Raw genomic sequence first — 115,686 nt, forward strand, 5'->3', positions numbered from 1 at the left:
CCTCTTAAAGACCTGAGATTATGAGAAAAATCTCAGATTTCATTGAAAGTGTATTTTTAGTCCTTGTGTTTGTAATGGAAAACCTTACAATGTGAGCTGAGAGAGTTACAAAGGATCAGTTGTTCAGTTGCACTACTTAGCTTGAACGTGGGCATAGTGTGAGGTAAACCATGGGTTTTAGAGGGATACAATTCAATTCTTATACTGCACATGGAGCCCAGAATAACCTGTCTCTGAATTCCTATATATTTTTTTTTAAGAACTCAGAGAGTTCTTACATTTTGTTGTAATTCCTCGAAATCAGTATTATTAAGAAAGGACTGAGATGTTTCTGTATAGCACTATCCATCTTGCAGTCAGACATATTTAATGTATTTGTAATGTGAAGGTGACAATATAGCTCCTCTAACCCCCTCTAAAAAGCTCTACGGCTCATATCACAGCTGACCTCGCTGAACATCAGCCCCATGTCAGTGCATGCGTTGGTCCTGAGGTCTCACAGAAATGGCACTCCTGAACACCAAAAGAAGGATGCTTTGGAGGGGTACAGGCTTGTTGGGCTCCGTCCCACTTCCGTCTCCTAGAGGACATTCCCCCCCCCCCCCCCGCCTGGAGAAGAAGGGATGTCACCGTTCGGGGACAAAAGGGATGGTGTTAATGTCACCCAAAGGCTCCTCTCCTGCATCCCGCAGCGGCGCCTTTAGTTTTGGGTGCCGGTAGGCTGCACCCCAGCCGCTCCCGCTCAGCTCCAGGGCTGGCAGGCGGCAGCACCGACACCGACATCCCAAAGAGCACCCGGGGCCTCATCACAGACCTCCCTGCAGGGAGCTCGCACCCCATGAGGAGCCGCGCACAGCGGGTCCGCGGGTTCGAGCCCCGAGGGGAGCATCCGGTCCGGACCGGGGATGAGGGACGCGTTTCCCCGGTGCTCGCGGGGGGCTCTCCCCGCCGGCCGCCGGCGGGCACGGTCCCAGCGCACATGTGCGGCCGCCCGGCACATGCTCACTGTGCGCGGCGCATGAGCAGACGCGGTGCGGGGGCCATCGGACATCTTGGGCCGCCCCGCGCAGAGCGGGGAGCGCCGCCGCCGGGACCCGGGGCGGGAGCACCCGCCGCCGTCCCCGCGCCTCCCGCCCACCCGCCCCGGCGCCGGCTGCCTTCCCCTCCCCCGGGCTGCTCAGAGCATCCCTCCTCCCCTCTTGCATTTGTCTTAATTCTTCTCAGAGACAAGATGGCAACGCCGGCGGCGGTAAACCCTCCCGGTGAGTAGCGGCTGCTGCCGTCGCCCCCTGCGCTGCAGGCAGTCCGTCTCGCCCCATGTGGCCCCGCCGCACAACACGCCTCCCCCCGCCGTAGGCACACACCCGCCCCTGGGCACGGCGCGGTTCCCGCATCCGTGAGAGCGGGCATTCCCCGCCGCTCTCCCCCGCGCCCTGGGCTCGTCCCGCCGGTCGGAGGGGGCGCGGCGCCGGTGGCGGGGAGAGCCGGGCCGCCCGCGGCGGGGAGCCGCGCTGTGAGCTACTTCCTCGCTGCCTCCTCGCACTCGGGGCTGCTGCCGTGGGGTGTAGGCGCTGTAGAAGTGAACAGTCACATAAGCATACGCGGTCATACGATAGGAAATATAAGACGCGGTGCCCAGCCGAAGACGGGCGGGAGGGGTGGCAGCGGGTGCCAGATGCACTGTGCAGACCCGTGTCTGGCCTGGGAACTGATAGGGATATCGGCTTTTCCTGCCTATACATTGGCCTCGTTTGTTGTTGGGAAGCAAAACCATTTTGAATGAAGGTGTCGAAACTGACCGAGGGCACCATAGTGTGTTTGTGGTCTTTGCTATGTGTTTATTTTCTCACCAAAGGGTGCAATAAGTACTTTGTTACTACAGCATTTAGGAGGGGAAGAAATTTACCAACATCTTCTCTTTGAGATTTTCATGAGGGAATACATTCGATGTTGTGTTAAGGTGTCTGTGAGGTGCAGCATCAATTTTGTTGAGTGCGTGATGGCGTGAAATAGGTTTGGATGGCATGCCGTAATACGTATTTTGGAGATGTACTTGAATGAACTTAGTTTTGGATCAACAAGTTTCTGATGTTAAAAACAAGAGGGACAACGGATCTTGCCCTGGGCTCAATACTAATGAAGAATGTTTTTATCAAAGTTGGAGTCCATTTGCTTGTTTTAGTATGTGGTAACGTGTTTTTTTTGTAGGGGCAGGTTCAGTTCTAACAGTTAAGGGCTTGCTTAAGTAAATGCCAACTAATGTTTAAAAAGGTTGTTTTTTAGATTAAATCATGCTGTAGTTGGTCATGCGGTTGTCATACTGAAAGTAAATATTATGATATAAGCAATTTGGTTCAGTAAGTGTCAATATAGTAAGCAGGAGCAGATCTTTGCCAATCAGATTAAGTTTTAATATCAGAGTTGTACATATTAAATGAAAATCAATATTTAATGGAAGGCTATTAAATGAATATTATTGAGCTTCGAGGATACCACGTTGTGCATGATAATGGTCATTGTGTGCAGACATAGGTAGAATCAGTGAGCTGTTTTGTGGACAAAGTAGGATAAAAAAAGCCCTTTTTGACTTTGGTTTGGTTTGCCATTCTCCTGCCTGTTCTTCCAAGCTATGCACTGAAGGAACAGCCATGATCACTCAGAGGTTTACATGAAACCACTGAATTACAGTGGAGCCCAGCAGCCCTTTTGCACCAACCATTTCTGCTCTGTTTTCACTTGCCTGCAGCTGAAGCCACAGAAAGATGTGGTTGCAGGAGGTACGGTATGCATACACCACAGAGCAGCCTCAGAGTAGGCTTCACAGTTGTTCTCCTGTGACCAGTATGTGAATTTAGAGAGTGTTATGGGATTATTGAACAAACAAAAAATATGAGGGAGATGAGAGCTAAGTGTGTGGCTCTGTGCAGCAACCTGGTTCAGTTAAAGTTGACTGGCTGTGTGGTCCTCAAACTCTCTTAAGCACAGATTGCCGGTCCACAGGAAGGATGAGGAAACGTGTTGGTTTCCTGAAATGAACTGATATCTACTTCTGCAAGGCAGAGGTTACAGAGCATCTTTTGACCCCTCATCTAGGCAGCTGGAACAGATTTGATCTGAAAGGCAAACTCACTGGTTGCTAATGATCCTCCCATGTTTTCTGTGCATGAGTGTTGCTGTCAGACAGATGTAGCTATGCGTGGACAAAGTCAAAGTGAGGAGTTTTTGAGCTGCGAAAAGGTTAGGAGACCTTTGATCTGTAGAGTAATGCTGTGTTTGCTCTACCACAGACAGCAGAAGATAGAGGTGCATGAAATACCTTGATTGATGCTGTATTTTTTAAAAGCCATAAACTGTTGCTTTTGTTATTATTTTTTTAGATTAACAGCAAAGCAATGTAGAGAAACAATCAAAAGAAGCTGTAGTGAGATTTTAATACAGCTATTTTATCTTGGAACCAGATCCTCAGCTGGATTAATGTGAGAGTAGCCCTATTGGTATTGGTGAAGCTGTGCCACCTTATGCCAGTTGACTTTCTGATCTGCAATGTTAGGGAGAGATTAACTTGTTAAGCATCTTTAATGATGATTAGAAATTACAATATGATTAAATTTTTATTAAGCAATTGTCTGGGGTTCTAATAACAGTTGATAATTTAGGCAGGACATTAGCTTGCAGCTACCACAATACAAATACATGTGATTTTAGTCATATTCCAGATAGTGGAATGGGGATTAGCAGAGACAGAAAAGATGGGTGTTCTGTAATTCTGGGTTTGAGAGTCTTTTGGTGTAGGATCTCCTGGTACAGAACCATGCATAACTCTACAGGAGTATCTCGCTTGCGTTAGATGCAGACTTATCTATTTTCCTACTAATAATGGAGAGTTTGAGTTATGAAAGTTCACAGGAGTGGAAGTAGTTTGCAGCCCATCCTGGCTATGGCTCATGGGAATTGCAGTCTTGGGGACCAAATTGTAGTGGGGATATGACCACCTCAGTGGGCTTCTTGGGCTGTCTTAGATCTAAACTGATAGTTCTTTTTTTGTAAAGGTGGTTGTCCATAGCTGCAACTAGACATTGCACTAATGAAACTGGGGGACTCTGTGAGATAGTCCTCTTTCTTCCTCTTTCTGCATTCTTAGCGTTGGGAATGGAATCTGTTTAGAAGTACTTTATTCGTTTGTCGAAATCTGGATGACTAACTGAAGTGTGAAACACAATACAGGTGTGTGGGAAGCTAATCTGCATTGGCACAAAGCATCAAAGTTAATTTATTTCCTCCTGAAATAAGATTGGCATATTAAATGGGATTTAAGAACAAAAAAAATGTGGAGGTGTAACAAGCATTTCATAAATTACTGCTTGCAGCAAAGTAACTTAGTGCCATGTCTGTTTTAAACGTATGTATTTTTGGAATGCAAACTTGTCCGTAACTATTGCTTCTTTGAGGTCAACTTTTGCTTTACTTGAGTGCAGTACATGATGTGGTGATTCTTGTATTAGCCAAGTTAGGATGAAAACATAAAACTCGTTACAAATACAATATTTTCTTTTCCTGAGGCATTACTTGGTCTTGGGTGATGAGTTCCAGTCTGGCACAGTCTGATGGATGATCCCAGAGCAGCAACTTCCAGCTGCAGTCAGGTGATGTGAAATGAACTGGTTGTGTCCTTTCAGTTCTTCCTAGTGAGGTATTCCTAGATGGAAGTGCCATCCTGGGCAGTACCCACAGACATACTGCCAAATGCCACAAGCTCTTAAGTCAAGTCAAAAGAAATCATGAGATATCTGAGTTTATCTAGTGTTTCACCAGAGGGCAGATCCTGTAGGATGCATTTTTGGCAATGTTTTAAGATTTTGTGAAACCTTAGGATTGTATTCTTACATAGAATTGAAAAAATGTAAATGTGTTGTTCACATCATCCATAAAGCTCCTTTAATGATTTCTTTTTTAAGCAAAGAGCCCGAAGTCTAAAGGTATGGAGAACAACATGTCCCCAGAAGGGCATCCACTAGAGATGTGTTGAGACTGAGGGAAGTGGTGGGCTATGAGAGGAAGGAGTTTCAGTGGTTTAAGGCATAACTGTTGTAGCCAGTAGCTGATGGGGGGTACTTCAGCCTATGGCTAATCAAAGATACAAAAAAAGAAAAATTGGGGCTGAACCTTGAAGACAGATAATTAAGTAAATCTCATTACTTTTAGCCTGTCATGAGTTAACAGCAAATTTTATGTCATATCAGTGAAAACTTGTAACTCAGCTCTTTAGGAAAGTGTATTGGTTTCTGGGAGTTGGTTTTATTTCCATGTGTTTGTTTGACTTGGGAGGTAGGTGGAGAGAAATCATTCTCCCATTTCAGCTGGGCATTCTGAGAATGAAATCATCCATTAGCCAGTCTTACGCTTGCATTCAAGTTCCTAAGATACTAAGTGCTGTGGACAGATCTTCTTGATGCGCATTCCCTATTCCCAAACAGAATTGGCTTTCTGAGGCTGACAAGTGTGGCCATTCTTTTCTGTAGTTTTCATACAGCTTTGAAATTGATGATTAAAAAAATCTGCCTCAGTGTTTTAGATTTCAAAATTGTCAGGTCGACTCAGAGCTTTGCTCTTCATTACAATGTAAACTATCCAGTAAACTCCAAAATCAATTTATCAGCATCCTGAGGAGTAAATGGTCTATTTTAGTGATGAGGATATAATGAACTCTGATGTTTCTAGGATGCAGAAAAGTAGTCTCCTTTCTAAAATACAGTTAAAATAAAGGTCTCAAAAATGGAACACTCATTAGCTAATGGGAGGTTTAAATTGCAGATCTCTTCTCATGTTTATATATATTTCTGACTGGAGAGTTGCTCCTTATCTCAGTTAAACTGCAGTATGAGAAGATAGTGCCTCTTGAATTGTTCTGTGATAATGTTTTGTCCGTCAGGACTGTGTATCAAACAGTAACTTATATTGAAGAAATGTTAGTTTTTGATATTTCTAATATGCAGGGCATGCAAAAGATTTTGTTTCAGGATATCTCTTCTATCACAAAATACTTTTTTAAAATTTGCAGGTATAGCTTGTGGTTGGTTCCAAATAGAATAATGTTTCCCCATGCCTTTTAGTAGAAATGCAAAACAAACCAGATATAGCCGAATTTTTCAATACCAAATGGTATTGCTGATTTTTCTTTGCAGTAAGGAAAAAAAATACTGTAGAGATTAGGTAGTGAAGGAAAAAATAGTCTTTTCAAAACAGTCAAGGCAAAATAACACTGTTGATGTAGTGATTATTGTTATTAAGAGGACAGAAATGGGGCTGTCATTATGGAGATATATTCGGAGATTATGCTTAAATGGCTTGTGAAGATCAGATATGTGTGTCATTTAGGGTAATTTTGGGGGGCTTACTGCTTCATAACTGTCAAGTAAGAATGGAAGATGTGTTAATTCAGTGCTACCTGCAAAAAGTACAATGTTATTAACATTTTCAATAGGAAAGGGAAATAGGGGGTCTTCAGTTTAAGACATGGTGCTTGAGATCTCGGGTCTTGTAAATCTCTGGCATATTTTCCAGTCTCTCTATAGCAAAGAGGTTTTGGGTGGCCAGCAGTATTTAGAGGTAGATGTATTGGCTCTGGATGAGCTGTTCTGTCTGAGCCACCTCTATAGAATGCAGAGGCGCTGCCCTGGATGCAGAAGTTTGCAGACACCAACCCAGGCTACATTCTTTTCTTTACTGTAAGACTGTGCTCAATCAAGTTTATTGGGTGTGTGCTTGCTGTATAAACAATTAGTACAGTTTACTTCTTGCAAATAATGTTTCCTTTGTTCACATGTAAAGCATTTTCTGTCAGCCCATCTGTATCAATCATTCTGTCAAATGAAGAAAAGAAAAACATTATAAGGCTGTATTTGTACATCCTAGCTTCTAATTATAATCCAAATAAAATAGATGCACATTGTTCACAAAAACAAACTTCAAAAAATAATCATTCGCCACCTTCCATTGTTTAAAAAATAAAAAGAAAAATTAATTGATTGAATAAAACCACATGGACCAAATATGTAATTTTTGGCTACTCCAAAATGTTTGTCACAGAATGTTACAGGATTTTAGCAAAATCTGGCCTTTAAAGTGCATAAATTGCATAGTTGAAATTTCAGTTCCAAACATAGAATGCCCTTTTTTTAACAAGAGCTGATTCAAACTTTAATTTAGATAGTCAAAATTTCAAATGGATCTTGCTTTTATTGTTTATGTGGATTAATGGCTGTAGTCATGCGATGGGTAATGAATTAGAAGCTGTTTTCAAGATAGATGTAATTTCCTTTTTTTGTACCCGAAGCACGCTAGTCTTCCTTGGGCAAAGCCATCTGCACAGGCAGAAAGAGAAACCCTTTGTTTTGGATACTCTACATATTGATGAATGTTTCTAAATTTTCCACTTCCTCTCTTTTTTGTTAGCTTTTATTGCCATTTTGCTTATCTTCAGTATTTTTGTCCTACGTTTTCAGTCCTGCTTTACACTTAAGGTGCTTCTACTTTTCTTACAACTCCAGTAACAACCATGATTTAACTGTGGTGCTGTGCTGAGCTATGTATTGACTCCTCAGTTACTGTTGTTTAAATGTAAATGAATCCCGGCATTGTACTGGTGCTACTTCCCAGTCTTTCAACAGCTTAAAAATTCAGATTCTGTTCTGTAGGTAGCATATGAAGTCCCTCTGAGAGAAAAGTGGTACTTTTTTTGTTACAAGTAGCAACTGTGCTGCCTTCGATGTAACACAGCAGGTACCCTTAGGTATATTCAGTTGGCTCAAATTAGGACCCTCTATTAGCTTACATCATCTGCCCTAGATGTATATATGTTGCTGTTCTGTTCAAGGACCGCTCATAACGTTCATTTCAAATACTTAGATTTGGGCTGCTGCAGTTTTTCTCATCTAACTGTCAAATGCATTTGACAAATAGAATAATATAAAATAATTATAATTTTTTTCTCTAATCAAGCAAAAGGGGCGTTGAATTGTTTAATCACTGGCTTTGCCAGCATGCAGATGGGAAGGCTTTTCAGGTAAGTTGCTCATACAAAATGCCTGAAATGGATAGTAATTAACAACTGGCTCTTCATTGGTATGTTAATTACACTGCCATTTGTCCCGGTGCCTGTCGTTGTTTAAATGTTCAGTTACACTGAACTGAAGCGTTCACTTCCTGGCAAACACAGAATGTATCAGAACAGTTTGACTCTCAGATATATGCAAATATTTTATGGGAAGAGGCATGCCAGTAAATCACTGAGCTGCAAAGAACAAAAACACTGCATATTTGTATTCCTCAGAGGTAAAAGCAAAACCTGTTTTCAGTGGAATACACAGGCCTGATTTTGAAAAATGGTCTCCAGTACTTTTCCAGTAATAATACAGAACACAGTTTTATGCAGGTAGAGAATTTTAGGGACTTGTAACTGCTGGCTCACTCTTAGTAAAGGTAGGTGGACCTCTGGGTGCTGTTAAGTGTCCTTACAATGCATGTATTTTAAAAATCGTACTGTCTGTAGTATCTGGATGCAAAATCAGACTGAACTGGAAATACTATTAAAAGTTAGATAAAGCTGAATTTGGGTTTTGTTGTTTGTTTTTTTTTAATGCAGAAAATTAAAGTCACTTCTAACAAATAGATCAGGTCAGTAGTCTCAGATCTTACTGAACTTGCAGTTTAAATCTGTAGAGAATGCAGATTGTCTTCTGTGATTTGGATGGTGCTTTGCAGAGTGCATCCCTAGTCTCCAGATAAGTAGGAACAGACTGTGTCTGGTAAGCCTCTCAAGTTGTCCAGTAATATGCTGAAGAGGGGCAGGCTGGTGAAGTTCTGTGGCTGACCACCATGTCAGTATGAGGCTAGTGTTTTAATTGCTAAGCTTTTGTCACATGGGAAGCGGTTAATCTGCCCAGTGCACAGTGACCCTCAACACGTGGCAGCCGTCAACCTTTGAAATTAGGCGCTGATTTTAACAGTAGCTGTGGGAAGTGGATTGCAGTCATAAAATGAGCTATAAAATGGCAGTAGCTACTGTCAGTCCCTGCCCTCCGAGTCATGTTTGATGTGTTTATTGACAACAAATTTGCAGAGACAGCATGGCCATGGGCGAGCTGGATTTCCATTGGTTTGTGTCCAACAGGCAAAGTTACTAGCTCAATTTTGAGTCCAACTTTAAAGATTTAACTTTTTTAACTTAAAGATTTAGTTATGTAGAGAAGCTTGGTTTGAAATGCTATATTCTTGTGTCACCAGCCACTGAGGCTTATTTAACAGCAGCATGCAGGGGCTGGCCCTGTGTGAGAGTTTGAGAAAATAGAGGTCTGTCTGATGACTACTCCCATGAGTCATGTTCACGTCATAGTACATGGGGACACCAGTGGTTTCCTCAGATTTAAATTTAGTTTTATAAAGCATATTTAAGAGATCTGCGTTATAGCTCTGTCACCCTGAAAATACTCTGCACTTTCTGTAGTGGGTAGCTGTTTGAACAGTAGAAAGCAAGGCTGTGTAATGAAAACTTCCCTTTATTTTCACGAGATTGTCAGCAGCCTTAGGGATACAGTGGCAAGTTATTGGATCTATGTAAAGGTTTTGGTGTTTCTGGGATAAGTCTTAAGTGTTCTTCTGCTTACATGTTTTGTTTTCATGTAAAACAGACAATTTTTCTGATTTACATAAAAAATTAATTTGCTGTGCAGTTGGGTTTGTGGGAACAGCAGCTGCATCGTAGCTGCATTTTATTTTTGCTTACCAGTGAAGGTTTGAAGTATGCATTTTCATTGTTGAAATTAAATTCAGTGAACCATTGCTAAGAAAAATATAGGAGCATTTTCAAACTCTGTTATGAGGACTGAGCAGCCTGGTCTAGTGGAAGGTGCCCATGCCCATGGCACTAGAACTAGATGATCTTTAAGGTCCCTTCCAACCCAAACCACTGATTTGCTGGCTGGAAAATAAGAATTCTTTCTGAGTGCACGGGCACAATTCAAAGGTGAGCTAAAGCCCAGATAACTACTCATTAGCTCCTTTCTTGTAGACATCAGAGAATTTCTGTGAAAATAACTTTGGGGGTATTCAGACCTTTGTTGACTATGAAGCACAGTTTGGATGGGGGAGATGTGGGTCTGCCCTTCGGGAGGACCTATGCATGCTGTGGCGTCCAGGACCTCCCACTTGCTAGAGGTCAGCACCACGGTTACCATCCATGGTGCTGAAAGGGCACTGGGCTCCATGCTATACCTCACCTGTGCCACGGAGCTGGTGTAAGTTAAAGGCTGATGGGAGTGGGTTTGAGCTATTATTTCTGAGTGATAACCATTACCAGGTGAGGTGCTGAGGACATGTTCCATTCTCCTGGCTCTCTCGTCATGGCAGTGGTCTCCAGCAAAGAGGACAGCAGGCTGCTGGAGTTAGGAGAGTCTTAAGTGAACTTGACAATCTTCCCCAGATGCTGCATGGTAGGACCTGCAGAATCCACGTTTTGCAGTTTCTACACAAGAGCTTAAAAAATATGTAATGTCTCTGTAGATTCTCTGCCAGCAGCTCTCAGCATCTATGGGTTAAGGTTGTTCCAAGTGAAACTGTTTGTTATGTAGGTGAGGCTGTTCTGAATTCCCATTAAAGCAAAACATGCTTGATCAGACTTGTACTACATGGCAATCCTATCCAAAAATAGCCCATCCCAGACATTTTGGAATGAAGTGTAAGATTTCCTTTATGGATGCTTACAGAATAAGACAGCAATAGAGAATTTTCTTCTTCCTTTGTTATTGATGGGCACGCCAATGTCCTTAGGTTTATACAGGTCTTTGAGGCTCCTTGTAGTTTATTCAAGCTTGAGACTTGGTTCTTGAATGATCACAGCTGCTGGTTTTATTTTTCTAAATTAAACTGCATGTTTCTGGAGTTGCTGTACTTTGTAGTGTTTTCTGCTACAACAAGTGAACCTGTGCCTTTCTGAGATGTAGTAGTCTTCTAGTCAAATGTATCTTTATAAACTTGCACTCTTCAAACAAGCTAACATACATGTTTCTAAATTGCTTTCTGACTTAAGGCTTAATCTTACTTCTTTTTTAGTGATGTCCTCCTCCTGCTTCCTAAGCCCTTCTGTTCTGAACTGTAAAATGGCACTGAGGTTTATGATGAGGGGAGAGGAGGGGCGGCCGTGAGGGGAGATCAGGAGGGGAAAGAAGGGGCAGCCATGAGGGGAGTTCATGAGGGGAAAGAAGGGTCAGCCATGAGGGGAGATTGTAAGGGGAGAGGAAAGGCAGCCATGAGGGGAGATCGTGAGGGGAAAGAGGGGACGGCCATGAGGGGCAATCATGTGGGGAAAGATGGGGTGGCCATGAGGGGAAATCGTGAGGGGGAGGAAGGGCAGCCATGAGGAGAGATTGTGAGGGGAGAGAAGGGGCGGCCACGAGGGGAGATCATGAGGGGAGAGGAAGGGCAACCATGAGGGAAGATAGTGAAGAGAAAGAAGGGGTGGCCGTGAGGGGAGGTCATGAGGGGAGAGAAGGGGCGGCCATGAGGGGAGTTCATGAGGGGAAAGAAGGGGTGGCCATGAGGGGAGATTGCGAAAGGAAAGAAGGGGCAGCCATGAGAGGAGATCATGAGGGGAAGGAAGGAGTGGCCATGAGGGAAGATAGTGAGGGGAAAGAAAGGGTGGCCACGAGGGGAGATCATGAAGGGAAAGAAGGGGCGGCCATGAGGGGAAATCATGAGGGGAAAGAAGGGGCGGCCACTAGGGGAGATCATGAGGGGAAAGAAGGGGCGGCCATGAGGTGAGATCATGAAGGGAGAGCAAGGGCAGCTATGGGATGTGAGTGGTGGCTGTGAGGGGTAAGGGGCAGTCATGAGGGGAGAGCAAGGGCAGCTATGGGATGTGAGTGGTGGCCGTGAGGGGTAAGGGGCAGTCATGAGGGGAGAGCAGGGGCAGCCATGGGGTGTGGGGGACGACCATGAGGGGTAGGGCGACAGCTGTACAGTGTGGGCCACTATGGGGGGCAGAGGAAGGATGGCTCTGAGTGGAAATTGTGAGGGACAGCCATAATGGTGCATCTTGAGGGGAGATCAGTTTGTCCTTAGTGACATGGTTTAGTGTTGTCTTGGCAGTCCTGGGATAGTGGTTGGACTTGATGATCTTAAAGGTCTTCTTCAACCTAGCTGATTCTATGATTCTGTGGTTTTTACATTTTAGTGATAGCTGCCGGTTTGAATTAATATCTTTTGCTCTCCACAGCTTTCCCTTTTGTTACCTGTGTTTCTCCATCCATGTTCCATGCATGTTTTAAAAAGGGAGGCCATGTAAATATGTAAGTAATGTTTGAGCTTAGGCAGCTGTAGGCACTGTAAAACAAAATCTTAGTGCTGGGGTACAATAGCTGAATTAAAAGATGGATGGTTTTACTTGTTGGCATTTTGGTTGAGTAGAATCAGTTGGAGATGTGTGAGTGGGTGGAAAGAACATTAACATGAAGTTCATGCTGAATTATGTTTTGCTTGAGGAAAACTATTCATTAGTCTCATAGCTGGCACATACCTTTTTATTCCTTCTCTAAAGTAGTATCTGACTACTTTGATGAAAAGGTTGATTTGACATTAAGGAATTGGTTCTGCCTCACCTACTGATGATGTGCAAAAACCTTTCTGCCCTTGGCAGAACTGATTAAGACGTAGGCAGCATGCCAGTGCTCACTCTATTCTAGGAAGGGCATACCTGTGGTAAATATTTCAGGGTACACAGAGTCATGGCTCTGTCTGTTAGAGTGTTATGTGGAGGTTAATAATGTATCTGAGTTCAGCTCCAGAGCTCACTGTGTCTCCGTCTAAACCCCTTTGTCAGTATTGGTTTTTCTAGATGGTCTTAAGGACAAAGTGTTCTTTCATCATTGCTATATTTAAAATCACTGTGGTACTTATGAATAAGAATTTCAATTTCAGAGACCAATAAATTCATACTGTGCAGGAAACTTCTTGGCTATTAGAAGCTGCCTGCATTTTTCACTTCTATCACTGGCTGGCTATGTCATGGCTTAGAATTGATCTGGGAAGGAAGATGATCTTGTGGTACATGCACGGGACAGGCTTCACATTTACTACAGACCTCTTAACCTCTGACAAGTAATATCCCCTTGCCACAGTTAAGCCTTCTGATTTTTGTTTCCATTTCTCTTACCTTCAGTTTGTATATTCTGTTTATAAGACTATGTATTCTGGGATGCTTTTTTCATATACGTCTGTTATAAAATGACATGTTGTAGGAGAGTGTGGAGTGCCTATCCTGGAGCAAGCAGAGAATATATTTTCATTGTGATGTGCTAATTGATAATGTTTTAGTAACAGACTTAGTGCAACCACATTTATGTTGGACTAGCAAAGATTTTTCTTCTCCCTTTGGAAAAAAGAAGAGGTTAAAAAGCAGAATATATACAGCTTCTTTCTCCTTGGAAGCAGCAGGTATTACTTATTCCAGGCACATGAATAACATTAATTTGTATTTTTTTTATATAGTAGGTATGATGTTGGGATAATGTGCTTTTTAACTGTTTTGACAAAATATACACATGAGCATAGATTAATAGCTATTTCAGTGCTGAACTACCAATGATCCACCTAGCTATAAAGTCTCAATATAGGCTTTACAACTTGTTTTGTGGTATCTTGACTTTCGGGTTGCTTTTGTCACTTCATTTGCCTTTGAAAGCACATTTGTTTATTCTCAGCCAGTTACAGTTTGTATTGAGAACAAAATATTCTCTGCTTCATACGCAAAAGAAATGCTCAAGCTGTATGAAATATACAGTTACACGGAGTGGAAATTATAAGATAGTTTTCAAGTGTTTGTTGTGTGTTTGATAGTTGAATTTAAAAAGCAGAAAAATGCATTATGTGGGGGCATTTGGTTAGTATGTTAACTCAAACTGCTCTTTAAACCAAGTCAGTGAGCTGTCACTGGAAGTAGATACATTTTCAGAAATCAAATCATGATTCTTTCTAATATTGAAATCTAATGATAAGGTATTTGTAATGATTTCTTGGTAAGTGCATTTGGCTGCCACTAGTTATTTGCTTTTTGGCATAGAGTCCCTTGTAGAAGCTGGAACCTCATCGTCAAGTTTGGCATTCAGACTAATTTTGTGTCCTTTTTACTTGTCTGTGCTGCTCTTCAGTAGGCAAATATCAAAGCAAAAACCTTGGTTTGGTCAATATTTACAGACAAATGCTCAGCGTGTTTTTTGACAAACATCCAGTTTGTTTATAATGAGGGTTTTTTCAGTATTGTTCTCCCTTCTCTATTTGATGAATCCACAAAACTGTCTGTATACTTTTGGGAGCAAGTGGCTTGTAATGGATGTCAAATCATGTTTAATATGAATATGGGGACATGGAAAAATAGGCATTTGTTGTTACATGTTCTTGTTTGTTTTAGTAGTTCGCTGGTAGAACATGCAGTGAATTCTCGTATTTTGTAAAATCAGTAAGAACACAGCCATTTCAGCTGATCACTTCTTGGAAGCCTGGCAAAGCTTATCTGGAAACATCATTTTCTCTCTTATTTTAATATTGGTAATTTTAAAAAGCAAAATATGAGATTCAGTATTCTAAAAGCTGTTCAGGGAATAGCTCTGTGAAGAAGTTCAGCAGAAAAAAGTGTTCCGAAATTCATGACAAATTCTTGGGTGTGTAGTAAACCTAAAATAACACCAAGGAACCTACTGCAGCACAGCGTAGCAGAATTTTATATTTTTTATATTCCTATGAAGGTTTCCCTTATGCAGTGATGTTCAGGTGTTTTATTTGAAGCATTTGTGGGAACTAGAAATTCTAGAAAGTAATAAAAAAATGCAGATGCAGCTACCTTTGAAATTCCAAAAGCCTGTGGGCTATTATTATTATTGATGTTATTATATTATTATTGTTATTATTATTCGCAGACATGAAAGATACAATATGTGAAATTACCTAAAAGGCAAAATGGTTTTAGAAGCATCATCAATGATCCTGGGACAGCAAAAGATAGAAAAATTCACCAAGACCTTTATTTGTCACATTTTTGTGCTTGCAGAAAATTTCAGGTTTTGGGAAGCTCATTTTGGAAGAGGATAGCTGCTAATATGGGTTGCTGTGTCAGAGCAGTTAAGACTTCATGTTCTGAAGGTTGTCCTCTGTGGGAGCTTAAGCTGAACAAATCCAGATCTCTGATACGTGCCAGTTGAATGGTGTGAGAAGGCTGGTGTACTCTTCATGTGGCTTTTTAAGGTTCAGTTAGATTTGAATCTGGAATTTTCTTAAAGTCCTTTCCCATGGTCTGAAGGCTGGACTATAGTGCTTCTTAACCTGGGCCTGGAGTTTGGAAAAATAACCGTTTGGAGCAATAGATTACACAAGCTGTCTGTTCACTTTCATGTCTCATTTGAGTCATATGAAGGTTTTGTCTTTGCTATGGGAAAGTGAGGTTAGTGTTTTCTCCCATCTCTAGAGAAAAGAAATTAAAGAAATGTTACTCAGAAAATCTCCTGTTACTTCCTGGAAGTTTAGAAAGGGATAAAATGAACTGAATATTTAATATGCAAGGCTCAGGCTGGGTTTTCAAAATGGAGTCAAATGTGGGTTTTTTTTTCTCCTGCAATTTTTAGACAGAGAATGTTCCATTAGAAATTGTGAGGAAAGGAAAAATACGAAACCACTGCCTATTTTTAGAACATGTTTTATGATGAGTAGTGATACTCTTTTTTCAGGGCGTTTCACATAAATATTCTTGGTAATAAGTTGGGGTGTGGAAACACCTGAAAGGTCAATTAATTATTGAAACATCAAATAAGCATCATTTGCTTGTTGATGAAGCAGAACTGATTAGTCAATAAAATCAATAAAATCCTGTTTAATGAAAACAATAGCATTTTGATTACCCCGCAGTGCCCAAGGACGCTGTAAATATACTGATAATTAAGTGTTTAGTAATGCAAGTTACTGTTCTGAATGAAATTTAAAATGAACCTTCTGAGGCACACTTAAAACAAATCTTTATAATAAATAATAAAGACATTTGAAAGACGCAAGTAGTTTTCTATGAATAATTTAGACCAGAGTAGTGGATTATGTTTAGTGTGAGGTGTCCCTGCCCATGGCAGGGGGGTTGAAACTAGGTGATCTTAAGGTCCTTTCCAACCCTAACTATGATTCTGTGTTGTCCCTGAGCTTTCTGTAGCTGGTGGGGAATGATGTCTCTGTGTGTGAGGGTGCATTACAAAGGCCACAGGTGTTTGACCTCAGCTTGGTCAGTGGCTTGCAGGGCAGCTCATGGACTGCCACTAAAGCAGTAGTGGTCAGTTTAGTCTGATGTAGTTTGGCAGTCATCACTTCCTCAGAAATTGTATGTGAATATCTTTCATGGTCTTTATTACTGGCCCCTCCATGACTTGGCTCAATAAGACGACCACCAGAGATGATTTATTATGGTGATTGACTCATCTTCTGTTGTAGAAGGCAGGTCAGGTGCCAGATCTCACTTTTGTCTTGATCTGGCTCCTTGGATTTTCAAATTTTAAATTTTAGTAAATTTATATTTTATCTAATTTTATATTATTTTATATAATTTTACATAATTTTATATAAAAATATATATTTCATAAATACTTGCACCTGTGAACTTTGAAAATGCTTGCTGTGCTTGTCCACCTCAATGAAAATGGATTATAAGAGTATTTATATGAAACAGTTGTAAGAGGGAACCAGGAATGAAGTCAGCCACAAAAAAATCTCTGCTTATTTAAGAAATATGTTGTCGAAGTTCTTCCAACTTGAAACTAGAGTTGTCATAAATATGCTCATGAAATCTGGTAGCTGAATTCTGCTGTAATTAAAACAGAAAATAAGGACAAGAATCAAGTGATATCTGCTCTCAAGTCACATAAAATGACTTTTGTGTGAATCCTGTGCATTTCTGCTGGAGAGGGCAAGTAAAATAGTCAAGAGAAGGCTTTGGTTTCTAAGGGAAGCAAAGCTACCCTGATCTGCATTTGGTGAAGATCAGTTTTGGTCAATGTTGTAGGCAGATTTATTACCCATTGCTTTTATTTCATTGCATATTTACAGCTATTCAATATATTTAATGTAGTTGATAGGAGTTTAGAGCACTGATGTTGTTATGATGTAAACTCCGGAGAACCACAGCGGGTTTGTCTTGTGTAAACCATTGTAAGTTTTTTAATAGTTTCAAAATAATTTCTGCAAATTGACAGTTGAACTTGTACAAAATAGGTTTGTGATCAAGCACTGGTATTTGATTGAAATCTAAACCTGCTTTTGTTGCTGGAAAAGAATTTGTTAGGTGAATAGTAAAAAGCCAGACCTCTTGATAGAAGATAACAGAAGTGTTATTTTAAAATAAATAAATTGAAGATGAATGAATAAAAATGAAGTCTCAAATAATGACATAGTAACTGCTTTGCACTCATTATTATCATAAGACAATTGCTTAGGAATTTATAAGAGGACACGAGCATGTAAACATCCTTGAACAACTTGGTCTATTGGAAGGTATCTCTGCCCATGGCAGAGGGTTGAAATAGATGATCTTAAGGTCCTTTCCAACCCAAACCATTCTACGGTTCTGTGATCTTTCAACAGGTATTTTGTAGAACAGAGAAATGAAACAAGATGAGTAGTTTGGCGAAGGACAAGTAGCAATGATGTAAAACTAATAATCAGTAATCTGGAGCAAGGGCATACTATGGAAAATGCTTGATTTGATTGTTAATGAAAGAAATTAATAGGGGTAGTTGGCTAATTTCTTACCTTTGTAGAAGAAGAGCGCTTGAGAAATGTTGTCTCCTGCTCATGATGTAAAAACTGGCTTTTCTGTCCCAAAAGAAAGATTTTTCAAGCCCAGCATGCCTTTGCCAGCACTGGCCAAAAGATGTGGAGGTAAATGAGAAATAGAAATGATGCATAGTTTGGGGAACTTAATTTTTTGGTAATTGCTTTAGTACTTCTGCCATGTGTCACTAACATCAGCCAAAATAGTATCAATTAAGGCAGATAACATTTAAGCACAGAATTATGTTGTATCAGTACATGGTGATGGTCCACAGTTAAGGTAAACAGGTCTGTGATGACATTTTCTGAGCAGAATTCTAGTGGCCTGAAGACAGGTAGGGTCACATTCAGACAGGATAAATGATACTGTTGCTGTTTACTGCAGTTTCACTGTGACCCTTTTGTGTAAGATAAGGACCCACCTCTCTTGTTTTAATAAAGGATCTTTTGATCCTGAAACAGCCTTTCAAAGCCAACTTTTCATCCTCTCTGCAAACTGGCCTCTTAGAGTAGCTGCCCTACTTCCCCATATGTGCACTTTCCCATTTGTGACTACTTACACCTGAGAGGCTTGCCAGGTGTTGGAGGCTCAGGTGGTGTTTTCAGTGCAGCACTAGTCCAGGTCCCTAGAGTTGCTTTTAGCCCACTTTTTTGTGCACTTCCAGACTTCGTATGCAATTTCTTCAAATGTGTTTGTCCATCATAATCATGGTAGAGACCTAGGCAATGTTCTGCTTCAGTTAAAGCCCCCACTTCTGGAATGAGAAAAGATTTACCAAATTTTAGAGGCAGGCCAGGCACTTGGTTTCTGGTGACAGTCTTCATTCTTCAGTGCAGATATACTTCTTGTTTTAATTGTGAGGTGGGTTATTATTTTCCAAGATTAGAGGCATGCTTTCAAAACAAGAACTATTAAGGACTCTTTTTTAATCTTTTCTCCTTATTTTGAATTCCAGCAACCTCTTTTTTCTTGAGGGGGATGGTCCTGATTTGGCACTAGTTGGTTGTATTGGCTTACAGAGGGAGTACAAAAAATAGTTCATCTAAGCCAGAGGCTATTCAGAGGCTAGCTAGAGCATTGGCATCACTGAGGAGTCTGGCCTAATTTATAAACATGAAGTGGAAAAACAGCCAGAGAAATATGCATGGAAGTATGTGAGCAGGTGAGTTGGTGACGTGCCGTTTGTCAGGAAGGTAGGAGGAATGAAGAAGTAGCCACCCTTTCCCTTCTTCCCAACCTAACCTTAGGTAGGCATATGTGTCTTCTGTCTGTTCTTCAGGTTGAATTTCTAATCCATAACAAATTCTACAGTAGGTGCAGAGGTGAGACTCCAGGTCATTTTCTAGATGAAGAAGGGCCATTCTGAGTTTATTCAGTTATATATGGGTTGTGGGTCATTCAGGCAGAGAAGGCATAGGAAGTAAGCATAAATGCAGTTTGCATCTTTTTTCTTACACCCTGATGTCTGTGGGAATTGTTGTGCCCTTGATCTGGATGAAGGGAATTACCAAGCATGACTGGAATGAACAAAGTGATTAGCATGAAAATGGGAAATAAAAATAAGCAAAATATTGTCAAAGTAGCATTCAAAATCACTTAGGAGTACTGTATGAAATAATTTTTCGTGTTATGAATCATAAAATTGATGCTTCTACAACTGGGTTTTTGGGTGCTATGCTTCCTGCATGCCTAGATTTGGATACTTCAGAGGACCTTTATCCTGAAGGGGCATGTCTCTCATTGTCTCTCAAGCTGAGCAATTAGGGCAAGAATTCCCCTAAAATAGACCAAAACTCTTTTTGTCACAGCCTAGTTCTAATTCTCTGACTTCATTCTGCCTTCTTTTGCATGTCATTGTGGTGGTGTTGAACGAGAGGACGTGCAAAAAAGTACAGTTTGTACTGAGATTCCAGGACTCCACAAGTGGGCTGTGTGTTCACAACAGTGAAGTCTAGAGGCACCACAGAGGTTTCACCTCTTCTCTTCAAAACCTGCTTTCCCAGTCTACTGATGGCATGTATGGTAGATATCTCTTAGATTTGTTAGATTGCATTAGGTTGGGCATTTCCAAAGTCACAGCAGAAAAAGCAGTGAGCAAGATGCCCAGATTTGGTCTCTAGACCCCCAGTTAGGCAAAGCTCTCAAGTGGTTGGTCACTGTCTCTGCTTAACAGCCAGTCCCCCCAAAATGATCACCTTAATTGCATCCTCTCCCCCACTTCATGCATATCTAACATTCACCTGTGATGCTCTGATTTTAATTTTCCACAGAGGTTTCTCTAGTAACCACTCACCATATGCCCTAATTTGTCTTTAAGATTATGGGGGAACCCACCCTACAACCCGAAGTACAGGGCATCATGATGGAGGGGAAAGTTTTTAATTAAGCAGGATTTATATGTTATTTTTCAAAGCCCTCCCTATCTTAGTAGCTGGTTCCAGAACCTAAATGGTTAAAGTAGAAAATGTTAGTAATTTTGCTGCAAATAAATTGATCAGTATGCAAGACGGTTGTCACCGGCTGAATCATGGTCCACAGTTAAGGTAAACAGATCTGTGATGACATTTTCTGAGCAGAATACCAATGCTGCTACATTTCTTCCCAGAGGTTTCTGACACTTCTTATATGCGGATAAAATTTCTCTTCAAGAAGGTTTTTTTCACAGGAAAGAAATAGCATCTTTGCAAGAGTCTTCGTCAAAGGTGGGATTTATTGTATTTCATGATGTATTTGTTACCGTGATTCTGTTAAGAGCAGGGAAAGGAATGTTTTTGCTTTTCTCTGCATATGCTCTCTGTACAGTAGATCTTTCTGATGTGGAGTCTATTTAAAGTATCTGGCAATGGAATGGAAGTAAAACAGTGTTAACAGTTATCAGGAACAATGAAAATGGTTTATTTTTTGTATTCTCTGAGAGCAAGCTCTGTTTTATAGTATCTGTAGTTAACATGTAAAAGCAATGACTGTATATACAGCTAGATTTTTAGGTGTTTCTGTGAAATATTTTTAGCTACATGATAGCTTTGTATTTTCATTGGCATATTCTAAAATAAGAGATATGGTTTAGTTTGTTCTTAAATGTCTCTGTGCTAGGCAGAAAATCCCCTTTGCCTGCAATCAAAACCTTTTTGCTAAGATGCATCTAACTCCTGTATGAGTTCAGGGTACAGAAAAATACAGTTTTTAAAGAAGTTTTGGAAATCTGCTTCCTTAAACCATTTAAAAATCTCTGTACGGTGCTGTGCATGGGAGAGGGCACGTTTGTAATCATGCATTTAGCTTTAGATCCACTAAAGATTTACTTGGAGGTGATTGGCATCTCAGTCATTCTATGGATTAGCGGTCGGAAATCTGTCGCATGTGTATTGATAAAAGTAGAATCTTTTTTGTTTAATCGGATGCTGGTATCTGAGTTTAATCCTGTTTATTACAGTAAGGTAAAGACCTTTTTACCAAAGGGTAAAAAAGCCTTGTGGAGGGCATCCTCAGTGGTGCTTGACATGTAATAGCAAGCCTGGAACAGGTCGTTAAAGTTAATGCAGGGATTCAAAGTCCATTGAAGTCGGCAAAAGCATTTCTCCAGTGGGCTTCAGGTTTAAACCTGACCACGTCTATGGCGGGCATGTGTAGGTGAGGGGGGTGCCCAAGTAGCTGAAAATAGTGTGGTTAATAGGACCTTTAGTAAGATGGACTTAAAAAGGCTTGTCATGCACATGAACTGGTTGCATTTCAGACCTTCACAGCAAGATGTATAGCTGTGGTTTCTGGAAGGGAGCAGAGCAGGAAGCGCCATCTCTGGACCTGTGTGATGCTGGCTGTGAAAATACCTGGCCAAAATGCTGTGCTTCTTTGGGGGTGTCTTGGCAAATCACCTGTTGTGTACGAGACAGGTTAGAGCTGTGTGTCAGGCAAAGGATCTGGGGTGGGGCTCAAGATTACAGTTTGGATTTAGGAGATGCAGTTTATTAATTCTCAGTGTAAAAAGAGAAGTCCAGGTTCATCCGGGTGTGTTGCCTGTCCAGTAATTCTTGCTGTGATTGTGGTTCACAGGCACTTTTGAGGAATCCTTGGGCAGCACTTGGCTTGCTTTTGTGTTCTGCTTTCTGAAGAGCACAGTAGCTGGGTTTTGTACAGATCTCTACAACAAAGTGTGAGATGAACATGGAATTTATCAAGAATAAATCCCTGTGGTTTATCCGTATATTTTTAGTCTACATTTGCAGATTGTCTTTCATTTCAAAAAAATCCCAGAATATTTTAGGGGTGACTTACATGTGGTGCTGGAGGAAAGTGTAATATCCAAAGCTTGGAGCGGTGAAATGAATTTGGGTAGAAATGGAGGGATTCACTCAGCTGTTTCTGTATTGAGCATGGATGTTGTGCCTGGATTAGTATGGCTTCTCAGGTATCCCCAAGATGAACATGAGTATGGGTGGCAGGATCAGGCCTATGCCCAGGCATGACAACAGTAAGAGCTGTTAGGTGTCATCTAACTGGAAGAATACGTACTGAAAACTAAGAGTGTTACACTGGGGTTTAATAGCATTTCCATGTTCTTTGGCAGATCTCTAGGTAACTTTCTAACATTAAAATTAAATACTGCGTGTATTCTTGCAGCGGAAAAGTGATTTCTGTTTGGCATTTGGACATTCTCAGAGCACTGCCTTGATGGTTATAGGTCATTTTCATGAACATTCAGCCTGATCTTGTTTTACTTGCTGAACATTATACCCTTATGCTCATGTTTTAATATTGGGTAAAATGGGCAACATTGTTTTATATCTGTTGGCAGAAGGAAAGGCCACTCTGAGAAGGTCCAGTCTCAGAAGGAGAACAACTTGTTTCCTAATGTTCTTTGCTGCTGAAACACTTCAGCGAACATCAGCGTTAACGTGTGTTTGGGCATGGGCGTACATGAGTCTGGAAACACAATCTTTGATTGTTGACCCCTTTTTTTGTTTTAATGTAACCAGCTTGACATCTGCTTCTGCCGTGCTGGGCTTTTATACTAGTTTATGCTACAACAGAATAGCTTCATTTACTTTCAAGGGGCTGCCCTAAATTTTTGTTGACGTAACTTCACACAATGGTAGTTTGCTCTTCTGGATTTTTTTTCTTTAGGTCTGTGTCCAATGCACACTCCTTTTATAATTATTATTCTTTTTTATGGTAATAGGCTCCCTGGAGTACCTCTCTCCCATAATACTTCTAACTGAGATTCCTCCTTTGTTTTCTTCCTGGAGCATGCACAGACAGGTAACTTCTCAGGTGCATAGTCAGAGAAGCAGCTGACCATCACATTTTTCTTCTGGCTCATTTTTGGAGGTAGCATGTTTCTACTTTTCTCACCAGCTCTTTTTTATAAATATAAAAATATCATCAAAGATCTGGTCCTTTTAGATGCTTGCAGATGAGTACAGATGGAAGATACTTGGGAAGCAGCTCAGATCCATTCCATCATCTCCCCAGAAGTTCTTGCAGCCTGCAGCAGGGAGCTGCTGCATTTGTGAGCAGTTTTTACAGCCGCAGTCTAGTGGTTTGTATTTTGGTGCCACTGTTCAACTTTGACAAATGGGTGCCTTCCAACACCCGTTTGCCTGCAGCTGAATAGTGGGGTCACTTTGTCACCTCTGTCCCTGAAGTCCTGTAATGCTCTACTGTTACAATTTGTACCCTGAGACTGTGTCTGAGGTGCTTAACTGCTGCTCTGGCTGCTCCTGCTGAGGCCGGTCAGGTTCTGGGTGCTCTATACTCCATGATGGTCATGTCCTTGGAGTTTCTTTCTTTGCTGTGTTCACTGCGTGGCTTGAAGAGTCCCAGCCTTTTGGTTTTTCCATCTGCAGAACTGGAAGGGTAAATTGTGTGTCTTATACATCGATGTATATGCAGGTCTGTCACACCCTCAGGTTGTTGCATAATGGAAAGTCTTTGGGTTTGAAGGACCTGCAGCTTTCTTCCCTCTTAGTTGAGCTTTCACGTGGATTGTCTGTGGATCCCCTGATTATTTTATTCTTTCCTTGTGCTTTTATCTTGGAAGTGGGAATTTTTGAAGACATCCTTTTAAAGTAGTCGGCTCAATGAGCTTGGTTTTCTTCTCTCAGGACCATGAAGATATATTTAAAGGCTATTTAATGTAAAAAGTTACTTTCTTCATTGCGCTGTTTTTGATGTGCCATTCTAGAGATTCTGGACACCTCCACAGTAACTCTTCAGCTTATACCCTGATAGACAGCTGATCTATTTATTGCAAATATTTTCTTTCAGGTGTTTTTGGACACTGATACAACTGAGCCTGTAGCTTGGCCATTCCTCTAGCCTTCATTTTTTTCTTTTTCTCTTATAAAAGCATACATGGTTTCCGTTTTTCCTTACTACCTGAAACTTGCGAACTACCCTTGTCTTCATAAAATCAGCAAGTTTGGAAAAGACCTTTAAGATCATCAGGTCAAACTTTACCCCAAACATTAAGGATTAAAATAAGAGCCAAAAAACTCATTCTGCCTAGCAACAACCACCTAAACTGGGGGGCAAAACTGTCCAAGTTGTCAGTGGGGAGAGCAAGGAACCTATAGAAAGAAGTTTACTCAACCTATTTTGGATGCACCTCTAAGTATGGGGTGCATAGCAGTGCAAGGGTGGTGCTTTATTTCCCTTTCAGTGAGCTATAAAGTTGTTATCTAAATAATTAGCTTGGATTTCCAGACTTCTAAGAGTAGATGAATCCAACCCTTGGCCTGGTTTTTCGTAATTCTTGTTTTAGATTGAGGAAAAGGAGGTTAAAAAAAATTCTTATTGCAATTACAAATTCAGTGTTGGTTTTACTCAAAATACAGCGCATGGTTGATCTAAAATTGTTTTACTATTACTGCTTTAAAAAAATCTGATCACCTTGATGATCTGTGCTGGAATGTATTTCTGAGGGACAGGGACACTTTGCAGGTAAATTTATTATGGCTCTTACCATCTGCTTTAATAAATGAGTAAGCAGAGCATTTCATAATTACCTTCAGTTGTGTCCATGGAATGTGAGTTTGAGTGTTCCAGGTGAATTATTGGCATCAGACTGCTAAGGATGCTTAATTCTGGAAATAGTGATTTAACAGTTATTTGGATGCTCATCCTTTCATTTGTATGGCAGTATGCTAATATGTATTTAATGTAGGGTTTCCACGTAGCAGCAGCTTTAGACACAGAGGGACTTTCCATGGTGTGGTGTTAAAGGCAGAGGTCTCATTGTTTATCCTTGCACACTTTACTGAAAAATATTGAATGAATACTTCGCTCTCTTGCTTTTTAGTTGAAAAGGAGTTAATAAAAGTAAATGCCCTAGCAGAAACTTATGGAATCAGTGAATCAATAAAATGTTATTATTTGAAATGCATAATGTTGCGTAATGGATTTATATCAAATGTGGCAGAGACAGAAGTGCACTCCAGACATAATGAAAGAACAGGAATTGCTGTTTCCATAATTGAAGTTCTTTTGTACTTATCTGTTGGGGAAAAAAATATCAAGATTTTTTAAGACATTTGCTTTTCATTAGTAAATACATTTATCTGTAGCTCCAGAGACTCCACCAAGTTGTGTTTCTTTTTTTTTAAAGAAAAGTTGGAAGGAGGATATATTTTCTTTCAGGATAATTAAATGCTGTGACTGTAGACTGAAGTATCTCTGCATTAAAAAAGTTTCAGTTGCTTCCATAGTTTACAAGAGTTGCAGAGGCAAAACATGCTTCATCCATGGGCTAGGAGAAAAGGGTGTAAATACATTATATTCCGCTTTTCTTTTTTGAAGTGTAATGAACTGTTATTAATAGGTTGTAAAAGTACTTGCCATTAGCGGTCTGGAAACCATTGCATAAGGTGTGCTCTTGCTGTTTTCTCACATCAAAGTTTTGAAGTTTAACCTGTGGCTATGCCCAGAGCACTGGCAGAGGGATTAATATCAGCCTGGATTTTGGGCTCAGCTTTGCTTTGCAAGACACCACACAGAAATACAGGAAGCCTTGGAGCTCTACAAAGTTCTGGTCCTCTCAATGCCACCAGAATATAAATAATAAAAACCAGTGTTGTCTGATGATTTATCCAGGCTCTAAACTCTTGACCTCACTGGCAAACTGAGAAGTTTTCTAAGTTTTGTTTTCCTTGGTGTCTTGGTACCATGATCCACAGCTTCATTTGGAAATTCATCTCTGCATTCTCTACAGAGCAGTTTAACTGTGTAAAAGGTTGTTGGCCTTCATCTGACAGCCCCTCTGAGAAGTAAAATTAGAACCATTAGGTAAATTTAAATACAGAGGTACCTACATGCTATTGTCTCTGTCTCCCACGCACTCATAATGGCTGTTGACAGAACTGGCCTTCTTTTAAGAGAGCTGTGAATCTGCTGGTCTTTGCCTGGAGAGCTTTCCTTAGAAATAAAAACTAAAGATTTCTCAGCATATTTTTGAAAGGACCTTTCTCTAATGTCGTCATCCTTTCAGATTCGGATTAAAGGATATTTTTCCCTCCTCTTTCCCTACTTCTGCATTACAGAAATGGCATCAGATATTCCTGGATCAGTGGCCTTGCCAGTAGCACCAATGTCAAGTGGACAAGTGAGAATGGCAGGATCCATGCCTTCCAGAGGAGGAAAGCGCCGCTCTGGGTAAGCCTTTGGGTTTTTCTTTTCAGGTCTGAAGTTGAAAATGACTGGTATTGAAGAACTGAAAATGGACTTTCATGTGAATGTTTATTATGTAATTTCTATATATGTAAACTACATTATGGCATTAGTCACTGATGGTTTGTTTCTCTCTTCAATGTTATTTCTGCAAGGTCAGACTTGCTGATAAGTGTATAGTTTGTTGTTCTGCATGCTTCAAAAGACTTTCAGGTTTGGCAAAGCATCCAGGAGTTGAGTTTGGCTCCTGTGGCTGTTGTATGTGCAATGAATTACACATTGCCTACATCTGTTTGATCTCAAAAGGATTTATCCTGTGAATAAAGGTAGTGAGATGTGTTTTTACTTGCACATGCAGACTTACCCAACTTCATCTGAAGTTTGGACTTGGAATCTCAGATGGAGGCCTTCTGTTAAAAATGTTTTCTTTATAGTCCCAGGTAAGGAAATAGCACAGGCCATTACTCTTCAGAAATTGTGGTCTCTGATATTCAAGATCTCAGTGGAAATGCAGCATAGTCTGCTGCTGGGAGAAAAGGCCTGAATCAAGTTCAGCCCTTGCACTAGCCTGAAGGCTCTGCTAAAGAAGAAAATTTATCTTATCCAACTTCAGGTGTTGGTGTGGAATAGAGGTAGTTCTTCCACATCAGATTGCTCTCTGGCATCTCATACTAATCCTCTGTTAGAATAAAAGCGTACCAAGAGCTGCAGAAGGGACAGAAAACTGCTCTTTAGTATTAGCACACCCCCACCCCTGGTTTTATCAAAGGTTGATCACAAATAATGGTCTTTAGATGATGCTTTCTCAGTGAGATCTGATCTGAGAGTGCCTGCAAGAGATTGATTAGTCTTATATTTAGCCCAGAATATGACAGTGACAAGACTTAACAGTTACAATACCATAAGTAAAATTTTCACTGATGGACACTTCAGGAGAAGATGTTGTTCCTTGTGAAAGCTATTCTAGGGATTCGTTCCCCAAGGTATGTTGCCAGTTTTAGGTGTCCGGTCAAGTAACAGTGCTGGAGTCTCAATCCTGGAATGGATTAACAAGGGAGAAGGTGAACCTCACCTTGAATGCAGAACTAAGTTGGTGTGATGGGAGCACTCAGGGTGGTTGTTCTGAGGGGGGTTCCTTTGAACAGAACAATTTAGAGATTTACCCCCACTGAGTGTGCTTCATATGCTGAGCATATGGAATTGGTCTGAGATATTCCTGATGTCTGTCTTTGACAGGCATCACATTTTTAATTTTTAGGATGAAAAATTCTTTTCAAAACTTCCACTAAAAAGAGAAAACAAAGCATTAACTTCTTTTCGTTGCTACATAACATACATAAGCTTTTGTACTTCTGAATTGCAGGATAGTTGATTTCTTTTTTGATCATAAACCATGTCAACTGCCAATACCAGTTTGCAAATTACTGTTACCAAGGGTTCATGCTGCTGACTGTGAAATCTTCTCATTATATTAAATAGTGACTTGATATTAATTGAAAGCTATGCTTTAACAGTTGCATTTTAAGCATCATCATCTATTTGGGAGAAAGTGGAGTGGGGGGAGGGTGGGAGGAACATAAAATCAAATTATTTTAAATTATTTAACATGCAAATTACGTAAGTTAGTACAGATTTGCTGTTGGACCCAGATGTATTTTATTTGTGCACCATAGCTCTGAACTAATAGCCCTTGTCCAAACCTGAGCTGAGGGTGCATTTTTAGCTCTTTTTTTGTTCAGTGTGTGTGTGTATTCAGACCTTGAGGGAAAGAATGCCTGCTGTGTCTAATTCCTCCTAGCTTCTCTTGGAACAGAGTTGCAGCTAACACTTGGTCCTTTCATTCCTGTCCTGGTGATACATCTTTGTGCACCTAAATCCTTGGGCATTTTAGAACGAATGCTTTATGTCAAACATAAAGGAATGTAGCTGGTGAACACAGTCATCTTTTCCAGCTTCGGTTATCTCTGAAAATTGTTTCTTTTCTCATAATTGCTGAGGCAAGCTGGCAGAATAATTGCTGTATGGACTTGAATGTAGATCAGTTTAAACTCATTGGCTATACAGAAGGTGTTTCTGCCATGTAGGCATTCATCGACAGCTTGGAAAAATATTTTTCCTTTCTATAAATTATACCAGGTACTTTATAGAAAAAAGTGACAGGATAAGGTGATGGTGGTCCATGGCTACTTTAGATTAATATAACATCAGTTCTTTATTTAATGTGGGGAGGATATGGGGCTTTTTACCTTCCTAGGTTATCTGTACCTGGGGAGGGAGGGTTGGTGTTTGGGTTGGTTTTTTGACTGGTTGGCTTGCAGTTGCATTGGTTTTGTTTCAGTTCAGCATATAGTCTTGTCTCCTCTCTGTATGAGATCTGTAAGATCTAGGGAGATATGGGGAGGAAGAAACCTCAGACCCCTCCCGGGATGTACCCCCCGATATTGTACTGAACAAAAGGCTGTAGTGCGGATCCCCATCTGCCTCTCAGCTGCATCTGCTCCCTATCATTCCTGCCTGCCCCCTTCCTATGCTGTATAATCATGGCAAGCCATCTTTTGACATTTCTTGGGAATTTTACATAATAATTTTTTTGCAGTGTTCAAACCCTCCCCCATATCAATTTTTTAACCAGTGCAGGACCACCTTATGGGAGGAGGGATTTTTCTTTGTATGAAAATGTTTCTGCTTAAAAATAAATATTTTTTAAAAAACATTTTTGTCGTGGTATTTATGGTACCCACTCATCTTTTTGAAGAAAATGTATTTTAATAAGTACCTCATACATCAGGTCTTTTTATGATTGACGTGAACAGCATGAAAGAGGAAAACAAAATTTATGCTGTCTCTTCAAAACAAAAGAGCATAGTGAAGCTCTTTTAAAGTCTCTCTTTAATGGGAATTTGAAATGAAGATAAAAGGTTCTCTTTCTGAAACTTCTGAAATGATGTCATTTGTCTTCTTGGAGGCTGCTTCTGCTGTTTTGCTAATGTGCAGAATATTCTATCTAAACAGAAGATCTGATCTGTCAGGGTATGAGGAGTTTGTTGGAATATTATTTTCATATGTTCTGCTGTGTTCTGCTAAAAATTACAACTGATTCCCTGCCTTTCACTCCATCCTGCTGTAAAGCTGACACAGAGGTTCAGGCAGGGTGTTGGAACCAAGGACTTTATACCTGAGATATTTCTTTTTTGCAGGTTTTGAAAAGGTTTTCTTCATCTTGCGCAGTGAAATGTGAAATCAGGAAAGGAGGGACAGAATTGCATTTACTGTTGCGTTTTTGCAAGTATTGACGTTTTGAATTAACTTCATATGAAATTTCTTATTTTTGATAATCTTCATTTGAAATGAAGTCAAGTTTTTAAGGTAATTGAACAAAACAGAGGCATTATTTAAAGATTTTGTCTATTACAGTCTGGTGTTGCACCCTAGGCACTCAGATTCTGCCATGATGGGCCAACTGTAAATTTGATGGGTATTGCCTGTATGTATTAACCCACTGAGATCTTATGAGAAGCTGATATCCAGCCATCTCGATAAACAGGTGTGTTAGTTCCACTTATTCCCTTGGAAGTAGGTATACAGCACAGGCAGCAGCATCAAGCCTTAACTGTCATCAGCTTCTCTGTAATTCTCTGCATTATATTCCATTAATAATAAACTTGACTAAATACAGTAGAGCTGATACTTGATTCCGGGGAGAAATCCATCTCTTGTCACTCAGCTGGAGTATTTGGCTGGAAGTTAAGAAAATTGATGCACAGGATCTCAGTGTATTGACGGGAAGGAAAGGAATTAGAAAATTAATCCATCCCAAATTAAAGCAGTGCCTTGTTAAATCCCCAAATAAAAGGCTTCCCCATAGGTATATATATTTTCTGCAGCCGTTTTCCCTTGAGTTTGAAACTGGAGGTTTCTCTCTGTTGCCCCTGAAACCAGAGAAGGATAGGCCTGATGTGATGCTTTTTTGAGCAGTTTCAGGTGGAGCCAGCCCAGTGGTGGTCTGAGTATGCCCTCTGCTTTTAAATAGACAGCTCTCTTGTGAAGCGGACTTTCACATTCTCAGTGTACATAGAAACATTGCAATTGAAATAACTTAGAAGTTTGTTCTGGAATCTCACCTATAGCCACATTGTAATATGTGGGGAAGCAGGTAGGTAAGAGGAGACCTTTGGCTAGATGATAATGTGTTAAATGTTAAATTGCTGGGAGTGTTGTCTGTGCAGCAGGTCTGGGGAAATTTAGGCTGCTGGTGCTGGTGCTGAAGGGCAGATTTGGGGTGATGGGTAGCAGCACATTGGCTGGGTCCTGGCTTAGCTGCAGGCTCCGTCGCTCTATCAAGGGCTCTGGCCACTGGAGGTCGGTGGTGTTCTGCACAAGGCAGCTGAGAGGTCATGGACCTTGAAACCCAGTTTGGTGATAATTAGGCAAGCAAAAGTGTAATTTATAATGAAAATGATGATTGCATCAAACTTAACCAAATTAAATACATGTTTTTTCTCAAGACTCTTTGAGGAAAATGTTTTTCTCTGTACTTCCTCCAGAGATGAAGAATCACTGTTTCCATCTGGAAAATATTACTGTGACTTTTCTAATACTGTTTCCAATTCTTGTGCTTGTTCCTTGTCCTGACTGTACATAGATTGCTGTGCCTCGGACACATCCTTCACAGACCAGTCTCTCTTGGTTATCAGAGTTAAGAAGCTAGGCAGTATTGCCTGACTGGCACTCATACTTCTGTACGCTGATGTAGTTTTAGAGAGCATTTTTGCAACCTTGTTCCCACACTCTGAACATACAAATCTTAATTTTTAATTGCTGGGGGTTCTTTTAATACTGAGGTAAATATTGTCACCTTGCAGGGTTTTTTTTTGCCTTTAATAGGACTTATATCTGTTGTTAATATGAAGAGTGTTGGAATCTGTAATTATGTGAAGGTTTATTACACTGAAATGTTAGAAAGCTCGAAGTGTTAAAGAAACACGACAAAACTGTTTGCAGAGCAAGCCATGATTTCTTATCTACACAAATTACACTGACTGATCAAGGTCTGCATATCATACTGATATATGTTCTTATTAAAAAATACACTAATGCAACAGTTGTATTTGATAATTTTATATCATCTTGGTTCTTAATCTGCCTGAATGGCTGAGTCACCCTCTTATAATTGACATATATGTTTGTTCACCTCTTTTTAAAGGTTTAAAAATGAGTAAAATGTTTTGGAAATTATACTGTTGCATAACTTTCTGGAAACTTGGTGTCAATGGGAAGGAGACTATCACACTGCCTAATGTAGGAAACTAATCTAGGTGGCTAATTTAGGAAGTTAATCTTCCTAGTCTCTGTGTAAGAAGTGAAGAAAAGACATTTCTGCTTTTTGTTGCTCCCTAGAGGAGCCTAACTGAAGGAGAGGGATTTGCCCCGAGGAAGAGCTCATCTCTTCCACTGACTTAAGGAGAAGGTCTGGGATATAAACCAGGTAAGTTAGGTGTGCAGTAGACCCATAGGTCATTTTTAGTATTGACCACAGGAATACCACAAAGTAGTTGCCATTTGCTGACTGGGTAATAATTTGTGTGAACTGATGGGTTAATTTAGGGCAACTCTAAAGAATGTACTACAGTTACAATCAGTAGCAGTGATGGAGATAATCCTCATAGCAGGGAGGCTGGGAGTTTATTGTGTTCTATGTCTAGCTTTCTTTAGGCTGGGTCAAAACCAGTGCTCTGGCGTTTAGTGTGTGTACAGCTTTAGAACTTTTTCTTTAGTCTTAATTTTAGTCCTTGAACGTAGGGTCCCCACTGATTTCTGTAAACTTCTGTCAAGCCTAAAAGATATTTTTACTTCTGACCATCTTAAAAGAACTTCATTTGTTTAATATCTCCTTTTATTTGTTAATTTTAAAAGTGCAGATTTCTGTGAAGAAGTCTATTACTTTACTGTAAAAACCTCAACAACTTGTGTTCTTTGTATTCCTGGCAGATGATGAGCTACCTTTAGGGATTCTGGAGAATATGAGCAAGACTGGAATCTACAGTTGTTAACGCATCCAGTCAAAATATGAATTAAACAAGATTGAGAACCAGTGGCTTGAATGTTCATGTCACCATTACCAGTATCATGATTACTGATTTGGAAATCTTGCTTTTACAGGATGGACTTTGATGATGAAGATGGGGAGGGGCCCAGCAAATTTTCAAGGTGAGCATTTACAAACAGTTGGCCAAATCACAGTTTTTTTCGGTGGAGAAAGACAGCTGTCTCACTACTAATGCTTTAAAGTAAATATGAATACGGATAAAGAGCTTGCCAACAACTTGACCTAAATTCTGGTTACTGTTTCTATAAGCTTCCTTTGCAACTTTGCAACTGGCAGAAATCTGCCTAATGTAGTTATTGGTTTACGTAGCTGACAGCGTATGTCATAATTTTGCTCTGCAGCTATGTCAAATGAGAAAACTTGTGACTTTCAGGTTATTATTTCAACTGTTGTACATGAACTATGGTTATTTGACATTGCTGAAGTTGTCTTTCTGGCACTGAAAATGAATTTTATTTTGAATTTCTTTCAAATGTTAACTGCTTGTTAAGATAGTATGACAGGTCCTAGAGATGTGAACTGTTTAATATTAAAGCTCATTATATACTATTAGGTGTACCTGAATAGTAAAAATTGCCAAAATAAATGTTAATTAACATGGACTATTCTAGGCTAGAAATAAAACCAAACATTAAAGTATCATTGCCATTTTTTCACTTTTTCTTTTCCCCTTGTCACACTGTTCGCATTTTTTTCCATTGGAAACCAGGCAGCTGCAGTGAGAGGTAGATTCTTTGAGGCCTACAGGTAACTGCTGGTTATCCACACTGTAACTGCAGCATTATAGCAGCAGTCATGTTGAAACACAGCTGTCCCCATAGGGTTTTCAACAGGATCCTCCTGGGCAGTCTGAAAGATAAGTATGCGGAATATGTGTCATAACACTGTATCATAACCTACTGGACAAGACCAGCAGCACCCTTGTTTAGCTGATGTCATTTACAGAAAGGATATTCCAGTTCCTGGTGTTAAAACTGGTGATCTGAGGGCTAGTCCCAATGTTTGGTGGGCTGCACCTCCAATACTGTGTTCAGTTTTGGGCCCTTCACAAGAGAGATATTGAGGTGCTGGAGCGAGTCCAGAGAAGGGCAATGGAGCTGGTGAAGGGCCTGGAGCACAAGTGTGATGAGGAATGGCTGTGGGAACTGGGGTTGTTTAGTCTGGAGAAGGCTCAGAGGGACCTTATCGCTCTCTACAAGTACCTCACAGGAGGTTGTAGCGAGGTAGGGGTTGGTCTTTTCTCCCAAGTAACAAGTGATAGGACAGGAGGAAATGGACTCAAGTTACATCAGGAAAGTTGAGATTGCGTATTAGGAAAAATTTCTTCACCAAAAGAGTCATTACGCATTGGAACAAGCTGCCCAGGCAAGTGGTGGAGTCACCATCCCTGAAGATATTTAAAAGACATGTAGATGTGGCACTGAGCAACATGGTTTAGTGGTGAACTTGGCAGTGCTGGTTAACAGTTGGACTTAATGATCTTAAAGGTCTTTTACAACCTAAATGATCCTGGGATTCTAAGATTTATGATGAATGTGACCTGATTTGTGCCTGCATAAGTGTCAGGGTTGGTAGGCACACTGGTGCATGTGTGTTGGTCTCTCTCCAGCCTGGCTTCAGCCTTTCAAAGTTTGGTAATGGGGAGAGCCATAGTTCCTTTCATTTTATTGGAGAGGTATGCTGTACTGTGCTTAGACTCAGCTGATTTTAGATGTCAGATGAAAAACTGATATTTAAATCTTAAAATGCTGTTAAACCTTCAGATTGTTCTGCTATTACAGTGTGGGACAACAGTGCAGAGATGCTCGTGGCCATGTTCAGACATCCTATTCTACTTGCACCCCTCTTTTAGGACTTTTCCCTTCCCCAAATATCTCACGTGGCTGATTCCTATCTTGTATTGGTCAAAATTATTTGGTTAGCAAAGAAGTGCTGTTTAAATATTTAAGCTAGCCCAGCTGACTTCGTGCCTGAAGAAGCATGTACATAGTGAGGTCAGCTGGGAGACTGAAAGGGAGAAAACAGTAGTTGGAGGCAGTAACATAGTCAGCTCAGCTGGGCAGGTGAGGATTAGTAGAAAAGCCCCAAGCTAGTGGGAGCACAGGAGATAGTGGTGTTAGTACAGTACTCCACATGAGTTAACACATCTTGCTTCTCAGGGACTTCCAAGCCAGCTCAGGTATCTCTGCATGGCATCTCATTGTCAATGAAAGTGTATGCATGCACTTCTCACCAAATGGTATGTGGCCATTCCTCATTGGATCTGTCTTTTTGTTCCAAATTCTTCCGGTCAGTCTCTTCTCTGGGCACATTCAAGTTGAATAAAGCGGTGTTTTCACTTGAATGAGTTGAGGGTGCTGGTGTTAAGCACAGCATAGAAATACAGCTCAAGGCTCACTTAAGCTTTGTCTTCAGTGTTTGAATGAGTCATAGTGAGGAAGAAAAATATGAAACCTTATAGAAGAACTTGCAGAGTTGGGATACTTAAAATTAGTTTTAATTCATTTGAGAAAAGGTTCATTACTAGTTTTGTAGAGACAACATGCTTAATTATTTTATGCTGTTTAACTTTGTTAGCTAATTCATGGGACCTTCATAGGCTGTCTGTTGTAATAAATTGCATCATTTTGGAAAGGCATAATTCTAATACAAAATCTCACGGGACTTTTCTTAAGCAGAAATACTGTTCACCTCTAGAGAAGCTGTTAGCCTTATTTTTGGTATTTTCAAACTCCTACATACTCTCATTTGGAAAAAGCAATTTGGTTTCTCCAAAAGTAAGATCTTTTTCAAACAAATGTAGTTTTTGTAACTATGCTAGCCAAACCTGATTTCAAATGATGAGTCTGTTTTTAGGAAAGGAGGAGCAGCATGTCATTCTGTACTGAAATGCCACACTGCTGCCTGTCTCTGGGACAACGCTTCAGAAACAGTGAAGCTTTAATCCCACTGGGCTAAAGTCCAGTTGATCTGGATTTCCTCCATGAAGTTGCTGCCGATACACCACACATACCTGTTTGGGCATCTAGCTGCAGTTGGTTTGGGTAGGAATGAGGTACCTGTTTACTTCTGGGATATAAGCCAGTTTTAATTTCACTTCTATTTACCCAGCAGTTTTATCTGCCTGACTTTTGCCAGTCTTCCCAACAGACGGTACAGTGTCTGTACCTGCTGGAGCTGTTTTCTGAAGGCCTCCTTATATAATACATTGCACTTAAACGTGTGTCTCTGCCCTCCCATGTTATCTGTAGACCATCAGTGCCCTCTGCTGAATGGAGTGAGTTGTGGTTGCAATCTGGAAAAGATACAGCTCCTTCACTTCCAAACGGCAGTGAATATTTCATGGACTGCTGTAAATCAGAGCTCAGTGGTGTTCTCTGTAATGGTGCTGGTTGTTAAGTTTCCCAAGCAATGAGTGTATGTCAAAGTGTTTGCATAAATCCAGTGAAATGTGTCTACAACTTTTTTAAATATATAAATGAAGCTTTTGAATCAGCATGGCTTGGAAGTTTCATCAGACTATGTTTTCTTTGCTTTATCATTCTCATGCCCTCATTTTTCTTGCTGTTATTTGTAATAGTTTGCAGTTGTGAACCTCTGCTTTCTGCTGTGTGTTTAATGTCATGCGGTGCATAAGCCTTGTGGATTTACTTACTGTCTTTTGTTTCTAGGTATGATGGTGATCAAATCTCTGGTGATAAGGAAAAGTTCGCAAGGTAGGCGTGTTCTGTAGAGCTCTTCTGCTGAGAGAAAAGAGGGGGATGTTCGTGTCCAGAGAATCTCAGTACGTGTGCATTAGCTTAGAGAGCTGGTTATTTTGTTTCTAGGTGGGACGATGATCAAAATATTGCTGACACAGAAAGGATGGCGTGGTAGAAAAAGGGAAAATCAAATATGGTTTGCCCCCATTTTTATTTTATATGATCCCATCCTGACTGATCAGAAGTCAGGAGGGTTGGCTGATCCAAACATGTTTGAAATCAGAAATAGTAACCTTGGACTTAAGTGGGTTTGAATCAGCTCCCGCAGTCTACCAAGATTATGCCCCTCCAGAATTTCCATATAAAAGTAAAGTTAGTAATGACAGAATTAGGGCATCATTCTGTAGACGTGTTCATGAGTGCCAGGATTCCCATGGCAGGCACTTTTGCAAGAGGAGCACAGCCCCTCTTTCTCTTTTAAGGGTTTAAATGTGAAGTAATTTCAGTAAAGTTTCAGAGTTTTGTTTGCTTGAACACGGCCATACATATTGTTACTTTTCAGCTTTTATGAACATAAATGAAACGGATTATTGGATATTCTCTTTCTTCTCAGGAAGTTTTGCAACCTCTTTGTTTATTCTTTATTTTGGTTGTTTTCAATGTTCAGGGGTATTAAAATACTTCAGTGGCAGACAAAGTAATCTGTACTTACAAATGTAAAATATATGTTGAACGTGTGTGTTCTTTGTCTTCTTGGTCACCATTTCTGTGGAAATGCTGAACTTAGAGCAAACTTTTGTCCTGTAAAAATGTATTTTTCTTCCACTTGTCTGTATTTATCTCCATGTATATGATGACCTGTACACGTGTGCTGTTACGTCCATGTGCACAGTCACACAAGCTGTTCTGCTTGTGTGTTTGTATACAGTCTGACTCCCATAGGCACTGTTCTCTTCTACATCTGTGAAAACCTACACAAAGGCTGTTTATCGGCCATTTGAAGTGGAAAGGTTCACTATTACAGTGTATTAGCTAAGTAGATAGTGACCTTCACCGAGGGACTGGCTGTAATTTGGTGAACAGCCACGGGCTATCATTGCAGAGACCCATAGCTGGATTTCCTGAATCAAATAGTAACCATAGGATCAGCAGTAATAACAAACAACTGTGCTAGTAGCCTTAACAAGTGGCGTTTCTGGAGACAATGTCTCATGCATATAACATGAGGGTACACATTTTAGAGCAGGACAAACTCATGCATTCCTGTATTTTAAGAAGCAGCATACTATGACTTAGATTCCTCCCTGCATTTTAAGAAAAGGCTCCATTATTAAAAGTAGCCAAAAGTGTGCCAAGCCTACCTTCTACTTTCATAATCAGTCTTCATAACAGTCAGCTCCAAAGAATGTTGCAGTTTCTTTTAATGTTGTGTTATCATACTGGTCAATGCTGGTGGACTTCTCCAAGTGATCAACTTTCACAAGAAAATGCCATACAGAGCTCATTGAAGATGCTGCTTTGACATCTGAAGCATCATGTACCTGTTGTGTACTTGTATTTAGCTGCCATCAGACAGGTACAGTATGGGAAAAAATAACTGCTAGGCACTCAGGTATTCTAGGTCCGTTTGGACCATTTCAGATATGTGTATTGGTGTAGATCCTTAATAGTGATCAAGCAATGGTGATTTACAGTAGGGGAAAACTGAATTCTCAGATCTTCAGTTCTGAAAGATTTTGGTAACTGTTCATTTTGAGAACTCTCAAAGTTGACTCACTATGTCAGTCATGTGTTTCCTATAAAGGATGAGAACACTAAAGCTCATCCCAAAGTGGGGCAGCACCAAGTACTGTCATTGTTATTTCCCTGCTGTGCTAGAGTGTTCTCGAACATAAATTCTGATCTGTGTCTGACAAGCCAGATGTTTATTTGCTGTCTTTCATACTCATTTATTTACTGTTTTTTTTTCTGTATGTACTGTTTTACCATATATGGTCCCAGTCCTGCAGTCTGATCCTGCAGGCATCTCGTGTCTCCCTACAGGGGTGCAGGATGTTCCACTCGGCCTTACAGGCCTGGAGATCTGTGTTGTCACTGGATGGGGATTTTTGTAAGACCTGACCTGATCCAGCTGTTGTGTTTCCTTAAAACAAGACCTTTTATAAGCAGATCCAACACCTTGAATAAGGAAGCTCTGAGATACATCCCAGAAAGTTTGGGAGTTTGGCTGGACTTGACAGTTGATAGTTCTTCATATCTTTCTATTTCTTTTTTTTTTTTTTTTCTCTTTAAACCAAAGGAGATTAAACTGGTTAAGAGATTAAGGCCACAAGCCAAAAGCTAGAAATAGGGGTTCTTCTCAGAGCTATGGGCAAATAATATTTGTCCTTCTATGGCCTGGATTTTCTGTCTAGAAACTGAGGGATAATGGTGCTTAGTTTCGTGAAGCACTTCGCTCTCCTGGGCTGAAAACAGCAAAACGAATGTGAAGTATTAGGATTCGTTACCTCCAATTGAAATTCTTATCATGTCTGCTTTTCTGTTCGTTTGGTGTTTCTTTAAATGTTCAGGGAGAATCATAGTGAAATTGAGAGACGCAGAAGAAACAAGATGACACAGTACATCACCGAACTGTCTGATATGGTCCCCACTTGTAGTGCATTGGCTCGTAAGCCTGACAAGTTGACGATTCTTCGGATGGCTGTTTCACACATGAAATCAATGAGGGGCACTGGGAACAAATCTACTGATGGAGCTTACAAGCCTTCGTTCCTTACAGAACAGGTAGATTTTTCGCAAGTATCTGTTTTCTCTGGTTTGTGGTTTTAAGAGATGTAAGGAAACACTGAGAAGAGTCTCAGCTTGATCCTTCGCTGTTGTGTGGTAACTGGTACAAGCTATGTATTCAAGGCGTTTGTGACTGTTTGGACTTGATCTTAGCTATATGTCAAATCTTTCTCCTAGATCATAGAATCATAGAATAGTTAGGGTTGGAAAGGACCTTAAGATCATCTAGTTCCAACCCTCTGCCATGAGCAGGGACACCTCACACTAAACCATATCACCCAAGCCGCAAAATGCATGTTGTTGTTGAGGACTGTCCATCTGAAAAGCAACTAATTTGCTGCTTCTCATCACCGGAAAGGAATTTTCACCCCCAGAACTGGGTTTTTCCCATCCTAACAAAGATCCTCTAAAACAGGTTAGAAATTAATCTGTAAAGATCTGCCTTTCCCTTCTGGGTTTAAAGGGAGGTTAAAAACATTGTTTAGTCTTAGCGCCTAAATTCCCAGCAGCAGAGCTGGGCAGAGATGAATCCCATCTGTACTGGCTGAGGTTGCATTTTGGATGGAAGAAAGAAGATGCACCCAGTGCTCAAAGGAAAACTTTAACTAAGTGCACTGACAATTTCTACCACTTTCATTGTTTTTGAAGTCCTGTGGGTGTAATTGTGCGTTTTCATGGTCTGAAACCGTTTAAGCACTTACACATGTAAGTTATGGCTAAAGGCAATGCTTCCTTCTATTAGGGATACAGCAGCTGCTGCTGACCTCTTAGTGATCACATCTCTACTTATCCTGGCTTTCCTGCAGTGTGTTTCTGGAAGGACTGTGCCATTCAGCTGGTTCTTGGTAGGGTGCCCTAGTCACTTCTCATTGCAACTCTTTGGGTTTTGAATCCTGCAGAATGACAGAGTTTATCTTCATCTTTGTTAATAATGTATGCAAAACAGGTCTCATTATCCTCTGTATAATGCCGCCAGCTATGCAGTGAGGTTTTTATTTAGCCAGTACTTCTTTGTGCTTTCTTTAGAGTAAAACAGAGAACTTGACAGGCTGTTAAGTGTTTCTTGAGATGAGTTACCCATTCCTTTAGTAGAATTTACCAGACTTTGATCCTCACTTTATCAGCTAATATCTACCACTTGCACAGTAGCCATGCTGAGCTGTCTATCCTGGAACTGGACTCAGCTTGTCCAAAGCTCTCTGAGTTCCAGATGCAGTATCTTAACAAGCTCTGGTGGTCCCTGGAGCCACCAAGCAAAGGATGTTCAAGCTTGTTTCCCAGGAATTGGAGTGGTACTTAGCATCCTTTCCCCTGAGAGGCTTTTAAGCTCTGTTAAGCAAAGGTGGTCTTTCTGTTTGATGCATACAAACAACTGTTTACATGTGCAATTCAAGGTTTTGAGTGCCTAAATCCAGTGTGTGAAAGTGAGGGAAGGAAGTACCTTGCTTTAAAGGACTATGGTCCCCCTTCCAGAGCTCAGGTGGGGTCAGGGCACTAGTTGCTGCGTCTCAGGTGGATGTGTGGGTCTGTCAGCTGTCTCAGGACAGAAGTACCCAGGTTGATGAGCAGGGCACTATGTAAAGAAAACACCAAAGACAGGGTGTACTAGACCCTCTGCATCTCTGAGGTTTCGTATTCACAGGCTGGAATAAAAAACCAAGAAGTGATAAAACCTTGTAGTGGCTTGAGCCCGCTAATGGGAGGGGAGGCTGAGGTTTCCCATCCCCGTTCCCACTTAATGCCTTTTATCCAGAGACTGTTTAATTTACAAACAGAGCTCATACGGAGGAGGAGAATGGATGACATGACACAAACCAGAATGACTTGTTGGTTTCTTTCCAATTAATTTATTCAGGACGTTTAATTAAAGGATGAGTTTGCCTCATGAGTTATAGCTGTTCATTTCTTCTGTTTGTATGCTGAAATAGCTTTTTATTTTTTAATGTTAGATGTCCATCACACAATATGTAGTGAGTTTTATTTACTTAATTTTCTTGAAGTGCATTGAGATCACCAGATGAAAGGCAATCAAGAAAAACAAAGTGTTGTTTGTTATTAAGATCAGCAATTTATGGCTTGCTGCAAGTTTGGTTGTGGTGTTCTATTAATACCACAGTGAAAATTTCTGCCTAGGCTGTGATCAGCTACTACGATCACAAGAAAACAATATTCTTTGGCAGTGACAGATGTGTTATTTAATCCCCTTGTCTTGCTGGCATTCTAATCAAATCCTTTCTTTGGAAGGAACTGAAACATCTTATCCTGGAGGCTGCAGATGGGTTCCTGTTTGTAGTTGCAGCTGAGACGGGAAGAGTGATCTATGTATCAGATTCTGTGACTCCTGTGCTGAACCAGCCACAGTCTGAATGGTTTGGCAGTACTTTGTACGAACAGGTTCATCCAGACGACGTGGAAAAGCTGCGAGAGCAACTATGTACATCTGAAAACTCTATGACAGGTCAGATATGTCTGATGTGTAGTTCTGTGTGACGGATCCCTGCAGAGTTTTTGTGATGTTCAAAATGATGGGTTTAAAAATCTGGTAAAAATGAAATTCAGCAAGGTTACCCTGCATTTTCGTGCCGGCAGTGCAATAACAGAAGTCTTCTTTTGCATGACTATATTTTGCATCCTATTGTTTGACTTCAGTCAAACCATCTTCACGTAGCTCTGCATTCAAACTCCTGGGTTGGGTAGGTTTGGAATCTGGATTGTTTTCAGGCTTGGCCTGGAAATCTAGATTGTTTTCCTTTCGTCCTCAATGAACTTGTGACTTCTTTACAAATATGTGTTTCTTTAGGGCAGTGTTTATTTTGAAGGCAAAAATCATACTTTAGACTTTCCCATTTTCATAAAAATTCCTTGTGGTTTGCTAACGGGAATCCTGGGGGAAAAAATCTAGTGTCTGGCAGCTGAAAATGTGGATTTTAAACAGGAGGCTTGATCCTGTAGCAGTGGTATAAGTTAGCTGTAAGTTGACTACCTGTCATTTCACACATAAAACCAAACCATATTTCTGTGTTCAGTACAACTCTGGCTTTTACAGTTGCTCAGCCTAAAAGCTGACAGTAGGAAACTACCCTTGTCTTTAATAGAATGCATGTGTGTTAGAGCTATGAGAATTAGCTAAATCCTGTTTTAACTCAAACTTGGAAAGGAGAAAACCCAACTTCTCTTTTTATTCTTCCACATAGTGTGTTTATAACTAAAGGGAAAAAAAGCTGGGGGAAAATACATCAAAGTCCTTATCCATGCAGAAATCACATAATTCCTCCTTGCTTTAATAATTCGTAATTCTGACCTGGTTCGCTGGAAGTTTTGTTGTGTTTCATAACTCAAGAGACAGTGATCCAGTTCTGAGTGAACCTGCACACTGTTTACAGCTTCCATGTCAAAACAGTGCCAAATTCATGATTTCCTGTGGTTTAAATGTGATGTGGTTTTGGCAGAGCTTTCGTATATTCAAATTGGAAACTCAAAGCAAAATTCTGTGGTGAAAATCCAGATGGATTAAAACCAAGTGAACAGTTAGGGGAACCTGTGCAGAGCAAAACAGCTGAGTTTCATACCACAAGACTCGCAAAAGAGCACAACCTCTGTTTTTATTATGTAGCATGTAATACATTTTAATGTATATGCCATCTTCCTCCAAGTAGCCTCAGTGAACAGTCATGTTTTGACTTCCAAAAGTGCTCAGTTATGGGGCTTAACCTGCTCAAACTAGAGCAGGACTAGACAATACAGAGCACTTTTTTAAAAAACAACTCTGTGTTTTTTCCAGTTTTAACTGTGTGTTTTTCTTTTACACTGAATTCATCTATAGCCAGTGGAAAGAGAAGTTCAAATAATAGTATTTATAATGCTAATTTTTTTCACTGTCTGAGTCTTTTGGAGTTGTCAGATTGACACAGAAAGCCTGTACCTGTGCTGTATATGGGCAGCTGAATGTTTTTCCAGCCTATTTAGAGCCAGTGTAGCCTGCTTAGCTGCACTCTTTAAGGTTCGGAGACAGGCTGGATGTAGAAAGGTGCTTTTAAGGGACTGGAGAGTGTGTGTAGTTACAACTGTTCCAAGCAAGTACTAGTAAGAACAGTGTGTAATTGCTCCTAACTATATGGAGCACATTGTGCGAGTTTTCTTTTGCAAAGTTGGTATGGTTACATATACAGTGCCGCTTTTTGGCCAGCTGAACATTTCACAAGCTATAAACCAAATAAGTCTGCTTCTGAATCAAGCATAGACATATTTGTATGTACATCATCTCTCATCAGATCATCATAGACCAGATTTTTAAGAGGTCTGCTCTAGTTTTCTAGCTTTTAAATAAATGTAGTGTAAAGCAAGTGGCATTGTAATATAGGTCCTAGGTTTTGAGTAGTTTTGGTTTAGAGCTCATAGAATCATAGACTCATTTAGGTTGGAAAAGACCTTTAAGAATATCAAGTCTAGCAGTTAACCCAGCACTGCCAAGTCCAGCACTAAACCATGTCCCTAAGTGCCACATGATGTGACCAGTGAAGTACATTTAGTTAGTATACTAGTAATTTTGTCAGTCTGTAGAGCATGGAATCATAGAATCATAGAATAGTTAGGGTTGGAAAGGGCCTTAAGATCACCTATTTCCAACCCCCCTGCCATGGGCAGGGACACCTCACACTAAACCATGCCACCCAAGGATCTGTCCAACCTGGCCTTGAACACCGCCAGGGATGAAGCATTCACAACCTCCCTGGGCAACCCATTCCAGTGCCTCACCATCCTAACGGTAAAGAATTTCTTCCTTATATCCAGTCTAACCCTGTTTGAGTTTTAACCTGTTACCCCTTGTCCTGTCACTACAGTCCCTAATGAATAGTCCATCCCCAGCATCCCTATAGCCCCCTTCAGATACTGGAAGGCTGCTATGAGGTCTCCACGCAGCCTTCTCTTCTCCAGGCTGAACAGCCCCAACTTTCTCAGCCTGTCTTCATACAGGAGGTGCTCCAGTCCCCTGATCATCCTCATGGCCCTTCTCTGGATTTGTGCCAACAGTTCCATGTCCTTTTTATGTTGAGGACACCAGAACTGCACACAGTACTCCAGGTGAGGTCTCACAAGAGCAGAGTAGAGGGGCAGGATCACCTCCTTCTACCTGCTGGTCACGCTCCTTTTGATGCAGCCCAGGATACAGTTGGCTTTCTGGGCTGCAAGTGCACACTGCTGGCTCATGTTCATTTTCTCATCCACCAACACCCCCAGGTCCTTCTCCGCAGGGCTGCTCTGAATCTCTTCTCTGCCCAACCTGTAGCTGTGCCTGGGATTGCTCTGACCCAGGTGTGGGGCCTTGCACTTGGCATGGTTAAACCTCATGAGGTTGGCATCAGCCCACCTCACAAGTGTGTCAAGGTCCCTCTGGATGGCATTCCTTCCCTCCAGGGTATCAACCAAACCACACAGCTTGGTGTCATCGGCACACTTGCTGAGGGCGCACTCAATCCCACTGTCCATGTCAGCGACAAAGATGTTGAACAAGACCGGTCCCAACACCGATCCCTGAGGGACACCACTCGTTACTGGTCTCCAGCTGGACATTGAGCCATTGACCACAACTCTTTGTGTGCGGCCATCCAGCCAGTTCTTTATCCACCGAGTGGTCCATCCATCAAATTGATGTCTCTCCAATTTAGAGACAAGGATGTCGTGTGGGACAGTGTTGGAACGCTTTACACAAGTGCAGGTAGATGACATCAACTGCTCTACCCCTGTCCATCAGTTCTGTAGCCCCATCATAGAAGGCCGCCACATTGGTCAGGCAGGATTTCCCCTCAGTGAAGCCCTGCTGGCTGTCACCAAGCACCTTGTTGATTTTCATGTGCTTTAGCATGCCTTCCAGGAGAATCTGCTCCAAGACTTTGCCAGGCACAGAGGTGAGACTGACTGCTCTGTAATTCCCTGGGTCATCCATTTTCTCCCTCTTGCAAATGGGGGTTATATTTCCCTTTTTCCAGTTGTCGGGAACTTCACCTGACTGCCATGATTTCTCAAATATGATGGCCAGCGGCTTAGCAACTTCATTCACCAGCTCCTTCAGGACCCGCGGATGGATCTCATCAGGACCCATGGACTTGTGCACATTCAGATTTTTAAGATGGTCTTGAACCAGTTCCTCTTCTACAGTGGGCCCAAGGTCTTCATTCTCACAGTCCCTGCATCTGCCTTCCAGGACTTGGGTGCTGTGGTCAGAGCCTTTGCCAGTGAAGACCGAGGCAAAGAAGTCATTCAGAACCTCAGCCTTCTCCAAATCCTGTGTAGCCAGTTCTCCCGAGAGCTTCCTGAGGGGGCCTACATTCTCCCTAATCTGTCTTTTATTGGCTACATACTTATAGATTCCCTACCTGTTATCTTTCACATCCGTAGCCAAGTTTAATTCTAACTGGGCTTTAGCTTTCCTAACCTGGTCCCTAGCTTCCTGGACAACATCCCTGTCTTATTCCCAGGCCACCTGTCCTTGCTTCCACCTTTTATAAGCCTCTTTTCAATTGAATTTTCCTCAGGAGCTCCTTATCCATCCAAGGAGGTCTCCTGGCCCTTCGGAAATGTAGGTAAATGTAGCATGTAGATAAAACAGAAAACTCTAGATTTGTTTTAAACTTGCATTTCCTTGACCCTGTAAAGTATCATTAAATAAGAGAAGTAGTCTTCTATAAGGAGTGGTCAGTCCAGTGTCAGTGTGCTTATAAACATGCAGCAAGAAGCATCTTGCTCCTTTGAGATGCCTTTTTGGGAGCAAGGTCATTTTAGAGTCTGTTCAACTAGTTACGCTTTCCTTCTTGTAACACAAGCCATATTGAGAGTAGCAGCTTTGTAACAGGTAGGAATGAAATGGAATATTGCAATGAATGTAAATATGGGTGCCTTAGTGACATTTTAAAAAGTCAAGTAGGCAGATGCACTTCATTAAGTCAGTGTTTATCAAGCCATTTGGGCAGCCCCCAAGTCTCTCTTGGCTTCTTGGCTTTCCAGAGTTATGTCTCGTGCAGAACAAAGGGCAATGCAGAGCTTGAAAGAGATGCAAGCTGCAAGCCAGTGAGCTGTGTTTGATATTGAAGTTCACTGCAGGCTCCAGGAAAAGCCTCATCCTTTAGTGACCTCTGGCTGTTGAGATAGGATCTGCCTGAGGAAGAGAATTGCAAATGAAAGTGTAATGATCTGTTACAATTTTTAATTTTGCTCTCTTCCTCATCTTCTCAGGGTATATTTTCTCAACCCTGTAGCTTCCTCCTTCAGCCCTTGAACTGGGGAAGCAATGACAAAGGACAAACTTCCCTTGCTTCGCATTAGATCAGAGCAACATCTTTTGGTTATATTTGCTTTTCCTGTTACAAGCACTCATCATTAGTGCTGCGTTGCTGGGGTTTTCCCAGCACCTCTTAGCAATCCTGCTACCCAGGAAGCTGCTCCAGACCCTGAGGACTTGGGAGGCTGCCACTGCCAAAAAGGGGCACGACAGAGAACAAGCTGGCGGAGAAAGCAGGCTCCCTCTCACATTTCTGCCCCCAGGAATAAGACTGAGCTGGAGCTGTGGTTACATGAGCATTTCTTTGGCAATCACACCAGCTTATGCAATCATCACCTCATCTCACCCTCTCCTCATTTGGCATTTACGTGGTACTACAATGAGTCACATCAAGGGGGCTGACCCAGCCAAAAGCTAAGCTAAGTAAAAAGAAGCTTAGGTTTGGTAGAGACAGCTCTTTGGCCCACCTTGTCACAGGGTTGCTTAAACTCTTGTGGTAGCACCACAGAGAAGCAGGAAGTGAATATTTAAGAGTAAGGAGAGGACAGGACTTAGGAGCAGTAAAAGTATATACCACATTGAAGTGGCTGTTTAACTATGGCTTGAACCATGTAGTGTGTTTGGGGAGTTAATTGCTGGCTCTATTTTTAACTTCTAGGATATGGGGAAGGATGGATAGTTTATATTCCATTTTATATCCTCAGAGATTTCATTCCCTGGAAATGGAACAATTGTCTGCTTGTTTATTATGCATTAATTGCTAACACATTGTAGCCACAGGAAAGCTGAACTGTGAAGTATATGTATGGTTTGAAATGTTCTGGAAAAGACAGCAGCTAAGACTTGAGAGAAACAAACAGTTCTCCCAAGAAGTCTTGACATGTGTCATGGGCATGAATAACTAGAATGGGGCTAATACTGAGAATAGTAATTTATTTTCCCTCTTTGTTGCCGGAAATCTGCAGATGGGAAAACAACCTCAAATATGGATGAAGACCACATCCCACAGTAGGATCCATTAGCAAAGACCTATTTGCCCTTAGGATGCACTGATGAAACCTGATGGATGTTGGATTCAGATGCAGGTTCAGGGCTGGAAGGTGTGAAGGGATGAATGACGCATAGTGTGGTGGAATTCTAATGCAAGTGAGAGCCTCTAAGCAGCTGCAGACAACAAATCTCTAATGGTACAGAGAATGGGCAGGACTTAGATTTAAGTGCAAAGAAAAACAGCTTTTGAAGAACACCTCCACTAGATTTACTTTCAAAAAAATGACTGAACAAGTACTGGAGTAAACTGTCCTTCCATTAAAATACAGTGTTTGAGAACACTTTGTGAGACTGATTTCTATTAATCTAATTCTCCATAAGCGGTTCATGAAAGAGTAGAATGAGGAATATAGGTACCTTTGTATGGTTGCTTGGAAATATTCCAGTGATTCCATGATGTGTCTCAGATACACTTGTCAAGGCTGTGAAGTCCCTGTTCCTGCAGCCAGCATCTCCACTTGGTGCAAATGGGAAACACCCAAGTTTATTATATTAAGTTCTGAGCTCTGATTGGCACAGCACATAGTAATCCAGCTATAATGTCTCCCTTCAGCCTCACTCAGTTTAGGCAAGGCAGCAAGCAGCATATGTAATCCCATCCGTGGCACAAAGCCGCCTCAGGACATTGAGGTTCAGAAGGAGACCTTGCCAACTGTTTTAGCTGAGCAGTTAAGGGGTACTGAAACTGTGAATCTGTGACTGCAAGAAAATTATGAGAACCAGAACCTTAACTGCTTTCAGTTTCAAGTGATTTAAAAATTACTCAAGTCAATTTACTTGCTAACTGAAGAGATTAACTGAGGTTACTTCTGGACAGAACTTATATGCCAAGTGTATTCTTGGCATGATATTTTATTGCCATATTTTGTAGGAACAAAAAAGTAGAACTTTATGATGGAAATGGTGACTGACTACAGCACAAGTTCAGCCGATAGGTACTTTTTTTAAAGAAAAGACCTTTGTGTGACAATTCTCTGTGGTTTGTGAATATTATGGAAACGTCATTCCATGTTATATAAGCAGACAGCTGGATTGGGGAACCTGTCTCATGGAAATGTCAAATACTACATAGTCTTGCAGTGATGGTTTCAGCGTATGCAGTTTTCTGTCCAACTGCAAAGCTTTGTTACCAAGCACAGGTTGTAGAAACAGCCACAAAATTTTCTGTAAAAATGAGAAAAATTATATTCAACTCAGAAGAGGGCAGTGCCAGAGACCAGTGGAGAATCGTCCCACAACATTTCACAGATGGGAAGTGCTCAACAAACGGTAAATAACCATGTGAAAGAAGATTAGGAATAACTTCACAACAGATACTCGTCCTGAAAATCAGCACAGGATTTCTTTTTGTGCTGTGAGCTCTCTTATACTTCCATGTCAGTTTTCCAAATCTAAATTATGCGTGGTTTTTCTTGAAAGGAGGTTCTTCTCATACAGCCAGCCAGCCACATGAGTGCAAATGATCAGTTTTCGACTCTCCCTTCAGTGACTGATTTAGGACTCCAGCTGATACGGAGAAGAGCTGGGTGAGACTGCTGTTTGGCTTCATGAGCAAAATCCTCTGAAGAAATTCAAATACTAACTTGAGGCATGAGCAGAAACTCAGTCCTGGCAAATATAATCCTGTTATGCCTTAAAATCAACATCAGTAACTGTAAAACTTGTGTCTGATGAAAAAGTAGTATGTTATCAAAACAGTTAATGCAATGACTTCTGCACTGTATTGGTAAACCAGGGAGGTACTCTCATCCAGTTAGAAGTTGTATCAGCCTATTTATAAGAAAAAAAGGGGGGGGAGGGGCTAAAAATGTCTATTTTGGGTACTGGTGCCAAAAATTTTATATCAAAAATATATTATCAGATGCTCTGTGTTCCTGCGTCTTTTGTAGAAATTAAGATACATGCCAAAGATGGATGCTTTTCTACCCAGACTTCATAGAATCATAGAATAGTTAGGGTTGGAAAGGACCTTAAGATCATCAAGTTCCAACCTCCCTGCCATGGGCAGGGACACCTCACACTTCTTAACTCTCCTTTTGTTTGGAGAAGTGTGTCCTTGCTGAGACAGTTTACAGAACCAGCAGCTCTAGTAAAGCTCCTTTGGGACTTTGTTCTCTAGCCTTCGTTTCTGAAGAGCACATTTGTAAGAGGCTTTATGCATTGGAAAGGTACTCTGCGTGTAAAGGGCTGTTTTAACTGACAGCGCTTGATTTCTTTATTTATTTAATTCTGTTTGTGAATTCTTTTAAGTACATGAACCCTAAAGAACTATCTGACTCTGAAACGTGCCCAGCCCAGCAGCTTAGGAAGACAGAGTACAGGGAATTAAAACCAGATCTCAGTATTTTAGATTTTAACATTTTAGCACAGGATGATTGGCCTAGTAAGACTGTTAGCCTCTAGGCAGGTAAGAGCGAGTTGTATAACTTTTTGTTTATAGGAAGAGTTCATGGCTACTTGTGCTTTTCATGCCAGGATGAAACAGTGGTTCATCATCTGTTTTCACTGAACGTCCAGACTGTAGCATGAAGATGAGCGGGCACCCAGTAAACAACACACAGCAAAAGAGGGAGGATGGGGAGGAGAGGAAATTTCCATATACATAAATTGAGATGTCCTGAAATCTTTTATGTCTCTGCAGGACTGTCTGAAAATTTGTTTTATGGGATTTTCCACCCATGCACACACGCATACCCACACACACCCCACTTTATTCCTCAGGAGGGTGGAGGCTGGAGACAGCTGTGCCAGGATTGTTGCACCTGCGATGGAAGGGAACAGAGATGTTATTGAAAACAAGCTTTAACACTGAGGTTGCCCTGAAAAAGGGGACAATTCTGTAAATGTGCTGCCGTGTATAGAATATATATGAGTGATTCATGTCAACAGAGCATTTCAAGTTTCTGTCTGGTTTTACTGTAGAAAAATCCAATTTTTTAGCAACGTATCTCTTCCTATTTTAAGTGTGAAATCTTGGAAGAGATTTGGCTTGTTGCCGGCAATTACCAAATCACCATGTGATACCTGTTTTTCAGCAACATTCTGTTGTACCGCCAGCATTGCGGTAAGCAAAGGGGATGTTTGAGGTGTAAGACTTTCTGTATGCACCAGCCCCATTGCTGTGCCTTTGTTCCAGAGAAAAAAAATCTGCCTGTGTTTTTGCGGACTCATAACAGACAGACAGCCTTTGCACTTGATCAGTGCCAAGCATAGGAATTGTGGTTTTTTCAGCTTTAGGCTGTTCAGTTTGTGGGGTTTTTATGTGTAGGATGAAGGAAGTGAATGTTCTGCTTCCTCTATGCCCATTCTGTTTGCAAGCAAATGAATTAGTGCAGTAGATGCTTAGGAGCAGGAAACAATGAAGCTGTGCCTGTATGGCACCTATATCTTGGCTTAGAAGTGATGCCCAAAGCCTCCATGTCTTCAGTTTCTCTTCTGTCATCAGCTGCTTTGATCAAGCACAGTTTGCCAACTTCATGTGACAAAATAGAAAGCTTAAGTGGGTGAGTGAAAGCCATCTGAATTTGAATGTGCTGGGCTCTCAGGAAGGAAAACAAGGGAAGTTTTAAATTTTCTGTACATTCAGTGACACATATGAGACTTAATGTTTCCTTTGCAAGTGGATCGCCATGTTTTTCAATTGAAGTGAATGAAACAAATCATTCCTTCAGTTGCGGCTGTGTGACCAGTGGCTATGGTTCCATGACCTTACGGGGTGATGCAGAGGGTACAGTCCGGCTTTTTGTTTTGTACCTGTAAGGAAGAGGACCTTAAAGCCTTGGAGCACCATTCCTGCCCTTTGACACACTGGACAATATCACAAAAATAAGAAAAACCCAGTCTGCTCTCAAAAAATAGGTACTTCCAAATGATCATACTTTAAATGTATGGTACATTTAATCTCTCTAACTGATTCCAAGAAAATTTTGTTTTGCTTTGGTCTCTAGGGCTGTTTTTGGGGGGAAAAACATCCCCTATGTTGGGATAAGCCCAACTCGTACACAGGCAGACTGAGCCAGTGGTCTGTCTCCCCACTGCTGAGACAGTCTGTTTGGGTGGATAGTACTGGAAGGAGCACTAGTGATAATAAGTTGCATTTTTTTAATTATAATGGTGTTTTAAAAAGGTCAGTACATGTTTTTACCAAAATAAGGAAGCAACTTTAGCTTAGTACTTTGAGAAAGACTTATTACACCTGGTTAACATAGGGAATGCTTTTAAGGTGAATTTTCAAGTGCTTGTGCATGCATGTGCAAGTATATTTTGTGGTTGTTATTTCTCTTCAGTCTTCACCTAGAGTTTTCTCACTTGGAAACTGCCATGTACTTAGGTCTGTTATCACAGATGTTTGACTGGATCATTTTCAGTTGCTGTGTTTCAAGTATGGTGGGGTTTTCTTGATGTTCAATATTTATTCAACCTGCTGTGTTTTGTTAAACATGGTGACAGTGAAATATATGGAGTGAAGTGATTTTCTTGATATTTAAAAAATACTACCTTTTCCACAAATACCTGACCAACTTCTTTGGTTAACACATTACCAGTAAAGCAGTTCGATCCTGCCTCTTGGAGCCTTTGCCACTGGCCCTGCTTGCAACCCTCTGTAAATCTCAGGTGCTTTGCTACTTTGATGGGAACTCCGCAGGTACTCAAGGGTGCAGTATTAGCCTTAACATCTGCGCTGTGGAGAACTAGCTTATTTTAAATGAACTAAACTATGAAAGCAGGCAGAGAACGTACTTGGGCTTTTTGTTCTCCTCCCTCTCTCTTGCTTTTTCTGTGTTTAAATTTAATTCTGTCCCCAGCAAAATATCTCACAAGGTCATATTGCAGTCATTATTTCCTCTAATGGACTGTTCCATGGTGTGTCACCAGCTCATGTGGAGCAGACCGCAGCCAAATTTAAGAACCAGATCATGCCAGTATTTACTAATAAAGCATATATCCCAGTTATTTGAGTTTGATAATGAAGTACAAGTAATACAGAATGCTAGGAGCTGAAGCTTTCTTGGCAAAAGTGAAGTGTTTTTCAGTAAGTCTTCCTGCTGAGCATTCAAGTGAAACAGATAAGTTAATTTAAAAGCTACTTACAGCCTTTATGTATTGATTTATTATGCAGTTGTGAATGGTAAAAGAATAAATTACATATTTCGGAGTTATTTTGGATGACTGTCCTGTCATGGGAGTCTCTACTGCTGGTGCTTTGGATAACTGTTTCTGGGGTTTTCCATCCTTTTTTCTAATTACAGAAAGTCTGCTCTGTCTTTTCAGGAGCTCTTTGAATCTTGGATCACTGGCAGGCCTTAGTATGATCATTTTCCCCAGCTCAGGCTTTCCTTCAGATACACCTGATGATTGTAACAGAAATGCTACCCCAACTGTCTAGCTCATGGAACCATGAACTTGGTGATACTCGTCTAGTGACTGATCCTGAAAGTACCCGGGGAGATCAGGAAGTGGCTGAGTCAGGACTTACACAGACCTATAGCAACATGAAGCTTCTGCTGCTGAAGTTTAAATGGACATTGCAAGATTGAAAAAAGAGAGAAGCGTTGTCCCACTTTACAGATAGGGAACTGGAAATGGAGATAGGTGCTGTTGTATTTATGTCTAGGGAAAGCTTACACATCGTGTATGGGCTTCTATAAGCTATTTTATTTAGCATGCTGAATATTTCCCATGCATAAGATAACCATTGTTGAGAGTTCAAAATACATTTAGTCCTTAAAATGTTTTTGGTTTGTGTTATAACTTAACTTTGAACATGTGCTTTGAATTATTTGCTTGGGTTTTTATGTCCAGTTTTTCCAGGCCCATCAGCAGAGAGAGTTGCATGTGATCTGTAACACTATCCCTTCAGATAGTCCCTTAAAATTAACTCAGGAGCAAGGCTCAAAAGCCCACATAGTTTCCTTTTTAATTTAATTATAATGATGCATATTTGTCCAGCACTGTAGAGAATTACATGATGCAGACTGGTTAGTCAAACATGAAGACAGGCACAGCAGAAACTTTTTGGCCTCATGAGCTTTTATAAGAACAAGTTGTATTAAGCAAACAGCTGTGTAATGTGAGGGGGTTCTTACTGAAAAACAAGACGGGGTGAGAAAGCTTTTCAGTTCCGCTTCTGTGGGTGAGTGTCTCCAGTTGGTAAGTAGGGGACAGACAGAGATTTAAAAATAGCTACATTTCAATTGCATTACTTCTCTTTTATTTTTATTAACTTTGGTGTTGATTGGATCAACTTTTCATTCTATTGTAAGAATGTCGTAACTTGAATCTAATGCTTATACAACGCCTTTTGCAATTAGATGATGTAAACCTTAACATATTTAGAGAGGTTCAAATAGTCCCCCTGAGAAGCTAGGCTAGTGAGGAGAGTGAGCTTTGATGGTTTGTGTTTATAATCGTAGAATTATAGAATGGTTTGGGTGGAGGGTGCCTCTAAAGCTCATCTATTCCCAACCCCGAGCCATGGGCAGGGACACCTTTCACTAGACCAGGTTGCTCAAAGCCACATCCAGCCTGGCCTTGAGCACTGCCAGGGATGGGACAGCCACAGGTTCTCTGGGCATCTGGTTCCAGTACATCACCAGCCTCACAGGGAAGAATATCATCCTAGTATCTAATCTAAATCTACCCTCTTTCAATTTAAAGTAATTTCTTTTCCTTATTTAGGCTAATTGTTTACATGAGCTTGGGCCCCGTTTCTAGCTGCATCTGCACTGCTGGCTGACCACAGGCAAGAGAAATCATTCGTTTGGGCTTCACTGTCCTCATCCTTAAAATAGGAGTAAAGGTGTGGATCTCCTCTGAATGTTGCTTTAATGTCTGACAACAACAAGTACATGCTTGGAGCCAGTTGGTTATTTATTTTGTATATTGATGTATTTGTTTATCAGCATATTAGCGATACTCTGTAGTGGAGTGTGCAGTTGGGTAGGGTTAAGGTGCTGCTTCCTGCTGCATAAGACAAGCACAAGAGAGCAGTGAGGCCCCAGCCTGTGAGAGCTAAAGCAGTCTCATAACATTTGGGTGAAAGACACTGCCAGCTTTGGAGTGAAAGTGGCTGCATTTTATCCCTGCATCCCATAAGCTTCTTGGTTGATACATGCAGTATGACAGCCGGGAAGCCCTCTGTTGTCCTGGAATTTGTTCCAGGCTTCTTGAGGCTGACTGATTTTACAGCAGTGTTGTATTCTCAAGGGATATTATTATACCAGTGTCCCAGGGCTTCATTCTTCTGGAGAAGTTGGGCCAGGGCACAAAATCCTATGCACAGAGGACAGAGGTATAACTGGTAGCTTGCTGTACAGCCTTGCTGGTAAGGTGCAGTCTCCCATGGGGAGATCCTATCGTCTCTGTACGGTCAGACAAGCTGGGAAGCAAGGCTGCAAAGTATGCATGGGGAGACCTTGTTCCCACCCATGGGGCTTCTTCAAAGTCCTACTGACCCACTTTTTGAAAGATTTGATAGGATTCTGATTTTAATATCAGGGAAGGTTTAGATCACATCAACCACCTCCACATGATCAGGAGCACGTTCCCTCTCATCAATGTCCTGAGCTTTTGACTGAAGTTGTCATTGTGGTCCATAAAGGCTGTGGTACCAGCAAAGGGTGACCTGTGCTACCAGACACCTTCCAGTCAGAAATCAGGGGCTCCTGCACCCACAGTCTGGAGAACGGAACCTTTCCACATGTGAATTAAAACTATAGATACATCGCTAACAGCGCAGCATGAATCCAAGTATGAAAGAGAAGAGCCTGCTGCCTGTTATGAGCCCATCTGCTCTGCATCATCATGAGCCCTGGCAGCAGTCCCATGTGGCGGTGCTGTGTCTGATGCTGGGGAAGGCAAAAGTGTTGGGAGTGTCAGTGCCTGCACGCTGGGGTTATTTGTCAGTGAGCAGGAGGGTTGGTAAATGAGTTAAGCATCACGAGTTAGCCAGTTCTGTAAAAACAACCTCATCAGGCTCATTCTTTCTAGAACTGTACATTCTTCATGGTCTCTTGATGTGTTTTAAATGTTAACTAGAATTGGTGTCCCTTTCAGAGGTTTAAAAGACTCTTAAATGCTCAGCAAATACGAAGTAGTGGTGTTAAAATAAACAACAGGTTGGCAGGCGTTGCTGCACTGTAACCTCCAATGTGAGTAAGAAGCCTTCTGTAAAGTCAGCGCTGGTTTTGGGTGCACAGTGTAACTAGTGCCAGTCATGTGGTTCTGCCGTTAGTTTATATGCTAAAGGATGGTGTTAAGCACACCTATGTTTTGAGCATCCAGGCTGTTCTTACTGCGCATGTGTTTGCTTTCCCTTTAATGAGGGGCCAGAAAGATGCAATTTTTTGTGGGTTTTATTAGGATTGTATTGTTTGGTGCATTTACCCTGCATAGTTCCTGTCCTTGGTGGTGTGATGACGAAGGGATGCTCTGTTATTAGAGGATACTTGGATGAGCAGCAGCATATTTGTGTGCAGCTGCTTTTGGTGTCACCAACCCTACAGTAGACACCTTGTCATTATAAGTGGGCAGGGACTTGAGCTTTCAGGACAGGGAGTGTGTATGTGGTAGATGTGTCTATGCTTTTATGAACATTACCTTTTTTAAATAATAAACCCTAGAATGCTGAGAGAAGAGCTGTGTGACCATGACTAATTTTTATGTGTATATTGTTTTATTTGTATGTTGAGAGCTGCTTCTGCTTTATGTAAATGTGAGTTCCTAGAAGGAGAGCCTTCAAATACTGTGTTTGCGTTGTAGTTTTGGTTCTTCACGAGTTCCTGGATCTTCTGATATTTTAGGGTTTTTTTACATCCACAGGGTGGATGTATATTTGTTGGAATTGCTAGAACTTAAAGCACTTGCTGAGCTGTATTAAACATGAGATGACAATTGTAAAGGTATACATTTTTAATGGCTTTTATGTTCTTTTAATTGTTGAATTCATGCAGAATAACTGCTTTGCTCTGGTATGAGCTTATGAAGAGTAATCTGATACAAATTTATCAAATTAAGGTTGTTTAATGTTCTTATTGAAGACATGTTGTTTATGTGTTCATAATGCATCCACTGTTTTTAAGAGGAGCTCTGGCAGCTGAATACCTCGGTTGGTGTAAAGCTATAGTTGGTGCGTATGAATTAACTGATAAATGAAAAATTAAGGAAGAGTTACACTTTGTTTTCTAGAAGTTCATTGTTTATCCCAAGCAGTGACCTGTATCTTATATGTGTACAAACTGTTTTAGCTGAGAACACACATCTTTAAGCTGATCTCTGCCGCTAATTTCTAAGGACTTAATGTACTAATAGAGAGCATCACTGCAGAAGAAGGCCTTTGTTCTCTGGCCCTTCAGTTTGAGGGCCATCTTACATCTGGAGCTGTGTCCAGAACCATCAGTGCCTTGACCATCACTTTGCTTATATTTTTAATTATTTCCTCTTGTTTTCCTGCATCCCTGTCTTGCTTTTTCCTGTTTCTAATAATAAGATAAAGATGGTTTTAGTTTTCATAAGGATTTTTGGATGCAGTATTCCTGTGTTCTGTTTCTCTTCCATGAGTATCCTGTGGAGTATTTTTGATGAACACAAAATCATCTTTTGTTATCTTGTCCAAACCAAACTTAGTTTATCCTTTATTTTATTTTGCCTGGAAAGAAATATGTAGACGATCTGGTGGCTGAGAATAATTCTTAAATACCTCACTTGTTCTTTGTAAGACAAGATGCTGTCATATACAGCACAAAGCTTGCTGGGCTCCTAAGGTATTGAGGGCAAGGTGGGACTCCATATATTAATGAAGACTGTTTCCTTATCAGGTCCAAGGTTCTGTACAAGGCAGCTGTCCTACTGATGAGTCAGAGGGAAGTAGAAAATTGTATCATGTGCTTTGCCAACAGTATTTTTATGTGCATGAGGCCAAAACAAATTTCTTCAGATCTTTATAAGCAGGCAGTAGTCTTTTGTTGTAAGAGAGGGGTATTTCCATGCTGCAGACTGGGTGCAAATATTGTATGATTGTTTCTAGAGACAGTCATTTCAACTTGAACTGAAATTTTTGCAGAAGAATGCCTCTATGTAACAACCTTTCTTTCTAATTAGATACTGCAGGATTCTTAGGACCTGGAAATCCAGCAGGGAAAGCGTTTGTGGTAGAATTAGATGTCGAAGCTTATTTTGAATCTGCCAAAAAAAAAAAGAAATAGCAAAGAACTGAATAACAAAGGACAGACTGTGTTTGATTACCAGGCTATAAACCTTAGCATGCAGTGCTTAAACATGGAGGAACAAATTTTCTAGCAGGCTGGTGCTATTGTGTAAAGATGGATTTGAGCCAAACTCTCAGATTTGAAACCCCAGGAACTTCAGTAGGCTGAGACCAATCTTTGGCTTAGGTTCATCTCAAACGCTGCAAGCACAGCAAAGGTATTGAGCATTCACAGTAGCAACCAGAGATCCAAAAGGGGAAGGTTTGTGCATAATCCAGTCACAATTTACACATGCAAGAGGCATATCAGTGCTAATATGAATATTTGTCCCCTTGATCATTTTGTTTGAGAGCATCTTTGAAAACCTGCTGCAGCATAACACAAAGGGAATGTTTCTGGCATGTATCCTAAGTACTTGAATCTGTTACCTACTAATCTCTTTAGGGGGAAGAGCTTTATATGGCTTCTCTGATTTTACATCAGTAATGAGTCACTTGCAGACTGTCCTCACCTTGGTGGTCCCCTCTGAGAGGCCTTTCTTATAACAACACCTGACATCAGGTTCCTGGGTTGAATGGTGGATTCCTGCTCAGAGGACAACTGGTTTATTATAGGTTTAAGCAATGCTGCCTTCTGGATGGTGACTCTAGTTGGTAGATTTCCACACATTACCAATTATACCTAGACCAACCGGAGAGATTTATGTGCTGATTTTAATGAGCATTGTGCTCATTTATTTGCTTTCTCTTCAGCACAGTAAACTCTGGCTTCCTCTGAGTTGTGCAGCTGCTGGAAATGGTAATAAGACAGCAGTGTTGGTCACAGCAGCGCTATGTTGGAGATACTCATCCTGCACTTGCTGTATCTGAGGGTTGTGTCTGTAACTGGAGGGGGGAAAAGTTTAACATGAAAATGAACTACATGCACTTACCAGTTTATGGGGAAGCTCATAAAGGAATCCAGCTGATGGTGGCACTGGGTTGTTAAAACTGTTCTCCTGAAGAAACTAGAAGAAATGTGCACTATTCAGTTAGCAGAAATTGTCAGAATTATATCCTAGAATATTTCCTATTCGTAAGAATATAATGGCCAAATTTAACATCACATATACTTTGTATGTGTTTCCTCTGGAGCAACCTAAATGAACGTTTATCACCCGCATAGCCGCACCAGCATAAAAGGTACAGGAATACATAGAGATATGACTTTTTTATGTTTCTGCGACAGAGCCATCATTAGAGTATGCAGCCTCCTTGAATTGAGCTGTTTGAATGACACTTGAGTTGTGATTTATGCCAGTTTGCGATATGCTTCCTGCTCAGGTCCATCTTGTGAGCAGCTGCAGGGAATTGAAGTTGATACTAAAGCAGGTGGAAGTTGATTTTGCAATTCCCTGTTGGCAGAAGCAGGGTGGTGTGGGTCCATTCCCTCCTCAGGGTCCAGGTGTGGAATGGTGAGGAGCCCGGGGAGAAAAGTCTGTGACTTTTGTCTTGAGACCAGATGAAACTGTATTGTCACAGCAAAAATAAGTCACGACAAATAACTGTGGTATCACTCCAACTTGTCCTGACTTCACCGTTTTCCATCTCTCTGCACTTCGTTAGAATTATCTGGTAAAATCTAAATGCTGTCAGTCTAGGCCTAGAAATGAATATGGGGTTCTTAGCAATTAGCATGAAAATAAGGAGTAATCCTGTATCCAGATTGCCATCATTAAACAGGAGACCTCTCCAAACAGGGAAATCTTTTAGAAGTATGTATGCGATACTGTGCGCAGACACAGTAACTTGCAAGGACTTGGGAGTATTGATGCCAGTCCTTTTCCAAAGGATCACATTTACCTGTGCTGCATGGCCACGTTGGTTACATGCAGTTCTCACACTGGGTTGTTCCCCAGTTTACTCTTCATGATATGCTCTAGACATCTGGTGATACCAGTATAACTAACTTAAAAGCTGAGTCTTGGGAAATCCCTCTTATGTCAGGGAGTCAGTACACTAACAGGCTTATTTGAGCTAAATGTAAAGCTTTATCCTTAGGCTATTCACCTGTAATTCTTCCTCTTTTTAATAAAATTTGATCATAAGCTTCTAATAATATATGAGAAACAAACTGCTTGTTCTTTACTAAAATCTTCACTGTATTGTTAGAGCTCTAAAAGGTTAACATATGTACGATGGACTATTGAAACAAACTGCTGAGAGCTTTGTCGTAATGTCTGTGTACCAAACATTTCTCTGACTCATACTCCCACAGACCCCCTGCAGTGATTTTGTAAGTCAGAGCAAAATTTAGACTGCTGCTTCTTATCTGATACATATTTCTAAAACAATGCCAAACAAAAGGCTAAATTTAAAAACTGACTTCTGTTGTCAGGGGTTTCAGGCATGCCAAAGGAACGTGTGTCAGCAGTTTTAGGCTTAGCTGCCACGTAATTGTCAAGCATTATTTTTAGAGGTACTCCTGGATGATGAAAACTGAGAAATTTCTCTTGGCTGTTGGAGTTTCATTTACTGTCACTGCTTCTTGATTATTTGTGTCACTTCAAGAATTTATACTGGAATGGAAAAAAAAGTGCACAGAAAACAACTCTTTTGTTTACATGACAAAGTTAATTGTGTCCAAAGAGAAAAATGCTTTTAATGGTTTCATTTGGCTTTGCATGCTCATATGGACAGCCGTTGGGTCCTGTATGTATATTCTGTCTTTTTTGCTTCATTGTGAGTCAGTTTGCCTCATCCCTAATGATATTTTGTTTCTCTAAATTGTGTGAGTAGGTATGAGGATGGGAAAACAGATTGTGGCTTTGGCTATAGAAAATTACACTGATGCAGGGAAAGGAAGTGTGTTTGAATCTCAGATCCATCCTACATCATAGGGTCAGTGTAAATGAGCTGGGAAATATGGTGATATGATTTCTTCCCTGCTCACACCTGAATCATATGTACATAGCCTAGTGATTTGAATAGAAGCATCTTTAGGAATTGTTCCCAGAGTTGCTAACTTCACCTTAGAGACTTAATGACATCTAACTTTCTGTTGACAAGGATGGCTTTCCTCCAGAAGTAGTTACCTTGAGGATACCTTAACAGTAAGATGCAGCTGCCTAGTTGCTTCTCTGAAATACTAATCTTTAAACTCTTTGTAGTGATTTTATTCTCATTCATTGATGGAGCTAAATATTTTCTGTTAAAGTTATTCTGAAGTTAATGTTTGTCAGTAGGATTATTTCAGAACTCAATTTTTGGACAGAGATTCTTAAGTAAATCTGGTAAAGGAGACTTGGAATGTATTCTATATGATTTCTTCAAGTATGGTATTTTATGTTGCTGTAAACTTGGCTACTTATATCACAGTAAAGACTTAAGTTTTTAAATAGTTACAGTTATTGAAAGGTACCCACCTTAAACATGTAGGTTTGCTCATGGCTGTGTGTCATCAGCATTGGTGGCTGTCATTTAATTGTCTTTTCCGCAGCATTTCTCTTGCCCACTGTCACTTTTGTGGCTGTGTCCAGCCCTGAAGCATTGTGGATCTGGGCCAGTGGTTCATTTCTAGTCTGTTACTAATGTGCAGAATTCTATAGTCATCTGTTAGCAATTGAGCTGTAGATTCAAAAGTCCATTCTGTTAGTTCTTTGGTGATAAACAATAGGATTGTGGGTGATACGCTGTATTCTGCAATCACTGATCTGAACCTGTCTGTAGTAATCACTGCCTTCGTTTTGTCTCAGGAGAATGGAAAGATTCATCTGTGACCATCTTGCTACCTTTTTTAATAAAGACCTCCCCAGGCTTGGCACCCTCCATACTGTCCTCTCTTGGGATGACTTGGTAGCTGTCATCCCTTTTCAAGGCTGTGTCTGTGGTATGAGATTTGAGGTTTGTAGTCATCTTATGCTGATCAGCAGGTTCCAGCCATGGACCCAGATTCACGTTGCTCTGTGGAGAGTCAGATCATCTCGCTGATCCTGAAAATTAACTTTAAAAATATGCTATCATGTCAGTTTTTTGTCACCTCTGAAAAGGTCCCACTACAAGTGCTGTTGTGCTGTATCCTGTGTCTCATTATCAAGGAGAAAAGCGTGGTCTTATGTGTTCCTCACCGTCACTGTAGCTCTGGATGCATGAGGTGGTGTTATAGCATTGAGCATTCTGGATCACAAGAGCACATGGAAAGAGGAGCAGCTGTTAGGGGAATAACGCATGTTGCTTTCTTCATACTTCTGGTAAAGAGTGAAGTGAGCAGATCAAGTTGGAAAGCCGTGTTTGCTGTCATTGTCTTCTCTGCCTCCAGGCATTTGACCCTGCTTTGGAAGTTGGTCTTGGGCCAACCAAGAAAAGGGCCATCGCTGTTGTAACTTGGAGTCAGCTTTGCTGAAATCATTAGTTAAGCCAGCACATAAGCAATGTGAGACCAGCATCAAGATTTCTTGTTGGCATTTTTCCGCCTAACTGAACTAATGGCGTTTAGCTTATGAACATATCATCATATTAGATTTTAGTAAATGGAATTAAATTTATATACTGAACGTCAGTTGCTCTCCATGGCTTTTTTTAGGACGAATCCTGGATTTGAAGACTGGAACAGTAAAGAAGGAAGGTCAGCAGTCCTCAATGAGAATGTGCATGGGATCAAGGCGCTCTTTCATTTGCAGAATGAGGTATGTATTTACCTTGTATTCCTGTGATGGTTTTCATCCCATCTCAGATTAGATTGAGACATCTTGTTGCATTATTTGACCTTGAAACTGTAGTGACACACTCCCATTAAGCATTTCCAGAATGCTTGTTTTGGAACTGGAGTAAAACTGAGACCTTTCTTCCTTTATGATTAATGACAAACAGCGCCAAATTTGTGTGTTGCAGTTATTTTTATCAGTGTGGGGTGCAGGATGCTTTCCCCAGAGAACTTCATGACAACTTCACCCCTGGAATGTAAGCCACTGTCTCTTCCAGTCAAATTATTCAAATCAGTACTTTAGGAACAAGGCTTTCACAAGACAAACTCTGTGTATTTTTTTAGCAAACCAATAATATTAAAAGAATTTTGAAGACAAACAGGAATTCAGTTGCAAACTTGCCAGCTATGTAGGAATTAACCTAAGCCTGGTATGAATTAACCAGATGTCAGCTGGTTGATGCTAGATAAATGAGTAATTGTTAGAGGCTTTTGTTTTGCAATTTTCTGACTTCTCCTCCATTGCTTGGGCTTCTTGAAAGAGATTTGGCTGACCAGTGCTTCTGGCTGGGACTTGTGGGCACTTTTGTTATTGCAGTGCTAATGGGATAAAATGCCTGTTGCTATTGCAGTAAGTTTCTGTCTCTGTGGTTAGTGGGGAAAGTACAAAATTGCATCTGCAGCCTATATCCAATATATATGCTGAATACAGATGATGCAAAATTTGTTATGAAATGGAACATGCAAAGCAAAATATTTGACCCATTACAGCAGATGCCTGTACTTATGTGGTGGATTTTCTTCCACTTATGTGAGGAGGCTGAATGTATGGCTCTTGGGTGCCTTTTTAAGGGTTTTATGTATTTTATATCTCCCAAGGTCAGACTTCAGAGCTATAGGACCTCTTCCCCCTTAAGCAAGGGGAAAGACATACCGCCTGACAGAGAGACATGGGGAACATTGCTTTTTCTTCCTTCAAGCTGCACACAGTGATCGTGTGAGGAGGACATTTTTGTGGAAAGAAAACTAGGCCTCGTCCTGTTCACAGTTGTTCCTTTGCTTTCAAAACAATTCAGATTGCAGTTATTTCCTAGCACTCTGATCCAGTAAACTCTAGCCCATGAGAGCACATGCCAGTAGCCAGCCCCATTGTTTTGGTTTTTTTTGAATTCTAGATTTTATTTTAATTGTTCATTCCTTCTCCTTGGCAGTGACTGGTGTGAAAAAAAAACGCCCCAGTACAAGACCCAAACTTTGTGGGAAGAATGAGCTTTAAATAATGTGAACTTTCCTTGTGATTATCTCTTTCATTGCTATTGTTTTTCTTTTCCATTGAAAATTAATTGCTTTTACTTTTCAAACTGCTCAGCTTCAAATGGATTGTTAAAATTATACAGTTGGGCATATTTAGTAATATCAAAAAATGTAAATGGTCAAGTTTTAAAGAAAGTTACTTGACAGTATAAATAGTCTGTTCTTGCAAACATTAGTTCAGTAGTTGCTAGTGTTGTAGCTGGTGTATGGCAGTTGAAATGCTCTGGCCACAGGGAGCTACCGGAACACTGAGATTATTTTCTGTGGATAAATGGGGACTGATTTATATTCTCTTCTAGTTTTTACCCTTGTTTTACAGTATTTTGAAGTGTATTTGTACTTCAGCCACTCTTGGAATGCCTATTTCAAATAGTCTTTAGGTTGGGGGAGTGCAGGAGGGAAACTTCTTGTAGTCTCTTCTGTTCTAAAGTAAAAAGAATGTTTGTAGCACACACAAAAAGCTTAGCCTGTGGAAGCAGCAAGTTCTAAGAAAACATGAATGTGACTTTCTGTCAGAAATAAATTATTGTCTACTTGTATATGCTAATAAAGATCTTAAAATGTATTTTCATCCTGGGTATTTCTTTTCGTTTTTGAGCCCTTTCAAATATTAATTTACTTTTTAGGTGTGGAAATGCTCCTCTGGATCATTTACCTCTGAACAGAATAACCACCATGAGAAAAAGATACAGGTACTATTACTTAACTTATCACAACAGTTAGTTGCCATACACACTCTCATTTTCTACTGGGCTAATGCTCCCTCAGGGAATACAGCCTGACCAAACATCTGCATTAGCACACAGCACAAAACAGCACTGGGGCTCAGGAGAGGAGAACTCACCACTAAATTCAACTGTTAGCAGAGTCATTGGATCTTTTTGCAAACCAGATCTTTTTACACAAGTCACTCAAGTTCTTTGTCTTAACCAGCTCCATTCTGCAGTGTCTTTCTCAGAGAAGTATTATGGAAAGCAGGTAGGGCTTGAATAGCATTTAATGGAGCTGACGTAGTACAGAGCTCCAGGTTTGTTGTTTCTAACATAACTTACAAATACCAGTAAATCATTAGTAATTGTAGTTTAAAAGCATAAAGCTATCCTGCATGTCGATCAACACAGTATTTTTGTGTTTCTTTTTCATTTAGGAATGGCCTTGGCCCAGTAAAAGAAGGTGAAGCACAATATGCTGTTGTCCATTGCACTGGCTATATCAAGGCTTGGCCACCAGCAGGTATGTATCTATCTCACTGAAGGTGCTGTGCACCACACTGTCTTCAAGGCAGTTGAAAACCTGGCTCAGAGTCCTTTGCTGGTACAAAACCAGGCTGAATTTTAGTGGGGTAACCAATCCCGGCTCATTTTGAGAAGCTTTTGATAGCAAGAAATAGCTGTTACTCAGGGCCTCCCTATTTTTCCATGTGAAGCCCTTCCTGGTTTCATTGGCACAAAGGAACTGAAGGAATTGTCGGTAATGCAGAATTCCAGCAACTGGGATCAGAAGTTTTCACTCTGATAAACAAACATAAAAATGGCCTGATTTTAATAAGGTAGACACAAAACATTTGTACTACTAGAAAATACCAACTAGTGCTTTTATGCTTAAGTACTGAATTGCAAGCACCCATGTATGGAAATGTGTAATTTAGGTGCATAGGCCTTCCCAGTGTTGGGGTTAGTAGAGAATGTTCAAAGATTACATTAAATTCTGTTTTGAGGCTGTTTTTCTCGGAAACCAGTCTTGGCATATTGCTTTGAACTACAGAGAAAAACATTTACCTACTGCAACTCAGTATTACATGTGGGAATATTTACCTTTGAAAAATGCAAGGAGGAGACAGCAGAGCTCATCCAAGCACCATTATGAACTGGGTGAGCTGACCTTGGCGTTTGCAGTAGTTGGAGAGGCTGTTTGCAGTATGACAGTGCCTGCTGGCATGAAGCAAACCAGGAGTTGTCCTGCCCTTTTGCGGTCGTGTACCCCAGGCATAAATCACATTTGTGCAAGGATTATGGATGGATGCTAAGAGGTGGTTTCCACCAAGTCTGTGCAGTGGTGTGCAGACACCAGCATACAGATGTGAACTTCTTGTTGATTTCCTGCTGAATTGCAGTTTTGGAAGAAGAGGAAAACTTTCCCTTTTCTTGCTAATGGGGTTAATATTCTTCAGTGTGTTGTAGGAGTCAAAATGTTTCAGTTTAATTTCTGTCTCAAAAGAGCAAGAGCACAGTGTGTGTAAATTGCTTAATAAAAATGAAAGCTTGGGAATTTGTGGGTGTTTTTCTTCCACAAAGAGATTAACTTTTCTATCAGTAATTCCAAACATAATTGAATTCAGCCTTTATATGCAGGTTGTCTCTTCAGGAAGGTGCAGGTCAAATGAGATTTCTTGCAGCTTCTTGCTTATCTTGAATGAAAAGCCTGCTGCATGGTATGGGATGTTTGAAGGGATCTAACACGTCAGGGTGGATATTGCTAGTGCAGAGCTGCAAACTCATGAATTCATGTCACTGCTGGGTTACGGCATCAGCAGTGTATGAATTCAGCAGCCATTTCTGCAGGGGAGCAGGCACTGCTGAGCAGGAGCATGACATGTAAAGGAACTTTGGGATCTTTGAGTGCCTGGTTGCCAGTTATTGCATTGTAAGTTCTAGTGCACTTTAGTGAGGTGTTGTCCCCATCTTGAGCTCTTCCAAAACCTCGTTGTTCTCCCATGCTTAACAAGCTCTTTAATTTCCAGGCCTCATTAGTTTATGGGAAGTCTATGCCAGTGTATTCTTGTATTTCACTGAAAATCAAGTGGGAGTTTTCCTGCCTTGTGTCTGTCTCTCTCCAGTGTTCTGGTGTATTTCCAAAAGGAGGTCATATCCTGTCAGCCTTGCCTTTGCACAGTTAAACCAGCTTGCTTCTTCTAATGTCCATTCTCACAAGGCATCCCCTCTTTATCCGTGTGTCTTTTCTTTGCACTTGTGTTTCCACTTAACTTTTCAAAATGTGGGTTATTGGCACTATACACTCTTGTTCCAGGTCAGATTATAGTAATGTATAATGGAAGTGGTATTTCCTATCTTGACTTGCAGTATACGACACAGCATGCTTCTCTTTTGTATACTGTATCCTGCTGGCATCTTAAATCCATATATATATATATATATATATATATATATGTGTGTGTGTGTGTGTATACACACACACCAGGCTGCCTTTTTCTCAGTTGTCAAGTCCAAATCTTCCAGTTCATAGCAAAAATAGCTTTGAATTGTGTGATCTTTAAATTAATAATATAAAGTTTCATCCCATTTCTGTTGCTGTACTTTATGGCTGTTATTAGTCCCCAAGTGCATGCTTATGCATTTAGTAATGTTGAATTTCATCCCATTTCTATTACTCCACTCCTCAAGATCACATGGTGCTCCCTTATAATATCCCAGTGCTCCTCTACAATTTTAATACCTCCAAACTATAGCACAGTCCTAAGGGATGTTTTCTATTTTGACATCCTTATGTGGAATTTCAGTGTTCTTTTATGTTGCCATCCAAATTGTTACTCATAATAGTCGTGCTGGAGTGCTTTTCTCAGGGCATATTATACTGAATCAGAGGGTCTTTCACGCATGTTTATTTGCCCTCCTAGTCTTCCCCACTTTGTATTGGTGATTGTCATGTATCCGTTGACTTCTGAAGTTGAATGGGAATATCCATGGGCTGAATTGGTCCCCAATATATGTTTGGGTAAATAAGTGGCAACACCACTGCATTTATTCTCATTTCCAGGGGTAATTCAACCATAATCTGTAAAGCGAATGAAATAGCTGCAGCAGTAATTGAATTTGCTAGGGCTTTTCTAACCTGTAATAGAATTACTTCTGTTCTAATCAGTCAGAGGCAAGGCTCTGGCCTTTGCTTCATCTGTGGCTTCTTGGGAATAAATGGGTTTATGCTAAATCACAGCTGTTAAAAGTTCAGCTATGGAAAGGATGGTTTTAATTTATTTTTTAGTTGCCAAGTGGACACTGTAATATAAACTCATCCTTTTCTCTCAGAGATGCAATGTGGCATGTGCCTTACACAACCACTACACAGCACATAAAATGTACTTTCATAAATGAAATAACAACTATTTAGCAAATGCTCTCAATGTGATTTGTTTAGCACCTGTTATTTTCTGTTTCGGGGTTGTGTGGCATTGTGTGTGGCCAATGTGTTAATTTTTATTTAGTCCCACACTGGGTATAACACCATCAGTACTGATATAGAAATACCAAGGCAAGAACTTCTCTTTGATCATTATTAGTGCAATAGAGTATCAGGTTTGAAAACGCTGATGCTGTGAGCAGTCTGCTAAGTCTCTTAAGTAATTTGGGTACTTTAAAAAGGTGAAAACAAATAAACTACAGACAGCTGGCCATCAGCATGGTGGCATATTTTAAGGACTGGGGTTTTGTGGTTTTGTTGTTGCTGTTTTTCCAAAGATCTAAGGTAGAAAGCAAATTCTGTTATGGCTCAGGTTTGTGGTCAGCATGAAAACACTTTTTGCACATCTAGCCTACCTTTTTTTTTCCTTTTTTTATTGCTTTAGTGAAGAAGCAAGGCTCACTTACTGGCAGACTGCCTTTAGCCCCTTTTCCACTGAGAAACAGGAGAGAAAACAGGAAACATCATGCCTTGTCTTCCATTTAGGTTCTGTTAGTTAATGTTCAGTTCATTTTTCTCCATTTCTCTGCAAGAGAAGGGTAAAGCTAAGCTCAGGTGAAAAACCTGGCATATGATACCTACACGCTTATAGCCCCATAAATTACAGGTTGGCCTCAAGTAATAGGGGTAAATTTTGCATAGAAGTCAAAGGAAAAAAGGAGTCAGAAATTCCGGAATGATATTCCAACCAGTTATGTTGTATGTTGTATTAAAGAATGACCATGTAGTGCTGGATTATTTTGAATAAGGTAGAAAGATCCCTTGTTTGAAACTGGCTGAGCACAAATTCCAGCCTTTGTCCTTCTGTTCCTAGCAAAGCAGCACAGCTAGAACAACTTGGGATCATTAACCTAGAGAGTGCTTCGAGTTCATGAACAGTCACAAAACTGAGAAATGCTGTGATCATTCAATTTTCAACTTATGGAACCGTTTGCTTTTCTTCTGGGTTTTGGTTTGTTTTTTTTCCCCTCTGAGTGTCTCATTCCTGGAAGGAAATTTATCTTAAGTGGTCTATATGATATTTTCCTAATAGGTTGGTTTTTTTTTTCATGCCATAACAATTGATGGAAAATATTTGGTGGAGAGAAAAGATACAGTCTGTCAGGATGTTGGTAGTTTCCTGTAAATGAAAACCAAGGACCTGCAGAAAAACATACAGTGAAGAAAAAGCTTAGATAGATACTTATTTCAAAAACTTCAAATAGAAAGTCCCAGAATAAGGTTAAATTCAAATAATGTAATAATGTTGAAACCTTTTTTTCTCCTTAGTTAAAGAAGAAACATTTTAGCCTTCCAAGTCAGACTTACCGTAACGTCTTAACCACAGCATGCCAAAGCTGTTAGATTATTTTAACGTTTTGGCCAGAATCTGGACATTTGTGCAAAGTACTCCCTCCTCCAATACAAAACAAAATAGTTGCTTGAATATTCTTTGCAGTGCTGTCATTTTCAAGGCTTTTTTTTTTTTTCTCTTTCTTTTTCTAAAGAGAGAAGAATTTCAGTTTTGTTGGGTTTCTTTCACGAGATTTTTCCTACCTATGCTGTAAACATCCACAACCTTTTTCCATTATGTATGGGAGATAAAGTCACGCAGTGCAGTTTCATGCACCTGCATGTAACTCTCAGAAATGGTTCTCATGAAGGTAGCCATTAGCAGAGGATTGCTGCTGACCACTGGGCACTTAAATAGCATCCTTCTGAAGACTTATAAATCATTTAATTTTGAGTGTAGTGAAATAAACCCTATGATTCTATGATTCTAAACCCACAAATGCGCTAACACTATTTTGTGTTTCACAGAAAGACAGAGAAAAAAGGCAGAAAGTGGTTCTGTTGTGTTGTTAGAGCCAACTGGTAGCTCATGGGGAAAACTCTTAAGTTTCTTATGTCGGCACAAACACATGCCATTGCCCTGTGGGAAACTGTTTGCTGGCATAAAGGATACTTGGAAATGAAATATAACCTCTCAGGACACTGCCTTCTGTGAGGCTCAGCTGAAGGCTGAGCTTTGTGAGTTGTTGACTTCAACTTGAATCATTGAACAAACATAGCACTATATTTATTATTCAAGAGGAACATATATTTGGTATTGAGGAGTCCTGTCTCAGGGTTACATATAAAGAATGTGAATAACTAATGTATGTTTGTTTTGTTAATACTGCCTGAAGCATGGCTGCTTTCTTCCAGGCTTTTGCAACTTTTTCTTGGAGATAATGATGGTACTTGGTGATGTTAAGGAGAAATATTACATTTTGTTAAAAGCTGGACAAACTGGTAGTAAGTGCAGTGCATGTATCTTTACTTACCTGTCTATACTGAAGTACATTCAATAGGAAGTCCGCTAAAACAAAAGTAAATCCCTTATACAAATGCATCCTCCCAAAAAACCACACCTACAGCTGAATCTTTGTAACTATCAGCAAACAATAAAGAAAATAATTTCCCTCTATGGAATGCTGTCAGTAACAGCACCTACATTGCAGATGAGCAGGCAGTCATTTTGGCATGTTTTTACTCTAGGCCCTTTTAGAGAAGGGTTAGCAATTCACTGGATCAGGTATAGATTAATTCGAGGCAGATTGTTTTTTATTCATAGGGTGTCTTGTGAGACAACCCAACTAATACATTTTCCACTCTGTTGCACAGACCAAAAATAATCCACCCGGGGGGGGGGGGGGGGGGGGATAAACCAAAAAGGTGAAAACTAGAAGAGCATCCCTTGCCAAAAGAGTGACATCAGAAATGGTACTTCTTAGCTAGGTTTAATTTTATAGCCTGCTTATTGCTTTGAATTTGTTTGGGCAGTAGCAAGCATGGACCAAGTTCCTAAAAAGGAAAGCGTGTTTGAAAGCTGCAGGAAAAAAAGATTATGCAGAGTAAAAGCCGTCCAGCTGAGTGTCTTTGCTGTCGTTCTCAGTACACTGTGCCACTAAGGAAATGATTGAAAAAGCTTTTGAAGTCAAGGGAAAATACTTTAAATTTGTCCTTCTCAAATGGAAAACTCTATTTAAGAGGGATCTTTTGGTTAAGGTTATCTAACTAGAATGCCTACAGTTATTTCCTTAAAGCAGCACTTAGACCATGTTTAAGTGGCCTGATTCTCATAAGTGCCAGGCAGACACCAAGAAAATCCTCTGAAGGTGGTATTGTAGGACCTAGAATCAGTCACCATCTTTGAGGTCAGACCCCTATACCGAGGTGTCTGAATGTAACCGTATGTTCATGTTATGTATGTATGTTTATGGTGTATGCTTCAGGCACCAGCTTTTAGAATATTTGTTCTTTTGGCTGATGGTTGAACTTGTCTCACTGCTGAGTTCGGGACCGAGGAATAAGAGATTCCTCATCCATTTCCTGAAGGGGTGCAATCCTAGCTGCCATCTTCCAGCCAAAGTGTTGGGTCAACTCTTCGATAGCTCCAGTGCTTTCTTTCCTCCCATTGTTGCTTTTGTACAGTGCTGCATTTCTGTCATAGCAGAGTCAATGTCCTCATGCTCCTTCCTAAACACCATTTCATTTGTCCTGCTCTCAGTTCACACCTCCAGTCACAACTTTGTCAGGTGAAACTTTGGCATCTTCTTATCCCCTGCAACTGCACACAACTGTCAGTTAAGCATTTTCTACCTATTTAAAATTAAACTTGCTCATGTGGAGGAGTGTAGGTTTAGTTTTGGAAGCTCAGCCGTCCCTGTGCTCCACATGTATATGAGCAGATAGCAGCCATGTGTCTGCCAAAATTTTGCCTTAAATGGACACAGATTTGGGTCTGTTTGGGTCCAACACAGATACATTTGCTTCTGCTTTTTCAGGGTAATATTGTCTCTCAAGAGACAGCCAAATTCAGGTCCTTTGCCTGCTGGAGCTGTCGTTAGCTTATTACTGCATCTTGCATTGAAGAAATAACGGTGCGTAAACAAAACAAGGAAGGAAAACAACGTACTTCTAATTCTTCTCAAAGTACTTCTGTAGTACTTCTCTCAGCTGTAGTTTCATGTCAGTGGTTTATGCTCTCCATGTTATGCTGGTGTCTCAGAGCATGGAACTTATTGGTGTTTGGGATCTTGTTTGTGGTTTCCTTAGTGTGTAGAGGAAAAGAGGCTGGAATAATAGTGTGTGAAATACTGAATCAAGACTTTGTAATTTAGCTGCCTGATAAACTGCATGCAGTGCAGAATAGTTGTGCAGGGGGGATATATGCAGGTTGTCTTCATTTTAAGGATTTTCTGAATGAGGTGAAGAATCTTCAGTGGAAGTTTGGGTCTGTAGTGCCCCACAGAGGGACCTTCATTGGAAACACAAAATAATGTTTTATTGTAAAATAACTTGTTGATTCCACCCAGTGATATTTTTCACTTAAAGTGTTTAATAATAATGTATTCCTAAGGTGACATACTGCCACCTTGATCTTCTTGTGCAGTTTCTAAGAACACGTTTCAGAGGGGTATCCTGTTGTTTGAAGGATTGCAAGTGGGTTTAGAAGTTAAGGAGTTATTTAGAGCAAAATTTTTTATGTCTGGGTAGCAAGATTACTGTGTAGAAGACAAGGGGGTTTTGCCCAGCTCTTGTAGTGTGACACTGAAATTCCTGCTGCACCTCAATTTCCTACTTGTCAGAAGGGACAATAATGCTTTTTCTTTGTAAAGCTCCTGAGATCCCAGTTACCTGTTAAAATCACATTTATCTGTTGGGAGCTGCAAATGAAAATATAACCCCGAAATTGCAAATTCCATTGCAAAAAAAAAGTTTGAATATGCAATCAAAAAATACAGTTTTTTTTCTTTCATATTTTGTGTATTTTATTTTATTATATAGCTCAAAGAGAACTAAAAACTACCTGTAGAGTGCTATATAGAAACTGATTGTCAGATAGGATTCAACTATTTGATGGAAAATAATTTCTTCAGAGACTACTTCAATTTCATCAGCAGCATTTGTAGTCTTTTTACGTAGTTGTCATTTAAGGAAGTTGTATGCTGTCATCCTCTGCACAGTCCAAAGATTAACTTACATTGGGAATTACAAACTTTGAGAATCAAGTGGCTGTTTCATAATTGGTAGCTGCTTTGCAATTAATTTCATTAGTGCTTTAAAGTGCCTCTTAAATGATTCACTGCCTGTTGTGACTGAGTTCCTTGAAAAGCCTTGTGAAAGAGTTTACACATCGCTTAAAATAAGTCAGCAGTGTCACTTTTGGAAGATGTTTTTTTTAAAGTGCTTCATAGGAAATTGCTATCTCAAACCTGGAGTTGGGAAATAGCCTTAACTAAAGACTTAGCCAACTAGCAAGTAAACAGTGCTAATGTGAACGTTCCTATTTGTGAAATACTGAGATGGAAAACAGTACACGTGTATGTTTTGAAATGATTCCTGTGTTTATAATAGTTACTCCTGTTACACAACAGAAACAAGCGCTATTCACAAAGCATCCGCATTTTTTCAGTGTTTCAACTTAAGAACCCAGACTTAGTCCATTATAGAAAAAAGTAAAACCAGCTGTTAAATATAAGCATGAAGTTCATGAATAATCTAGTCTCTGCCTTGTTTTCAAGGCTTGTTGTGATACATTGTTCACAAAGAAAACTGACCATGATGTGCATTCACTGACCAGATGAAGTGACTACATGGTTCCAGTAACATGCTGCAGAGTAGTACTCACAGAAATGTTACTGTCCATCTTGGTTTATAATGGAATTTTTGGTTCTGTGCTTTGTCCAGCAGCCAAAAGTGGTGCCATGGGTACTGTATATGCATGTGAGGTATGTAGGATTGAGCATGACTGAGGAAGATCATCTAATCTGAGCCCAGAGATGATGCCTGAATCCTAGAGAAGACAATAAGGCTATTTTGAATTATTTTAAGCATTTAGAATAGTATAGAACCAGTCTAGCAGCATCTCTGCTCATCTCAATTTCCCAATTATAACAGTGTTTGTTATTTACTCTAGGAATGACTATACCAGAAGAAGATGCTGATGTGGGACAAGGTAGTAAATACTGCCTCGTGGCAATAGGAAGGCTTCAGGTAATGCAGTCTTTCCGTGTACAAACTACTTCCAAAAGCATAGTCAGTGTTGTGGTTTAGTTGTAAAAGATTTGCACAAAGTTCTGGTACTAGATTCTAACTTTTAACATGCCTCCAAAATATAAAGCACCTTGATGTCTGTGTGCAGCCAGTCACTTGTTTAGAAAATGTCAACAGAGGAAAATGGAAATGTGGTTTTGGTGAATATGTGAACTGAATCCAAAAACAGCAGCAAAGATGCTGTAAGTGCAGTGCATGTATCTTTACTTACCTGTCTATACTGAAGTACATTCAATAGGAAGTCCGCTAAAACAAAAGTAAATCCCTTTGCGTGTACAAACCTCATATTCTCTGGGGTGTGTAAGGATGGGATATAGTAGATAGTGAAAAACATGGGAGTACAGGCACGGCAGGTGATAGGTTAAAGTGGCTCCCAAAGCCAGTGATATGCGCCTTGCTATTCTTCCATTCATTCTCTCTCTCTGGCAAATCAACTACTTGAAAAACTTTGATTGCAGGAGTTATTCTGAAAATGGTAAAGATAAGGTAGTCAAGAGGCACTTCACAAAGAATAGCTTTATTCTCAGTGTGTATCGTATTGTGCATTCAGATGTGATGTCAGCCAAGGGAACTGTCAGGATAAAATTTTACTTCCTTTTTGTCCAGATGGTTGCAATCGATGTGTTACATTTTCTTCCTTTATCCATTGCTGACGAGAGCTCTGAGCAGGAGCTAGAGCAGTCACGGTGAATCTCCTTCACCGAAGCAGGAAGGCTAATTTTTATCTTCCCTGTCTGGGAATTCTGCCATGGGTGAATGTGTTTGAGCCTCTTGCATGATCTCCTATTGGCGTGCACTCATTGCCATCTGCTAGGATGGCATCACTCCTTCTGAAAAGGTAGAATGACCCTTTCATTAGAGCACAGGTGCTAAGCTCATTTTATCAGAGAACAGCCTGCACATTACTGCAAGTGTTAGCACTTCTGCAGAGCGTGTCTCCATCGTGATGGCAGAGCAGCAAAAGTGTTGCATGATGCTTTTTAGGTTAATCATGCTTTTATAATCATGGGTAATATATTACAGTGTTGGAGAAAAGGAAGTTGTGGGGATTCATATGTTACAACTGCCAAAGAAAAATGATTTCCAAGAAAATTACACGAGTAACATGTGGAGTGTCAAAACATCTGTTACTTTAGAAGATCCAGCAGGCTATCTGAGGAAGAGCAAGGGGAGGCTCTGTGGATGGGCTTAGTCATAGAGGAGTCAAGGTGCACTAATTAAAAGTCTGTTCTATAGCAGCAGATTGAAGTCTTGCATACAGTTAACAGGCTAATCTGTTTCAAGACATCAAAATAATGAGATTTTGTTCTTTTTGCACTGGGACCTTGTTAACAGAGATATTTCCGAAGGCTGTAAGAAACAGTAGTCCAGTTTGTGTCCTCAGTAGGAATCCATGGATGTGAATCCAGCTGTACTTATATCCTTACTAAATCCATCCTTCTTCAGAACTTCTTGTGTGTTTGTTTTCCTGCCATGGTGTTAAGTCTAGATAGGTGTCTTGGGGTGAGATATTTGCAAACTAGACTAAAGGCTGTTGTGTGTCATTTATTTGTGCTATTGTTTTGTTTCTGACCTCCTTTAGTAGTTAGCAGTCTGCCAACAGGTTTTGTTCTTTAGCTAGGTAATCAAATTTGACTTAAGGTGACTGTTCTGTGGACTAATTTGGTCCTAGGTGACCAGCTCTCCAGTGTGCATGGACATGAATGGCATGTCGGTCCCCACTGAGTTCTTGTCCAGGCACAATTCTGATGGAGTCATTACCTTCGTCGACCCAAGGTGCATCAGCGTCATTGGCTACCAGCCCCAGGTCAGTGAGGCACTGCAAATACGCAGATGCTTTAAACCTTCACAGCTTTCCATTGAAGACAGTTCTGTGATAAAAAGTTAACAATGCTTGGAGAGAGTTTTAGTCCTGTAGATCTTTTCTTCTGCCAATCTATTGAGCAGTAAGCAAACATCATTTATGGCATCTGTTATCCTTTAGGCTTACATCTGCTCCTCTGAATAGGAGGCTAGTCACAGAACTGAGTAGAATAGTAAATGAAATCCTGACTACCACAACTCTCTCTTGGATAACTCTCAGTAGTTGCAGTTTGGAAGAAAAAATTTCTTGCTCATTTATTTTTCCCTTTTACTTTGACATTAGGTAGCTTTATTGTTTTCACAAAAACTAGTGCAATAAAATGAGCTGTAGTAGAGGATTTCAGTCTCTTCAAGACACCATTTCACAGTTATTAAAAGAAAACACTTAAAAATTGTTTGTAAATACATATATCTGTGCAACAGCAGAAACACAATGTGGGATATGATGCCTACAAACCTGTTTATATGATTCATCCCTGATTAACCGAGTAGTCCCACTAAGGCAGGTAGATGTAGTGTCTGCAAGGATTACTTGCAGATCTGCCAGTGGATTTGTGCTGTGGTTTGGGGTTTTTACACATCTTTATGTTTTATTCTAGGATCTTCTGGGGAAAGATATTTTAGAATTCTGCCATCCTGAAGATCAAAGCCATTTGAGAGAGAGTTTCCAACAGGTGCCATGTCCTGCTCCTTTTCTTCCGTGATTTATTTATTATTGTTGTTATTATTTTGTTCAGAGAAGTAGCTTTTATTTTACATTTCAAGGTATTTCTTCTGTTATGCAGGAGAAGGAGGGGCAAGATAGGAAACAATTTGTTGATCAGTTAGTAATCAGTTAAGCTGCATAAATGGGAGTTTAAATGCTGTGTGTGTGTTGGCTGTATTTTCAGAAATAAGTCAACTTAGTTAAACATTTTGCTTTCTTTTTACAAAAATTTAGATGGGTGTTCACAGTTAGAGCTGTTCTGGAGATGCCTGCACAGATCCCACTCTGTTAAGTGGCAACTGAAAGTATTTAGCTCCCAAGATGGGCTGTTGATTTGAAAGTAGTTCTACCCCTCTAATGCTGGATTGTTTGTGACCTAAATTCTCTGCTAGCATAGATGATATACTTCATATGAGTTAATGGAAGTTACACCACTTCACATCAAAAGAGAATTTGACCCTTTTTCCTACTAGGAAATTGGAATGCAGAGAGAAGTAACAAAAGATACACAACATATGGAAAGAGTTACTGATTTGGATTCATTTTTACAGTGGGCCATGTTTTTACATCAGCTATATCAAAGCCATTTATTCCGTTGTAGAGCTTAGTGTTACAAATTGGTCTGGGACATACAGTAGGAGTGCTTTCCCCAAGCCCTCTGCCTGTTGCTGATCTTTTCAACACCTTCCCTGCTGCACTAGAGAGCGTGGCATATTATGTTTGACTGATTACTGAGGTTCACTTGATATAAGTGGTTCCAGATTTTCTTGCCAACAGCCTATAGCTCAAGCAAGATTTGATGATCCATCTTGTGTTGGATACTGAGATGTATTTTTGGCTGTGAAGTGTGGATATGAAGTGACTTCTAAAACAATTTGTATTTATTCAGGCATGGTATGCAAAAAGTGAGCCTGGAAAGCCTCTCTGGGGAAAACAACTAGATGCTGTTCTGTGTTGATAGAATAGATTGTGAAACTGAGGTTATGGTCTCTACAGAAGCATTGGAGATAGTGTAGGATACTGGTACTCCTGAGCTATTTCTCACCATCCCCTCCTTTAGGCATAGGCTACCAGCCCCACTGCTGAGCTAGCAGAAAAGGCTGTGAACACTCTGCATCCACTTCGGTGTCCCTTGAGCAGGCTGAGTTCAAAGAGCAACCAAAGACTTTTCAGGATGCTGGTTCACAGGGAGGAGCCTGTGAAAATCAGATGCTTTATATAGGTTCACCACACCCAGTTATCTTCTCTGCCTCACCTTGGGTGGGGGTGTGATGTTGCGGCTGAACCTACCTGATGGGTAGCTGTCACCAGGAGTCAGGTACTACTCCCCAGCTTCTCTCCTCCCTGACCTTCCCACCCTTTCTACTGTGGTGATGCTAGCACAGATGGACTTGCTGGGTGGGCTAGTTAGGGTACTAATTGCTTTTGCATGAGACTGGCTTTCAGCTGCTTCAGCTCCCTGAATTTGTGCCTGATCGCACCAGTGGCGCAAGAACAGCAAGAACACATATGCTGTTTTTCACTAGTGCCCAAATGATTGATTCCATTAATTTATCCAAGAGACAATGACAGAGAGCTGCTGGATAATAACATGTCAAACATCCGTCTCTGAAGTGATTGCCTGGGGCTCAGAAGGGCTGACTAACTAACATTCAAGTTAGTGACCTGTTCCACACTGTTCACCGAGAGTGAGATCAGGCAGTGGGAAGCTGCCAGAGTATCTCAGAACTGGGTTGCTGGGGACTTCACTGTCACTACTCACTATTAGGCATGTGCACAAATGATTTGCTAGATCAGACCTACATGATTTGCTTAAGGTCATACAAAAGAGCAGAAAAAAATGCAGATTAAGTGAAAGTTTCTGTTCATTCAACCTGTGTCCAATCTATGAAAATACTGTGCTGTTCCTTTGGTAGGCAATTCCTTTTTAAGTATATTTTTGTTCACTAGAGCAGCAGTATGATTTGGCCTGTTCCTTCAGTCATGCAATAAAAGACTGAAGTAAACAGTTAAGCTATGCACCAGGTGGTTTTTATTTCCAAAGAATGTAAGAAAGCAAAGATTAAATATTAGCTTTGATTTTTTTTTTGTGCTATTTTGTTTGTGTGCACTGGTTTAAGACAGTTCAGGATTTTCCCACTAGTGATCCCTATTCTTTATATATTATTACAGAATTAATGTTTGCTTAATTCAGACTTCAAGACAATAGATCACTGCAGTTTGTTTTATTATTGTTAGTTTGGCCATGGAAGTCTCTTTGTTAAAACACAACTGTGATTTCCAATAACACTTATTTTTTTAAAAACCCTCTCAAAACCTGACATTTTTAATTTGCTGACAGTATCAGAACCAGGTTGGGGCATAACAGAGGAGGGAGGAGGGTTTTACAGGTCTTGGTCAATTGCCAGAATCCATCTCAAAGCTTTTACTTCCTTGGGAAGATAAATTCATTCATCAGGGTGGGAAAATCAGGCTGGAATAAGATAGTCTCAAGGCCAAAATCAACAAATAGAGCTTGGTATCAAAGAATCCAGAATACAGCCATTGGATGTCCAGTAGGATGCTGTTCAGATTGAACGCTTTTACACAAGCTCTGTGGTTTCTACCCTGGGTGTGGTAGTAGAAAATTGCTGATAAAAGAATGTCACTCACTGAACTGAACTACAAAAGTAGTAAAAAAATAGGCATTTGCCTCAGTATTACTTTGAGCTTTCTTGGGCATCACTAAAGGGCTTTTTATCTTCTATTTGCATTCTTTCAATTTAATTCCATATCCAGTTGATCAGATTGAAATGCAGGAAAAAACAGGATTGAAGCATTTCTTATTAATCCAGTTACTTGTCGATAAAGACAGAGGGTAAATACTGGGGGTTTTCTCCTTTTAGAGAATACAGGCTGCAGATAGCTAATAGAAAATAAATTCCAGTGGATAAGGATTAACAATCCACAATGAGATGTGGCATTTCCTTGCAGCAGACTTTCCCTTTCCTTCCCTGAGGCACCCCTGAGATAGCTTGGTGGAAAAGCAGTAAAAAATAGATAGCCCAGGTAAGTGCCAGCTGAATGACTTGGAACAATATAAATTTTCTTCTGACTTAAACCAAGGTTTTTAGATGCCGCATGAAAGGCAACTACAGTGCCACTGTGCAAATATTGAGTGTACTTTACTTGGCTGCTTCTTAATTCTCACTTGATGCCCAACTATTGACTTCAACAAAACCTCATCTATCAAAACCAGAATTTGAACTGAGTGTTGCCAGATGTCTGTGGACAGTGGCTTATCAGTGTTCTCTCCATTCAAATAGTGGCTCACTCTTTCCTCTTTTGAAAGTCAGAATGTGTCCATAGCTTTCTGTAATTCAGGTTTAAAACATACCAGTTATTGCTGGGTTCTATTCATTTGCACAGGAGGTTGCAGTCTCCTTATATTAACCTTTCTGAATGGTATTGCAGGTTGTGAAACTGAAAGGTCAAGTCCTGTCTGTGATGTATCGTTTTCGCACCAAAAACCGGGAATGGATGCTTATCAGAACCAGCAGCTTCACATTTCAGAATCCTTACTCTGATGAGATTGAATACATCATCTGCACCAACACTAATGTAAAGTATGTGCCTTTCCAGATGCTCGTGTATGGGGTTTTGAAAGAATTTAAGCATTGCTGTAAAGCAGCATTCTGATTTTTTTTTTTTTTTTATAGCCTGTTTCTAACTACTTTTATTTTTCTGTAACAGTGCAGTCTATAACAGGGTTTTTCTGCAACATAAGATCTCACAGCATAGCTGTTTCTCTGTGTCATGATCCTGCAGTGCTTCCAGGGCCTGGCTGCACTGGAGGAGAAACGTCACTTATCTGTTATGTCATTAAACAAGCCCATTGATCTCAGTCCAGGCTGCCTGAAACTAACACAGGGTTTCCAGCAGCAGACCAGCTGTCCTGATACTGGAGGAAGGTTAGCCTGATCCCTAAGCCAAAGAGAGGGTTGCGTGTCCATGCTCATTGTGATCATACCATTCCTTAGTCCTGGACATCTTCTTTTTGAGTTATCTACTCTTAATGGCCCAGAAAACTGGCACAATCATTTCCTTAGTAGGCTTGACTGGGAAGGGTTCCCAATACTCAGTTAAGATCTAGTGGAATATCCCCAAGTATGGGGGCAAATCCAACCCTTATCTTAAGAGGGAAATTACAACATCCTGTCTTTGAATTAATGTTTTCAGAAATCTGTCACTGGACCTCTTAGGAGGAAGTAACTCCAGGACTGTAGTGGAGGTTCATCACCCTGAGCAGAGAAGCTTTTGGAGCCTCCTGAGTTCTGAGCCAGTTACTGCAGAAGCTAATCTGGCCTTGATAAAACTATTGCTTTATAATGTGGGGGTTTTTATAAATATTTCTTCTTTCTAATACAAACTTAATCTCTTTCTAAAACAAAATCTGCTTCTGGTCTGACCAAAGATGTTTTGCCAAGGTTTTACTTCAGAAGAAATTACTGGTTTTCAGATCTCAACCTGTTTGACTACATAATGGAAATGCTGAATGAGCAGTCTGCTAGTGGAGATGCATGCTGAGAGCTCCACTTGCAAAACCAAACCCCTGGGGCTTTGGCATTTGAGCTTAGGAAGCTAATAAGTGTCTCACGGTGTTCCTTGACTTGTTCCTTTGGACACAACTAGAAGGGCTGTACATTCGCTCAGTTGCAACCTAGTATCGCAATTGGCTTGCTCAGTTTCTTTTGCATACTCAAAAAAGTCAGGCTTAAACAGCTGAACAGTTAAGCTCATTGAAGACAAGCAAATGTGTCTTGAAATCAGACAGCTAAATATCTCTCTGTCTTGCACTGTGCATCAAAATAGATATTTCCACATTTCTGCTGTCCCATATTTCTTTTCCAAATAATTTGTATATGCAAAAACAGGCCTGCAAAATTAAAAGCAACTTCTGAAATTTGCCCAAGGCTGGTTTAATTGTGTTTTGTTCCCAGGAGTCCACAGATCAAAAAGCAGGGCTGTAGACTTACGTCGTGTTGACTCTTGGGAATGTTTTTTTTTGCTGAGGTTCCACTATACTGTTCAGCTTGGCATCGCAGCCCTTACTGTGGTGAACAGGGCTATGGCAGCTTCTGGCTCTGAATAACAACCCAGAAATACTGACCTAATATGGAAGTTGCCTGCTGCTTCTGTGACAGAGGATGTTCCCTCTTTCCTGTCATGGCGAAAATGTTCTAGTCTGATGGCAAGATACAACCCATATGCATCTGCTTTTGAATAGTAGAAAGAATGCATTATTCAAACTGTTTTCTGTTTCCCCCTGTTCTCTCCCACTTCAAAGACAGATTTCCAGAGAGGATTTACTGTAATGCACTGCTGTTTCTGCCCATTTCTGGATCTTTAATTTTGTTGGGGTTTTTTTGCATGTTTGAGGCCATGTTTTGATTTCTGATTTCCTAGATGCCTCGTGAATTATACATCATGATAACTGTTGATTTCCACTTCCTTGTGAAGCTCCTGCTGGGACTGGTTGTTCAGCACTGACCCCAATGTGCATGGCTGTCTTCACATGTTGGTGAAAGTATCAAATGCTCTGGGTCCAGCAACATGCTTCACATGGAGACCAAGCAGGGGTGCCTTCCACTGCAGCTGTAGGCCGTTCTGCCCAAGACACATGCTGATGTGTCTGTCGTTGTGCTAACGTAGCCAGCTCCATAACATACATGTTTGAGGCAGTTCAAAATTCAGTGTGACGTTGTAAAGACAATGTTGCTAAAATATCTAGTTTTAAATCAGGTTTTAACTCAAGATGGTTTAATGTCACAGTACATATGTACATCTGTGTGTGTCTATTAAAGGAACGGAGTTGCTCAGTAAACAGAATTTTCCCAAAAGACTGTAGAGGGCAGTGGTGGTTCCAGTTATGGAGGGATTGATTATATTTTGGTGGTGGTGGTTTGTTTTGTTTCTTTTTTTCTCTTTTATTTTTTATAAAGATACTCCTTTGGAGCTTCAAACAGTCAACTTTCCAAACTTGCTTTTGGTGTGGAAGGATAACGAAACATTAGGTTCAAATGTTCACTTAGTTCCTTGCAAAAAAAAAGAAAAGAAAACTTCTCTCAGTTTCACTTGGGTGTAGTCATCCAAGAGAAACTTCCTGGAGAAATGAAGCATTTAACGTTTAGCATTTGTGCTGTGTTCGGCTGAAAAGAAGAGTCCCCTGTTTGACCACATCTTCCTGTGTAGTTGGGACTCTTTGATTTCCAAAAAGAAAGAATAATTGTGATCATTGTTTATTTAATATACAGATGGAGCAGTGTTTGAATAAAATAATCTGTCATGGTGACAGATAAAGACTACATGAAAGTCTTTTTTATGTATATAAATATGTTTATAATTATATATATATGAGAAAGATGTTTTTCTGACCTTTATGGAAATTCTGATGTTCCATTTTCTAAGCCCCGAGTCCTATATTTGTGCATTTATGAATCCAGCGGTTGTCCTGAGTCTCAAGTCTTGTCTCAGAATGCGCTGGCACAGGTCACTGTGGGAGGCAGCCTGCCCAATGAATCAGTCCTGCTTGTGGGAGAGATGCTTTCTGTTTCACATTCTCCTGGGCCAAAGTACTAAAGAGATGAACTATTCTGATAAAATTCCAGTCTATGATAGTGGTGCTGAAGACTTACTTTCTCATGATCTCCATGCTATCTGGGGTATCTGTGGTCTGTCTGATCCTTCAAGGCTGGTGTTGGACAGACCTTTTCATAGAGGTGAATTGGAGTTGGAGGTTAAAAGAAGGTCTGAAAGAGGATTTTACAGTTGCAGCCCCAAGACTTGTATTGCTCCCATTTTGTCCAAACCAGATGCAGGAAGCACGTGTGCCTGCATTACATAAACACAGCTTGGTAGAGATACAGTAGTAGTGTTTCTCTCTCACCACAGAGACTGTTAATTTTAAAGTTCAAATCCTATTTTGGTTACTCTGATGCTTAGAAAAGGGACAGGTGACTTCAGTATTCATAGAGAGAAAGAGTAATTTGGCTTAAATCCTTTCCAATGTCAGAGGAGCTTTCACCCAATCTTCCCTTTTCCTCCAAATACATTTACTTAAGTAAATTTGAAGTAACTAACAGATCCTTCAGATTTGCTGAACTGTTCCTTGTTCAAGCGAGGGGCTTTCCCAGTCTCATATCGAACCTGTGGGTGAGCCAGGAGTTCCTGCAGTAAAGCAGGAGTCCTCTGTTGACCCAGACAATACCTTACTTGCTGTGTTGAATATCCTGTAGTGCCAGGAACTTTGGCGTTCATTTACTTCTTGAAGCTGTGAAACTGAAATTGAAACCAAGGATGGTTTGAGTTTGGGTTTTGCCCAAACCAGTAATAATCCCTTGTTCTGTATCATCTTTACAGAAACCATCTAGCGATTGGGTCATTGAAGGGACCTGCATGTGATGACTGTTCAGTCCAAAGGGCTGGTTAGATGGCAGGGTGTGAAGCATCAGCTCTCTCTGGTTGGCTGGTCCATCAGTTGCTGCACAGCTTCTTTCAGGTTTCAAGCATCATTTGAACTATTTCTACAGTAGCAGCAAACAACAGCAGAAGATACTAACCTGGTTTTGTATTTGAGGCTTACAAATTGTAGCATAGCTTGTACAGACTTCAAGGAAGATACTCTTTTAAGTCTTTGGTTTTTATAGGAAATGGTTTTGGGAGGTTGTTCCTAAAGTTCAGTGCTGTTAGCACAATGTGGTATTTATATTGTACTGCAGCTTAACGAGTATTAGAGATGAAAGATAGAGAAGGGCAAAGGAGCACTAAGTTAGAGCAGTGCCTACAAAACAAATAACCAGTAAGTATGCTGTTTTGTTTGGCTCATTTGTATGTATATGGCTGAATCAAGAAAACATACTTTATACGGAACAGAAGAGACCTAATGTGCTGTTTATTGACACACGCACCAGGTCGGTGGTAGTAAAAACACATGAAACAGTGTAATTAGCTTTCACGTTAACAACAGGATTTAATGGGTGTTTATTGTCCACAGAGTGGTATTTAGAAAAACTTCCCCATAGATTTGCTATGATTAAATTGCCTCCCATAGCTCTGTGGAATAGTATGCATGTTATGCTTGTGAACAGAGAATTTCTTTGCATTCCAGAGGTAATTTTTAGGAATTCTCTGTTGGCTAAAATCATGGAAAATCCATGGCTCTCTCATGACCTGGAGAGTACTGCCTTTTTTTTTGCATGTTACTCACAGGGCGAAAGTTATTCTGTATCTTACGTGTTCTTACACTGTAAGGCTAGCAGAAGGCTTTTGCCCATCTACTCCAATCTGCTGTTAGTTGCAGGTTACGGGGTTTTGTCCATTTTGCCATTAAAGCTAGTAACTGGTGTCTGAGCAAAGCATCCTTTGGAAAATATCAAGGGATGGAAAAATCTGTTATTTACTTCAGTACCTTGTTTGAGAGTTCCTCACGTTCCCATCTGTTTGTGCCTAAACTGTCATTTGACTTTGTCTGCATGTTTGTCTCTCAGTGCCTTGACGTTTGAATCTATATAGTTTAAAACTTAGAAGAACATTTGGATAAAAATCTAAAATAGAAGCCTGTGGCCAAAAATGTGTCCTAATTTTCCAGAGTTTTAAATCCATGATCGTGCTATTTTGCAAAATCCCATCTATTACCACTTGTCACATTATAGTGTCTCTCTGGGAGAACACCCACATGGTGTGTAATTCCTCTCAGCTGGGTGATTTTTCCCTCAGAGAGAGGCCAGAAACTGTGACCACTGTCAAGTATCATTTGCAAGTATCAAGCTTTCTTGTCAGTCCAACTCCAATTTTATCTTTTATCTCCAAAAGATCCTAATTTTGATCTTGCAAAATTTGGGTGTGAGTGGCTTATTTCCCCTTTGCTAAGTGATCAAAGAGCCTCACAGAGATCGTATGCTTCTGCAGATCCTCAGGCCAGAAGTAATCTTGCTAATTGTGACCAAGTGGCAGAAAGCAACTGTTGATGGAAGGTGGAAAACATTTAGATAATTTTGCAGCTGCTGAGGTTTTTGTCATTACACAGGCAGTCTTCCTTGAGGTGCTGCAATGCCAGCAAGCTCCCAGCTTGGCCTCTAGAGACTGGGTCAGAGCCTCCTGTGGAACTAGACAGTGCCAGAGCAAGGAACTCTACCTTCTCCATCGCAATGCTGCTTCTTCAGACAAGGGATGCAGTGAATCCTTTGCTTTTTACAGGGAAATCTCAAGCTGTTGTGCCTGTTTATCAGCTGGACTGTTGGCTGCACGCTGCTTTCAATGGGAAGTTGTGAAGTGAAGGTGGTGCTGAGCTCAGAGGTATTGCATGCCTAGGCTGCAGCCTGGGCACAGCTCAAAGCCAGCGGTGTGCTGGCAAGACCCTGTGGCTCTCATGTTCTGCCATCCCAGCTTAAAATGGGACAAAGCGGGGTTTATCTGTCTGTAAACAGACACAGAAACCTGTGCTTAGGCAAGTGAGGTTCCTAATGACCAGCATGGGGATCATGTAAGTCCGAACAAGAAAGCATAAATTTGCATTTTAATAGTAAAACGCTGTTCTTAATGCAATCCTTTCAAGAGGATTAGGTTTTATTTCTGGTAAGCTGTACTGCACACTGTTTATTTGTGTAGAAGCTTTTTTGTTACAGTAATTTTAAAGTGTCCTGTAGCAACAATTAATATGACTGGCTCTGATTCTATAAATTAGGAGCTTTGAATTTGCCTCCTTTCAGAATTTTAAAAAGCGAGTGAAGAATTTGATTCAGAACATCACTGTGCTGGATATATTACAAGTATATAAAAGATCTGTGTGTTTGTATAAATGCAATATATAAAGGCAGCATTTGCACATATAAAATGTGAATATACTGACTTACTGCCACTTGCGTGTTGTCCCTACAAGTCACCTATCAGTTAATTCTCATGACTTCCAATGATATTGGCTAATTGTCTTAGTTAAGTAGCAGCATCTGACACTAAGCACAAATTAAGTGCATTTCAAAGATGTGAGGAGTTTTCAGCACTGAAGTTCTTCATTCTGCCAGATGGCCCCAAACATTTATTGCCTCTGGCAGCTGCTTTTGAGTATTTTTCTATTGGGCTTAAACCACGACACTGCTGCACATTTCATTTTTCCTAAGTTCGTATGATTGGATTAAGGCTATTACTTCCAGTGATTTTTATCTCATTTAAACAGTGGATATTTTTTTGTTCAGTTCTGATTAGCATGGAAAGGAGTCTTGTGTTTTCTGTAGCAGCAGTCAACACAAATTGATTTTATGTAATGTCTTGATTTTATATAGTAGCACACAGAATTTATTTCTGGATAGTCAATGCCTTAAAAGCTTTCAGAAATGTAATAGACTCTGCACTTGGATCCTGATGAGACTAGAATCAAAGCATGTTAAATAGTTTGTATTGCAAAGGGATTTATATGCAGTTCTTTCTAGCTCAACAGGTTATTCCATATTCATGTCTGACATGCTTCGGACAGAGCTTTGATCACCTCTTCTTATTGCCTGGCATAACATAAATGTGTTAGTGTTACTGGAGGTTTCTTGTTCAGTATGATCAGTGAAGAGGTCTGGTATATTCATCGTTAACATTCAGAAGATATTCTTGGTGTTTTAATAGTGAATTCTTAATCCTTTATAGGGAGGTCAGATTCCATCCTACATTATTTGCCCCCTACATTTCTGTGATATTACAGCAAAAGTCTTCATGTGCCCTGGGGCATTCCTGTGCTGCAGCCTTTCTCAATGAGGAAGCTTTAAAAACCTATTAATTTCACAGGAAAGGATTTACTGTATCACCTGAGAGACGTTTCACTTGGAGTATACAGTAAGAGACGTGGCTGCTCCTTTTTGTATCTTAATTGGTTTTTGTAACAAAGTAATTTTGTCTCCTTTGCAGGCAACTGCAGCAACAGCAAGCAGAGCTTGAAGTACATCAAAGAGATGGGCTGTCATCCTATGACTTATCTCAGGTGAAATCTCTCAAGTTTTTATTTTTGTGCCTCTGATCTTTTAAAACAAAGCAGTCTTAGTTTTCAGAAAAACTGAAAATACTTTGTGACTATCCTTGAATTCCTTCTCATCAAATATGATGGAGGGAATTACCTTCCTCTGTGTATCTCAACAGGTGCCTGTTCCAAGTATACCAGCTAATGTTCACGAGGGTGGAAAGTCTGTGGAAAAGCCTGATGCTATCTTCTCCCAAGAGAGAGATCCTAGATTTGCTGAGATGTTTGCTGGAATAACTGCTTGTAAGTAAATGTGTCTGATGTTTAGTCTTTAACACTGCTAAACCTGTTACATGATGTGGAACACAGCTTCACAGAGTTTCCGGGGATTGAAGAGAGCCTCCAACATGGCAGAGAAATTTCCAGCAACATCAGCCTTCAGGACATTTTCTAGAATTTACCTTTAGTTGATATTTCCCCTAAAGATGGTGAGGGGTAAATTCAATGAGGGGAAGACAGCTTTGCTGTCATCAGAGCTACCTATTTTCGATTCTCTTTTTCACAGGGACACCTTTAGCAGTGTTTGTAGATACTAAACATTCTGAGCAGAACTTGCCATTTCTAAGTACGTATTTTCTTGGACAGCAGATGTGAGTTCATCTCTAAAATAGGCATGGATTAAGAAAGTTACCATGTAGTTTTAAGATAGTTTTTTTTATCATACCATCAGCTTTTACATTGATGCGTTCAGAGACACATGCTGCTTAAAGCGTAATAATATACCTGATTTCTGGTCAGATTGGACACCTCCAGTCACATTACCTGTGAGTAAGGCCTTGCTTTTTTTCCTACAACTTCTAAACTTGTTGCCAAGTTCTTGTAAGAGTGATAAAGAGTCTCAGAAATAGTATGTTCTTCTATGGTTTGTGAAAATATAGAAGTCCTTACTGAGTGTCCCAACCAATGTGTTTCCTAGCCCTGTTCTAAGAGATAGCAGCCAACTTGTCAGTGGGACAGACATAGCTGACTCAAAGTAGCCCCAGCCTATGCTGCTGTTGTCCTGACAGACGGAAGTCATTGAGAAGACTGGCAGCTGAAGGGGTCATCTGAGATGTATCTGTAGGAAACCAGGCTTGTTAATTCCACTGCTCGTGGAAGAACTCATAAATTGTTTATTGTTCTTAACTGTCCTCACTGAAAAAGAGAAGTTTTTACATTTGTTTTAAATAAATCAACGTGCAAGTGTCACGCAGTGCATGAAGGAAGTGACCCACAGGGTTTGACTCCAGGGGTGTTGGAAGATGACCTCACTGCATTGGTTTTTTATATCTGGATTCGCCTTTCCAAATGGAGAGGGCAATGTAACTGCAGAACAAACTTGATATTCTGTCCTCCTGTTGCTAGGACTTCTCTGTTATTTTTGTTCATCCTTGTCTGTCTACTCTAACAGTGAAGTCAACAACTGAGGCCATAAAAGGGGTCCATTAGAAGGTAGCAAGAGTCCAGCCCTAAACACCAGAACATGTTTTTCCAAGCAAGAACATCTTGCTTTTTGGCTGCCTTATTGGCTCTTTTTCAGCCACCTCTCAACTGTTTGTGGGTAGGGGTTAGGGTTAAGGGTCTGTCAAGCTGTGAGGTAGCTGGGAGGTTATATACTTGAAAATGCCATTTCTCTTTTCACTCTTATCAATTTACAGGATATGCTTTCTTTGGGACATTCAGCCTGTCTGAATTTCTCATGGGACCTGTGATCAAGGTCTTCTCTGAATGATAAAAACGGATGGTTCACAGTTAGAGATGAGATACATTGGCCAAAACCAATATTGACAAACCTGCATGCTGCCTGCAAGACATTTGCATTATGTTGATACCTGATCTCATTCTCTGCTACATTCTGTAAAAATACAGGTTTGCCATGGGGAGATTGTTGCCATGTTTTTAGTTATGTGGCCACACATAATTGAAAAACAAAAGTGGGGAGAGGAAGCCTGGCTTCACCAATTGATGCAAGTGCCTAGAAGCACAGGATGATGTGGTTCTTACAGAGATCTACTTTCTAAAGGCAGATACACTGGTCCTGCTGGGAGAAGGGCATATCATTAACCAGTACAGTGATGGGGTTTAGAGAGAAACAGGTCTAAGAATGCAGGTAAAGCACCAAAACAAAATAGATTTTCAATGTTGTACCAAGGGTGAGAGCAGAGAATTAGTGTGTAAAGGCCTGCGTGGGAATACAGCTGGGAGAGGTGTGGGCCAGATTCAGAGGCTAAAGAGCATTCAGGGTAACTCAGGAGAGAGATTTCAAAGCCAATTTAGCTGCTCACGATTAGTTTAGCTGTTCCCTTTGTCCTGGCCTCATCCTGCAGCACAGACCCTGGAAGCTGCCATGACAACTCTGCTCCACTTGAGGAATTCCAGTTCATTTAGTGCATTCTCAATTTTGCTGGTGAGTTGTTCTCAAATATCTGCAGTACCCGCAGGATTTTGGCTCAGTCTCTTCCAACCCTGAGAGTTTGGTATCCCTGTAAAGAAGGTTGGCCTTAGAAAGTGGCACATCTTCCATTCTCAATTATTCCTATTACCTACACAACCTTATCTGGACCTTGTCCCCATTTCTCCTTTGTTTTCTCATATGAGAGCATAGGTCTGCAGCCCAGACTGTGTCTGTGCTGGGCAGTGTGTAGATAGTGAGGAATTTCTACAGATTTCCCTATGAGAGGAAAAGCAGTGACAGCTTGCTTTAGTGGCCTACACACTCCTCCAAGGCTCCTGGGAGGTAATTTGAGGTAACTTCTTTCTTTCAGAAGATGAGCTTAGATTCTTGTTAGGAACATAACATAAGAAGAACTTAGGCACAGTGAAGAGCTGTTGTGTGTTGGGAGGCCTTTGGTGAGCCATGCTAACAAGGTCTCTAAAAGCTAGGGAAAACTAAAATATACTCTTATTACTTGTGAGTTGAATGGGCCTTTTGTCCAGGAGAGCATCTTGTCAAATGAGTGGGAAGGTGGGAAGCTGGAAAGAGCAAAGGGAAAAATGAGGAGGCAGACTTGATTTCTAGGCCTATCAGAGGTGTGTAGCAACAAATGCACTTGGAAGTAATAAGGTAAGATGGGGAAGTTGAATAAAGGCTGCTGAGGCAGACCTTCAAATGATTTTCAGAGAAGTAGTAGTAGTGAGGTTTCCCTGGCCTTTGGGATAATCCAGTGCCGGTTAAATTAAGGGACCAAATGGCACTGTTCACCCAATATCATTTCTTTCAATTAGAGACTGATCTCCAGTTGCCACATTAAGAGTGGACTATAAAAGTTAATGGCATCTCCATGTGTGTGTTATTCACTACGCTAGTCTGTCTTGCACCCCCCTGAGATGCTTGCATCCTGTTTCATGGCTCCCTCGAGCCACATAGAGGACATCATAATCCATAAGAGACCAGTGTTTTGCATTGCCCCAGCTCAAGTGGGCAGGTTTTGGAGACACTCAGACCCCGTAACAGTGGAGGGCTTCTTGTGGTGCCAGAAACATACCCTCACCTGAGGCCATCCCCAGGTAGACACAGAGGCACATGTGCATCAGATCTTCTTCATACCAGGCTTGTTTCATGTGGCATTTCCCCTGGGCAGACATCCCATCTTTCTTCCAGAAAATCTTTGTTCCCCTTTTTATCCTGTAGCTGGACCCATGCCCCCATCACTCCCTACCTCAGCCAGAGCCACTCTGTCTCACATTACCCCTCCTGCATACATCGTCAGGAGCAGTTTCCAGCAGGCACAGAGAAAGTCTGTGCTGTGTGACCAGAGGGCACATACCAGTGGTATGTTCTTTGCAAACAATGGTATTAATGAGGTACATCCTGAGAAGAGGGTATGAAGTACACACAAACCAGCTGTGCCTCTTGTTTCCTACTTAATTGTCATATAGCCCTTTTTTGTCACTCCTAATATGTTCCACAGGACTTCTTCATTAAGCTTTAAGTGGCAAAGAAAACTTCCTGATGCATATATATATATACACATATTGCAATTCTCATTATATAATTTTGCCTTCATTTTCTCATCCTCTGAACTTTTTTTCTGTGATTTGTTTTTCTTCTGTAGCAGATAAAAAAATGATGGCCTCAGCATCAACAGCAGGAAACCAGCAGCTTTACTCACAAGGAAGCCCATTTCAGCCAGGACATTCAGGAAAGACTTTCAGGTACTGTAGTCCAGATCCTAAACATACCAGTTTCTGTCTGAGAGTTGGGAGCTGTTGCCTTTTTATCTCCTGGAAACAAAAGCAACCTAAGATGCAGAGGCTTTCTTTACACGAATGAGGTTTGGTTTGTGTACTCTTTTGTCCTATGTGGTACCTCAGCACTTGGGCTAGGCTTACAAGCTGAGATGGCCTTGATATCTCTCTTAAAAATACTTGTTGCTGTGATGATGTAATTGAAAAAAGCTAAGAACCATCAACAAATCACAAAGGGAAATAAATGTGAGAGGTGATGGGGCAGGCTCAGATCTGAGCAACATTCAACCAAGCTAGGTTGGTGCAAAGTTTTGTTTTGCACTTAGAGCTGTCAGTACTTCTGCAGGCTGACTTGAAGAGCATCATTAAAGGGAACAGAAGATGCTTCATCCATAGTCCTTGGTGAGAGAACAGAGACATGAGCAGTTTTCTGAGGCAGCTTCCAGATGCACATAAGGTGGTGGTTTGTCATTTTTCAAGGCATTTTTGAGTTACTCAGAGTGCATGTTGTTGCCTACCAGCTGCCAATACAGATTTGCCTCATCTGAAGTTTGAGAGTTTGCCTTCATTTCCAGTGAATTTTTGAGAGTGATTATATTTACCTTGGTGCCTTTCCTATCACCATTCTGGGACTGTCACACTGGAGTTTCGTCCTTCTGTTTTAGGTTGTGAAGGTGAAGGAACAGCCATTTAGAGGCTGTCATTTCCAGGAATTAGAACAAATCTGCAAATGATAATTTTATTTAAACCCATGTGTCCTTAAAGTTGCTAATAACCTCAGTGGGGAGAAATAAAATCCCCATGCATGTGTTTTGTCAGAGTAAAACGAAGAATGACTTAGGGGGGAATATGACAGTAAATTAAAATGTCTTTTAATTGGATATTGTATATTGCTGGATGGTTGGCTTGCCATCATGGGGTTTTGTGTGGTTTTTTTTCGTTTCCTTTGTTAATTCCTGATCTTTAACACTAGCTTTTTTCCCACTGCTGTTCTATTACATCAAATAATGACACATCTGCCAGCATTTCCACCCTTGGTGAACTGTCCTCCTTGAATCCTCTCCAGCCTGGTCCATTCTAACAGCCTTTAGGCACTATTTTACAGGCTCCTGGTTTCAAAGTACATGGGCCAAATACAGTCCAAGCCCCTGCAATGGTGGGACTTGCCAGTCCAGCTGGGCAGGTGCTGGCAGTGGGGGCAGCCCTTCCCAGCAGCTGTTGTGTGTGTCTCAGTTCAGCCAGATTTAGATGGACCTTCTGGTCCACGTTTGCCTCTTCAGAGATTCTGTAGTAGTGAAAAATAAAATAAAAAATTTTTAAAAATCCCAACTAACAGAAAACAAACTCTACAAAGAATTTCTAAACACATACTTTGCTTTTCAGCAGCTTAAGAAAGAGAGAATAGCAAGTCCCATATTCAAATGCCTGCCACGTTTTGCTTACCACTCTGGGAGGGCTTTTGTCAGCCTTCTCAGAGGATTCAGATTCCTGCTTCCTCTCTGCTCAGCCTTGTTTACTTCTTTTCTCAATCTGCTCTCTTCTTTCTCTGTAAGACTGTGAAAATAGGCAATAGGGAAGGGACTGGAGAAAAGAATGATCTGTTTCAGTTGATGCACAAGAGCATTTTTATATGTTGTGTCTTCATTTATATTAATTTATGTATTTATAGATGACATGTAAAATAATGACTGTATAATTTAATATATGAAATATAGAAAAGTGTGTTGACAGTGTGTGGTTACATAGATTCAGTTGTTCTAGATTTTCATGAGAATAAGTACTAAAGTGGAGCAGTCCTTCATAAAATTGTCTTACTTCAGAATTTCTGGGAAATTTCTCTGTAGTGAAATTCATTGATTAGGAAACAGATAACATACAAATGAGTTCCTTTGGAAATACCTTTTTTTTTAAATTCCAGAGCTATTACAATACCTTAAGTTTCTGTCTTGATGATTCTTTTGCCTGGGTATATAACTGCATGCTGCTCTTTAGCATCAGTTGGTGAAAAAAGGAATTAAAAGCTCAGATCTTTAATATATAACACATGCTTCTTCATTTCCCAGGCAGAAAACAGATAAAGAAGTGCTTATAGGTATCATCTTTTTGTGCATCTTCATTTAGTATAGCATTTAAGCAAATGCTTAAATTGAGTTTAAGCACTAATTTAAAATTCAGTACCTGACTGAATACTCTCTACAACCAGGTTTTTTTTAATGTATTAGGTATTAAACTAGTATGGAGCTAAGTTTTATGCACCGTGTGTCAGACTGATTTTATTCTTGCAAGCCCTTTCAAAGAGATTGCTGAAGTCTAATTCAAAATAATTTTGCCCTCTGTGTCTATTTGACTGACATTTTAGAATGCCAGTGTGGGTCATAGTTTTGTGATGGTTTTAAGTCATTTTTTTATCAAGACATATTGAACAATTAGTTTTAATGTGATTATCAAAATTTCCATGTGTGGAATATTACTCGTGCACTGGGAATATAACTTACAAATGAGGCACTGTTTCTGTTCCTTTAGTTCATCTGTGGTACATGTGCCTGGTGTGAACGACATCCAGTCTTCTTCTTCAACAGGCCAGAATCTGACACAGATATCTCGCCAGCTAAATCAGAGTCAGGTTGCCTGGACAGGAAATCGCCCACCATTTCCAGGACAGGTATTGATTAAAGGTGTTTTATTTTCATGGTCATTAAAGATTTCCAATCTCTGTGCTTTTTACAAAAGAGCTAGTAGACCCCACTTGTAATATGATTTAATGTACTTTGTCATTATCATTTATGGTTGGAGAGAAATAGATTCCCCTACTTCTGTTCCTTGGCAGGCTATAATAATTTAAGACAGCTGTCCTGTGTGTAATTGCATTTAGTTTGTAATAGTGTCCATAATAGTGGCAGTCACTATGCTGACATAAGTCCCAGTGGCAGGTCTCAGTCTTGCACTTACATGTGCACTGAATGAAGCGAAAGAGGACAGCTGTTTTCCTTTAGTATTAAGGCTGTGATAATCTTTTCTTGGATCAGGACCTTGCGCCCAGCAATATTACCCACAGTCTGCAGAGTTATCAGAAAGGGGCACGTACAAATCCAGGCAAGAATTCAGAGCAGAAGCTACTTAGCCTGATGAGCACGTCCACCAGCTCCCTCTGTACCCACACCTCTGTACCTGGGTGGTTCCCATCCAGCTTCAAGGACTCGTGTGTGTCTAAGTGGTGTAACTAGTCACTGACTGTTTCCCCTTGGATTATGGGGGCTTCATTTTGCTCCCTGTCTTCCAGGGGATAATAGCTTCACTTGAGTGCATTGATTGCCAGTAACAGTGCACAACATTAGAAGCATCCAGGGACCTAATCACCTTTAATTTCTGCTTGTGGAATTGGTTAGGCAATGAGTTTTTCTTGGAGCTGTTGGATTTGTTCAGGATGCAGAAAATGGTTTATAAGCAGTTTCTGTCTGTAGCCTTAAATGTTGCTGTAGCACATGACTTTGGATGAGACATGTCACCTCCCTTAGTGTACATGTTGTACATGTTTCAAAGCGGCCTGCAGTGTTTAATCATTTGTGTAACATTCTTGGAGATCATATGACAAAGCCATTATGTAGATTAAAATGGTAGCAAGTTGGTTTTTAATACCTTTGACTCAGCTCCCCAGTTAAAGCAACACGAGTCTGTTCCTACTCTGCTCCCAGGACTGGCGAGTCTCTCACTCACTCCCAAACCTTTTACAAGGCAACATAATTGCTGCCTGTACTTAGGCAGAGAGATAAAGCATCTTATTAGTTTTGGAACATCTTTGACCATTTACTCCAAGCACTGGAGACTCTGGTCATCTGAGAACTGTATATATTCTGTAACACATTCAGATAACCATGAATTTACTGTGGCAGTGCAAAATCAAAACACTTGGCAAATAAAGGTGAATTCTTTATACCTGTTCAGTTTGAGATTAGAAGAAAATCATAGCTCTGATACTGAGTATGTGTGAGTTAATAAGGAGGAGAGCTCTGTCTTAGTTTATAGTCTGTTGTGTTCCTTCTGCAGCAATGAGTTGGCTTTGACAGAAATGAAATATGGCTGAGACAGAAATATCACGGCTATTTGCATCTGCAGAGTTTCTGTAGTCTTTGCTTTGCACTGTTAAAAAGTGAGTCTGCTATGCTGTTCCTCCTCAGCAAATTCCATCGCAGTCTGGCAAGGCTCAGTCATCTCCCTTTGGGATTGGAACAAGTCACAGCTACCCACCTGATCCGTCGTCGTACAGCCCCCTTTCCAGCCCGGCCACCTCTTCTCCAAGTGGCAATGCCTACTCAAGCTTAGCAAACCGAAGTGCAGGGTTTGGTAAGTTTTAAATGACCTAACACAGAAGTGCATATAAAAATGAAACTCCTCAGCATTAACTTCATTAACAATCCTCCAACCTTTCTTCTGGTGGGTTGGTTGGGAAGCCCAGGTAGGGAAAGGGTTTTGCATTCTGCTGTTGAGCGTAGTGGACAGACATGACCTGTTCCCTCCTTGCTGCATCTCCTCCATGGAACACACTTCAGGATATTGTGTTATTTTATGGTATGAGGGAACCATCTTTCTTTTTCCCCAGTAAATGGCGACATGAATGATTCAGAAGTTGCTTACATCAGTAGTTACCTGTCCTGTCAAATTGTGGTCAGCAGGTTCAATTTCTTTTTACTTTTGAGGAGAACTCTTAAATGCCACATATGGACATTCTCTTAATTTTTTCTACTTCTCTGACTGCATTGCAGTGTTCTTCTGCTCAGAGGTGGCTTGTTGAAGTTTGGCTGGAGATAGTTTTTTTTTGGATTTCCCTGTGCTACTAACCTCATCAGTGTAGGTGCCATGTTTTGAAATGGTTTTCTTTTCCTATTACATGCTAATTTAGTGGCTTTCAGACTGTGACCCAGTGGCTGACCCCTTGGTAAGTTTTCTGCACTCCACCAGCAGAATAATATTCAAGAGTAAAAAATAATATGAATCCGTCAGTGGTAAACAGACATGAAAAATGTTGCTGGTGGGTAATAACGTGCCATTCCAAACAGCATAGGTAGCAGTGTGCTAATGTGTGTCATTTTTCTCTTGTTCCTTGAGAATAAAATGGGTACAGACCTGTTGCAGATCAGCCTCACCGAGTGCAGACCTGCGCTGCTTAGAAAAGGTGCATCGAAACAGCTCTTCCCACAGGGCATTATTCATGCCTCCATTTCCATTTGCACCAGGCTTTGTACATTTGTTTATGAGACAGCCTTGTATTTCAAGCCTAAGCTACTTGGCAAGAACTCTTTCACCTAATGAGAAACATTTCCTGACCTACATCAGTTTGGATACTATTAATAACTCAGCCTTCACAGAGACGAATGTCTTGAACCTCCGGCTGGCAGTAACTGTTTTGCTGAAAAGCAGCATCGTTTGCCTCACTGAGTTAATTTCAATGTGTTGTTCTGAGAAAAAAATAACTTGCAGCTTTCTTTTAAAGGGTAACTTAGATGGATTTTATTTTGTCCCATAAAATGACTGCAGGGTTTCTGAGTCAGCTGAATTATTGCTTGTGGTAACGTCAGTGAGGGAAGAACTGTAATTATCCACTTCAGATGTGATAGAAATACATCACTACAGCCTGTTCGCTTTCCTGTAACATGTTTGCTTTATTTGTCTTGCATGGTTTTGCTGGTAGCCACAAGTATTGGATTAAGCATGTGTTTCTGTATTTTCTGAAGCCATGATTATGAGTAGTGATTGATTTGGTATGATTGAGTCTGGTTATCAGAGACCTGACACGGCACACGTGTGGATGTTTGGCACAGGAAATTTGGCATCTTTGGCAGAGGGCATTGATAACTGGGGAGAGCCAGATCTACCCAGCTTAGTTCTCTGCAGGGAGGGGAAAATGGGCAAAAATAGCAGGAGTAGTTAGAAGGAAAATGTTCAGAGAAAAAGCATAAGCCTGGTAGGAAGCTTTCTAAAATGTTAATTCTTAGAAGGAGATATTGTAAAAAATTGAAGGAAAATTATCCAGAAATTTTATATATTTGGGAATAGTCTATAGAAATGGAGGGCAATATGAATCCTGCCTATGTGTGACCTGTGACTGTACTCATGAAAACAGTATGTGTAATAGGTGTAAAATGTGTGTGGCATCCTGTTTGGTTTTTTTTTCTAGTAGACTATTTAGAGGAAATGCATCTCCCTGAAGTCATCAGTTTAAGTGTATTTACCATAACACCTTGCTGTTCATGTTACTCTGTGACATTTAAATGGCCTCAGACTTTTAAGATGCCATCACCATATGAACAGGATAGTAATTTGCTATAAGCTGCATGTTAAAGAAATCGTTTTTCAGTGTTAATATTGGAGGACGTGGTAGACCAAAAGCAACGCTGCATTTAATACAACAGTGTCTGCATTTAGCACAGCAAGGCTGTTTGCCTGTTGATCTTACTGGTTTTACATCTGCTTACAAAAATCTTAGTTCTGCTTACATATTTCCTAGCTGAGTAGGTAACTGTGCACCCACTGCTCTACAAGAATGTGTGTTTCAAAAAGAAAGAGCATTCAGATGACGCAGTTTGGTATTTAAGTAAAAAGGCATGTAAGCAGGGGAGATGCTTTGAAAATTGTTTTCCATTGCCTGGCTTACAGTGTCACTGTGTGTTTTGCTGTGAGCAATTCACCTGCCATGCCTGTACAGCCACAGCAATGAGCTTTGCTCTTAGGTTGACCCCCACCGTGCAATTCAGGGCTGAAACTGGTTTAGGGCTTCCACCCTGCAGGGGCTGGGTGTCACTTGGGATCTGTTTTCTAAAGTGATATGCGAACACAGGCATTGATGAATGAAGCCTCAAAAGCAGGTGGGAGTTCTGAAGGAGCTGCTCTCTGACTTCTGCCCTTTCTTTCCCCATCCAGCTGAAGGTGGCCAGAGCAGTGGCCAGTTCCAGGGGAGACCTTCTGAAGTCTGGTCCCAGTGGCAGAGCCAACATCACAACCAGCAAAGCAGCGACCAGCATTCACACCCCCAGCCCAGCCAGACTGAGGTGTTCCAGGTGAGGAGAGTTCAGTGAGCCCAGAGTCCCTCTGACAACAGCTCAAAGCTGAGCTGAAGAACTCTGGCCCTCAAAGATCAGGCTGCTAGCAGGGCTTGGAGCAAGTACCTCTTGGCTATATGATGCCACAGGTTGGCACTGCTATTAGCTGGCATTAACTACAGCTGAGATGGTTTTGTTTTCTGCAGAAGAACAGCATCTTTGCTGATGTAAAATGCTGTTTTCCCTTCTCTTTGTACCCTGTACTTAGGATTTATGTGTTTTGCAGGGAAGCAATGAAATAGTCCCAAGTAGAGTGTCTTTCTTATCCTGGTGCTGGCCTCTGAAATCCCAGACAAGTCCAATTAGACATCAGTGTAATTTTCTTTGATGATTCAAGCAGGAAAGGAGTCTGATACTGCATAGAAGATAGTGGCCAATACTTTTTTAAGGTTAAAGGCAGTTCGATATCAGATAGCTGGTAAAAAATCCTCTTCGACTACCTGATTTTTTTAATATTAAGAATAACTCGGGACCTTCACTATGGATGGAGTAAGACTTCCTAAGTTAACTAATAAGGCCTCTATGCTTGTATAACTTGTTTTTAAATTAGATCAAAAAGGCAGTTTGCAAGAAAACAGTGCAGATAAATGCAGAAACAACAATTCAAGCCCCAAGCAAGGTTTGAAGTGGGGCACCTCATTATCTTTTAGAAAGTAAATTCACCTGCAAGACCGGGCTCATGCTTAGTCACTCACAGGAATGCTGCAGGAGAGACATTAACCTGGAAATATTCCTGTGTGAGCAAACCATTGCTTCACAGAGGAACAAATAGCATTACTACATCTGGAGTAACTACCTGTCTGCATGCTCTTACCCCATGGCCCAGGCAGGAGTAATCTATGGCATCCCTCTCTGTTAGCAAAGTTTAATGGCTTTGCACATACTTTAACCCAAAAGCGTATTCAGGGTAATTCCATGGAGCCGATGGCTCACAGAGATATGGGGCTCCAAGCAGCAACTTTGTGTCCCAGCAAATGTCTTATGGAATTAGTGGGAAGGAGGGACAAGGGAGAAATGGAGAACTGGGCTCGCCTGCAGAGCTCTTAGAGGACTGTGCATTTGGAGAGAATTAGGACAATAGCAGGATGTGATGGGTAACCTAGATGAGCCCAGTTAAAATGCTTCCAAGAAGTTGCTTGCATTGTTTGTGCCTGAAGCCAACTCTGGGTTTGCTGGACATAAAGGGAGAGGCAAACTCAAGAGGGGAGCTACCCTGCTGGGTCTGTACCTGAGGTGACCTTGCTGCAGAGGCTCCAGCAGCAGGAATGTCTTTAAAGATGGAAGTGTAAATAGGTGAGGGCAGCTACAACTTCCCCTTGGCTGGGAAGGAATGTGGAAAAACTTAAAATAAGTGCAAATTTTGGTCAGAAAATGAAGGCTGAGAAACTGCCAGCTGTGTTCACAGCCTCTTTCACTATCATCGACAGGGATGCTGAAGAGATCTCAGATGGATTCTAATCTATCTTATTCTGGGGTAACTTATCAGTACAAAGCAGTTCACAGTAGTTATTCCTTCACAGAGCCAACCCTGTGAGCTTTCTTATTTGCTCTTTAGGTTTTGTTTTATTGTAAGGATAATGAGCCATCCCTGCAGAACTTGGCTTTGCAGTAGGAGCTTGTTATTGTAAGGACTGACAGGAAAGGCAAGCATAAGCTCCGGTTTTCTCAGCAAGGGATATCTTTTCCCTGTGGCTTCAGTCTCCAGCTGAGAGGAAAGGTTGAGTATTTTTTGAAGCCTCCTGCAGGGACCTCACTTGGCTCAAGACACGTGGGAGCAATTACCATGAAATCCCATTTCTCCCGAGAAGTTCCTGGTATTTCCTTTGCCTCTGCACGTTCATGAAGGTTGCTTGGGCATCTTGTTAGTGGGGGTGGATGTCCAGTCTAGTGTTCCTCAGGACTAAGAGCAGTAATACATTCACTGACTTGCTGGTGAGCAGGTTATACCCCCCCCCCCCCCCCAACTTATACATGCTTTCTGTGCAGGAGTGTGTGAGATGTTTAATACCTCCCATATAGCAAAAAGAGAGGTTTTTTTTCTCTCCATATGTAGCTACCTATTCCAAAGGGAGCTGTTTCAGCATGGGAGGAGTATGTGGCAGCTCAAATGTGCCTTATTTAGAGGAGCAATCCAAAACTTCTGTCTTGTTAAAGTCCCACCTCCTGTTCAGAAACACTTCAGCAAAACATAAGTAGCACACAGGCCTTAGCCTACCCCCCTGCACAGGTCTGGTTTTCACCTTGTTTATCTAAACTTGTTTTTTTCTGGTTTTACATTGAAAAGATGAACAGGAAACAGTCTGTGTCTGGATAACATGTCAGGAAGTGACACTTCACTTTGATTTTTCCTTATCATGCAGGACATGCTGCCAATGCCAGGGGATCCAACGCAGGGTACTGGCAATTACAACATTGAAGATTTTGCTGACCTGGGCATGTTTCCACCATTTTCGGAGTAGCTTGCAAAGCAGGAATGGAAGTTCTTCTCCAAGGCCATTTCAAGTGTAATTTTGGCTCTGCTTTTTCTGTGTTGCATTTCTATAGAAGCTACTAAACCAGAAGACGCATTTCTCATGTTTTGGATAGTGGTGTAGGGCTTGCTCTCTCCTCCTTAGGGTGCATCAGTGCCAGCAGAGGAGCTCCAGCACTTATTGGTGTTCATTGACAGCTCCTTTATTATTATTTTATTGTCATCTACCTCAGAGATGAAAAACTTTGCTTGATTTAAGAAAAAAAAATCTCTGAGTCTTAAATATTTGAATGTGAATGATACCTAATATTTCCTTTGAATGGTAATTTTTAAATAGATAATGAAGTAATAAAGACTAACAAAGAAAAGGTAAGGTAATTTCGTGTTACAGTGCCTACCGCTCAATTCCAATGCCTTGCTTTAAGCTTAAGTTTGTGGAAGCAGACACAATATTCTGTTTTCTTTTTCTTGTAGTTTTTAGGTCACTTTGAATGTGAGATTAAGCAACATAACGTAGGCCTGTCTCGCTGAAGATTCAGCTCTGCCTTTTCTAACTTAAACTTGAATGTGTGTACATTTTGGTACTTTATGTATATCTTGTGCTGTATGAAGTGATTTCCTGTACTGGTTTCTTTTGCTTTTACAAAGGGTCCGTTCTGGAGTGCACTGAAAAGTTTGCTTATACACATGGAGGATTTAGGTATCATGGGAGTCTCCATCACTTAACATAGGTGTTCTTGCTTTTAATTCAGGTGGTTCTCTATTCAGAACAAACATTAACTTACATAAGCTATTAGTCTGGTTTTGCACTGAATCAAGGCCTATAACTCTCTGCTTTTCTCACTGGCTGCTTTAATTTCTATTGTTCTTGCTTTCCCAAAAATATCGCCTCATAAAAAATGACTGTAAAGACGTCGAGATTGCATTTTCTATATTTGGTGCATTTCCTTACTGTGAAGTACTTTTTTATACTGTGAAACCTCACATTTTAACAGTGCAAGGTGGTGGCCTATTACTAGGAAATCATTTGCTGCCAGCAGTGAGATGGTTTTGTAGTGTATAATTTTTTTAGAGTGAGTTGGTAATAGATATCAGTTGGACTATTGTCCACTGCGTTCACAGAGATAACTTGAATTTTTGCTTGGATTCCCAAGCAATCCCTTCTGTTTAGCCCTGTTAATCCTATTCTGTTAAATACGGGATTTTCAGTTTACCAAGTATGTTGAGGACTCTTGGCTATTCTGAATGCTGTATGCTTTTTCTGCAGGGTAGGTTAATCACCTTCCTCTTGGATGAGTCACCCACCATATGTCTTCATCAGAAATGAGGTAGAAAGTTTTTTATTCAGTATTTCATATGCATGGTAAGTTACAGAGGTTGGGTTCTAAGGTCAGCATTTTTATCCAGATCATTTCTTCTGGGATGGGAGGAGAAGGAATTGTTCACGATGGAACCCGGAGTTCCCACATGCAGGTTGTTCATAACCTTTGAGGTTGGACAGTGGCAGCCAGCCTTTGCAGAGGAGGAAGGGGACAGCTGCCCTCTGCCTTTCCGTATTCAGGGACCATCACAGACCTTGAAACATCAACCCAGGGCATAGCCCCCATTTAGAAGGTCTCAATGTCCACAGCAATTCTTAGACCTCACAGCACTAGGATCTGCCATCTCATAGCTCCTCTTGAATTCTGGGGTGCCTCCAAGGGGAGGCACTGTGCACATCACACAGTCCATCTTGTCAGGATAATGCCTTGGAAAGCAGGCAGGCCTCTGTCCCACAGCCTGCTCTGCTCACACAGGTTTCATGCTGGCAAGCAATGCAGGTGGCTGGGCTGCAGCAAACATGACCCAGGGACGTGGCTTTAACAGCCATATCGTGATGTTCCCATCTGGCTTTGCTTTCCTGACCTTCTCTGAGAAGAGCATGCAGGTTTCAGTATCCAGGAAGAGTCCTTCCTACTGTTTCATGTGCTAAATCTGGTACCGATCTCTTACCCTGTGGGCTGAGACTAGAGACTCTTTATGTTTCTAGATACAGTACTGGAGAGGCCTCAGATCTCCTGGTCTGTACTTGCCTCTCCCGAATCACACTGAGAACAAAAATCCATATATCTCTTCTCTGCCAGAGACTGGGAAAATACCTTCTTAGGTGAGCAAGCCATGCACTACTCTTTTAAATCCATGCATGTTTATTCTCTTGGAGCCCTCTCCCTTTCGCATTCACGATGAATGACTGCTCATTGAATCAGATGGGCAAAGCTCTACTATCCCAGAATGAAATTCATTGACCTCTGTAAATGGTGCCTATATGCTGCACTAGCTGAGCAAGGTGGTCAGCATCTGTACAATGGAGCATGCTTTTGAAAGGGGCTGATTGCCAGGAAGAAAGCAGTAGAGGAGCAGTTTGTATCTCTGCACAGGAGATGCTTGACATGATGTAAATGTCACTTCTTCTAAAATGTTTAAAAATATTTCTCCATAAAGTGGAAAATTATTTGAAAAAAGTGCTGCTCTTCTTTTATTTTACCCAACAAACTGCTGTAAGTGTAGTTACAATATACTTTGTTCCTGAATTCAATCTAAAAATAAGGTTTTTAAAGTAATTTTCTGTATCCTAGCATCAGCGATGCTATCTCTTCCTCAGTGTGTCATGATTTTTATACTACTGTAGAAGGCTTCTCATGTACAGCAGTTGGTTGTGCAGTTAGAAGTGCACTGTTAGAATTTCAAGCACATCTCTTTTTTGGTTTTGTTTTTTTAAATACAGTATTAGTTTTTTAAAGCCAATACGCCTGGGGCATCAGAGCATGGACTGCTGCTCGCCTTGTAGACCACTCCTGCCTTTCTGGTTGGGAAAGGGGATGGCTACTCCATTAAGGTGCAGTCCAGATAGTGCCAGGTTTGGGTTTTCCCTCTGAGCCATTATCATCTGCCACCAGCGCTAGTGCTTTCTTCGTGGCATTTCCGCCTTCCTTGCCTTCCCTCCCATTCCCAGCCATCCCATCTCCGCAGCACTTTCCCGTGCCCCAATGGGAGGTGTTGTGGTGCCATTCCCGAGCCAGCGAGGAGGGAGCACTTAACAAGCTTCAGGAGTTTGGCAACTCTGTGCTTCTGACCGAGCAAATGAGCAAGTTCAGCGTTTGCTACCGCTGCTGGGCAGCCCGCGCTGCCCTCGCCATGTGCTGCTGTCGTGTCAGTGGCTTGCTCCTCTGAAACAGCCTCATCCCAGGTTTTGTGGCCAAAACAAGCTGTGTAGCGTTGGCTGTGCTGTATCTTTTTATCACGTGTTTGGTTAGTGAAGCAACTTATTTATCCTATAGCTGAAGTTATAAAGTGCATTTGGAATGCTAGCGTTCTTATCACGTGCCGTTGGTGTAGCTTTGCTGACACTGGGGCTGCCGGTTTCCAGAATTACACAGGTGGTGGACTTCTTGTTTCTTTTGTGTTTTTTAAGCTGGAAATAAAGCTGTCACTCCTGATCGAGCTGTGTTGCGAACATGGTGTTTCCTGACACTGGATCTTTTGGGTTTTAAGCTGGTGAAGCAAGAAACTGCAAATAGTAATGGTCTGGGTGAGTTATTTCAGTGCCCCGCAGGCATGTAGGCTGAGAAGATTTTAGATACTAAAATACTTGCATTAGTTTATTCAGACAAGCAATCCTGTTTAACAAGAGGGACTCCATCACATTACCTGTTACAAGTGCTACTGGCAGTACCTATGGTGATGCTTTAACCAGATAGTTCCATTTGTAGCTTTGTTGCCTTTTTTGTTGTTTTGAAGTACAGTATGAAACTGTAAATACTTCTTGCAGTACTGCCTTTTTAACTCTTAATTACTTTGGGCACAGTGTTAAATAGTGTTGGATTTACCCAATTGCTATGACATATATTTTTATACATAGGTGTACTCTTTCTTCGAGAATAATACAGCCATTTTGTCATTAATGCCTTATCAGTGTCATACTGCTGTTGCTCTTTGTTTGCAAGGTATCGAGTGAACTAATTCCTACTTCAGATATTTTCTTGGCAGTGCTCAAGTTTGGCTTCGGGTGATTTTTTTGCCAGAGTCCCATTTTTCACAGTTGTTGGCTGTGAGGAGAATGTGGACTTGGTTTTGTTTCTGTTAAAGGAGCAAAGAAAAGGTGATGGCATCTAATTGTCTTTAGAAGGTCAGTCTTTTCCTGCTCTAAACCGGAGTGCATTTCATGGAACTGATGACTGCGGCACTGATTACTTTGTGTAGATTAATGGTCTTTAAAAAGAAAAAAGAAAATAGAGAAAAGAAAAAAAAAGAAAAATAAAACAACTCCAAAAATGGGCTTCTGTCATTGTTAGGCACTTGGTTACGTATCTGTTTAAACTCTTCATATTGATGTGAAATTGTGCTGTGGATAAAGTGTATTTTGTACTTCTGAATGTTCTATATTTATGACTAACAAGTACAGAATCAGTTGTGTGTATGTATAACTAATAACTGCCTTTTTAAATTTCATTAAAATAAAGATGTCATGAGGTGTTGTTAATCCCTGTCTTTGTGTAAATAAGTAAGATACGCTGTTGGGAACGGTCAGGTAGGAAATAACCCTGAATCTTAAGATTCATGCCAAATATCAGAAGATTAAGCATTGATCTTTGTAATCTCTTCCTATGCTGTGTGCTCATGGATGGGAAGTTCCCCTTTTATCTGTCTTGTGCAAAGGCCATCCAGAGGGAATGGGAGATCTCAGCTTTTAGAAGAAGTTCCAGAAGAACATCATTAACAGCCCTGTTCTGCTGATGACACGGGGGGGTGTGTGAACTGGTATCTGTATTGTGGAGGTTTTCATTAGAGCACAATTGGTTTACAGTTAATTCAGAGGCTGTGGCAATTTTATTCACTCACTGGGGTGGTAACGCAGTGGTTTGCTTATCCACCGTTAGGTCTTATTGTTCAAAGTTTAAAAATGCTTGTATCCTTCCCACAAACATTCTGGTGACCTTTTCAGACTTTCTTTGTAAAGCACATTTGCCTTTCACTGTGTTGCTTCATTGTTTAACAGTGTGTTTCTTTGTCGACTTGACAGTTTGTAAGCGGGATTTACCTTGCTGATAAATCCCAAAAGCTGATGACTGGACCATGGCAGGAACTGAAGATGCTGTGCTCTGGCGCCTGCCTTCCTGGTGCAGGGTAGGTGGTGTTTTCACAGCTCTGACTGCATTTTCAGTCATCTTCATTCTGGAGCTCTGCTGGGAGCTGATGGGAAACCTGCGGTCAAAGCAGGACTCTGGGATGTGCTTAATCCAATGCAGCCACCAGCCCTATCTGCTCTGTTGGGCTCTGCTCACCAAATGCTCATCCCAGAGAGACAGGTTGATTAGTGAAAATGTTCCATTCTTGCTGTTCACCTGTGAAAACTGGGTTTTCAACAGTGATATTCTTTTGGCATTTCCCCAGATGCTTGCGAACCTCTTTGTTGAATGGGCATGTGCCAGACCATGAGCCCCATTTGGAAGTGCAGCGTGCCTTCAGTGTGGTGGCTGCTTGGTGCTTTTTTGGTGCATTTAAATAAGCTCTTAGTTAATGTTGAAGCACATTATCCAAACAGAAAGGCATATGCAGGATGGATGTTGCACCAAAGACAAGCAGAGTATGGAGGGGTTGGGCTGTGTTTAGGGTCGGGCTGGCTTAGGATCCCTCCTTTCAGATTTATCATCATTAACCTGTGATCCCATGTGCTAAATCAAGTGTACTTTTGGGCACCAGGGTGACAACTGGGTGTGGAAGTGCTAAGAACTATTAATTTTGGTGTGGAATCTGTGTTTGGAGATACTGGATATGAAATGGAGCCAAACGTCCAGTGACAAATAGTCGCTGGAGCTCGGTGTGGCAAGACACCATGGTAGAAATCCACATAAAGGCTGGTACACTGGAAAGAAATGCAGTTGAGGTTCACTGTATCCCTACACTTAGCATCTTTGGCTCTGCATACTGGCACTACTGACTCATAACAACAGCTCAAGTCTTCATTATGATGATAGAAATATATTTTTCTTAATTTTTCCATGGGAGCTAATTCGTTGCCACATTTCCATCAATATGCCATCATAGTTCAGGAAGTATTACTCATTGAATTTTCCCAGTTTCTCTCCAAGTTGGATGTAGCAGGGGTAGATGCAGGCTGAATTCTTCCATCCTTTTTTACCAAGTTTCAGCATATTCCTGGTTGGAGATACTTGGCAGCATCTTTCTTCAAACTTTGGTCTGTCCCACATAAAATCAAATGGAATCACTTGAACTGTATTAATGGATTTGGGATCAGATCCAGAGGTTGCTAGGGCATCTTTTCATTAGCTCTGGAAAAAATTATCTTCTAATTATAGACTGGCACTAAATACTAATATACAAAATGTGCCATTTGGGACCCAATTCTAAAAGATGTCAACCCAAGACTCACACATGGAAGATGCAGCGGTGCTGAAATGCATTTACCATGACTTCTGCAGGCAAAAACATAGCAGCTGTACATACATTGCTGTGATTACAAATACACAGGCGCAACTCAGGGACAGAAGAAAACCCCAGCTGCAGCTTGGAAACCTGCCCCAGTGCACTCACCCTGGTAAAGAAGACTTAAATCCCCCAATGCTTCAGTGCTGCTGCCTCTTATAAATAGCAGGTTCCTCTTCTTGGCTAAGAAGCGAGGTTTTAAATACTTGCAATGTTTTTAAAAACAAGAGGACTTGAAGCATAGAAGCAGTGCACGGTTGAACTGCTTTGGTGCACCCCGTCATCCCAAACATGTTTTGGGTGGCTTGCAGAGCCTTCCCCAGTTACTGCCCATCCCTTGTTGCTGTGGCTAATGACCCTTCTCTTGGAGCCCAAAGCAGTTCTGTGTGTGGCCCTGGCAGGAGGCAGCTTCAGTCTGCAAAATAAAATCACAGTATGGTTATTTTCCATTTAACGCTGGAATTACTGCTCAGATAGACCCATTGTCACTGAGGAGCAAGGATTTTGAGGGCCTGAGTTGCTGCTTGCTTTGCAGTTTTGAGACCTTCACTTTGCTAAATAAACACGCAAGAAAAATTGCTGCCCTGGCACCCATACGCACAACCCACACTGTCTTCAGTGCATGTAGCAGGAGGCAAAGGCTGGGTCATAATCCTTTCCACGTAACAAAGAAATCTGTACTGTGGGATTTGTCTCAAAAACAGCCCTCCTCTCCTTGGGTTTCCTTTGTGTCCAGGGCCAAATCTCTGTGAAGGCCCATGATGAGGGGTACCAAAACATGAGTCAGAGGAGACGTAAATGCTGTGGGATTCCTTCCTTCATGTAAATCACAAACAAACGTCATGACTTTGTTTGTGGTTCAAGTAATTATGAGCTAAAGACATCAGGAGGCAATACTGTACAGTGACAGTGACTTAAGAATGGAATTATTGTTCATTTTAGAATGGCACTCTCAATGGGTATTCACGTCCTACCTCCATCACCTGCTCCAGCCATCAGGAGAGCACAAAGTACTCTGGGTGAGAATTTAGGGCTGCTTGGGGTAGTTAGTGCTGGTCTCTGGGTATGAGGGAAAGATGCAGTGGGAACCATGAGTGAGCATGGAGCATCCCCCCTTCTGAAGAAGAACCTATAAAAATCAGCTCCTGACCCCCCTCACTTTGTCCTCTTGGCACCAGCTCACAGGGCTGCAGGAATGGACTCTCAGTCCTCCCTGTGCTTCCTGTTCCCCCCACACTCTCCGGTATGTGACTGCTCACACCCCAAGCTCTGGCAAGGCTCCCATTCCAAAACAGAACATATGCTATAGTGAAAGAATTGGACATTAATTTTACACAGCATCATGGCCTCTAATACCAAGCACATGTGTCATCGTGGTTATCTTGTGAAGTCAGGAAGAGTTCTTGCCCGATGATTTATTCAGTGATGTAGGAAGGGATCTTTGTCATTGTACCCATGAAGCTCAAACACTGAATGTTTACACCTATCCTGGTATGGTGTGGAAAAACGTCTTCATTTTATTCTGTGCAACCCTGAAACCAGACAGTTATGGCTTTATGAAGAATTTGCAGAACTGATACCTCTGAACTTGAAGTGCTTCTCTTTCCCATTGTCTTTCCAAAAAATGTATTTGGTGGGGTTGAGGCAGAAAAGGTATTTATTGAAATCTGTGAAATTCCCATGAAATGCTTTAGTTCTTGAGAAACTATAAAGTGGTGTGCGCTTCCTTTAAGCCATATTGATGCCGCCACTGCACAGAGATGCTTAATCTAGAGGACTTCTGAATTGGAGTTTATTTAGATTCTTAACATATTTTTTGTGACCTCCATGATTTAAGGTCAGAGACTTCAGCAGGGAGTCCATGCAAGTTGTCACTTTAATCATTTTAGTTCTAAAGATTCATTAAAGTTATGCGAATTGACCTAGATATTCAGACCCTGCTGAGGGAGTGGGGTTCTGCACCAACCTGGGAGGGTTGACCTGGATACATCATCTGGTAATGAAATACCCGAGCAAACCCACTGAAAGTGTCAATTAGATTAATAAGGCTACTAAAAGGCAAAACCCCTAATTCCCTAAGTGGTAGTATTGGATATTTATAGATAGCTGTAGATGCCGATAACACTTCATGGCAGACCGCGCACCCACCCCGAGCTCAGGCAGCAGATTTCCTCTGTCAGGTCTGTAAAATCCCCATTTATCCCCTGCACCCATGTTCATAAGGTGTCACTTACAAAACATAAGGCACTTTTACAAGACTGTTTTAAAACCAGCCCAAGATGTCAGTGTTGAAAAGAGAACTTTATTAGCAGGGGTGGGAATATCCCATAACACAGTCCTGTTTGCTGTTGGTTTTGTGCTTGTTCCCCCATCAGGAGTATGTTTCACAGTCATTTAAACACTCGAGCTGAGCTTCCAGCAACAAGTCCATTAATAACTCCTGCTTCCAGGAGGTTCTAATATTGGGTTAAAGATACCCTGAAGACTCAAATTCCTTTGCTGTTAAGATCTGCCATCCAGAAGAGGAAATCTCTGTTTCTTTTGGCTGTTCCTCATGAAGGGAATACACTCCATTTTAAAAATCTTTCCCCATCACCTATGAAAATGGGTTAAAAACCTGTACTTTTCTCAAATGTGTCCAGAAATGCTGCTAAGATAGCTGTCACCTTCCTCTGTTCCTCACCGGCCTCAGAGCTTAGCAGTAACGGAGCAGAAGGTCTGATCCCTGAACCTTGGATTGCAGTGGGCTTTGCAGCCACAGTCTGTGGCTCAGGAGGTTCAGTTTGGACATTTGGGAAAACTTCTTCACTCAGAGAGCTTGTGCAGCATGGGAAAAGGCTGCCAGTGGGGTCCTGCTGTCTCCATCCTTGTCTGGACAGAGCCTTGGTTGACCAGGTATGAGGCTGGGGAGATCCCCGCTTCACCAGGGTGGAAGAGTCCATGGGTCCTGTACCTCCAGCGTTCCTGGGATTCGATGGGGTCAGCGCCAGTGTTTGGCACAACCATGGAGTCAGAGGAGGCACCAAGACCCTTTGCATGGTCACTGACCCCAAGTCAGTTACAAAGTCCCATGGCCTCCTCGGCAGGTTAGACACAGCCTGCAAGACTGTCCCAGGCTTTGGCCACCTCCAATTCTGTCTCCCTCTTGCCTTGACACATCCTTTCCCTGCATCCAGAAGCCCTGAGAAAGCACTTGTTCCATGCTGCCTGTCTGATGTTGTGCTGTTCCCACACCCATCCTCCTTTGCAGAAGTTTGCTTTACAAAGAGCAGACCTTTTCTAAAGTGACTCAAGTTGTTGACAAAATTCCCCTCAAGCTGCTGACAAAACTCCAGACACAGTCTATCAGCAAGGCCAGTCCCTGAGTTTTGCAAGGAACTTTTCCTTTTTATTACAGGCCCTGAGAAACCAAGAGAGGGAAGAAAGGAACTAGAGTGAAGCAACAAAATAGCTCTTGCCTGATTTGGAGCATTTTTTTGCTGGATGATCTCCAGTATTCCATCACATAAAACCATTATTAACAGCAGAGTGAAACACAAACAAAGCAGTTACCAGACGTAACAACAGTGGGAGAAGTAAACAACAAGGATGTTTAATGGGTAAGATCACAGTTTAGCTACCTGCCAAAACATCTTCCTGTAGGATTATTTCCATCATTGTCACCCAGAAGTGATATGGATTGGTGAACATGCAGTTTCCAGATAATGTGGTCTATTCTGTAATCTCAGTGCTATGGCAAATTGAAGGAATCTAAGAAGGAATCCTGAATTGAAGGAATCGAAGAAGGAAGGCTCTAATTTCCAGTGGTGTCACAGTTCAGTATCAGTTTAGAGTTTGATTTTTAACTGTCTGAGCTGGAACAAGAGCCAGTTCTTTCACAGTATGTCCAATCCCATCACCATGCAAGCTCCTGTTCAGGTGTAATATTTGATATGCTCATCAGCTTTTTGGAAATTGATGCTTTTTGATCATTAGTATTTCCTTTTCTAAAAGTCAGTGCTGCTACTTGTTTGCTTTCTCACTTCACTGAGGATCCACAAAGCTGTGGTGGGCTTACCAAGAAGGCTTGTGTTCCTTCACTACTAGGGAAAGTGACAAACTATTGCAGCGCAGTTATGGATGATCTCAATTTGGAGCAGAAAGACTTGTGCAAGACCATGTCAGATGCATCATTTCTGATTCAGAGACCAGCTAAGCCAAACCCACAAGAGGTGAACACAGAGAAGAAAGAGCCACTGTATCCGTCTGCTCTCATTATTTGATGACCCTGGGTACCACATTAGGACCATAGTCCTCTCCTGCCCCAGGACTACCACATTGATCCCCAACATCAAGCTGTGATGAGGAAGTATCTTTCTGGGACACTGACATACACAGGGGTTAAATGACGCTCTCTGAGCACCAAAGAAAATCACTGGTGACCCAAAATTACGATGTGGGAGTTCCTGACTCCTAGGCCCATGCTCATTCCACTAGACCACACTGCCTCCTGAGAAAAAATGTTTTAATGGTATCTGGCCAGCTGTGTAAACATGAAGAGACAACCATGTAAAACTGAACTGCTCCCATTATGCAAGTTATATTCTATTTTATTTGTAAGCACAAATCTTAAATCCCTCCTCCAAAACAATCCTTTTGCAAACAGAAAACAGGGAAATGAGGAAAACCAAAATAATCCCTGAAATTTTGATGTCTGGGGGCTCTAGGTGACATGACCAAGGTCATTGTCCCTTGAACAGGGAGCCTCTTTCCCTTTACAAGCCTCTAATTTCCAACCTGGCTTCCCTGAGACCTGGTTTTGGGGATGGATAGGCTGATGCTGATACAGCAGATGGGAAAAGCACCTTTCTTTTCACCTTATGAGGTTTCCTGAGGTTTCCTCAGCCATTGAACAACTCCTTCCCTGGTTACTGTAGGAATCAAAGCTACCAATCAATGAGTCCTGAATAACAGTGAGAACTGACCACCCTCAATGTTCAGTATGTTTCCTCATTTTGCCTGTATTATGGGAAGACAAAGCTTTGCCTGGTGTGTTTTGCCTGGTTGGACACAGCCAACCACCCAACAAGAGAGCTTTATTCTTTTATTAAAATCCTCCTTTTCTGCCTGAACATTGCAGGGTACAGAAGAACAAGGGATGTATTTAACGCCAGTGCGACCCATCCTCCAAAACACATCTGATGCAATGAATTTTTGCTGAGTTTTGTTATAAAAAAGCCAGAGGACTGGTTGCTATTTACTACCACTCTGATAGGATCAAAAGCCATGGTGTGGGGTAAGTGCAATGCCCCGGCACTTGCTTGAGCTGATTCATCTCCCACAAAATGTTTCAGATTTCAGTGGGACTCATGGATGATTTAAAACTAAAATCACTGCTGTACTTGCTCCCTAGGTCACTGCCAAGGGCCCTTCACTTGGCTGCGTAGGTGGCACAGGCAGTCCAGGACTCGAATCACTTCCCTTTGCTCCAGTGTGTGGCACAGCTGCATCAGAGAATAGTGAAATTTCTCACTTTCAAACAGTTCAGTTCAGGCTTTGGTGTTAAAGCAATCAATGAGTGACAGCATTTCCCTGATCCCACCATTCAGCACTCTGCTCTAAAGCAGCAGAAAGCTTTATCCACAGGAGCAGACTGTGACAGCATGTCTCAGCTCTCTGCCTTGCTCTTAGGCATGTCTCACATTGTTTCTGCAGAGTTTATCTGTAGTATTTTCTGTTCCTCTCCAGCAGTTACATGCAGAACTGGGTTCCCCAGAGAGGACCCCCTGTGCAGGGCTGGAGATCCAGTATGCTGTTCCTGTGCTGCCGGCTGCATGGTAACAATGTGAAAGAGAAACATTCACCTTCTTGTGTCACTGGCAGCAAGCTTATCCCACAGGGTCTTTAAGGTCCATAGACATCTTCTGGGGCTGGAGTCTGAATGACAGCAGTAAGTGATGAACCGAGCACTGTGAAAAGGCTCAGCTCAGCTCTGGCTCCGATTGTTGGTAATGTATTATTTCATTCTTTGTTCAGTGTGACTGGGTGGGAGCTTGCGAGCCATGCTCCTGCTCTTGTTTTAGGCAGTGGACAGTGAGAATGAAAAGGCAGTCTCTGTCCCAGTGAAATAAATGAAAGGTGGTTCAGAAATTCCAGGTGTGTTAATTAAGCAGGAATACCTTAGTGTGGGCAGGAAGAAAGGTTGAGTGCTGGAAGCTAAAGAAAACACTGTGTTGGCAAGGCTGAGAGCGGATATTTCTCATAGAGCAAATCGCAGGGAGGGAGTTTTCATGGCTAATTTCTTATCTGTGTTTTCCTGCTGGGACCATTGCTTCCATGATTTTCCCCTTTTCCTTCCCTCCCTTTTCCCATTCCCAGCCCCTTCTGGTCTGATCTGTCTCTAGGGTGAAACCCCACCCAGTGGGTGAGAAAGTGCCTCTGCCTGTGTTCAGTGTGATGTGTGCCCTGTGTGCAGTGATTTGGAGCTGATGTTGGCTGTGCAGGGCCCCAGCATTAGTGGTGAAATGGATGTAATCTCTTATATGGCCTTGGTACATAAGTAGATTTGTTCAGCTCACCCAGGGGAGCAGGTCTGGGCCTCTCCTGTATGTTACACCAGGGGTAAAGATGAGCTTTACACGGTGTGAAGCCTTGCACAGTGGGATGGGGAATCTGTGCTGGGTTCACAAGGAGGTGCTGGCTGCTCACCAGCCCCATCCCAGCTGGGCAGCTGTTAGCAGCTGTTGCTGATGGGTCTGTCTCAACTGGCTTTCTCATGTGAGGCTCATCTGCTCTCCCTTACACTGAGGTTGGAGGAAGAGCACCCAGCTCCCTCACATGCTGTCTGAGGTGATGGACTGGCTCTGAATTTTGCTGACAAGGACTGTGGTGGAAGGTTTCTGTAGAGGCCCCAGCTCAGGGCAGGATTTTAGCAGGTGTTGAAGTCTCCCTGAGGCCAGTTTCCGGCAAGCTGAAAGCAGCCTTTCAGTGTTACCAGTGATGACATTGGATGAGAAAACATTTTCTTTTAAATAGTAGGTTCTTCAAAGCAAGATGTGAAAAGCAAGAAGACCTTCCCAAACTAGAAACTGCTTCCTAGAGTAGAGCACCGACAGCTAATGAAAGCCAGATGCCTTGGCCTGTCCCAGGAACAGGAAAGGGAAGAAAAGCCGGCCTCAGCAGCCTGAAAATCTACAGTTACAGGAACTTGCTCCTGGATCCAGGGTCTCCCAAGCAATAGAGGAGTTTGGGAAGTGCATGTGTTTGTGACACTGAAGGACGGTGCATGCAGGCAGCAGAGGGGACCTGTACTGCTGACACAAACTGAAGCAGCTTCCAGCGGCTGGATTGCTTCCAGGATTTGCCTGTAGGGGAGGGAGGATGTTGAAAGCTGCTCCCGGGTACCCAGGGCTCTGTTGCATTAAACAAAGCTCTGGGGAGCCCAAGAGCCTGGCCTGAAGGCTTGCTGTTGCAAAAACTGTGTAGGTGCTCAGGGTCCTTCCTGGATGGAGACAGCAATTAGGAGCTGAGCTGTGACAAGCTGCTTACACACCATCAAAGACAAGCCCAGGTTGGCCATTCATTGTCCCTTACAGCTTTCATGTGGTGGTGCCAGTGTGAAAGGCAGTGCCCGGTTACACTCCCACGGTGTGTTCATCCTACCCTTCTGCGTCATCATTCTGCAGGAAAAGTGGTGGGAGTTGTATGTTTGTGGATGGAAATACATGAGCACGGCAGAAATGAGTCTGACGCACTTTCTGAAGGACCAAGGTCACCATACAAGTGTGTGTATATGCAGGAATACAAGTCTAAAGTAGGCGTGTGTGCATGTATAAATGTGTACACTCATGTCTGTGCGTATATACACACTCAAGCAAAACTGGAATAGGCTGGAAAGTACCTGAAAGAGTTACGAATAGTACAGTGGGCAAGAGAAGCAAGTGCCCCCTTTCCCTGGGCTCCCACAGCCAGCCCAGCTCTGCCAAA

General features: G+C 41.1%; 1 protein-coding gene across 5 annotated transcripts; it reads left to right on the top strand.

Annotated features, from left to right (window-relative positions):
• The first annotated feature begins 1,018 nt into the window (after window positions 1–1,018).
• On the top strand, window positions 1,019–105,757 carry ARNT2 (aryl hydrocarbon receptor nuclear translocator 2). 5 transcript variants are annotated; one of them, XM_061446806.1, is made up of 20 exons: window positions 1,019–1,262; window positions 26,383–26,494; window positions 32,669–32,716; window positions 36,287–36,331; window positions 38,887–39,100; window positions 41,348–41,561; window positions 62,195–62,297; window positions 64,255–64,320; window positions 64,776–64,861; window positions 73,767–73,843; window positions 75,576–75,710; window positions 76,366–76,440; window positions 79,926–80,077; window positions 87,399–87,471; window positions 87,627–87,750; window positions 91,542–91,641; window positions 94,198–94,336; window positions 95,850–96,015; window positions 98,590–98,726; window positions 101,129–105,757. In XM_061446806.1, the coding sequence occupies exons 1-20, from the start codon at window positions 1,019–1,021 to the stop codon at window positions 101,225–101,227; spliced, it is 2,409 nt and encodes an 802-aa protein (XP_061302790.1). In that variant the 3' UTR covers window positions 101,228–105,757. The 5 variants fall into 5 exon arrangements, with proteins under 5 accessions (XP_061302790.1, XP_061302791.1, XP_061302795.1 ...); XM_061446807.1 differs by having other exon boundaries at window positions 1,081–1,262; window positions 91,545–91,641; XM_061446809.1 differs by lacking the exon at window positions 1,019–1,262 and adding an exon at window positions 20,369–20,391.
• Window positions 105,758–115,686: the final 9,929 nt, after the last annotated feature.

Source organism: Pezoporus flaviventris, unplaced genomic scaffold, assembly GCF_033815535.1.
Source record: "Pezoporus flaviventris isolate CSIRO_AGI_PZ_B2104156 unplaced genomic scaffold, CSIRO_AGI_Pfla_v1 ptg000006l, whole genome shotgun sequence".
NCBI classification, from domain to species: domain Eukaryota; kingdom Metazoa; phylum Chordata; class Aves; order Psittaciformes; family Psittacidae; genus Pezoporus; species Pezoporus flaviventris.

Coding starts and splice junctions, on each gene's coding strand:
- ARNT2 (XM_061446806.1), top strand. CDS start 1,019: ATGAGCAGACGCGGTGCGGGGGCCATCGGACATCTTGGGCCGCCCCGC. Junction 87,472..87,626: donor CATCCTATGACTTATCTCAG/GTGAAATCTCTC, acceptor GTATCTCAACAG/GTGCCTGTTCCAAGTATACC. Junction 94,337..95,849: donor GCCCACCATTTCCAGGACAG/GTATTGATTAAA, acceptor GTTCCTCCTCAG/CAAATTCCATCGCAGTCTGG.